Source organism: Heterocephalus glaber, unplaced genomic scaffold, assembly GCF_053883595.1.
Source record: "Heterocephalus glaber isolate CG9 unplaced genomic scaffold, H.glaber_assembly_v1.0 deba00001547, whole genome shotgun sequence".
Lineage (NCBI taxonomy): Eukaryota > Metazoa > Chordata > Mammalia > Rodentia > Bathyergidae > Heterocephalus > Heterocephalus glaber.
Window position 1 is genome coordinate 11,594,030 of NW_028258340.1, and position 144,179 is coordinate 11,738,208.

Genomic DNA, 144,179 nt, shown 5'->3' on the forward strand with positions numbered 1-144,179 from the left:
CTTTTAAAAGAATTTTGGCACCCTAAGGCCAATCTCCAAGTGACCATACCCTAGTCAAAGAAATATCTGGTATCTTATCTTACTCTTTATATGAAATTCTAGGATCTCTGAATACGTTTTGTGTAGTGCCCACCATGTCTAATCATAAACAAATAACTTTGGAAATAAATGAACATGTAGAAACACAATTTATATTTGTTGTAATTATTTTAGCTTTATTCCAATCTTACTAATGCCATATTAATATTGGCCACCCTTCATTACTAATTGAGACATGTTTAGCCACCAAGAAAATGATTCAAATTTAATGAGGTTAGAGCTTAGAGAATGCTCCCATTTGGGTTCTCCAGGATGCAGATACTGAGACAGTGAGGATTAGAAGAGGTTTGAAAGAAAAGTGGAGATGTAATATTTGTGAAAGGTAAATGAGGGAAGAAGAAGCATTGGGCAGAGAAAGCCTTGAGTCTAATATGCTGATCTGACACCTCTGAAAGGAAAGTAGATAGGGAGTAGGGCAGAAAAAAACCCAGACCAGGATGCTGATCTGATAAAATCTCAACCAACCCAAGAGGGAGCTCTGGAGCAAAGATTGCTTGCTGTTAGAGGAGTCCTACCTGGAGCAGAAAGGGCCAGGTGTCATTGCCTCAGGGTGTTCAATTACTTGGTGGGGGTGTATATAGTGTGTATAGCCTTGGCTCTTTCTGACAGTGATACAGCTTCCGGCTGCCAGTTAATTCTATTTCTTGTAGCTGAACAATTCTCTCTTGAAGAAAGCTCCGAGTGGTGCACTTGAATGTATTCTAAAGATAGCTTTTTATAATACACATTCCTTCAATATATTTTATTAGAATAAGGGGTTTTCCTACTTAATTAAGGTTGACAATTAGCTGATATTCTGATAGTAAGATTGTTTTGGATTATCTGATGGGCCAAATATAATCACAAAGGTCCTTAAATGTGGATGAAGTAGGTAAAAGTGTCAGTGTCAGAGTAATATTATGGCTAGTTTTAGAGATGGAAAGGGACCATGTTTCTTGAAGATGAAAGGAATTGTGCAGTCTCTAGATCTGGAAAATGTAAAACCAGAGAGCTTCCTAAAGAGCCCCCAGAAAGAAACTTCTCTCCACTTACACTTCACTTTTGGCCCAGTGTGACTGTTTTTACACTTGTGTTCTCCTAAAACACAACATAATAAATTTGTGTTGTTTTAAGCCACTGAGTTTGTGGTAATTTCTTTTTTGAGACAGAGTCTTGTTATGTAGCCCAGACTATTCTCAAAATTGTAGTCCCCCTGCCTCATCCTCCTGAGTTTTGGGATTACAGGTTGCACCGCCACACCAGGAAGTAGACATATTGTGCACAAGATTCACAAATACTCAAATACAAGGGGGGCACTAGAGAGAGGTCAAAGATAATCTTAAGGTTATATTCCTTAATCAAAGATGTTTCATAGCTAATATTTTGAGGTTTTGTTTGTTTATTTTGGTATATCCAGTTCTTTTCTCTTCATCTAAAAGCTGCATTTCTTCTTGCCCTTTGTTTTCATATAGGATTTTTCTCTTTACTTTTTCTCCAGCATGTTTCTCCAACATCTCCTATTGCAAGTCCTAGCCTTATGTCTTGTCTCACACACATTTTATCTCCAGGAGTGGTAATGGTACTCCGTCCCAACCTGATCAGATTCTATCTGGTATTTTAAAGACTGGAAGTAAAGGAAGAGGGACAACTTTAATCTTGGTAGCAACTAGGTAGGCGTGATGCCACAACTTGTCAGAGGGTATTGTTCTAAGTCTGCAGAATGTGATTTGGGGAGGTTCTGAAAGAATGACCCTATCTGAGAGAGATAGGATATAGCCTGAGTTAGAATTTGAAGCATTTTAGATTTTGGTTCCCTTTGTTTCCAGGGCCAATAATAGATTTACCCTTTCACAACTTGGGTTATACAATAATTTTCTTTTTTTTTGCCTAAGCTACTTCAATTTAGCATTTTTTTTTGTACTAGGGATCGAACTTGGGACCTTGCACTCGCAAGGCAGTCAGCAGAACCACTGAGCTAAATCCCTGGCCCTGGCATTTGTTACTACAACCAAAATAATCTGAAAAATTCAGGCAAACCAGAAGAAAATAAACCCCATAATCAAATTAAAAGTTAAAAAACCCACATATACACATCTATTAAAGGTGCAAAAATGACCTTTACTAAACTACCGAGTTTTTTAAGTATCTTCTGTATGAGGAAATTTTACTAATGAAATGCACATCCTAATTCCAAGTATTTACAGATTTACTCATCATACAAAATCTGTGTTTACATTTGTTCACATACCTTTCTGCAATAAGTCTTCCCTACAATCTCCTTAAGCTTATTTGATAAATGCAAAATAGAAATGCATTTACTAAAGTCTGCTTCATAAAATACACAAATGGAAGAACCGCAAAGGTTAATGAGAAGAAAGTCAGGATATTCAGATCGTCAATGGCATAAAATGTCACAATCAAAATACTTGCCGGGGAAGCCTATTGGTGTAGGCCTCTGGCAATTCTTTTATTAAAGCCAAATATTTTCTTAATTCCATGATATCTAAAGTAAAAATAAGGAGAAATCAGTTTGGAATGAATCACTTCAAGCCCACATCAATTCACTTTGGATGCAGTGAGATGTGTGTTTATTTTAATAGCTGATCTGAAGGCATGTGAGATACCATGCCACAGCTGACCAGAGTGTAAACAGAGAAGTATAGAACTTAAAACTAAACAGGCATGCAGCACGGAATAATGTTAAAATACTAAATGCCAGAAAATCTTCCGCCATTAGGTTAAAGTCTATACATACAGCAATGCCTTATAGTCTGTTTCTAAGAGGCTCTTTTAGAATTTTGAGTCAAAAAACAGTGAAAGATGACATTTGACAACCTGTGTTCTTTTTTTTCAAGGTATTCGAGTAGGTTTCTTCAGCACTTTTTAAGAGATAGCAGCTTCTTGTCCCCCAGAATTATCCACACACAGCGGCAAGAGTCTGTCGTCAGGGAAAGGGCAATTCCCTGAGATGTGAAAGTGGGCAGTGGTTGGCTATTCAGCAGTTATGGTTGGGGCTGGGACACTGACCTGCACCAGTGCTGTGAATGAGAAATTCCCCCCTGCCACTACGCACACACACACACACCACCACACAAGGGATGAGTACTACGCGCGATGAGAAATGACAAAGGAAAAAATAATGTGTGTTGAGACAGGTACAATGTGTGCTGAAAGGGGGAAAGGCTGGTGAGCACTCTGTGGCATGAGGGCGAGGTGTGGTGGCCCAAGGGCTGACTTGACTGCTTAGCCCCTTGCCAAACTAAGTTTGCTCGAGGGTGAGCGCGGGAGTATACCGAGGGGCCTCCTGGACTTTCCTGTCAGTGTTATAAATAGGCATCAAGAGCGGAGAGTTCCAGCCAGGTGCACAGGCACTTGGTGTTCCCTGCAGAGGTAGTGGAGGCGGCGGACTCCACTCTTCCCTTTCCCACCCTGCCTGGCCCCGCCCCTCCTTTCTTACTTCTCCTATCCCTGCCCCTTCTTTCCTAACCCCGCCCCAGCGCAACCTCTGGCTTCCTACTTCCCTTCCTCCCTTCCAGGCGGCTCCAGCCTCCCGGCTCCCGCTAAACTCGGCCGGAGTGGGAACGCGCAGGCGCCGTGTGGAGCTCTCAGAGCGTGGAATAGCGGTAGTGGGACCCGTGGTAAGTGTGGCAGCAACGCGGCGCTGACTGGGGGAACGTGGTCCGGGCTGAGCATCCCCGGAGAATCGGGACGTGTGTGGGTGCCTTCCATCTGGTGAGGAGAAACTGACTAGGCGTGCTGCAGCACTGGTGGGGGACACTGCCTGAGGATGTCCCGCTTGGGCAGCGTGCGGAGAAGAGTGCGTGGTGGCGGGAGTCAGCAAGAGTGTGTATGAGGGAAGGAAGGAAGGAGTTCCGAAGGCTGGAAGTCTGCACCCGGGCTCGGCACGACTGGGAGGCTAGCCAAGGGGTCTGGAAGGTCTCCCAGCCCCAAGTTCAGTCCCCCAGCTTCCTGCCCCTGAGCAATGTCCCGGGCTTGCAGAGTCGCCAGGAACATCACGACGTCGGGAGAGGATTTAGTGGAGATGGGCTGTAGGCCTGGGTTAGTGCCAAGGAGGGCGTGGCGTTTGTGTGACTTTCCTTTACCCGGCCCCCGGGAATGTGTCTCTCTTCTGGTCTATTGTGCTCGTGGACATTTTAACAAAGGCTGTGACTGTTTTGTAGACTGTGGCGGGTGGCAGCGTGTGTGTGTGTGTGTGTGTGTGTGTGTGTGTGTGTGTGTGTGTGGTGGTGTGGTTGTGAAATCCTGATGTGGCCCTGCGGGACTGAGGACCTGGCGCGCGCGGGAGGGGGGAGGTGGTGTGAGGGAGTGAAAGGAAAGGAACAACCTTCCTGCTGCAGCTTTTTCCTTCTTCCTGGTCTGCTGCTTTTCATCAGTGATGGAACAGCCCAGAGAGGGATATTTGTGTGTGTGCTGGGGGGAGGCTCTGGCTGCAGCTATTGGTTTTATGCTTGTACTCATACAGTTCCTACTAGTTCCTTAGAAAAAGCGAAACTAATAGAATTTGAGGAGAAATAATTGAATAAAAGCGTGAAGAGGTGAAATGACACAACTTAGAGCTAAATTATTCCCCTTTGGTAGTCACATAAAGCCAGACTTTGAGGGATGCGAAGGTGAACAGCTCAGGGTAAGTGGAAAGTTGGTTAGAGTACTGTTTATAGCTAAATGGATGCACATTGAGGCCATACTCTTAAGTGAAATAAATAGGACACACATGTGTAAATACCAAACGAATAGTATCTCTAGTGTGAGAAACTGAAAGTGTAAATAAGGATTAAAATTATTAAAACGAATAATTGATAATTTGAAATATTAAAAGGTCCAAAGGCATAGGGGTGGTGGGAGGGGAAGGGGAAAGGAAAGAAGGGAAAGGAAAAGTTATGAGAAAAGAAAAAAAATGGAAACGAAATCTATGTAAATAGGGACGGGAGGAGGGGGTGAAGGGAGGACAGGTAATGGGGAAAAAATAAGAACCAAGATACATCATGTACAGGTACAAGCACCCGATGATAAATGTAAATGTATTATATACCTAAAATGTACCAATAAAAGAATTTTTTAAAAAAGAGTGTCTTACTGGGGGAATGCTGCCATGGTCTTAGGCAAGGTCACTGTAGAAAGTTTGAAAATGACATTAGTGATATAAAACACTAGAGCAAATAATTGTGATATTGAATAAGGATCCATAGGCTTTCATTTTCAATTTAGACTTCTTTCTAAAACGTGATCTATATCTTACTAAGCATAGATGTTGATATTTTTACTCATTTAAGTTAATACAGCGAAACAAACTGAACTTCTTCCTCCACCCCTTTCCCTTGATTGTGAATTCTGCTTTATAAACATTTACTTTCAGATCTGAAGTATAGTTAAACATATGATTGCTCCACTTCAAGTATGAAGTGAATAGAATTTATTCTTGTTTTATTGTTATTTTACTCTTTTTTTATTTGTTTTCTTTGCTGTTATTTTTAAGGCTTATGGTGATAACATTACCAAATGTGGGAAGGGGGTTTTAGGGGTGAATGTCCCTCTTCCACTGCCTGTTGAACTCCTATGCATCCTTCCAGATTCAGCCTAGTTAAAATCTCGGAAAAATTTGACAACTCCAAATTAATCATCCTTTTTTCTATTAAATTAATACCATTGGCTTTGTCTCTTTCTTGCTACTGGAATCTGTCTTTTGTGTTACCCCAGTACCCAAGGCTACCTTGCATGTGATTAGAGTTAGATGTTAAATGCTGTTAGAAAGATAATCATTCATTTTGCATAAAGTTCATGAAATAATAGACGAAATTCAGAATGCTGAAATTGTATTTATTTTTTGAGCTACGTTATTTGGATATGGATAAGGAGTAAGTACAGAACTACATTCCTGTGTATTTGCCATAGTTTATCCTTATAAAAGAGATGCAAAAACTTTGCAGATAAAGGGAAAATTCAACACACAACAGAAAATTAACCATTTGTAAAAAGACAAATAGGATACTGCTTAATTTAGGAGCTACTACAAATAAATCCACTTTGCCAGATGCTATTCTCTGAAGGCTAATATAACTAAAGGGAGATGTAACTTAATTAGTTGTATTCCTTTTAAATCTTAAGGTTGTTTGAGCCTTCAGCTAATGGGTTTCTTAGGGTTGTAGTATTTCCTGATAGGCTTGCTCTGACCATTTCTGCCATTTTGTTGTTTAACTTCACCAGTTTCACTGGTCTTCCACTTACCTCTGGCTTATGAAAGGAATTAACTTCCAACTGTGCCTCACCAGATTCACCCAGTCTCACTACCCCCACCCCCAGTTTTCATCTCCTCAATGGACTTACCATTGGAGAGAATCTCGTGAACAAATGATGACTCACTTTGTAAAAGGAGGGAATTGATTCTTTAGTCTAAAAATGAGTCCGAATTGACTACTATTTATTCCAGGTTTCTGTAACTGCAGTGAGCCTGTCGTGGTTATTAGTAACCTCTATTTTTCTTCCCTCACATAATTTTTCCCTATCCACCTAAATGTCCAGGTAACATTTTTAAACAACATTAACTATCATCCTCCCAAACAGTTCAAGTTAGTACTTGACATTTACAAATAAAATTTTAGACTTATATAGGAAGAAGAGTCCATGAAAATTTTTTTAAAGTACTGCATCTTCTGTGATCTGTAAACCTACTTTTTGAAAAAATATTCCAAATCAATCCATTATAATTATATATTTATTCTTAGAACTTTCCTCACCTAGACTTCCTCCTCAAATTTCTGTTTTTTCCTCTAATTGTGAATTTAAGGGCAGAGTATACTTAAAGCTGGTAGTGTCATATCCTTTAAAGTGTGAGAGAAGACACTTAGATTTGATGACCAGGAGATTTTCTTTTTGTTTTTGATATGTGTCAAGTGCAGAGGGCTGATTTAATTATGTTTCTCATTTGGTAGAGTATTATCATTATGACCAGAAAAAGCTTCAAGTAATTGAAGTAATGGTTCTTAATCTAGTGTTAGACTCTCTTAGGGATCTGGTTAAACCAATATACTTATATTTAGTCCCCCTTCTCCAACAGAAACCCATCAAATCAGAATTTCAGAGTGTGTAATCTGGACATGAAAAAGTTCCAGGAGATTTTTACATGAACACTGATTAAGAAATATTTCTTTGAGCAGTGGTGGTCAGGATATGAAGGTAATTAAAATCAACTACTTTTATTGATAAATTGTTGGTCAAAAGACAAGGGGAAAAAAGGCTGAAGTTTGAAGATTTTAAGAAATCAATACAGTGGGAGTGCCTGAGAGGTGAAAATCCTGGTAGAGAAGGGGAGTGATTGAAGGTATAATTAATGCTGGGAGGGCGTAATCTGTGCAATAGAATACTGGAGAAGAAAAGCAGGGCAGAGTGCAATTAGGGGCCCCAAGAGAAAAGAAAAGAATGTGGGAAAAAAATCTAAAGGTAGAAGTAAGTAAAGTTGAAGGAAATCTCTTCAGGCGAGGTTTGTTTGGACACTACTGTTCTTTGGTGGAATTTAAGTAGTCTCTGAACTTTAATTAGAATGGATTTTTTCAAGTCTAATAATGCTAGTAAAAAATTAGTCATTTCAGCTATTCTACTTACTCCAAATAGTTGCATAACTGAATTTTTCTACATCCTTTTGTATTTACAAGACTTTTTAAAAGTTAAGTGTAGACACGCTGTGTTTTAGTGCTGTTTCCCAGACTTTGATGCCAAACTGCCATATTGTAAGTTTTTAAATGTTTTTATTCAATTAGTTAACTCATATTTGTGTGCCTATCAATTGCCAGGAAATTTTGTAAGCAGTGAGACTCCAACATTGAATAAAGCAGTTGTACTTTTTTGGAAATTTTTGCCATCAACAGCTTACATTTTATTTGAGGAAAGCATAAAATGAACAATTATAAGATACATACATATAATCATTTGTATACAGTCGTGTACCACATAATGATGTTTTGTGCAATGATGGACCAAATACATGACAGTGATTCCATAAGATTTTAATGGAGCTGAAAAGTTCCTGTTACCTAGTGATGTGCTAAGTATGGTAACATAGTGGCACAATGCATTATACAAATGTTTGTGATTATGGTGGTGTAAACAAACCTACTTCACTGCCAGTTGTGTAAAAGGGCAACACATACAGTAATACATATTACCTAGCACTTGATAATAATACACGACAATGTTACAGATTTATTGTATTTACTATGATATAATTTTAATCATTATTTTAGAATATACTACTTTAACTTAGAAAAAAATTTACTGCAAAATAGTATGCTGGGTTACTCTGGCAGCAGCCTCATCCATCTTGTGCTTACTGTATTCTTGAGTGTATCAAGAGGCCCTGTTGAGTTTCTGTAAGTACACTCTATTATGCATACCTAGTGACAAAATTGACTAGAGATGCATTTCTCAAAATGTACCCCCACTGTTAGGTGATGCATGTCTACACACACACACACACACACACACACACATGCACACTCATTCATACATATTGTACAAATATATTAAGTCATATAGTATATCTTTTTGGACAAATACAAAGCAGGGAATATGACTAGGGGAACATGTACAAGTATTCATCTGTGAGTGAGTGGGGCATGTTTGGCAGTGGGGTTCAGAGAAGACTTCACTGTCAACACAGACCTACAGGACATGAGATCATTTATTTACAGGAGGAAGAGTTTCTAGTTATGTAGAAGAGCAAGTGCAAAGGTAGTGAAGTAGGACCTTTTTGAGACTATTTTCTAGGAGTAGCAAAATGATCCTTGTGACTACAGTAACATGGGTGTATAATAAGGCACAGTGTCAGGGGAACAAGGAGTGTGGGAAGGTGGGAAAATCCAGTAGAGCTATTGTACTTACTTTGGGAAGACACTGAGAGGTGAGAAGTATAGCCTTAGCAGCTTTAAAGAGGAGTAGTCCTTCCTGGTTTCCATCTTACACAGATCTATCTGTGTCCGGAGCCATTCTACATAATTTTGTCGAAAAAAATCATTTTACAATTAAATTATGATTAGGGCTGCCTGAGGCCTAATCTTCTTGCCTGTTGGTTGACCATGGCATTCAGAAACATATCTCCTTTTTTGCCTCTGGTCACAGCTGAGGTCTCAATGACACTGGGAGGCTCAAGGGCAAGATTACGTCAGCTGAAGGCATTCTTGTTCTTTGAGAACCTGAGTAGTAATATAAAAAGAGAAAGTTTTCATCTGTGGAGGGACAAATTCCTTATCAACTTAACCCATCCCACCTACTGTTCTAAGAACATTTTGCTCATCTCACCTCCTCTCAACTAATCAACATAATCCTAATCAACATAACCTCCTCATCAACCTAAGATCCTCTTCAGCATAAGAGCCTCATCAACATAGGATTATCACCATGATACTCCCTATGAACCCAATAAATAGCAGCAAGCTCTGAGTGTCTTTGTCTGCTCTGAGGCACTGACCTCCTGGCCCCCCATATACTGTGAAATTACACAAGTCTCTACTGTCTTTCTTTAGCCCTCTCTGTCCCCCTTTCTAGGCAGTTGGAGGATTGATCACCCTCCGATATATGATATATCTGGGTGTTGTGTGGAGAGTGGACTGCAAGTACAGAAGAGAGACCAATTAATTAATTTTTTTATTTTTTGGTATCAGAGATCGAACTCGGGACCTTGCGCTTGCGAGGCAGGCAGCGGAACCACTGAGCTAAACCCCTGGCCCAGAGAGACCAATTAAAAGAGAGGGTATGGAGGCTTGGATTGAGGTAGTATAATGCTGGAGGTAAGGATTAGTGATTAGATTTCCTGGTGATTTAGAAGTGGAATATAACAGAAGATAGTTCAGGATGCTGCCAAGGATTTTCAACTAAGCAACTGAGAGAATGGAGTAGTCATTTAACAAAATCTGGAAGATTGTTAGTGGAGATTTCTGAAATCAAGAATTGAGTATTGGCCATGTTGAGTTTGAGATGATTATTTTATATTCAGATAGCATTCATAGGAAACTCTAGGAATGAATCAAATCTTTGTAAGTGAAGGGAAGAGGTAATTTCTTTTTAAAAACTAATAAAATTTATTCTATGGCAGTTTTAGACTAACAGGAAGATTACACAGAAAGTAGAGTTCTCATACACTCCCCCTTCTCACACACAAATAACTTCTGGCTCCATCAAGATATTTTGTGCCACAGTGGTACATTTGTTATACTTGATACACCTACATTGACACATCATTATCAGTTCATTGTTTACATTGGGGTTTACTCTTGTTGTTGAACACTATGGGTTTGGAAAACTGTATAATGATTTGTATCCACTATTGTAGTACCATACAAAATAGTTTCACTGCCTTAAAAATCCTCTGTTCTCTATCTGTTCATCCCTTCCTCCCTCTACCCTCTGGAAATCACTGATTCTTCCACTGTTTCTGTACTTTTACCTTGTTAAAAATGCCATGTAAGTCTGTATAGTTCTTTTTGTATTTTGGTGGATTCAATTGCTAATATTTTGTTGCAAATTTTTGATTTATGTTCATATTGGTGTATACTTTTCTAGTAATTTCTTTGTCTGGTTTTGGTTTGAGAGTAATGCTTGCTTCATAGATTTTAGTGATTTTGCATGATGAATGGATTTATAGCATTCAAGCTGTAAATTTCCCTTTAAGTACTACTTTTGCTGCATTCCACAAATTTTGATAATTTTTTTTATTTAGGTCAAAATATTTTTAAATTTCTTTTGAGACTTCATCTTTGACCCACGTTAAGTATCTTGTTTTTAATTTCCACATACTTGAAAAATTCTAGCCAACTTTCAATAATTGATTCTAGTTTAAATCCATCATGATCTGGGAGCAGACAATGCCTGACTTCCATTCTTTTAAGTATGTTAAGGTGATGTGTCTTATGTCCCAGAATGTTATCTGTCTTGGTAAATGTTCCTCATGTGCTTCAGAAGAATATATAATCTGCTGTTGCATGAAGTAACTTAACTGTCAATAATATCCAGTTAGTCTTGAAGATGCTTTTGAGCTCAGTTGTGTCTTCACTGATTTGTTTCCTGCTGTGTCTGACCATTTCTTCTAGAGGAATGTTTAAGTTCCAGTTATCATAGTGGATTTGTATCTGCTTTTCCTTGCAGTTCTACCAGTTTTTGCCTCATGTATTTTGACACTGCTATTAGATGCATACACATTAAAGATTATTATGTCCTTTACCATAATGCAGTGTCTTTTTATCTATGGTAATTTTCATTGTTTTGAAGGCTCTAACAGAAATGAATATAACTAATCTTCTTGTTTTTTTAATTAGCATTAGCATGCTTTATCTTTCCCCAAGTCTTTAATTGTAATATTATGTGCCTTTATAGTTAAGGTGGGTTTCTAGACAACATATAATTATGTTTTGTTTTTAAATCGTTTCTGGCAATCTTTTAATTGTTGCATAGATAGTGGACATTTAAAACAATCATTTACTTACTTGGATATGTATTGTACCTGTTATAGTTTTCTGTGTGTTTCCCTTATTCATTGTTCCTGTTTCTGACTTCCACACTTTTTCTGCCTTTTGTGGTTTTACTAGAATATTTTATATGCACTGTGGTTTGAATAAGTGTCCCAAAATGCTCATATGGTAAAGGCTTGGTCCCTACCGTGGTGTCCTGTTGGAAGATGGTGGACCTTTAAGAGATGGGCTTTAGTGGGGGTTATTTAGATCATGAGGAATGTGCCCATGAAGAGGATAATGGGACTCTGTCCCTTTCACTTCCAAGTCATGAGATGGGGCGCTTTGCTCCACTGTGTGCTTCCACCCTGATATACTGCCTTGCCAGAGGCCCAAAAGCAATGGGGCCAGCTGATCATAGACTAAAATCTCCAAAACTGTAAGCCAAAATAAGTGTTTTCTCTCACTATGGTGATTATCTCAGGTATTTGCTATAGTGATGAAAAACTAACATAATATGATTGGATTTTCTCATCATTTTTGGTAAATCAATTGTGTTTTTTTAAAATAAAAATAGCTGACCTGTGGTTTGCAGTGCACATTTATAACAATGTAAAGTTCATTTTCATACAACACCATACTACCTATAGGTTCGCAAGCGCAAGGACCCGAGTTCGATTCCCAGTACCAAAAAAAAAAAAGAATTGCACTACCTATAGGCCACGCAAGTACCTTGTAATAAATTATTCATAATTTCTATCTCTCATTTTATATCATTGTTATGGTTCATACATACAACACACAACACACACACACACACACACACACACATGACTAGACTCTACCGTAATTGGAAGTCCTCTTTGTTTTTTGGGTTTTTTTCAGACTTTCACCACAGTATTATTTCTAAATATTTGTTAATTTTATCTGCTTTCAACTTAGTATAAATGGAAACGTACATACACACATATTCATTTTGCTCAATATTACTTTTATGGATATATCCACTAGTTGGATTGGATGCTTGTCAGACATTGCTGTGCACATGAGTCTCCTTGAGGTCTTGTGAAAATGTAGATTCTGACTCAGGCGGTTTGGGGTGGGTTCTAAGATTCTCCCTTTGTAACAAGTTTCCATGTAATACTAATAATGGTCTTCCACAGACAATGTTTGGAGTAATAATAAGGCCTTAGTTCATTCCACTTTCAAATGCTTAACATGCTGTGAATCTGAGTATAGATTTTTCACGTGGAGAAGAAAAGAAGTGGGAGTCAGTTCTTTAGTTGTTCATCAAGTATTTTGTTTCCAGGATTGGAAGCTAGATGGAAATACATTATTTCATATTAAAATAAATATTGTTATTGTATTAGTAAATTGGATAGTTGAGTAAAAGAGTAGTTCTGGAAATTTTCACACTTTGCATTTTTAATTGTAGATAAGGTTTTGCCAACTTTATTTGGTATGGGTTATTTTAAAGTAAGGGAAGGTGGGCATGGTGGTTCAAGAAGTGAAAACTTGTAATGTCAAAACTCGGGAGGCTGAGACAGGAGGATCTCCATGAGTTCAAGGCCAGCCTGGGCTACATAGCAAGAGCCTGTCTCAAAAAAACAAAACAAAAAACCAAAATAAAACAAAACCAACCAAACCAAAAACAAAATAAAGTAAGGGAAAGCTGAAAAGGAAACATTGGTGCAATTCTGTGCAACTGTGTGGGTGGATGTTCACTTGCAGATGCGTTGTAGTCACAGGCAAGACATAAAGCTTTGTTTTAGGGAGTTTAGGGAAAATATTAGCTCCTAGTCTTGTTTTGATTCTGTTTCCCATTCAGGGTTTTGAAGACAGTCTCATTTTATTGCAACATCTCTCCTACATTCAATAGGAAAATGACTTTGTAGTCCTGAAAACCTGGAAGACATTAGAAATAACACTGGCATTGCAAGTTGACTTGTAGAATCCCCTAAAAAAGTGAATTTATATATGTTAAACTCTATTTCAGCATTTACTGAATACCTTTGGAGTGTAATAAGTGTGTTTGCTAGCTTTATCCTTTGTAATTTAGAAACATAAATGCTTCTTAAGAATATTATTGGGCATAATGAATTGAGAATCAAAGAGCCACAGGCTGGGGTAATCACAGCTCTTAAACATGCTCATAGTTGCTTTGCTTTCTCCATTATTGTGTGGTAATAATTGGTATAGTTATTGTCAAGCTTCTTCAAATACTGGTGATAAATTTTTAATAACATTTATCTTCTTAAAATGCTTGGCGATTAAATGGATCAGAATTGAAATAACAATTTGAACTCAGACACAATTTTCAGTGCCTCAGAATTTAGAACCTAGGATATCGTTAGAGAAATGTGTTATGCTTTAAATCTTTGACTTAGAATAAGTTTCCTGTGTTCTATTTCTCCCTTCAAAACTATGTCTTTGAAGATGTGTGTTAGTTTTTGGAGTCCCAGTTAAATAAACGCCTCCTTTTTCAGTGACAAAGCCTTCTTATGCAAAGTACTCTGTGTTTTGTGAGTCTCCTCCAATTTATCTCTAATGTGTCTGTTCTTTGTGGTTTGGTTTCTAATGTAATGCATTTTGACTTTGTTTAAAAAAAAACTATATGAGTAATTTGCCACAGTAATCCACTCATGTTGCTTTAGGGAGAAAGCACTAAAAGTTAGAAACAAAAGCCCAGTTTTAAAATTTACTGTCGCTGCAAAAAATTAATAGACTGTATTTCAAATTTCTTTTCTGATATTAGTATTGCTTATGGGACCAGAATAATTATTTTGGCAAGGATATATTTACTTTCATATCTAATTTTATCCTGCTTCAGTATTTCACTCATTTTTCTCTTGTTTTATCAAGAAAATCTTGTCATAGAAGTAAAAAAAAAGAGAAATGTCTTTCTTTAGATTCACAAGCAATTTGAAAATACAAATGCTTTTGTTACATTATATATGAACAGTACTATAAATACCTGCTCTTTAAATTTTAAACTTTATTTTAAAATACAAATGATAGTCTTATTTATTAGTAGTATTTTCTTTGTGTTTCATTATATTATTATGAATGTTCACCCAGTTTATAGAATTGACCTTTGCCAAATTTTGAGTACTCCATTCCAATTATTGTTCTAGTTCAGGATTAGTTACTGTTGTTCTAACACTATATCGTCGTATCTTTAACTGGCCTCCCCTAGTCAATTTATTGCCTGTTCTTAATCCAAATCTGTCCAAGCACAGATAGTGAAAACCTCTCACTTGTAGGCAGTACCATTCCCAGTGGTTTTGGAAAGCCCCATACACCCCAAATTGTTCATTCTGCCAAAGGTTGTATGTACCTAAACCTTCTGAACTATATGTGCCTAATATTTCTGATATTGTTTTTCTATTTGTGTTCCTTATTTGTATTTCATTCTTCAACCTTTTCATTTGGAGCTAGTTCTCTGACAAAATCTCAGCTTCATAAACCAGAGGTCTATATTGTCTTGGCCTACTTGATCTCTCCCCAGTGTTATCCTGGTACCAGGAATCAGGATGCTATCCCTGGAATTCTTGCCACTAGAATGGGTGAACCCTACTCCTATTTCCCTTTCCTCCACTTGACCAAAGGAATGTGATATCACAGTCCTTAGTAGACCAGGAAGGGGTCTGGAGGAAATTCTGATTAGAATGGGATGTTCTTTTTTCTTCTGGGATGCAAACTCACTCTTGACAGCTCTGTCCTCTACAGGAGTGCAGTGACAGTTCAATATTGAAAAGAATGCTCAAATGTTTTTTCTCCTTATTTCTTAAGCAACTCCTAGCCATATGGATTCTCTGCCTTGTAATAATAATTACAACAACAAAGGTAAGGACAATAATCCCTATACATTGTCTGAGATATTTTATTTTCATTATTTTTTCTTACCTTGTATATATGCCATTTATACCCACTTTATGGTGAAGACACTCCAGTTCAAAGAGTTAAGTGCCCAAGTTTACTTTACTTGTATATGGTAGAACTGTAATTCCAGTCCGGGTTTCTCTGACACTTAAAAGTTGGAATTTTTCTTGAGAGGCCTCAATGCATGAAGCATGTTTTTGGTCTGTCTCTTTTCATTCTATTTCACAACATGAGCACATAATAAAACTATATGTTTAGGAAAAGAAAATGTACATTGAACACTTGTGCATGCATTTAAAGCATCCAACATTATGGTCTAGTATAGTAGTGCTAACTCTGTCTTAAATGAAGAAATAAGAATATGTCAATTAGTTATAAGGATAATCTCCCTGTGTTTATCACAGTGGCAGATATATGATAGGTGTTCAAAAATATATGCTGGATTGACGAGATTACTTGAATATTATTGAATTAATGATAGTACCCACTGTACCATTGTATTAAAACAGATAGTAATTATTGAATATAAATATTTGAGTCATAGATCTCATCTTCTGGTAAAAAAAAAAGATGTTTTTTATGGATATTTTTCCTTTTGGATCCCTCAGAGTATACTTGATATCATATGATGAACTCTACTTCTAAAAGAAGGCTTTTGTTTACCTGCTTCATCTTAATTGACCTCTCACTTTGTAACCAGAACACCTTTTTTGATTTTTGCTCTTTGTCTGAATAATGCCATTAGTTCATGACTTCACATTCATTGCTCACACAGAAAATTCCATCTCAGGCTAGGGATTTAGCTCAGTGGTTCTGCCACCTGCCTTACAAGCGCAAAGACCCGAGTTCGATCCCCGGTACCAAAACAAACAAACAAACAAACAAACAAAAAACAATCTTGGAGAAAATTCCCACATCTGTGTTCTGTGAGAAATTTTTCTCAAATTATATACAAGACTGCCTACCTTAAATTAAAGCACCTAAAACGGAACTTCTCCTTCTCTTTATGGCTCCATCTATATATCTACTCTCCTTTCCCCACGTTTCCCATATTGCCAAATGGGAAGAAGGCTCTGTAGTCAGACCTCTGGGTAATAAGTAACCTGTGTATAAGTAGGAATCTAGCCACATGGGATTACCTTAGCCAATCCTTTGGAAAAATCACAGTCCTGGTCCTAGAGTTAAGGGGCTAAAGGTAATCTGTATCATCCCCTCCAACAGAGTTTCTGCCTTTCTTTTCTTTCCACTTAACCTCTGCTCTTCCTTGCTGCTCTAAGTAGGAATGGTAAGAGAGGAAGCCCTCTTCCTCATTACTTTCTTTTATCAAGTGTAATAGATGAAAGAATACTCAAATTTTCATTTATACAGATCTCATTCTGAATCTAAATTGCAAGTTTTTGGATTAAAATCATCTTACTTTTCTTCTGTTATTTGACACTTAATTAACTACAATAATCACATGACCTAGTGAATTACTTTGAGATCTTATGCTGCATCTAGGTTTGGCATCTCCCATTGTCCACGTGTGGCTCCTATCTATCTATCAATCATGTATTTATTTATTTTTCAATACTGGGGACTAAACCTGGGGCCCTTGCCCTGAGCTATGTCGCCAAGCTTTTTTTTTTTTCTTTAAGACTGGGTCTTGCTAAATTGCTAGGTTGCCCAGGCTGGGCTTGAACTTGTGATCCTCCTGCCTCAGCCTCTCAAAGTGCAGGTATCTATAGAGCTCTTAATTCAGGAAGTCTGTTATAGTCTTTTCAATTTTTGTGGAGGTTTCACATCCTCAAAACTCTCTCAAGGATTGTGTGTATTTTTTCCCGTTGTCAATTTCTTTCCTAGCTGAATAAGAGGCTACAAGTTGTTTTGCCAATTGTTTTTCCTGTTACTTTCAGTCCTCAACAGAGGGCCTGTCCAGTAACATTGCATAGTTAACTCTTACCTATTTCTCTAGGTCTATTCATAATTTATGTGGCTGTGCAATAGTCATTGGACTTCAACTGATGGTAACGTTACTATATTACTACATTACATTCCTACAATGGTATGTGGTTTTGCTTCTTTTTTCATTTACCACACATTGGGTGGGATCAATTAGTCTAAAACAATATATAAATGGTCTCTAAACAGCCCTCAGTCATGCTGTCTCTGTATAATGTTGGCAAAGAAATCTTAAGCATTCCTTTTTTTACATTTAATCATATTAAACAGAACATTATAATGGATATTTCATTATTCTTATTCAAAATTATGTAACATAGCTCTTCATGTAGTATTGCTGAAAGCCAAAAGTTAATGTGCTCTGGCCTTCTTTTGGGTATAGATGAATCTTAGTTTCCATATGATCATCCATTATTTGCCTCTCTGTACCTGCATTTAAAGAAATGTGATTCAAACTCATTTTGTTGAAGGCACCCCAGCCAGAGAGGCTCAGAGAGCTCTGACTCGGGCTTGTTTTATAGCCCTAGTTTCTAGCAGTGTCTTGAGTATATGTTTCTGATTATCACACACAACTGGTTGCTTTAGAGCCATAACATTTTATTTGACCTCACTCTATTTGACCAGAAACAACAGCATTAATTTCAGGGAGTATTACCAGACCTTAGAGTATCCTACTGTGGGACCAAGAGCAAATGGTCAGGGGAGTCAGGTGGTTGGCACCTGTGGAGCTTCTTCACTGTGCATGGTGCATATTTCCCACAAATGCGTCCCCTGCTTCATGGGTGCCTGCATTTGCAGTGGCCAATTGCATTAGACTTTACAGAGGGTGATAGGATATTCTATTTAAAACTCCACAATACACTTACTCCATTATCACTTTCTTTTAACTAATGCAGGGCCCATCTGAAACACCGTATCTCCTTTTAGTGCTTTACAAAATCTAAAACTGAATATCATTCTACTACTTCCAGTTCACAGAGAAGCAAGTAAATTCAGTACAGTGTAAAACAGTTTCACTAAGTAGCACCTTGACAACCTTACATGGTTTCATACAAGCTACAGGGCAATGCTTGACTCTATTCTGCCCCAAGTCTTAGCAAAATGTCTGATTATTGCTGGAGCAAGGAAAATAAGAAGGTAATGAGGAGCTGCTGTGAAGCAGTGTCTCATCCTTATCAAATGGGGAACTGCCATAAGGCCCTTTTTCACTTGTCACAGTTTCAGTTGAGTGTAGGACTTTCCAATACAGCTACAGGTTTCTGTATAAATCAAGAAAACTTCTTTGGTTTGGTTTATTGATGAGAATTCAATAGGAGTACGACCCATCCATTGGGCCATCTGTCATTTGGCCTCTTCAGTTTGGTGTCATCATGTGGGGACTAGGGACTTGGGAAACTGATGTCATGTTGATTTTGCTTTTGCTGCCTGTGTAAGTAATAAATTGTCTCCTTACCAGCCAAATTAATGGAAGTTTGGCAAGCCAACCTAACAGTTGCTGTTGTAGTATAAGGGCTGATCAAAAAACATGGTCTGTGTTTAAAGAACAAAAAATGATTACAGTAAAAGACACATTGCCATTAGTCTTCCTCAAAATATTCCCCCTTGCTTTGAATACACTTATCCCATTGTTCTTTCTACTTTCTGAAGCAGTTTTGGAAGTCCTTTTCTTGAGTGTCTTTACAAGGTATAATGAAAAACACAGAGAATGCTGGTGCCAGGTTCCATGCAAAGGAAAGGCAGGCCCTTAAACACATGGTGTGTTCTTGTCCATCTTATTCACCAGATTGGGTGCTGTGTGACTTCTGGGTCTTCAAAGTCTAAGTGACTATGAAAGGTAAACTTTTTGAATCAGTTCAGGACATTGAAGCAGCCATGACAGTGCAACTAAGGATACTTATGAAAGAGTTCTTCCATAACTGCTTCAGAAAGTGGCAAGAAGGGTGGGATGAGTGTGTTTGAAGTGAGGGGGGATATTCTGAAGGAGATTTATAGTAATGTATTTTTTACTATAATATATATATATTTTAAAATTTAAACATTAATTGTATTTTTTATCACACTTCATACATGTAGCTCTGTTAGCCATCATGGTGCTGCTTTGTGAGTGTTTTTGTGGCATAGTTGGACTCTCACTGGCCAAAGACACGATTGTAAAGTGTGCTCTGAGATATTCCTTGAACCTTGTACTTGTCTCTGGGCATAAAGAGAACCCCAGTTTGGTAGGTGGACGGAGGTTAGAGCTTTCTATTAGAATTACTCTGGATTGCTTTTCTCACATTGTCAGACCAAGGATATTATCCAGTGCCCCTCATTAGAAAGTATTATTTACACAACTGGAAGGCACATATCAATTCTGAAGCTTCTCCTCCATACATACTCACCTGAGTGTGGTAGAGAAGGAACATAATGATAATATTTGGGCCTACTCAGAATGATGTACTTTAAATATTTGGTTGCCTCCTGCTCATCGATCCTGTGATCTCTTTACTCTATGATGTTTTAGTTTTCACAGAAACCAAATGCTTCACCATATAAGCATCTCTAAAATATTTTGGTCTTGGCATTTTATCTGAAAAAAAAATTGGAGACAACATGAAGGATAATTTCTAAATTATACATTTTTTAAAAAGTTTCTGTAATACTTGTTGGTTTTGCATTGTGTTTTTTCTTTTCTTTTTTTGGTACTGGGGATCGAACTCAGGATCTTGTGCTTACGAGGTAGGCGGCAGCACCACTGAGCTAAATCCCGGTGCTATTATGTTTTTTTTAATGTGGGTATTTAAGGCTTTAAGTTTCTTTCTAAGCACTATATTTAATTGCATTTCATAGATTTTGATGCTGTATTTTCATTACCATTTCCTTCAAATTTTTGTCTAATTTCTCTTGTGACTCTTCATTCCAATTACTCTTAAAATTGTGTTTACTTTCCATTTTTATCTCATGTTATTGATACATGTTTGCAGCACATAATGATTAAATTCCTCATGGAGAGTTAGTACATATACATAACACATCTTAATATGCAGCGTTTTCCTGGTTTTCATATATTTCTGAGTAAAATGTTAAAACAGCATATCTGGTTGCAAAGGAAGAGAAACTTAGAACCATGGTTGATCCTTGGCCAACCTGTAGGAATGTGACCCTCGGGGTGTTTTTATGTTAATGGTTGATTTTTTTGACACCTAGAGTAGTGGATTGTACTCTGTGTACCTGGTTGTCAGAATTGCTTTGTACAAACAACAAAATTGATGACATGTGTCTGGCTTCTGAGCTTTGGTTACTGTGGCTGGTTGCATTGAAGGATATACCTTCTTGAGCAGCCCTCCATAAAAGCCATGTGTGCTGAGATTCAAATGGTCTTCAGCTTTTTCCCACTCTGAGATATTCTGAACACTGTATTTTTATTTCACTACTATAGAGAAAGCTTGTATAAGAAGCCTGTATATGACCTTGCTGGATTGTACCCAGTTGTACTTAATCTGTTTTCTGGTGCTATAGCTGAAGAACACAGACCAGGTAATATGTAAAGGAAAGAAAAGGGTTATTCAGCTTACACTTATGGAGCCTTGGAAGTCCAGGGTCAAGGGGCCAGATCTAGCGAGGGTATTTTTGTTGGTGGAAGCTCTCTACAGAGTCCCAAGGCAATGCACCACACCACTTGGGAGAGAGGCGCAAACAAGAGAAAGAACCAAGTTGCCTTTTATAACACATCTGCTTTTGAAATGAGCTAAACCATTAATCCATTCATAAAGGTAGAGCCCTCATGACCTAATATTCTTAAAGTTCTAATTCTTAATATCTTACAATGGAGATTAAATCTTGGTGAGTTTTCATGGGAACATTTAAACCACAGCACCAATGCATACCCTTTCCCCAACTGTTTGCAATAAAAAGTTTTAGTGTTGAGTATAACCTCTTTTGAGTCATTCTGGTGAATCACAGAACATGTGGTTGTCCTGTGTCTCCTCAAACTGTATTCTAATTAAATTCAACTCTGTTGCTGTCAGAGATCATACTTTGTACAGTTTCAATATTTTGTAAAATTTTAAGACTTGTTTTATGTCTAAGTGAACCATATGCCTTGAAAAGAATCCTTATTCAGCAATTTTTAAGTGTATTGTTCTGTGAGTCAAAGCAGTTGATAGTTCAGATCTTCTATATCTTTGTTGAGCTCTTTTCTAGTTCAGTTAGTTGTTAAAATATGAGTGTTAAAATATCCAGTTATGATTATGAAATTGCCTGTTTCTCCATTCAGGTCTATCAATTCTTGTTCCTGTATTTTAAAACTGTTGTGGGATATATACATATTGGGCACAAATACCTTCCTGTTGAATTGATCCTTTTATAATTATGAAGTGTCATTTTTTATCATATACATTTGATTTTGAAATTTTTCTTCTGATATTAATGCTCAGTTTAGCCTTTTGCTTATGCAAGGTATATTTTTTGTATTAATTTACTTTAAGCATATCTGTGTATTGATATTTAAAATGAGTGTTTTATGAACATCAGATATTTTCTTTGGTTTGCTTTTTACTTTCCTACAATTTCTGCTTTTTAATTGGAATCTTATCCAGTAGTCTTTAATATAGTTATTAATATGATTGGAATGAGACAAGTTAACATTTTATTTTTAAATTTTCTACATATCCTTTATTTTTTCTTCATCTATTCCTCTTTCCCACCTATTTTAGTATTAAGTTTTCTATTTCTATTGTATTAGAATAAGAGTTCTCTTTTATATTTCCTATTGATATTTTAGCTATTCTTTTTTTTAAATACTATTTGTATAGTGGCTGCTCTAGGGATTACAATGTACAGTCATAGCTTTCCATAGTCCACCGAATTACATAATAATGTATTACTTCAAGTAATGTAGGAAAATCTTACAAACTTAGAAGCCTATAACCTGTCCTTTTTGTTATAATTGTTACATGTAAAACACACTCCCCCCATGCCATAATAGTATTTTATTTATTTTTATTTTTATTTTTTGGTACTGAGGATCGAACTCAGGGCCTTGCGCTTGCGATGAAGGCATCTGCACCACTGAGCTAAATCCCTGGCCTCTATTAATCATTTTAATTTTAAACAGTTTTTTGTTTTATAGAGAAATTAAGAAAAAAAGCAGAAAATGATCTTTTATATTTACTCAGACATTTACCACTTTAGCATTTATCACCTGATGCTCTTTGTTCATTTGCCATTTGTCTTTCCTTGCCTGCCTCCCTCATTTCATGTGACACTATGTCCTCCAGGTGCAGCCATATTGTCATAATTGACATGAAATCCTGTCATTTTAAAGGCTGGATCGTGTTCTTTTTTCGTTCATCCATCCCTTGATGGATATTTATGTTGATTCCTATGTCAATTATTATGAATAATGCTGCAATGAACATGAGAATGTAGATATATCTCTGAAATTCAGATTTTTTATGACAGTTATTCTAACAAGTGTGATGGCTAATTGTTTTAATTTGCATTTACTTCATGATTACTGATGCTGAACATTTTTCATATACTTGTTGGCTATTTGTCTTTTTAGATAAATGTCAATTCAGGTCATTTGTTTATTGTTTAATCAGTTTATTTATTTATTTTTGCTATTGAGTTGTTTCAGTTACTTGAAAACTTTGGCTATTGACTCCTTATCAGATGTATAGTTTGCAAGTATTTTTTCACTTTCCATAGGTTGTTTCTTCACTGTTGATGATTTCCATGGCTGTATAGAATGTTTTATAGTTTAAGGCAATCCCATTTGTATACTTTTCCATTGCCAAAGCATTTGGTGTCATTTCCAAAACATCATTGCCCACACCGGTGTCATGGAGCTTTTCCCCTAACATTTATTTTTTTTTCCTAGTAGTTTTACAGTTTCAGGTCCTACATTTAAGTCTTTAATCCATTTTCAGTTGATTTTTATGTGGTATGAAATATAATTCCCATATCATGCTTCTTCATATGAATATCCAGTTTTCATATTCTATTTATTTAATAGACTGTCCTTACCTCATTGTGTTCTTGGCAGCTATGTGGAAAATCATTTAACTGTAAATTGTGAGTTTATGTCTGGGCTGTATTGTTTCATTGGTCCTTGTATCTGTTTATATGCTACTACCATGCTGTTTTTTTGTTTCTTTTGTTTTAGCAGCTAGTTTTCTTGTTTGGGCTTGAAAATCTAACTACTGTTTTGAAGTAGCTCTTATCTTTTTTGGACAGGCCATTAGAAGTGTGGTCTGCATAAACATGGTTCACAATTTACTTAGAAATGTGAAGAGAGGGGCTTAGTTCTACTCTTTATCTCTTTCTCTTCAATGATAAGGGCTTATTGGATTTTTTATGTGGCTTTCCAGGCCTAGAAATGACTGGGTTTTTCATCTGTTCCCATTTCTTCTGTACGTGCATTGACTATGCCTAATCTCAGACTAAAAGGCACATACATCAGCTTCTGTCCTCTGAGTGAATTCCTACACTTTCTTCACTCACCACTGTCTTCAGGGTGGCAGCTCTGTTCCCAGTTCAGAATTGTTCTTTCCTTTGCATCTGTTTCATGCAATCTTGGTTCAGGTTTCAATTAGAGATGTAGATAGACATTTTGGGAATTACTTCTCTGGCTCTATTCCCTAGTATTCCCACACTTTGTTCAGCATTTTCCAACTTGGCTTTTCTGATTCTCTAGGCCAGAAGAAAGAGGATTTTTTTCATGCATTTCCCCCCTCATGCACTAGCTGCTGTTCAAGACAAGCACTGCACTTGGCCAAGGCTAAAAGCTCAGGTGATGAAAACTTAATTTATATAACTTCCTGTCTCCATCCCTCCCAGCAATTGTGGGTTCTTCCTCAGAGCCTGTACACTTCTGCTTATTCTTCAGCACCCTAAATTTATTTCTCTTTCTACTATATCCTGGTTTTGTAATTGTTTTCTGTGGGTATATTTGCAGAGGATGGAGGGGAATCTTATAGTTTCTGAATCCATCATGCTCAGAACTGGAAAGCTTTCAGGAATATTTTCCCGAGGAAAAAACAAATAAATAAAAAAATTTCTGCTTTACTGAGTAATCTCTTAGAAACTACTTTAAGTGACTGTTGGTAAGGTGGCATCTTGTGATGTCCCAGCTTCTTATTTTCCATATAATGGGGAAAGTAGAGGAGGGATAAATTTTTGAGATAAACAGATCCCTTTGGCAGCTATACACAGCCTGTATAATTCCACCACTCTAAACTATGCTGAAATTTAGATAATTTTCACAGAATCTGAAGATTTAAAAAAAATTACTTACAGTTGTTTTGAACCAAATGCTTTTTCTTTTACTCTATTAATACAGTGCATGCCATGAAGTTCATATAATAAATTACTGAGCATTAGTAAATTAACAGTGTTAACATTTTATCTCAGAAGATGATTAAAGAAAATATTTGTATCTTTTATCAAATAATTTTAATTGACAGATTAATCTGTCCTGATATACTTTGCTAAATATTGCTATATAAATGAATTGTTTTAGGAGTGATCCCTGTAATGGTGTTTCCTATTTTTATCTAATTCATTCATTGATGGACTGTATGGAATAGCAAACCAGATAATTAAATCATTTTGCAGTTTCTGCCTCATAAATCAGCCAAAGTAAATGATATTATTAACAAGAACATCTTAAACCTGTATATAGAAATTAGGAAGCTCCTAGAAATTATCATGGAATTAAGAGTATAGAATAACAAAAGTGAAATTTTGAATGAATTGGAATTAAAATGTGAGAGTATAGCTACACACATTAAACTATAAAATTCATTAAAATTCAACTTCCAACACTTTTGGCTTATGGCTCATTATCCTCCTATTACTGCACATGTATGAAATTATGTGGGGTCTTGATATCATTATGGAAAATTATAGGCCTTACTGTAGGTGGAATTCAATATTGAATGGGAATGAGATCAAAAAAGCCCCATTGATCTTTCACTGAAATTAGAGATATGGCATTGTCTTGTCAGTGTGATTATTATAAGAGGTTTTAGTATGGAACTCTTACCTGGGATTTCTCCAAGTGTTCAACATCATAATTCAGAAACTGCCTTCAGTTCTCTGCTGTAGGTTTCTATTTACTCAGTGATATAGGCAGACTGAGGAACTCCATACAAATTTGAGATTTCTGGGTTCACGTTCACTAAGTGGTCATGGTTGGAATCTTGCTGTTGGCTCTAGTGACCTATAACTATGGATCCACCTATACGCAGCCTCTTTCTCCCTCAGGTAGCCAGAGTTGAAATCCAGTGCTCCAAGTGTCTTTGAGGCTTTAATCGCATGACTGAGCACTGAAAATGTGAAAAACAGTTTTAGACCAGAATAACAAGGTAAGTAAGGCTAAAGAATGTTTTTATGGATATTAATGCATGTTGGCAGCAGGATATGTTTTCCAGATGATTCTGAAAGGTTCATTTATAATTTAATGGTTTTTGTTTGGTTCCTTTGAGGACCCAGTTGCATTCCTGTTGATTCTGTGTCAGACTACATTAATTACTACCCTGTATCTTACTGTAATGTCTCTGAGGTAGATGAATACTTCAAGGAAATGGGAGATAAGGAGCTATATTTTCAAGGGACTGCCCTCAAATTTCAATGACTATGTGATATGAACAGGGAGTCAGTCAGTGTTAGAGTTAACAGCGTGAGGTATTAGGTTTCTACACTACTTACCATGGAGTTTTGTGAAATGCTTCACCAGAGACTTTTCTTCTTAGCTTAGTAGCTACATTGGTATGTGGGAGGAGCCTTTCCTACGACTGGCTCTCCTTCTTAGCTAATACTACAACTAGACATTTAAGAGGCAGTTTCCAAGGAGGTGAATAGATGGTGAGGAAATTTTTTTTAAAGCACTTGGATCCTGATTGTCTCCAGAGGCTTTGAAACTGTGAGTTACACAATAAACTGACTTGATCTCCTGGGATCTTTGCCAGCTTTGTAATTATACTGAGATTTTTAATGATCACAAATGACAACATGATTTCCTTCTATTTATTTTCGGAGTGAGGTCATTACTATGTGATAAGGAAAAAGGATAAGTGTTAGTTTGGAAAACTTGGAAGATCAGACTTTAGGCCAGACATAGCAGCATAGGAAATTTAGTTACATAGCCACTAAGTTGTGACTGCTTTGTTTATATAGTCTTGAAGATGACCATTAGACTAGGCAGCACGAGGACAGGTTTCACGTCAGTTTGGTAATTATTGAGTCTTGGCACAATAGTTGGCTGTAGTAAATTCTTACTAATTTTTGTTGGAAGAATGGGAAGTTGTATTATAATGTTTCATGTTTCTGTACTTTATCCCCATGACAATAGAGGTGGTAAGTTTGGACAGAAGGCTGAGTAAGGTATTCTTTAGCTTCTGCTCTTGGAAATCTTAAACTGCTTTGTCTGTGAAGCCTTCATATCTTTTCTGAGTGTACATAATGTAACCATTCTTATTTTATGCTTAATGTTTTTCATAGCCTCTAAGATGTGTTTATTGTATTTTTAATTTGTTTCTCCCTCTTTGTACTAAAGTAGAGAGCTCCATTATTATTCATCTATTTCTGTTATGTTAGTAGAAAGTGTTTAAAAGTAATAGGAAATGTAAGCAATAGAAACTTAGATAAGCATGTAGCAATTTCAAAGGATAAGTTTAGAGACAAACAGTCCAGGGTGAGCATCTTCAAGGATGCTTATCTTTCTGTTTTTCCAATCTACCAAGCTTCACATAATGGTTCTTACCCTCATGATTGTATAATGGCTACACTCCATACCTCACATCTGTATTTCATGCAGGAAGAAAGAGAGCAGATGGCAGAAGGATTTGCCAGAACTATATCTTCTTGAAAAGAATAGTTTAAGAATATTACTTTGGTCAGAACTAGGTCACATGGCTCCCCTTAGTTGCAAGGGAATCTGAAAACTTTTCCAGCCCTTATACTAGAAAAAGGCAGGGGGCAAAGTCCTTGTAGATGGCATTTGTGTAGGTAGTCTACAGTATCAGGTTTATGATTGAGACCTCTGTTAAAAGTGTCCTGGCACATGCCCAGTCAATTATGCTATGCATTTAACATATTTTAGAAGTAGACTCACCATCTTAAATCTCAAGGATAAAACTTGTTTCTTTGCTTTTACTTCAAATTCTTTGTATCTATTTTGAAACTGTGGTCTGGCTCATGGTTTCAAATTAAACATATTTTGGCTATTTCCAAGATGAAGAATATGTAAGAGGTAGAAATAAGTAATAGTACCAAGAGAATATGGTTCCAAGAACTTGTAGTTAGCAGTCTGGAACTCATTTAGTAACAGTGAATTACATAATGGCCTCAGCAGTATGGAAAACATTTAATTCTGTAAATGATAGAATCATTAATATTAAAAGAATCTGTCTGCATCTAGGATTCTGTGATTCTAGATGGCCTTTAGCTTTCAATTCCTACCTTCTGTGAAGTGAATTTAATAGAGGGCTGCAGCATTTTGCGGATATTATTTGTAGTGTAAGTTTATTTAATTTTTATATTAACAAAAAGTCTGGTTATCAATGAGATACCTTCTTTAAAATGGTTGGACTGAGGATGGGAACAGCTGGAAATTCTTACCATCCTCTAATCTTTGATGCTTCCGCCTACTTTTCTTCTCCACTGCATTCTGAGAGTCCTTCCTGTGACTCATGAGTTATGTGTTCTTATTGTGTTCCCTAGACAGTGGTCAAATTTAATGTCTTATTCTTTCTCTGAATACAGAACATTTCTTTGAGGTATAAACTTCCTTGTCCTTAGTACGGTAGAAGAAAAACTCTGCATTGATATCTGTTAGACTAATCCCTGTGGTAAAAGACCAAGATTTCTTCCACAAGCCTTCTATTCAGCTGTTCATGGAAAGAGAAAGGTTTTCTGAAAGTTTCTCTATTTTTGAATTTACTCTAGGAAATTTATGTTCAATTTGGTAATGGAGCATTTTTTCCCCATGAGACCCATATATCTGAGGAGAAAAAGATTGAATAAGGGCACATATGTAAACATTCTACTAAGAGTGGTAGTTATTTTGGGTAAAAGTTTTATTTTTTAAGAAGAAAATGTTCTTGTATGCTTTCAAAATTTAGAACAGAGACTGTGCACATCCATAAAGAACAAAGCACACAATTCTATCAAAGCTATAAAATAAAATATACAGCTATCCCATATATACATTATATATTATATATTTGATCTTACTAGCAATCAAAGAATTGTAAACTAAAGTAATAAGATACCATTTTTAGCATATTAAATTCACAAAGTTAAATCACAAAAGGCTATACTTATTGCTGACAAATGTGCAGAATAGGCAGTATTAAATTTTTTAAATAATAAAATGTTAGTATATCAAAAAGTAGAGAAGCAAGTATAGTGGGAACTTCCATGTCCATTATTTTATTTTAAATCTATTTTTAAAGATCTAATCCTTCCTAAGGATTCCTCCCTTGACTCCCAATCTTCTACTTCCTCACCCCAACTGCCAACCTGAGGCACTCAGTCTGTATAAGCAAGAACTGTTGTATACTGGGTTGAAAATGAAATTGCTGCAATCTTTCTTGGTGGCTAATTAACAATAATTACTCTAGGAATTTAATCTCATAAAATAACAAGAATATATATATACATACATATATATACATATATATACCTACATATATACACATACATATATACACATATATATATACATACATATATACACATATATATATACATACATATATATATATTTTGCAGCATTATTTATAATTAAGAAACCATCCTAAAGGCATACCAATAGAGGAATTGTTCCATAAATGATAAGTATGCACATAAGGGACTATGAAGCAGCAAGTCAAATATGCATTTCCTAACTTGTCTGCCATGTGTGGGTGTCTCATTTGACTTAATACAAAATATTCTCCATATATATCATCCAAGAAAACACATTCAATCCGCTATTGAAGCATATGGTGTGTTTTTTTTTTTCTTTTGGTACCGGGGATCGAACTTGGGACCTTGCACTTGGGAGGCAGGTGGCAGAACCACTGATCTAAATCCCCGGCCCTGAAGCATATGGTTTTATATCATGGGTAGGGAGATTAGAAAAAGAAATGTAAAGAGGAAAATGGGGAATTAAAAGATTGGTTGAGTTTACAATGAAAAAAAGGTAGCCAAAAAGACAAATTTGGTGTCTCAGCCATCAGTTACTGAACATTTTCTTTGTGCCAGTTGGGGACTGGATGCTATTTTCAGTGCAGAGGCCAAACTATGGTCTCTTCCCTCAAACAGCTTGCAATCTGAGTGACATAATATGCATAGTTAGAAAATTAGAGAACAAATAAGAATAAGTATTACAGATTTGAATACTATAGAAATTCAGAGGACAGAGAGATAATATCCTGCTGGGCTGAGGGAAATGTGTTTCCAAAGAGAAGGGAAATTACAGCATTAATAATGATTTTAAGATTCAAATAAGCCAGAAGGGAATGAATGACATATTTAAGTAAAGGGGAATGATGTGAACAAAGGCTTGGAAGTGGGAAAGTATACAGCATTTGTAGTTATCTAGCTTGACTCAATTTGTAGCATTCCTCTTTTTCTTTCCATTCTTCTTCTTCTTTGTTAAATGCAAGTTTTCCTTATGTATTTTCTTATGTAGTTCAAGCTAGCCTTGAACTTCAATCCTCTTGGCTCAACCTATGGAGTGCTGGAATTACAGGGATGTGCCACCATCCCCAGCAATTTGTAGCATTCTTGAAGAGCAAATAAAAGAGAGCAGAACTCTGAGAGCCTTGTCTTAGGATATGTGATTGTTATGGTTTATGTCTAGATGTCCTCCCAAAGCCTCATGAGGTCATAGTGCTTTTTCAGAGGTGGCTGAATCTAGAGTGTGTGATTACTAAATCAGTCCACTGATTGGTTTGGCATCGCTCTAACCTGGTAGTCTGGATAAGATAAAAAGGGCCAGAAAGACACTATTAAGCTTCCCTTGTTGCTTTTGCTGCTGTGTGGGCACCATGAACTATTTCTCCTCTGTGATGCCTCTCTGGCATGTGCCATTCTGCCTTGGGGCCAGCTGATTATAGACTGAAACCTCTACAAACTGTGAGCTAAAGAAACCCTTATGCCTTTAACTTTGGGTGTTGGGTATTTTGTCTTTGCCTGGAAAGAAAAGTAACTAAGGCAATGATTCAGCTTTACATGCCATTGCATTTGTTGCTTTTAATTGTGATTTGCAAAAATGACCATTTTAATATTAGAATCTCCTATAGAACATATATTTTCAGCCAAGAGCTGAAAATTTTCAATTCTTGGCTCAACACTGTAGTGGGGACAGCATTAGAGTAAGAATCAGACCTAGGATGTAGAATAGGTTCTAATCAAATAGTGGCTCTGTACCCCAAACAAGCCTTATTTTTCTCACTGGTAAAACAAATATATTATTTGTCTTTCTGGACTCACAGGGTTAATGTGCAGGTTAATGTGCAGCTTAACTAAATTGGTATAAATATTCTTTCTTCTTAATGCTGAGCTGAGGGAGCAAAAGAAAAAATATATTCTTCAGAAAAAATCCCCTCTGCACTCTGTTTTCTTGCACTAACTCTGATTTTTTTTTAAAGTATGTAAGTATGGGAAAGAAGGGATTTATAGAGATATTTTAACACACATGAAAATGGAAGGCTAAAGTGGAAAAAGGTCCAGAAAAATGTTCCCCTTATTCTGTACCCTTGTACCCCGAACATTTACTATATTGTCTCCAGATCGTTGAGCTCCAAAATATGGTATTAGGGCTACATTTTAGCCATAACTCTATAATAGAAAACATCCTGTTTTGTTTTGACTGATTGATCCCAGGGATATCGAGATTTGGAAAACTGACTTGGAAAGCTTTCCACAGTCTGCTGCTGGGGATAGTAATTCTTAGGGATCTAAGGCTACTTCCAAATGAACCATAATCCTTTGCCCTTTAAAATTTAGAATGAAATGACATTCTGAATTCTCTTACCCCATAATTTTGCTTAGCATTTCCTTCAGGACTGCTGCTCCTTTTGGAGAAGGTCCATTGAAATGAGTCAGATCTTTTAAGATTTTGTTCATAGAATTGCCATCAGACATTGGTCTGGATCAGCCAGGTGAAATGAGTTTCCTTTGGCATGGTATTTCTTTTGGATGTATTGTATGTCTAGGCTGTTTCAAGACATTACTTGAGTCGGCCAATTTCTAAATATATCATACAACTATAGAGTACATTGCTTCTGTGCTATTTAGCAATGGCCTACTTATAAGAGAGAAGGTATAAGAAATTTCATTATCAAATTTGTTACTGTATTTACTATATATATGGACATTGAAGGCATTGTTCACTACATTTCTTCTTTTGAAGATACCGGGAACAGTTTTTCTCTCTAATTTCAAATTGTAAGTAATGAAGCTTCTTGGAAACTGCTTTGTTTTCATCTTAATGATGCCATGGCTCATATAACTAATTGGATTTCTTGGCATTGGCTGCTAGGAGTTTTGTCTCTTTCTTTATCAGAGTTACAGGACTTTTCAGCCATTTTTTATATACAGACCTGAATCCTGTCTTTATGTTTTGTATTCTTGATTTTTTCCCTTTGTCATGTTTTCCTTAAATGTTTTTCATTTATAAACTTTATTTTATCTTATTATATGACTAAATAAATTATCTTTAACTTTTCCCTAAAAATACATATAATATAGGTAAATGACGTGAATTTGATACTAAATTTAATGTGTGAATTAGTGTACATTTTGTCATGATTTGGTGATAATCTGTATGCGAATTAGATAATACATAGAAATATGTTAACAGTTGAACTTTAAATAAGATAGTTTGGAAGTTAAAGCAACAACCTATAATATGTATAAAATAATCCCCATAGCAATGTATACAGAAATTATATCTTGGCCTTTCCTTCCCAAGTTTCCTGGGTCTCCCTACATTTCACCAAGAAGCCTTTTATAAGAGAAGAACCACAGTCTCTCAAATATCTCATAACTGATTAAGGAATAGAGCAGACTGACCTGGTATGTGTTGCCTCGTTGGTATCAATTACTCTACACTCACCCTCTATTATCCAACTCTTTGACTGTCACACTATCTCCACTTCATTGTAGTATAACTTTAATTTATGTAGTCTGTTTCAGATAGATAATAAAGAGCAAGCTCATTAAGTTAATTTTCACATGTATGAAGAGTTGATAAACTTCTCTTTAATTTTCCCACCAAAATATGCTTGCTTACCTCAAAGCATAAGCTGTATTTCAAGACATCCAAATTTAGTTTCTCTCTTTCATCAATTCTAAGGAAACAGTCAGCAATGAGAACAATTTCTATTTTAAAATATATGTGCATTGTTGCTTTATATTAATAGAAAAGTAGATTCATTTCTTAAGGGCTGCAAAAAATTTTAATGTGTAGGTGTAACAGAGTTTATTTCCAAATGGTGAAACATTTGGGACATAGTTAAATTATGGTACACGAATGTAATGCAGCCAGTATCATGTTTTAAAGTGTTTAATAGGAATATTCTTACATACAAAATATGGACACAAAACAAACTATTATATGAGCTAAAAAAGTGGGACACAAAATAGAATATTATGTGCATTAAACTTGTTAAAATATATATTTTTAAATAAAGTTTGTATATCTAGTATGAGTGAGGTGTAGTGATGATTATAAGGATATAGCATCAAATAAGGCACACATGATTCCTGCCAGTATTAAACAAAATAAGACATCATCATGAAATTAAATCTGTCTTTGGGGGCTGGGGATTTTTATTCAAATGTGATTAAGATCCTTTTCTACTTTGTAGGCTCTCCAGGTCCTTCATTTCATTTCTCTTCTGCTTTTTGTCTGAGAATTCATAGCTCTCTAGTTCAATTAGACTGAGCAGAGGAATGTAAAAACAAAAGTGCAGACAATTTAAACCCAGACATCCCCATCATCTTTATTTATTTAATTTTTTCCCTCTGTGGTTAGTATTGTCTAATAACATCAGCTTCTCTTAGGAATTCATCCTTGTGATTTAGTCTGGGCTGTTATTGTAGGAGAAGGTATTAGTTTGCAAAGGAAAAAAGCATTTCTGCAGGGCCTTTTAATTTTGCCCTATAAACAAACCTACATTCATGCTTTTATAGAATATAATTCTATCTATGTAGCATTAATAGGGAAATATGAAATATTTTTTAAAGATATTTATAGGAAATGGACCTTTACTCAGAAATAATCTTTACCGAATAAGCTATGAATTTGTTTATTTAAGAACTTTATCCTGGGGAATATACAGTTTTTGAATTGAGGTTGTTTTAATTGTCTGTGTCAGGCTATTACATTTTGGTTCTCCCAGTAGCTTTAATGTAATATCCTTAAACATATTCATTGCAGTGACATGATTTGTTAGATAGTGATGCAAAACTAATACATGTCACAGAAAGAACGCTTTCTTTCAAAGCCTCAGAAGCATATCAAATTTGTCCCATATGCTATTTGCAGTGATTTCTCAATGTCATTTTTTGTAGCATGCATTCACAGTAGGGTAATGAGAGAGTTTTAAATGTGAGAACCTATTTTTTCCGATTTGATTGTATTGAGCTCTTGAAGTTATTTGGTATATTTGACCTTATTTATTGAAAAAAATGGATTATTTGAACTTCTCGTATGATCATATTTAAAACACCAGTTTTATTACATTTGGGGCTAAAATTCCATGCTGTGATATGCCTAAGATATTTAAAACCAAAGCCACATTGTTTTTTCTTCTACATTTTCACTCACACATGGTATCCATTATGCATTGATCCTGTCCAGCAACATTAACTTTCTTTAACTGATTGTTCTGCTATCTGAAGAGTCTTATTAAAATTTAATCAGTACACTAAAAATAAGCAGCTAATGCCATAGTACATTCTGGTAACTTATAACAGAAAAAAAGAAAGTGAAGCCTGATATAGGCTTGTGAGGTTAAAACAAGGTTAGTATATATTTATTGGCTATTCAAGGGTATATATAAATGACCATTTATTTCACCCTTGAAAAGTGTGATGTAATGGGACCACACTTACAGGTGATATGCTTTTCCATTTGCAGAATATTTACTGTTTGCCTACTAGCGCTGAATTAGATAGCACTATAAAATAGGGCTAGAGCCTACCTGTGCCCATTCTTTTTTTGTTTTTTCCTCCCAGAATAGCCTTTCTGGAAAGTGACTCAGGTTCACATATAATTCTTGAGCTATCTCCTATATGGTTTCCTTCCAATCTACCTAAAGAAGCAAATCCTACCCATATGCATTGTCTTCATTTTAGACTCTTCATTTTTTCTCTTTCTTTTTTTGGTACCTGGGATCGAACTTGGGCCCTTGCACTTGAGAGGCAGGCAGTAGCACCACTGAGCTAAATCCCTGGCCCTGTCTTTCTTACTTTAAGGTTAACTTTTGTTTTACTATTTTCCTTGCTTCTCTTCTTAAAGCATCCTAGATTTAGAAGAAGCACCTAAACATATTCCTATTATTGGTTCTACCTTTCATTTTTGTTTTAATAACTATTCTACTGTTCAAAGGCATTTGTTCTCACAACACCATAGATAAATAATTACTTTAGAAAATAATAGTCTTTCACTGTTCTGAGAAGTAATATATGCTTCAGTGGACAAGACTTGAAAGAGGCACTTTAGAAAAGACATCCAAAAGGCCAAGTACCATGCAAATGGATGCTCAATTTTGTCACTCATTAGGAAACTGCTCAGTGTGATACAACTGCCCCCTACTAGAATACTGTAGTAAAGGTTAAAAAAGGTAATACCAAGAGTCTTCAACAATGTAGAGCAACTAGAATTTCTCTTCACTGCTGCTGGGAGTGTAAACTGGTAAAACCACATTGGAAAACTATTTAACAGAAATGAATATAGGCATACTTATGAGTCAGTAATTCCAGTTCCAAGCATATACTCAAAAACAAGTAGATAGATAAGTTCATCAAAAGACATTTACAAGAATGTATCAGCACTAATGGTAATAAATCTAAATTTGAAACTACTCAGGTCTCCATCAACAGTACAATGAATAGATAAATGGGGAATATACCTAATATGGAATCAGTAATGAGAATGATTGAATTACAATTATAGGCAACAATATAGATGAATCTCAAATATGCAGTGTTAGCAAAGGAAGCTTGATTTAAATAAAGATACACTATGCTTCCATTTATATGAAATTTAAAACCATGGAAAACTAATTCATAGTATAAGAAATAACCATGGTGTCTATGCTTTGGAGAGGTAGTGACTGGATAGTGGGAGGGAGAAGGGCTTCAAGGGTGGTAGCATTGTTCTGTTCAGTGTCTTAATCTGGGTGCTGGTACATGAGTGTTCTCACCTTATGAAAATTCACCTATCTATATCTATTTATGATTTGTACACTTTTCTTTATGTATGCTATACTTTAAATATTACATAAAAGAATGATATGCTGTATATTTTTATCTACTGCTGCATAAGAAATTTCTACACAACTTAGCAGCTTCAAATGACAAATGTGTGCTATCTCACACAGTTTCTGGGAGTCAATAACCCAGGAGCAGCTTTGCAACTTAGGAAGGATTTGGTACAAGGTCTCTCAGCAGATTGCTATCAAGATATTGGCCTGGGCTGCAGGTGTTAGAAGACTTGAATGGGGCTGAAGGATCTGCTTCCCAGATGGCTGATTTATATCTGCTAATGCAGGCCTCAGTGAAAACTGCATTACCAAAAGCTGAACATAAAATAAAGAAACCTAAAAAACCAAACCCTGAGATAACATTTTATATCAGAAGTTCCTTGACTTATGATGGTGTTACATTTCCAATAAACCCATCATAAATTGGAAATATCCAAAGTGGAAAGTACATTTATTACACCCAATCTACTGATTGTCCTAGCTTAGCCACATAGCACGCTGAATGTCAGTTGTTTCCTTTTGTGATGGCTTGGCTTACTGGGAGCTACAGGTCTCAGCCACTGCCCAGCTTTGCCAGAGAAGATTGGACTAACCCCGGAAGATCCAAATGGAAAATTCCACGTGTGGTTTCTACAGAATGCATATTGCTTTCACATCATTGCAAAGTCAAAAAATGGTAAATTGAACCATTGTAAGTCAGAAGCTATGTGTACATAATACATTTTACATAAGTGTTTATATGTATATAAAATGTTATGAATACTGCTTTATAGATCTTTTCTTCACAATATCATCTGGACATCTTTATTTTTATTTTTTGTGATTGGCTCATCTACAGATCTATTTCATCCTTTTTGCATGTAGCTTTATTGAGGTATAGTTGAAGTATAGTTGGCACACATGCACATATTTACATATAAAATTGGACACATTTGTATATACAATGTATATACATCCATGAAACTGTCATCACAATCAAGATAATGAAGCAAGCTATCAATTAAAAAGTTTTCTTTTATTCCTTTGTAAACCCTCTTCTCATCTTTTTTAATGGCTGTAAAGCTTCATTTACATATGTAAAGTATCCTTAAAATTCATACATTTAGGGCCTGGGATTTAGCTCAATGGTTCTGGTGCCTGCCTTGCAAGCGCAAGGTCCTGAGTTCGATCCCCAGGACCCCCCCAAAAAAACCCCAAAATAAAATTCATGCATTTATTTGCTCACAGACAACTCAATCTAATTTTGGATTAAATTGTAGAATCCACACCTCCCCAGTCATGAATATGTTCTTGTGTATCATTGAGCCAAATTTCCTTGATTACAATCTTCACTCTGTCACTTTACTTTATGACCTTGGGCAAATTGTCTAATCAATATGTACTGTAGCAAGTTCCTTATCTGTGCAATAGGGTAATGATAGTACTATATTTAAGTCATATGATTGGAAAGATTAGAAGAATTAGTATGCATAATGATCTGATAATGCATTGTTTTATCTGTTACTAATTCTTATGAATTGTTATGCTAAAAGCCTCTTTTCAGGTTCTGATGATGCTAAAGCTATAAGTTGATAGGGCTTTACATTCAAATAGCCTGCCAGAATTTAACTCTTCATTTTTACTATTACATGTGCATATTACCTGCCTCTGAGCATCTTGCTGAAGATAAGGAAAGGTATGTATTTATTGCTAATCTGTTTTAGTATTGGAGAGCTGGACCTCAGGGATAGTTCATATGCTGCGAGATAACTAAAGTGGGATTTTTTTTTAATCTAGGACTTTATAAACAAAGATGTCAAAATGATAATTGCATATCTACATTAAAAGTATTTAAGGATTCTTTGAGAGTAATGATTTTACATGTACAGTAGGTATCCTTGAGTACACACTCAATGCATATTCAATGAAAGATTCAAAGAATTAAGATATTTTCTTGTTTTCACTTATATATGAAAGCTAAAATGTTGATTTCAAAAAATAGAGAATAGAGTAGTTGTTGCCAGAGCGTGAGAAGGTTGTAAGGGGGAGTTATGGAGAGAAGATGATTCATAGGGACAGGTGTGTAATTGGATAGAAGGAATGACTTCTAAATGCTCTTGATCACAGCAGAATAAGAATTAATTGAATGATTGACAAGAATTAATTGAATATTTCAAACTAGCTAGTCGGATTTGGAATGTTCTCCACATAAATAAATAATATACATCTGATATGATAAATATGCCCATTGCCGTGATATGATCACCACACGTTATTCATATATATTGGATGTCACACTGTACTCCACAAATATATAAAAATTACTATGTGCCAATTAAAAATAATAAAAAAATATATATATATATTTTTGTACTGGGAATCAAACTCAGGACCTTGCACTTGCAAAGCAGGTGGTGGTGGCAACCACTGAGCTAAATCCCCAGCCCAAAAATATATTTTTAAAAAGATACTTCCTGTCCTCAGGGAACATACTGTCAATGAAGAAGTATGACAAGGGTTTGTGATAGTGAGACTGGAAAAACTGTGGTCAGGTATTAGAGCAAAGGAAATAAGTAGTTCTTACTGATGGGTTATATTAGATTCATCCATGGATATTGCCACGGCCTTAAACCTGTATAATGGGTGCTTGTTTTACAAGTTTGCTTAAACTGAAAACAACCTGTCTGAGTCAATTTGGGATGCTATTTATAAGACACTAGGTACTTTATGAACAGTAGAAATTTTATTGCTCACAGTTCTGGAGGCTAGAAAGTCCAAGATCAAGACACCAGCAGACTTGATGTCTGAGAGCGCTCACTCTGTACTTCAAAGATTGTACCTTCTTACTCCTTCCTCACACGGTGGAAGGGCCTGATGAGCTCCCCCAAATCTCTTTTTTAAGGATACTAGCCCCATTTATGAGAGTGGAGTCATCATAATGTATTCACATCCCCAAGGTCCTCCTTCTTAATATTGTCCACACTACATGTTGGGATCCACCATAAGAATTTTATGGAGAACCAACATTCAAACTGTACCACAACCCAAATGCCCATCGGTAGTATATATTTACTCCTTACTTATTCATATATTTATATATAAATAATGTATAATATATTTAAATATAATGTATATTTATGTGTATTATATATATATATATAATATGGAGGCAGTAGTGAGAATTTACCCATTATAACTACATACAACAATATGAATGAATCTGTGTTTAAACAAAAAGTTCAGTGAAAAAAAGCTAGATAGATCCAAAAGAGTATACACTATCATTCCATTTATGTGAAAATCAAAAATGTGTAAAACTCATCTATTGTATAAGGAATCATTCTACTTGTTACTAATAGACTTCCACTCCTTTCAACTCCACTCTTTTCCAAATTCTACTGAGTACAATGCTTGCCCTGACTACTCTAACTACCAATACTGTCACTTCCATGGTGTCCAAGGCTTGTTATTCTTTGAAGCTTATGGTCCAGTGAAGCTGCTAGGAAGGGTTTCTATATGGGAAAAATTGTAAGGGGACTGGGTAAAACTTCAGGCATGGACAGGCATTCTTCTATCAAGGAGGTCATCAGCAAGGGCTTCTGTACAAGAGAGGCCCTCAGCATGCTGTACCAAGAAGGATTCTGTCCATATGCCTGGTCTTAGGTCTGTAGATTCTGAACTCTCTCTCAGGGGCACTTGGACATTAAAGAAATGCCCTTCACTAAGAATGGCCCTTCATTTTGACTCTGTTTGGTACCTTCAGCTCTGGCCCTTCCATCCTAGGCTCCACTGACATTTATCCTCCCTTTTAACCTCTTTCTAGCCTGGAAGAGGTAATGTGGGTGAGTGGATTGGAAGCAGGAACCCCTATTCTCACTATTTTCTTCAACCATTTTGTCTCTGCAAGATGAGATCTCTGATCTCCCCCAAGTAACTTATAAAACAGAAAAACTGTTTTGTTTCTTTTTCCCAACCAAGTTCGACTTTCATTTAAAGCAATGAACATAGAATGGCATAGTTATTTTTTGGGCCAGTAGTAGGTAAGGAGTAAAGAAGAAAAAGTGAACTTTTAGGAAAAACAAAATTAATATCTTAAAATGTCATCAATGTAAAACTTCCATTGAATTAGTGAAGGTATTGTTAATATAACTGTGAAATTTGAGGAGGAGCTAGTGTAGTATATGTGTAGTAGAGAAAATTTTTGATTTTAAATCTGTAGTATTTCTGGTGGTGGCAAGGTACCCAAGTATAGATTTTTCTGATATTTGAAATTGTGAAGTTCAGAGGAAAGGTCAAAGTTAAATATACGCATTTGTGTTATATTGGGATGGAAGTGATAATTGAAACATTACTGTGGTTAAAATAAACTGTTTTTATTAGGAAATACCGTTGACTTCATCAAGTGAATTGTAGGGCACCCAGATAGTTTGAGGTAGATTCTAATGACTTCTTATTCACTGAGGTGCCTCTATAGTTTTAACATGATTTATTTAGATGGCTATACCATTATTTTAATATTGTATCATACACTTGAAATTAAAGATCCACTGCCATATAAAATTAATCCCTCACTGGAAAGATTTTAGAAAATTTTCTGTCATTATCAATAGTGCTGAATCTTTGTGTTTCAATAAAACTTATGCTGAACTTCCTCTTGTTTCTTTGACTTGTTGATTTATGACAATTCATAAGTCATTTTGTTGTGTACCCCATTGATTGACAAATAATGACTTTTTGCCTGTTTTTGAATAGCCATGAACCAAGAATGGTTAAATGGTTAAAAAAATTGAAATAATAATATTTCATGACATACGAAAATATCATAAAATGCAAATTTGTGCCCTTAAGTAAAGTTTTACTAAAACATAACCACACACAAATTTATTTCTGTGACTGCTTTTATGTTGCAATAGCAGAATTAGGTAGCTATGATAGAAAGCTTGAAAGCTTAAAATATTTATTCTGACCTTTTGCCAAAAAAGTCTTGAGACATTTGGTGTATAATAATTACCGTGTCATAAATAAATAAACTAGGAAAAGGTAAGTATTAGAAAAGAAGGGCTTGTCTTGTATAGATTATTATTTAAATAATTCCTGTCCTATTTCCTATCTTGTTATTTTCTCCCTGATATGTACCACTATTTATTCCTATTTAACATATTATGCATTTTGCTTGTTTAAATAAATGAACACATAAATTTTTATATTCTTGCTCTCTATATTGTAGCTTTCATGAGACCATGGATTTTTGTCCATGTATCTACTCACAATGTAAATTTGAGTAGATACACTATGTATCTGTTGAATTGAAAAGATGACTGTGATGATTTTGATATATGTTACTGTATCCAAATCTGAGGATGACTGGAAAACAAAGTCAAATAATGTATCCTTTCTTCATCTGCATAACTGGCTTACTTTTGTGCCACAGATTCTAGGAAATAAGTATCTGGAAATTCAGAAATATCTGTTAGCATTTTGGTGTTGCTGCCTAGTGGGAAGCTGCATGTGTAAATATTTACATATTATATATTGATTAAAATATTTGATAATGTTATCATATTTTAATGTTATAATTAACTTTATAAACTATTATATTAGTATTTAATATTTGTATATTATACATATAGATATGTATGTATGATAATATAGCTGAAGATTTACACTCGCTATTGTGTTTATACATTTGAGATATGGATCTGGTGAAGTGAATGGCACGTAGGAAGTACCTAAAATTTAGAATAATTGAAGAATTAAGCCCTTAAAGTTCTTTTCTGAACACCAGGATATCACTTAATAGTTTTGCACTGCATTTAGAACTGAAGTAGAAATGTTTTCCCAGCCAGTGAAGCCTGGTATGATATGACCATTTATGTCTTGCTTGATCTCTCTTGTTTGCTGTTCTGAAATCATACTGAACTTCTTTAAATTCTTCTTAAGAACTTAAGTTCCTTTATAGTTTAAAAATATGACTCCTCATAAAATGTAATTTCTATTACATTAGGGATCACATGTGTTTTATTTGCCATTAATTAATTCCCCATTGTTTAGCAAAATTAGTGATATATAACAAGCCTTAAGGAAATATTTGGTGAATATTACACGTGTGACTGAAAGAACATCGGATTTAGTGTCAGAAACTCTAGGTTAAGATCCTGGAATGTTTCTAAATCTTGATCTGGATGCCAGTTACACAGGTTTGTTTGTGAAAACCATTGAATTTTAATATTAACACTTTTGATGGAAATAAGTTGAAAAGTTAAACAGTCTTGAGATGCTTCTCTTTACTAGCTGTGTGAATGTGAGGAAGTTGTTTTTTCTAAAATTTGGTTTTATCATTTGTGAATAGTTGTTATTGCATCCACTTCATAGAATTGTGAGTATATATGATGCACATGAAACTGCCATATTATAGTAGATACACAACAAATACCAACTTTTTATTTTACCAAAATTTTCATTTGAAGAATGTGGAACCAGAAAAGGTATAAAGGTGAAGCTCCCAGAGGGCTAGTAGAATTAAGCTCTTACAGAAGAACCGTGAGGCAGCTGAAGACAGCTGTGCCTTTAAGAGATACTATGAGGAGGGAATGTACACCAGTGAATACCTCATCCCTAGAGTATGCTGCAGGGCCCTTAGGCCCTCTTGCCCTTAACAACTAGAAGGACCTTGGGGCTTGGAGAAGAACTAGACACTAGAACTAGCACAGCCTTACATAGGGTGGCCAGAAACTAGTATAATGACCTGAGGACAGTGGGAGACAGTGAAGTGATTGACCTACCTAACCAGCCATGAGAGAGTTATGTGGCTGAAAAGTAAAGCCAACATAGAAGTGCAGCTCTGTAAATTAAAATGTAGCCTGCAGTGTTTTGAAACTAATAAAGAAAGCTAGCTATAATTGAATCTCAGAAACTTGCTGGAAGAATAATAACTACCAGGAATAGGAGTTTCCAGACTCTATCATGGGGATGCTAGGAAAAAGGGGGTGAGAGTATATGAGGGGCATAAAAAAATAGCAAAGGAGGCACTTAAAGAACTGGGTTGGGGGGTGTATAACCCAAAGCTAAATAGTGCTGCTGAAGCAAAAACTTAAAAATTAAATTTCAATTTTCACAATTCAGCTTGTAAAATAATAATAATATCCTCTCTCTTAAGTAGTCAGAGTTACATTTATTGAACCAGATTGACCAAGTAAACAACTAAACCACAAGAACCAAATTGAACCAAAATATTCTAGGGTGGAGAAAAATTGCCAAAATTTGTTATTATTTTCACAGGTCCTACTTACTCATATCAAGAGCAGTTATAGCTGTTCTCATTTAAGCCTCCCTTAAAGCCTGTGCGATTAGAGCCACCATTAATAACCTCATTATAGGTAAAGAAACCAAAACTTAAAGAGAGTAAATAATTTGCCAAGTCAGATAACGAGTAATAAGTGGGCCAAGCCTCAAATTCAGGTATGTTTGGTGGTAAAGCTTATGCTTTGACCTATGGTTAGAGCTCTTCATCGAGATGTATATAACCTGTCATTATTTAAAAGGCCATGCTTGACTGTAGTCATCACTGCACTGTGTTTATGTCTAGCAAGATAAGTATATAAAAATTGTATTGTACACCTTCCATACATACAACTTAAAACACTATAGTAAAAAAATGTAAGTACATGATAAAAATCTTGACACAGTTCTCAAAGATATAACTTCCAAAAATTAGACAAAATATGATATAAGCTCTATTATTATTACTTCAAAGTCAGGAAATTTTAGCACACCAAAGAAGTAGTATATAAATGAACTTCCTAACACCTTGCTTGGTATTTTAATATGTAATAACTTGAATCCATGTTCATATTACTCAGTGTTATAAAATGGTGTTTGCTATTTGATGAACTGAAATAATAGCAGATTGTAGCACATTAATATAAGGTTGGTCCGGCTCTCTATCTAAAACATAATGTCTACTTTGCAGTATTCAACCTGTATTTTGCAGTGTATACTCTTTTAGTGACACTGGGCTCCTAATAGCATGGATGTTACCTTATTTTAGTTAAATATTACAATGAACATTGCATTTTGGCATTGTCAAGTTGTCATTTCTAAATTGTAACAGCCCTAAAAAAATGAATAAAGTGTTAACTCACAATTTTTTAAAAAGGGCATGGTAATGTAAATCTGCTCAGTGCCAGCAAGACTTCCCTAGATAAGACATGCACCCAGAGAAAAAATGCTAAGAACTGTGGACTGATGACTCCTATTTGAATGTACTGACAGTATCATCTCTAGCATTCTGTCACTGCACTATAAGCAGAGAATTTGTCTTCTCATGTTCACCATTGTTTCTCTAAAGCAAAATTGCTCAACCTTGATATTATTGATACTTTGGAATAGATGATTTTTATTATGCACTATAGCATGTTTAGCAGTATCCCTAGCCTCAATCCACTAGATGCTAGCAGCACACTTATCCAGTTGTGACCAACAAAAATATCTCTCATATTGGCAAATGTCCCCTTGTGAAAATTAATCTTATTTGAGAACTACTGCTCTGGAAAATAGAATAGGACCAGGCAAAAACAAAATACACCAAATATTTTTGGATTGATTTAAAACAGGAATGAACAGTGTTCTATAAATTGAACTGCTTATGATATGCTGTGCCTGGAAAAATTCATAGAACATTAACTGCTATGCATCAGAAAAATATAGAACACGTCAAACCCATGATTTCACATACTGCTTTATAAGACAACATTAAACTGAATAACTTAACTGAAAGAACATTAATTGAATTAGTGTTGATAATGCACTTTGCAAAAATCATAAAAGTGATCAAGATGATATGTAAATAACTGAAGTTTGAAGCACTAATCTATATTAAGGGAAACGTAGGCAACATATTTCCTAAACATGTACGGTGTAAGAGTTTCCCATATGTCTGTTTACGTAGGCCACCAGAACCCTTACTGGGAATGATCTAGCACCTTATACAGACTAGATACAGGTGTAGAAGGTAAACCACTCATGCTCCTAGAATTAGACAATCTGCTATATATTCTAAGGTGTGCATATCTGTTTGAGATGGGGCCTAAGCTCCGTATTATATTAGAATTCAAAGGAAAAAGAGATTACTTCCTCCTCAGGTAATGAAGTAAGGCTTCACTACTGATACTGAAGAATTAATGTAATTTTTATAGGAGTCGATAATGCTGAGGAAATGAGTAGATACAGTTGGAAAAATTCAAAGCATATTTAAGGGGTAAACAGAGGCTAGTTTGGCTAGGGTACAGTATGACCATTAAAAAAGGCAGAATCTGGTTGTAGAAGATAGTCAATTCTAGGCTGGGTAAATCCACTAAACAGTGATTTTTTATTGAGTTTATTGGTACATTTTAGGTATACCTTATGATCACATTCATCATTGGGAATTTGTACCGGTACATGCTATATCTTGGTTCTTATTTTTTTCCCATTCCCCTGCCCTCCTTTCAACCCCTCCACTCCTCCCTATATACATATGCTTTGTTTCCATTTTTTCCTTCTTTTCTCATTTTTTTCTTTTCCTTCTTTCATTTCTCCTGCCTCCCCTCCTTAGTTCCCCTTCCCCTTTGAACATTTTCTTCTTATTTCACAATATCTATCATACATCTTGGTCCTCATTAACACTTTCAGTTTCTCACACCAGAGAAACAATTAGGTATTTACACATGTGTGTCCTATTTATTTCACTTAAGAGTATGGCCTCAAGGTGCATCCATTTAGCTATGTCTCTACTCTATCTTTCTTTGTGGCTGAGTAATACTCCATTTTATAAAAAAAACCCCACACCTTCTTTATCCAATCACTAGTTGATGGACAATTAGGCTATTTCCAAGATTTAGCTATTACAAACTGTGCTGCTGTAATCATGAGTGCACATATATTGCTGTGGATTATTTTTACTAAGATACCTTAATGTCTGGCTAAAAGCTATTTTGTTGTTGTTTTAAAGCATGTTGCCATTGCTTTATTTATTTTTTATTACTACATTGCTGCAGTAGATTTGGGGTGATGACTGAAAATAAAGATTGATGAATAGTACTTGGAAAACTATAAAAACTAAAGTATAAAAACTAAACACACACACACACATTTAGCAGCTAAAAGAAGGGAGTAGAGAGACTAACGTAGCAGATCAGAGTGGAAAGAGCAAGCTAAAGCTAAATCCTGGAACAAGAAGCAGCAGGTAACATGGGGTTTGGATTGAAATGAGCAGTAGGCCAGAAGCCCTATTTTCTTGAAAGAAATTGCCTTCTTTAAAACAAGATTCTGATCTTTGGAGGCTTTCTACTCCAAGGCTAGGTGAGGTGGTTGGTAGAATTGACTTTTGCCTCATTGATTTCATCTTTTCCTGAAAGATGGCTACCTCCAGTGATGTCTTTTGTCTCTGCCATGCTGACCTTTAGAGAGGCAATTCCTCTTTGAAAATCTTGGCCTATGACCGGCAGTCCTTTCTTTTGTGGTTTCCACTAGCACAACTGAAATAGGCTTGATTCTTTTCAAAATGACTATTAAATATTAAAGAATAAACAAGAAATAAAATACACGAAGTTCTGACAGATTTATCTAGTATCTCTGATATCACCTTTCCTCTCACTTCTTAAGTCTCCTTTTCCTTCTGTTACTGGAAATATCTTCTTAAAATCCAAATTAAACGACATCGTTCCCCTCTTTATCTCTTTGTGGCTTCTCATTTGTACATGGATTACATTTTAGGATGTCAACTTTCTTATGTTTTTTCACCAGAGAGAAATATCTTATAATTCTTCTTACATAATGGTTTTATTTATCTAATTGGAAAGAGTTTACAGTAAAGTTAAAATTGAAATATTTGGAAAGAGTGTGGGACCTTTCTATAAAAATATAGAAAAGCGCTAACTGTCCTAAAGCCTTCCATAGCTTCAACTCATTCTTATTAATATTGAGTTTTCTGATGACTGTATATTCAGGCTGCCTCAAGGGAAAATCTTAGCAGATCTATCCCAGTTCAACCTGAAGAGTTCTATACTAACCCATTTTACAAGTTGGTGTCCTGCATAAGATATTTTGAGGATTGTTTGCTGCTTTCAAAAGAAGCAGAGTGATAATTTCTAAAGTTCCTATCAGCTCCAGAATTCTCTGGGAGTCTGCCTCATTTTTTCTTGATTAACCTTATGTTAGTTTTCTTTCTTATAATTAATAACTTGTTAGAAAATAATAGTATTGCTGAGCTGCAAAAGACTTTTGCAGTTACCTTGCCCAGTGTCCCAAAATGAGCTCCAAAAAGTAGGGCTCCTGAGAAATGTTAATTGTTTATAAAAAGGACTAAAGTAGCCAAATAGGTTGAAACTGTACTTTTGTCACATTGCTCATTAGCATTTTAGGCTCTGAAAAGTCGTATAATAAGAATACCTATGCGACCTTAAGTCAGCATTTTGTACATTTATCTGATCAAAGTGGCTTGTTTTAAAATAACTCATCTTTTAACATGTAGTATAATTTTGGAAATATGCATATAGTTTAGCACCCTCCTTTTGCAAAGAATTTGAAATAGAAAATGATTTTCCCAGTGTCACAGAACTACTTAACAGGTTTCAATCTGATATTTATTCCTTGATTGTCCCTGGTTAACTTCAAGTAGGTTATACATTTTTAAAAAACTTTTTATTAGTACATGTTTGTAGTTCATAATATTTGCATTTATCATAGGGTCTAGGTACATGTACTTAATGTTTAATTATTTCTAGTCTCTTTTCTCTCTTCTCCCTTGCTTCTCCTTCTATCATGTATAAATATCATATTTTCCTTATCCATTCATCTATAATGGACTTTTAGAGTGTATCTTATAGCTTTACCTCTCAGGTGCTTAGCTTCATATTGGGAACATGACATGTGAATAGTAAATGTATGGCAGTTCTCTGGTTGAAACTTCTAAAAAAAATGAAGCATGATGGTATTAATTTCTGTGTATGTATATATTTTTCATCTTTTATAAAGAGAATTCCTGCTCCCCTATGCACACACTCTTTCTGCAATTGCAATATGTGATTTTTGTTTCTCCAGAGTTTTCTTCTGTCAGTAGTTCTTGGACATAGATTCATTCTGTTTATTGGAAATAACACTGTTGGCTGTTTTGCTTCAGGGATAATTTGATTAGGGTTGCTGCTGTTTGACACTATTCAGGAAAATGTTACGCTATAAAGGGTATTGGATTTGCCACAGAATGATACTGAAGGGGAGCCAGGGGCAGGGAAGCTAACAACATGCTAGCACAGTTATTAACATTGGGTTTTTTTTTTTTTGACATTTTTGTCCACCGTTTTTGGTTGATATCACTGCCTTCATAAGAGGCAACTACATGACCAATGTGATGATTTTATTTGGCAAGGGCAGAAACTAATACGAGATAAAAAAGATCATATTAAGTTGATTTAGAGCCAATGCTTTCCAGAATACCATGTTTCTGTCCTCTGAGATTAAATATCTGTGATAGAGAAAACACTTTTATACAGAAGGAAGCTTGGAATGCACTGAAACAAAATGCTCATGTTGACCACATCAGCTGTAATGGAGCTTATCTGATATAGTGACTCAGCCTACTGAATCTGACTGTGAATCTGACTGTGTGTGTGCTCTCTTTTGTGCAGAGGATCATCCTCTCGGACCTGCCTGAGGCCAGGAGAAAACATGGGGAGGGGTAAGTTTCTCTCTTCCCTTTTAAATAATTTAGACTCTCTGTATTAACCTGCTATAGCCAGGAAATTAAATTTGTAACTCAGATTGTATTTGTGGATACCTAACTTGTATTTCCTGTTAGTGCTAGAAAGTTTTTGTCTGAAATGAGGCTCTATAGTGAAAGACCACTACCTTATGTTGCTTGCTAAGCCTTTTTTTTTTTTCTATTTTTTTGTGGCTATCTCCTAGTACAAGGACAGCTCAAATACTATCCAGAACTGTCCAAATCACAGTTTTTTTAAACAAATCTTAGTAAATTACCCCTATGCTTCAGATAGTTTCCATATTTTGTTAATAGCAATACAAACAAACAAACAAAATGATTCTATGCAACCATGACAATAGTAAAATACTCATCTGTGAGGTTGATTTATAAACAGTTTTGGTTTTTCTTTAAATGTTAAAGCCTAATATTAATACTTATTAGATGAATTCTTTGTGCTTATTTTTGCTTTCTCATTGGGCTATTTATGAGCAGTAAACAACAGGCAAATTTAAGTTAGTTTGTTACTATTATCCAGGTACCATAGTAACTTCATAAAAAATTCCAAAAAATGTACATCAGAGTGCTGTAAGCAGGGCATAGTGGTACATGCATTTAATCCCAGCACTCTGGGAGACTGAGGCAGGAAGATTGTGAGTTCATGCCCAGCCTAGGCATGCCTGTCCCCAAACAAAATACATAAAAAGGGCTGTAGATGTAGCTTGATGCAAACGCCCTGGGTTCAATCCTCAGAAACACAAATAAATACATAAATAAAATTTTAAAAGTAAATAAAAGACTTTAAAAGAAGACCTTTTGTGTGGTGTGGTATACTGAGAAAAGTACTGAACACAGAGTCAGAAGATCTGAATTCTACTTCTACTACCTCCATCAAATCACAGAGCCTCTATATAAGGTGAACTTATTTGTTCATCTCTGAAAGGGTATTCATCCCTTTTTCACTTCTATCCTCAGGAAGTTGTCATTGACATAGTGTAATAAAACATATGAATGTTTTTTGAACTCTAAATTAGAACAGAGCAGTGATGTTGGCTTGTTGTTACTGAGTAAGTATATCTTTACTGGTTCTTTTACTAGTCAAAATAAAGCACTTAATTAGATGCTTCTGTAGGCAGCCAAGCTGGGACTAGGGGTGGGTAAGTAACTGAGAGTTCCTCCTTAGGTTTCACCTTGCTTGCCCCATCTTTGTATGAGTCTTGGTAAGCAGCCTCAAGATTATGGATCAGTCATGGAAAATATCTCCCTGCACCTTGTTGAGTTAGCTTTGGCTCTGTTTTCTCCAAAGTTTCTACTGGAAATTGATTTTCCTTACGAATTCTGGTTCTTTCTAAACCATCATTAAAGATACCAATCTTTTTTTTTAATTTTAAAAATAAATAAAAATGTAAAATAAAAAGTAAGTAAAAATTTAAAACTAGACAAGTTTCTGGGACTAATCTGTGCCATTCCTCCCCCAAAGTTAGCTGTCAGTAGAAGCTTCCAGAGTCTATCATTGTGGCTTGGTTCTCAACAGTCTCAAACACTTCAGGAAGATTTGGAGTATGTTCTAGTTTTTCAGATACTGCCATACCCTTATGGAGAAGAGATCTGCATTGAGACAAGCAACCCATGTTCTTCCCTGTTTCTTTTTTTTTCCCAGACTGATCATTAGTCACTAGCAAAGGGATCATTAGTTGCTTACTTCAAAAGACACATCAGCAGAGTATTTGTTCAAATGGCCAGGCAATTAATAGAGTTCTTGCTAAAGAACAGGACATGATAATGTAGTCTACAGAGATGGGCAGGGCATGTTTCCAACCTGGAAATGAAATAAGGGAAGTGCTTCACATAATGTTGCTTTTACAAACGTGATAGCTGCATTTTAACTGCTCCTGTTGACCATTATAAAGGCATCCTTAATATCCTGAATGTCAAAGGGACTCTTTTGTTCTCCAAGCTTTGCTTTGTTTGCTTGATTTCATTGGTTAATTGCTGACACTGTTAGTGAAAGAAAGAACTGCTACTCTGTGTTCACTTTTTTCTGCTGCTACACAATGAACTTTTTACTGGATTTGGCATACATAGCTCAATGTATCACATAAAGGCACACAAAGGGAAATATTGGAAAAATATCGCACCAGCTTTACATGATTTAAGGATCTATGAAAACAAAGAACACAGAAGTACAATGCTGCAGTTTAGGTGAGAAATTAAAATTGAGGAGAATTATTTTAGTATTTTTTAGCAATGATGAAGAAATCATTTATAAATATGTGTTAGAAGAATTATCATTTTATTTATGTGACATGAAAGGTTATAAACAGAGTCTGTGTTAAAAAGGGCGAGCGATAAGAACAGACTTGTATATTTAATTTCTTTTTAGATCACCACCACTGTCCACTGTGTGTGGCACTGAAATATTATTTACTCTACATGAAGCATTAGCCAGGGCTTGGTATTTAGGTCTGTTAAGAATCTATAACTTTTTTATATTAAACATCTATACAGTACTTAATAATTCACAAATATTTCCTCTACATTATCTTATTTGAGTTGTAAGACAACCCTGTAATATAAAATGAGGATGATAATCTCCATTTACATGTCATAACTCTGAGGCTAGTAAGAGAAAGTCTTCTCTATAGTCTGAAGCCTGTAAATGGAGAACCAAATTGCAAAAGTAGCTCATCTTATGCCATGCTTACTTTTTTTTTCCCCAAAATAAACCATGTTGTGAATATTCTAATTGTTGCTAATGTTTAAAGTTGATTAAAAACTTGCTATTCCTCTGTTTCTGTGAGATGTAGGGAATAACTTATTTTCTAAGATCTGCAATTGTGCATGTACATCGTAGGCTAGACAGGCAAAGGGAAATAGCTTGGTGTATATCAACATTTAAGCTAACAACTAAAACACATGTATATCAGACAGTGGGATGCCTTAAATATAAAAATCATCTAAGCATAAGTGGTCCATGGACTAATTAAAAGGCAGCAGCCCTGATTGGCAATGATCATAGTAGTTGTCAAAACAGTTCAATTCAGCAGTTTTGCTCTATGCACCCCACAGCAGAAGGAGCGTAAAGTAAGGGGCCTGACACTGCTGGCCCATGTGAAAATCACTTTTTTTGACTGATGAGTTTTTGTCTTTGTGTTTTTCCTGACACAAACAGTATATCAGATGTGATGTAAAATGCAATGAATTAAAATATTAAAATATTAAAATATTAAACATTAACATTTTAATATTAAATATTAAAAGCAAATCTATTACAGTAAAAGACACATTGCTATTAATCTACCTCAGAATACCCACCCCATCTTCTCCTTCAAACACATTTTCCCTTCGTTCTTGTCACTTTCTGAAGCAGATCTTGAAGTCCTCTTTCATGTCTTTAGTTGTGATGTTATGGCTGCTTCAATGTCCTGAATAGATTCAAAATGTTTACCTCTCGCAGTCATTGTTACTTTGGGGATGAGCCAAAAGTCACATGGTGCCAGATGTAGTGAATAGGGTGAATGAGGACACACCATAATGTTCTTATGAGCTTACATTTCCATTGGATGCTATTCAACAGCAGTATTCACTGTATTTTTTTATAACCTTATAAAGACACTCACAAAAGAGGACTTTCAGAACTGCTTTAGAAAGTGGCAAGAACAATGGGATAAGTGCCTTTGAAATAAGGGGAAGTATCTTGAGGGGTGTGAAGGGTAATTTGTCTTTTAATATAATTTTTTTATAAAAAAAGTAAACGTTCACCATATATTTCAATCACAACTTGTAATATATTATGGAATGCTAGAATAGTATGAGATGGCAAGGTGGGAGACTGGTTGAAAGAAGAACTGCATGTGTAAATATAATCGTATGTAAATTTCTAGTAGAGAATTATTATGGTTTCTGTCTAGGTGTCCCCCGAGAGCCTTATGTGCTCATAGGTGGGACTTTGGGGAGGTGAATGGAAAATGGAGATGCTATACCTCATAGTGGATTGTTCCTGTTAGCATGTAGGGCCTGATGGAAAGAGGCATGTCAGTGGGGGTAACCTGGAAGGTTATAGCTCCCTTTCTGGCTCCTCCCTTAACTCTCTGCCTCCAGGCTGCTGTGCCCCAGCAGCTTTTTCTCTGGCATGCCACTCTACCCTGCTGCTATGCCTTGGAGTCAGCTGACTATGGACTGAAATCTCTACAAACTGTGAGCCAAAATAAACCTTTGCTTCTTTAAATTGTGGGTATTGTATTCCAGCAATGAGAAAGTGACTAAGATAAGAATTAATATTTTCTCAAAGAGGAGAATATGAGGACTTTACAAAGGTGTTATGTATGCTAACAAGATACTTTGTACGTAATACTATTTGCTTTTAGTCATCTTGAGGTGATTTATTCTAACTTTCCATTCTTCCCCTGAGCAACTGGTCATGGCAAAATGGCAGATGCTCAGTACTCCCAATAAGCATTGTCTTTACCCACTTCTTACTAAAATATTCTGGGATTATTGCTTTTATTACAACATTTAAATAGCATTTGATTTTTAAAAATATATCTGGTCTTCATATTATTTTCTATCTCAGAATACACTGTATCTTCTTTGTGCTACATAGCAGCAAATTGTGATGTCTGTTAGTTATATGGCTAAATTCACTGTTTTCACCTTAAGAACAGAGCTTCTGGGAGAAGTTCACCATGCTGTCTCAATAATAGAAAGCCACAGATGCTCCTTTTCATTCTTTACGAAACAGAAACAATAATCATGAATTTTCAAAAGGATTCATTTTTCTATGTTGTATAGAAAACAATATGTCAGGAATAGCTTAATAATTGCAAGTAGTGTAGTCTTAGGTCTTATTTGTGGAGGATGAGTATAATAAAAATACGAAGGTAATGTGACTTTTTTCTGTTTCTCCTCTTCTAAAATTTAGTCTGGAAATAAATGGTCATCCAACTAATAGATTTCAGTTTAGAAGAAACTCTTAGGTCTATGAAAACTTAGTCTAAATGTCAGTTTCCATCTTCATTTTCTATACTTAATGAAACATGTCCTCAATATTCTGCTATAAATGAATATACAGTTGTGTGATCAACAGTGGCAATTCTGCCAGTTATTGTCTTTTTATCTTCTGAAAACATAGAAGCATAATTCCTTTGAGTCAGTCTGTAGATATGCTCTGTTCTTTTAGCCCAGGGGACTCAACCATATCCCCAACATAGCAAGACTTAGTATAAGGGAAGATGGCTTGTAGCAAACACAGCAAATCTCTCTAAGTTCTTTGATTTACTGCTAAACTATTGCTCATTTGATGCCCATTCTGAAATTTAATTCTGGGTATATAGCTCCATATTTTCAAAGAGAATGAACCTTCAAACTGACAAGGCTTCTAAAGTGACATTCTCATAATATAGTGCCTAATTTTATTTGACATTTCCCTGCCTTATAGTTCGAGTGAAAGGGTACATTTAGAGTCAATTAATTACTTCATTTTCTGACCTATATTAGATTTGAGAATTCCATTATTATGGTGACATATGCCTCTGTAGTTTAGATGATGTCACCTACTTATTGTAAACTCTTATGTTCCAATTTTATAACAATAATATAAATCTGCGTGGAGTGAAACCTGCCATTATTTTTTTTTTTCCTGGAAAGTCTTCTCCTGGAAAGAAATGGGCTATTTAAGGACCAGGCTACTTTTTAAATTCCTTATAATGAGTTGGCTTTGATGCAATCTTCTCCACATTTTACTTATTTAAGGAAAATATAACATTTAGTTCATAAACTTTGATCAGTTTCTCAACTTAGCACTACAGAAATTTTTTTTTGTTGTGGTTTTGGTACCAGGGATCGAACTCAGAACCTTGAGCTTACAAGGCAGGTGCAGTGCCACTGAGCTAAATCCCCGGCCTGACATTTTTTTAAATTGATAAAAATATCCCCATAACATAGGCTTGAGCATTTTAAAGTGTAGGATTCAGTGATATGTAGCAACTTCAGAATGTTATGCAGCCATCTACTAGTTCCAAAACATTTTCATCACTTGCAAAGGAGACGCCATACCCATTAATCAGCTACTTTTGAGTTCTCCGTCCTTCCAGACCCTGGAAACTTTCTAATCTGATTTATGTCTCTATGGATATACTTATTGCGCATATTTCATACACATGGAATAATATAATATAGGACCTGTGGCACATACTTGAGCATAGTCTGGCTTTTTCCACTTAGCATAATATTTTTTAGGTTTATTCTTTAGTATTTGTACCTGATTATTTTTATGACTAAATTATATTTCGTAGGATGATTGTACCACATTTAGCACTGCTCTGAACATTAAGGTAGTTTTTGTTTGAGTATCTCCTTTCAGTTCTTTTGGCTATACACCTATGAGTGACTATTGACATTTTTGGCTAGATAATTCTTTGTTGTGGGGACTGCCCTATTTATTACTGTATATGAAGTTTAACAGCATCTTTGGCCTCTTTTCATTGAGCTCCAGTCGTGCTCCCTTCCCTTTAAATGGTCACAACCAAAAGTGTATCTAGATATTGCCAAATAGCCCCTGTGGAGATAAAGTTACTCAAGTTTGAGAATGACTAATATAAAACAAAGGAAAGAGAATTTTAAGAGATAAACCAAACTTCACATATTATATGTTTAGAAATTATTTATCATTATTTTAAAATAGATTTTTAGGGAAGTTTTAAGTTTGCAGCAAAATTTAACAGCGGGTACAGAATTGTTCCATGCTTTCTCTGCCTCAACACTTGTATAGCCTCCCTCATTAACAACTTCTCCCACCAGAATGGTACATTTCTTATAATCCGTGAACCTACATTAATATATCATTATTACTCAGAGTCCATAGTTTACATTAGGTTCCAGTTTTGGTGTTTTACATTCTATAGGTTTGGGTAAATGTATAATGACATGTATCCATTATTATAGTATCATACAGGTTAGTTTTACTGCCTTAACTACCTTTTGTGTGCTGCCTTTTCATCCCTCCAATCCCCCTAACCCCTGTCAGCTACTGATCATTTTATTTCTCCATAATTTTGTTTTTGCTGAAATCTCATATATTTGAAATCATGCAATATGTAGTTTTTCAGAATGATTCTTTCTCTTCATAGTATTCATTTAAATTTCCTCCATATATTTTTATGGCTTGATAGCTTATGTTTTATCATTGAATAATATCCCATTTTCTGGATGTAGTGACCCCACTCAGAATAACTACCATTTTGTATCTTGTTTGTATTTATTCTTATAGGTTTGCTTTGCTGAGGGTTTCATATCAAATAAACTTTAGAAAACCACCAGATTAGATGAATCTCAAATATACCTTTCAGATCTGAGATCTTGTGATGGATGATCATTAATTAGCATCCACCTGGTAAGGCTGTATTAACATATAAAGGAAAAGAAAAAGGTAGAAGGACTGGCAGAATGCCTAATATCATGTGCCTGTCTGACTCATGACAAATCCATTGTTTCTTCACATTATGTTTGTGAAGTATGTAAGTCTTCTGATTTTCTAGTGTGGTTTTACACACACATTTTATTGTACTACTTGTAAGTTGAGCCATTTGAAATGGCTGAAAGCCATGATTTGGGCCTTCAAAAAGGGTAATTTCATATGCCTCAACCAATATAAATGTAACATGTGTAGGGAACCCTTGACATTAGAGGCTTTTAAAGTGTCCATCTCATGTATATCAGTGAATTCACACAAGTGTCTGGACCTCATGAATATTTAAAGGTCGAGTTTGGAAACAAATGAGACTACAGAACTCTGTGCACCAACCCAACACATCTTTTGGGATTGATGTACATATACAATCCATAGTAAATGTATATTAACAAAATAAAAATCAATTTGGCTTTTATAATTATTTGGTTATTTTAGGGAAATATTGGTAGCCTCCATTTGTTAAAGGCATGTGAGGTCTAGGTCTTCCTGCAGTCTAGTAACCAGGTTATAACCAAGTCTTTAGCCGAATTTTGCCGCACAATAAGAAGGCACAGGTTTGGCATATAACCCATTCTATAAACTATAAAATCCCATTTATTTCCCCATTTGGGTCCTACAATACCTGAGATTAAAAGTTCAGCTGAAGCATTCGTGCCAGCATTCTAGCTGTGGTATTTAGCTAAACCATCTATCTAATTAGAATAAACAAGAATCCTTCAAATCAGCAGCTGACCACATGACCTATTAGGACTCAAGTTGTGGCAACCATTTCTAAGGGAATAAACCACAGAGCTTTAGATTTGCATACTGTATTCAGATAGTACTTTGAATGCTGCTATCATTTCTAGAGCAAATTCACTTATAAATAACATTGATTTCATAAGTGGAAAATTATTTCTGAAATCCATGTGCTAACAAAAGCACTAATTCATTAATAAAACTTTATTTCTTAAATCTATTATTCTATGCTATGCTATGTCTATTATGTTGGAAAGAAATATAGGTTAATATTTTTGTGGTAGGCCCTTTTGGAAGATGAATTTTTGGTTAAATGTAGTGTGTGCCCTATTAGGGACAATTATCCCCTCCTAGAGTCTAGTTTACAGCTGTCACATAAAATGCACATTATACTGTATGTTGATGGGTTAAAAGCAATCATCATAAAATAAAGTTATGTTTTTGAAACTATAGTTCATATTTGATGAATTCTATCTACTTATGTTTTCTCGCATTAAATGGCGATCATGTTCTTCCATACAGGACAGAAGTATAATTAGTATAAATAAGTCTGAAAAACTCAAAAGGAAATTTGATAAACCATAAATTTGACAACCATAAACACTAAAACTATTGACATCTATACTGATATAGTTGAAACTCTAGTAATAGGAGAACTAGCTATCTTTGGAATGCCCTGTTTTGATGATTCCACATGATTATGTATCTAATTAAGCTAAATTAGACCATTTATTGATTTCATCTTTGTTTTATTCCTGTGGGTAGGGCATTGCCCGTCACCAAGTATCGCATATCAGAATATCATACCTTTGAATCACTTGGGGTAATTGCTAGTAATTTTGCATTAGTAATGCTATCATTTGACATTTCATAAAGAATTCTTTTTATAAGGAGTTATAAATTTTAAAACCCCTTCAAAGAAAATTTGGCCTTTTATCTTCCTTTGTGGGAGAATCTAGTAGGCCAATTCTCTATTTCATCTTTCTTTATGAATCAAAAATCATTAGACAAGAGACTTCTGAATATACAATCTAAAATTTGGCTTTTAAGAAAACCATATCGAAGAAGTTAATATCGCTCTAAGGGATCCATGTCTGTTCTGTTTTTAAGGAATATTGACTTTCTAGATATGTGTTAACTCTTTCTTTTTTCTCCTCTCATGTAAAAATCCATTTCTGGCACGTTACTCACACTTATTCCAGGAAACGTGGCTGTTATCATCTGGTATTTTATTGTATGCCTCTGGTAGTACAAATATATTTTTCAAAAAGTCTTAGGTAATGATCATAATTATCAAATTGTCCTTAGGAAGCAGGTTTGGCTTATTAAAGATGTTAATAACAATTGTTTCTTCTGTGAAATCCTTAAGACTTCCCATTCCAATGAGTTTAATCCTGCAACTTGTTTTTAAATACCTGTGTTCTTGAATGGGTTTCAGTTCCCTAATCCCTTGTAAATAAATCCCTTGTAAATCCCTTGTAAATAAGTTTGTGATAACCTGATTGGGCACATGAGTAGCACCATACAATAAATTCTGAATCTAAACATACCAGCCACGAAATAGCTTTTAATTTTCATAAATATGTTAGAGTGGTGAAATAAAATTGGAAAATATTCTATTTTTCAACACCCCAAGCATCTTTTTAGTTTGCAGCATTTTATTTTTTAGTAAGTAAAATGTCACTTCAGAATGTGAGACTCTGTTTTCCTAGGGAAAGTTATTTCCATCAGTCTATGATAAGAAGTACCTATGTAACATCTATTTTAGCAGAAGAAACATAAAAGAATTATATACAAACACAATTGAGTAGTATCAAAATGGCTTATACAGTAGACAAGAAATTAAGATGTGATACTTTATAAGATTTAAAAAAATAAATCTAAGCACAAAATTGGATCAGGGTGGTACTTTATTTTTTTTCTCTTCTGTATATATGTAGGCACATATGTATTTATGTACACTGTTTTGGGAGATAGTTCATGCTTGAGTGAAAAAAATATGTATTTGTTTCCTAAAGAGATTTGTGTATGATACACTACTTGGACTTTCTACAATTCTTTTCACTGATGAGACTCTTTATTATTAAGACTAAAAGTACTTAAGAAATCATGTCTCACACCTTTGCTTCACAAATTGGGAAACAGTCATGGATAAATTAAGCAACAAATGTTAGAATCATGCAGCCTTTTCAATGCCAGAGCTGGAACGAGAATCCACTTATGTGACTGAAAATTCAGAACCACTCTTAACATACCACTCTTTTTCTCTTATCTGTCAGTTTTATTTGCTTCTACACAGAGTTGATGAAAGTAGTAAATGGATATTGGCTCTCTTAGATTTCAACAATATATCATGAACAGCAGCTTTCACATGACAAGCAGAAGGCTTAAATATAGTATTGTGTGAGATATTCACACCTCACAAGATATCATAGATTAATTCAGAAAAGAAGATCAGCTTCCTGGTTAGTTTGTGAACTTATTTTAGATTCAATCTGTGGCACACCAATGTTTACACATTCTGCGGAAATATTTTCCATTTGAATAACTATATTTTGCAGATGGCCAGTTGCTCTCCTTTTTAAATGTGTTAAAATACTTTCTGGAATGAGAGTGTAACTCAGTGGTAGAGTGTATTTCTAACATGCACAGGACTAGGTTCAATCTCCAGCATTGAAAGAGAAAAGAACTTTTTAAAACTAATACCTTTTTTGGAAAGAGTTCTAACTTAGATTATAGAATTTACTGCCTCTGTAAATATTATCTTGACCATCATATGGTCTTTTATTGTTCACTCAGATTAACTATGGTAAATATAATGGGTGTCTACTGCTTTGGGAGCCATTAGTGTGAGGGCAGTCAGAACCTTCTCTAAATAACCCTCAAAGGGCCTTCTGTCTTTATTTTCCCTGTCTTCAGATTAAATGTCACTTCTTGTTGCTGTCATTATGTTGATCTAGTTCAGCCCACCCTTGCCCCTTCTACATTTCAGTTTTAATGTTCAACGACCTTTCAAGTCTCAGCCAAGCTTTTGGACATGAGTAGAATAAACTCATCCTTGATTTGTCTAAGGAGTTGAGCCTCACCAATAAGTAAAGCATTAGCTGTGGTATGTGACCTTGGTCATCTCTTGTTTCCATGTTCATGAGACTGAGTTTGATTGACTTCTGCATAAATGAAGTATTATTATCATAGGTATCCACAGTGATTGTGTAAAGTATTGACTAACCACCTGAACTGTTAACCTAAAACTCTATACAACATAATTTAATTAGTGTAGTCTCTAAATATATGTAGCTGTCTTGTATATAATTTTCCTTTCTTAACCTATCATTCTTAAAATCTTTATAGACTTTAAATTCAAACATAATAGGATATCTATCAACATTCATTTGACAAAAATTGACGTTTGATGCAAGCATACCAATTATAGTAAAGGATATTATTCCTTTTTGAGTTTATTATAAATATCATGCCCTTATATGTGTCAATAAGTACTAGAAAGTCATTAATTTATTTTCAGAAGAATTTCTGAAATTTAAAATATGATATTCCCAAAATATTTATTACTTACCAAATTGCATAGTAGCATGTATACAGCATTGCAAATTTGAAAGGGCTTATAATATTCTAATAGTATATTCACATAAGGCTGGTGTAATTGCTGAATGTATGGTACGGCAAGAGAAAGATGGCTCACGACACTTTTAGTCATTTAGGACATATTTATTCCCCAACTGTGGACCACCAAGATATGTACTATAGAACTTTGACTCTGTACAAGATCTATGTCTGTGTTCAAGGTTTATACAGAAGGGCTGATAAAAAATACATTGTGGGTTTAAATAAAAATATGCATTACATTAAAGAACACATTGCCATAAGTCTCCCTGAAAATGTTCCACTTCACTTCAAACACACTCATCCCATCATTCTTGCCACTTTCTGAATCAGTTCTAGAAGTCCTTTTTTGCGAATATCTTTACAGGGTATGAGCAAAAACAATAGCTGTGAATGCTACTGCTGAGTGCCATCAAATGTAATAATGCATAAAAAAATTACTGTGTGTCCTCATCCACCTTATTCATCAAATCTGGTAACAGTGCAACTTCTGACTCTTCCCCAAAGTCAAAATGACCATAAAATGTAAATGTTTTTAATTGATTCAAGACACTGAGACAGCCACTGCAGCACAACTAAAGATACTCAGTAAACAGAACTTCCAGAATTGCTTCAGGAAGTGACAAGGGTGATAGGATAAATATGTTAAAGCAAATGGAAGTGTTTTGAAGGTGATTAATGGCTATGTGTCTTTTACTGTAATAATTTTTAAAAAATTAAACATTCACCGTATTTGTCAATCATATCATATATAACTTTGGTATACTGAAGATTTTGATATCCCATTGGTCTTGTAGCTGAAACTAGGCTGTGTAAATAATCAGGTACAAATTGTTAACATGCATCTTCAACAAACAGTTTAGGCAAGCTAGTACAGAGTGCCTCTCAGAGAGGCTCAGACTTTAAACAACACTTTTTGAAGCTGGTGTATTTTATCCTAGACTTGACTAAGGGGACCAAATTCCCAGTCCTAGTGTTGAGCAAAGAGACTCACTGCAAAGTAACCTTACCGTGGATCATTTATTCTATATGTCCTAAATGCACTTTTTTTCCGTTAAGTTTATTGGTACATTTTAGGTATAAAATACAGTTACATTCATCATTGGGATCTTGTTCTTTAACCTAAGTATCTTGTTATTGGTTGTTATTTTTTCCCCTTCCCCTGCCCTCCCTTCACCCCTTCCACCCTTCCTTATTTGCAAAGACTTTGTTTCCATTTTTTTCTTTTTTTCATATTTTTTCTTTTCCCTTTTTTCCTCTGCCCTACCCCTCCCACTTCCCCAACTGCTTTAGACCTTTTCTTCCTATTACACAATATCAATTATACATTTTTAAAATTACAATGTCAAAATTTAGAGGACAATACCACAGATTTTACAGAATTTAAAAGGATATAGAAAGCATATTTCAAAAATCCTTTTTGAAATAAATTTGACAACTGCTAAGAAGTACCTTGGAAGACAAATTAATGAAAATAACTCTGGAGGAAATATAAAATTTGAATAGCACCTATTAAAGAAAGTATATTCCTAGCTTGAAAACCTACCTATATGACAACAACAGGCTCATATACATTTTAACTGATAAATTATATCAACCATTTAAAGCAGAAAAAGAAGGAACACTTCTCCCCTCATTTTAGGAAATCAACATTGTGCTAATACTAAAAGTGGATAAAGATAATAGAAGAAAAAATTATGAACATAGATAAAAATTTGTTTAACCAAACAAACTATTAGAAGTCAGATCTGGCAGTGTGTAGAGACAGTGGTTTTATTGTTGGAATGGCAATGTTTGTTCAGCATTAGAAGATCCACCCCCATAAATCATCATTTTTAACAGAGGAAAGGAAAAAGCCATATGATCCTGTCAGTAGTTGCAGAAAAAGTATTGAACTAAATTCTGCAGCTGTTCATGGTAAATGCTATCAGGAGACTAGAAGTAGAACAGAACCTTCTCAACAGATAAGACGTGTACTCCATACTTCCAGCAAAAACGCCTTATATGAATGGAAAAGATACAATGCTTTCTCTTTAAGGTGGGGAACAAGGGCAGATATGCTTACTCTTCATCTGTCCATTAAACTTTGAAACCTAGGCCCAAACTGAAATAGTCTGGCAATAAAATGACACAATTAGCATACTATTGGCAAGGTAGAAGTAAAATCTTTATATGTAGATGAAATGATCATCTACAGAGAAAATATTAAGAAATCTCGAGGAGCCCCTTGAGCTTGTATTTGAATATAGCAAGATTAGAAAACACAAGGTATATATAAAAATTCAGGTCTATGTATACTTGCTATAAATGAAGAATTGGATATTGAAATTTAAAAGTTATGTAGGAGTACAAAGGACCTAGAAAAGTAAAAAAGAAAAAGGAAACAGTGCTGGAAGACATTTATTACCTAATTTTAAGACTCCCTCTAAAGCTACAGTAATCAAAGCAGTGTTGGCTTAATGAAAGACATAGAGATCAATGGAATAAAACAGGATCTAGAACTAGAACCGCACGTATATGGTCCGTTGAGTTTTGAAAGATTATTTACCATTAACATTTTATGGAACATAAAATCAGTTGAAGAGCAGAGGAAAAGATAGTGCTTCCAGCAAATGGCACTAGAACACCTGGTATCCATATATAAAAAGTTAACTTCAGCCTTTTTTTTCCATACATAAAAATAACTTGAAAGGATCTATGAACCTAAATATGAAAGACTAAAACTATAAAACTTTAAGAAGAAATTATAAGGGAAAATGTTCTTGAATTTATTGTAGGCAAGAATTTCCTAGAATACAAAGAACATGATGTATAAAAGAAAAAAATTGATAAATGAGATTCCATCAAAATTTAGAACTTTAAATGACATCATTAAGAAAATGAAAAGTATTTCTTAAATAGACAATATTTATAATTCATATACCCTATGACCAGAATTTATAAAGAACACTTACAGATTATTAATGGACAACCCAACCAAAAGCAGACCCAAGAAGATGACAAATAGCCAGTACAGCACAAGGAAAGGTGTGCGACACTAGAACCAGAAAAACACTAATCAGTACAACAACAAGATAGTGTTATACACTTATTAGGGAGATGGAAGTTAAAAGTTTTGAAAGAACAAATGTCAGCTTAGGTGTGAGCCAGTTAGAACTTTTAATACTACTAATGTGAATGTAAAATGATAAAACCATTTTGGAAAACAATATAGAAATTTCTTGTATTACTGTTAAGAGCTAACAGTTCTGTTCTTAAGTATTTACCTAAGAGGAATGAAAATACATGTTCACAATAGATTTGTACATACAAGTTGACTATCCCTTATCTGAAATTCTTGGGACCAGAAGTGTTTCAGATTTTGGTTTGAAATCCACTAGATCTGCAAAGAGAATAGCTACTCCTCCTTTTGGGGGGTTCCTGTCACATAGAGTATTGTGTTCCACCCCTTAACTTTCAGTCTATGAGTTTCTTTTTGAATTAAGTGTGTTTCTTGTATGCAACATATTGTTGGATCTTGCTTCTTGACCCATTCTGCCAGTCCATTTCCCTTGATTGGTGAATTGAGACCATTAACATTGATGGTTATAAATGATATGTATTGACTTATCATTGTCATGACTTTTTCTTTTTGTTGGGCTCTACCCCTTTGCGTTTAATATCTTGTCACGCCCAATGAATTCATTCTGCTGGGCTTCCTGGGGCCATGATCCTCACTGTCTTTTCCTAGGATATTTTCTAAAATTTCTTGGAGTACTGGTTTGGTATTCACGAAGTTCCTAAGGTGCTCTTTGTCATGAAAGTATCTTATTTCTCAATCAGTTTTGAAAGATAGTTTTGCAGGGTACATCAATCTGGGTTGAAGGCTATTTTCCTTTAGGGCTTGAAATATGTCACTCCAAGCTCTTCTTGCCTTGAGGGTTTGTGTTGAGAAGTCTGCTGTGATTCTGATGGGCTTTCCTTTGTATGTGATTTGTTTCTTTTCTCTAACTGCTTGCAGAATTTTGCTCTTCTGTTGGGTCTCTGGAATCTTAACAATTATATGCCTAGGTGTAGATTTTTTTTGATCAAGGTTATTTGGAGTCCTATATGCCTCACTTATCTGTATGTCAAGTTCTTTTCCCCTGCTTGGGAAGTTTTCTGCCATCACTTCTGTGAACAGTTTTTTTTGTCATCTGCACTCTCTCCTGTTTCCTCACTGACTCTGATCAGTCTTATGTTATTCCTCTTTGCATCGTCTAGCAGCTGCTGGATTGATCTCTCATGATCCCTTATAATTTTGAAGCAATTTTTCTTTTCCTGGTCACTAATTGCAATCTTACCTTCTATATCTGAAATTCTGCCCTCACATTGGCTCATTCTGCTCTGTAAGCTTTCAATGGAGTTTTTAATCTCCTGGAAATCTGTTTGCATCTTTTGTGGATTCCATTTGTCTCCTATGTTGGGATTCCATCATGTTCCTCAGCTCCTCTATTTTTCTGCGTCCCCTCTAGATTTATTAATCATGTCTTGCACTATGGGCACAATCTCTGCTGTTATCTGAGAAATTATTTCTGATTTTATTTATTCCAGATGCTCTTTTGTTGCCAGTTCAGGGAGACCAGGTGATTGAATATCAGAGTTTTCCATCTCATTTCCCTTTGAGGTTGCTTTAGGTGATCTGGAAGCCTGGTTTTAAAACTTGTTTAGGTGTCTTCTCATTTTGATGAGGGGGGGGTTTTCTGCCCCCCATGTGGCTCACCTCCTCTGTGCTGAGGAGGGTGGTACATCGGCCCAGAATCCTCTTCCTGGGCACTGGGAGTGGCTCCCCTCCTCTGTGCTGGGGGAGGGTGTGGTTCAGTGGCCTGGAAGCCTCTTCCTGGGCACTGGGAGTGGCTCCCCTCCTCTGTGCTGGGGGAGGGTGTGGTTCAGTGGCCTGGAAGCCTCTTCCTGGGCACTGGGAGCGGCTCACCTCCTCTGTGCTGAGCAGGGTGGTGTAGCAGCCCAGAAGCCTCCTCCTGGTCCCTGGGAGTGGCTCACCTCCTCTGTGCTTAGTGAGATGGTACAGCAGCCCAGAAGCCTCTCTGTCCTAAATGCATTTTTATTATCAGCTTGGAAAATGTCATTTTTTTTCATAGAATAACTGCCTTAAATTATACTACTATTTACAGAACATCTATTCTTTGCAAAGTCCTTAGAAGACCAATGCGTTATTATTGCCCCATCTGTAACTGAGATTAGTGTTATTATTCCACATTTCCAGATGAAGATGCAATGCTTGATTTTTGCTTTCCTCACATAGCTGTTTACTTTGACAACATTTGTTCTTACTTTTTAACTGATGTGCACCACTTAACGGGTTTGCGATATCAATGAGATCACACTTGTTGCTCAAATTAAATAATAGTAAGTTTCCCCTAATAGTAAGTTTCTGACCAACCTTGTCCCTATAGGAAATCCATGAAATTCAGTGTTGCAAATTAGATTTAGCAACCTTTGACTCTTGGACTGAAGAAAAGACACCAGAATACTAGGCTCATTAGTAGGAAGTTCCTGCTCTCTGTTCTTCTTGATGTTCTTGCTATTATTGCTGGTATATAGTCTTATGAAAAATGGGTCACCCAAGCCAGGCTTTCTGGTACTCAGAATAGCTCCAATGTAACTGAAGGACTTACTACAGTGAATGATACATAGGTTTCTCCAAATGAGCTGGTAGTAATGCTGGGAGGACATCTTTCTATCCAGGATTTCGCTCTCCTATGCTTACTCCATAGTGTGATTGGTTTTGTTTCTCAAAATTTCAGTTATTTAGTTGATGTTTCAGCATTCATATTTCTTAATATATTCATCTGTTTTGTGTTACGACAATGAAATACCTAAATCAGGTTAGCTTTATAAAGAAAAGGCAATTATGTAGCTTGCAGTTTTGGAAGTTGAAAGTCCAAACAACATGGTACAAGTTCTAACAAGAACCTCAGGGCAGATGACAGTAACAGAAGGATGTATAAGAGAAAAATATTACATTGCTAATTGGAAAGTCACGGAGAGACCAGGGTCCCACATTCCCTTCTGATACCATGCCCCTAGTGATGTAAGGACCTCACACTAGGCTCCATCTCTTAAAGGTTCACAGAGGCCAGGGATTTAGCTCAGGGGAGCTGCCACCTGCCTCACAAGCGGGAGATCCCGAGTTTGATCACTGGTACCAACAACAAAAACAAAACAAAACAAACAAAAAAAAAAACAAAAGGTTCACCACCTCCCACCACCATGCTGACGACTAAGCCTCCAACACATGAACCTTTGAGGAGACAAATAGCACCCAAACCATAGCACTTGGCCTCTTTCCCAGGCAAGCTCACAGAACCAAGGTGGCTAATTGAGGAATGCCTAGCTTAAGATAACTGTAAATGGTGATATGATTGGATGTGTAGAGGATTAAAGTACATCCCTTTCCTGGAAGTTATAACTCTTATCAGGACCAAAGTAACTCATCTGACAAGTTTCGGTAACTTTGAACTTCAAAAGAGATCTCAGTCTCCTTCCTCACAGACAGCTCATTCAAGCTCAGTCTGCCAAGTGGATTTGGGAGAGAAGGAGCAAGACTCCATGGATCTCCAGAGCCTCTAGGTCAGAGGTTGTCAAACTTTCTGAGTTTCTAGTCTCTTAGTTGTTACAGTGATGTTTTTATAGTAGCTATAGACCAAAAGAAATGCCTAACACTCCCATTTATTAGTTAAATCCAGACAAGTTAATACATATTTATGTCTTTAACAAGTATTTATGTCATGTCAACATATGTATTATTTGAAGAAGTAAAATACATAAATTGGAAGACAGTGTCTTAGTGACTTTCTCATCATTGAGAAACAGTACCTGACACCCACAATAGTAAGGAGGAAAGGTTTATTTTGGTTCATTTTGTAGAAATTTCAGTCCATAGTTGACAGGCTATAAGCATGGCAGAGGGGAAAGAGCTTATGGCATGGTGGCAGGAAACCTAGAGATCAAGGGAAAAGGAAGGGAGATGTATCCTCCCAGGCCATACTTCCAACAAACCACTGCCTCTTAGGCTTCACTGCCCAATATCACTTTTAGCTATAAACTCATGAATAATCTACTGATGAGTATCACACCCTCATGATCCAGTCACTTCCCCACAGCCCCACCTATGACCACAGGAGGCTTGGGGGAGACATCTGGATATAAAACATAACAGACAACGATATTTTATCTGAAAATTAAATATATGTAGTGTTCTAATAGAAGGTATGTGCCTGTTGGGCCATGTACAACTGAAATCTTAGAATGAAATTGGATATTGCCACTCTCATTTCTTATTCTACATTGTTTTTTTTTTTCTTTTCTTGGGTGCGGGGGATCAAATTCAGGACCTTGTGCTTGCAAGGCAGGCGCGGTGGCACTGAGCTAAATCCCCGGCCCTCTACATTGATTTTTTTACCTGGCACTTTTCAAAAAATACAATCACTGCTGAAAACCCAACTTTGCAAAGAAAGGAATATGGAACTATCTTATGAATAAAACTGTGAAACTTGTGTGCTATCTAACAGATGTCAAATATCACGGCATTCCCTTCAAAAATGTAAAATATCATGCACATCCTCTGCGAGTTTGGTGCAGCACCCCAGGGGTCTTTGATGCACATCTTGTGAGCCAAGGTGCTAGTTCCTTGCCAAAGCAAAAAGCATTTTAGCTATGCCCTTTTCCCAGAACATTTGGTGTCCAGCTACTCTACATTTACATAACTGCTGAAGGAAATCAAATCTATCTTACAGAACAACAGCAACAATAAAGGGTGCTGTAAGGATAGGACAAATAGCAGTATTCTATAAATTTCAAAATGTAGTTTCTTTTGCTAAAAATAATATGCTGTCTCTTAGAAAATTTGTTGCAAATATATTTTATACAATATATAAACACATTTCACAAGCATATATTAAATTTGCAGTAGTAGCTTCATTATGAGAGACATGGTCTGTGGCCTACACAAAACTTCTTTTCATTTGATCTCTTTCTCCTCTTCTGCCTTTTCATTTATTCCACACTTATTGAATCCTGTTATCTAACAAGTTGTTTACTAAGTGTAATGAAAGACAGAGGTTGGAGCAATATATCAATACATGGGCCCTGTCCTCAAGAAGTTTATACCCTAGTGTGGGAACAAATGAGTCACATCAAAGATTGTTATATAATTTTGTTAATTGTTATAATCAAGGTATACATAAATACTTAATCCATAGCCTGTCTGTCTAATGAAGTAGAGAATCAAGTGTGGGGAAATTTTCAGAAGATGTTATATTGGAATAGGAGTTCACTAAGCAAATGAAATATCATATACAAAATTATGGAGGCATAAAAGAGCCAATTTACAAAATGTTGAGATTTAGTTTGATTAAGAAATAATATGCATGATAGGCAAAGAAATCACTCAATATTCATGTATTTCATTGCCTTTCCTTTTCATTCCTATTGCTACCATTCTAATGCATGATCTCATTATTTCTTAACCTGGTATATTTTATGTGCCCTTTTCCTGTTTTTATGTTTTTTTTCCTCTCTAGTTTTCCTTTATCCTATTCCCAAATCTGTTGTGTATATATACACAGTTTTCTTGATTATTTTCCCAAAAGTATTGATCTAAATTCTTGAATGGCAACAGAATAGTTCAAACATTTTAGCGTAAATTAAGTGCTTCTATGACATGGCAATTGGCCTATTTCCAGCTTCATTTCCCTACTATTTTGACTCTTTTATGCTGGCCTTACTGACTAGCTCACTGTGCCTCATTTATGTCCCTTGCCTTGCTCAATTAGAAGCCCTTGCTCTCTGGGTTTTTTTCCTAGGATAACTTTTCTTACCATCTTTGCATGCCCCAATCCTACCACCACTTAAACAGTCAGCTCAAATGTACTTCAGGAGACCTTCTCTACTTCGAGACATGAAACATATTCATTTCATAGAAATAAGTGTGCCTTTTAACCTTGAAGAACATCCATCATATTCAGTTTTACAGCAGCAAAGCTCTTTGTGTTATCTCTTTTATCTTTGTTACCTCATGCACTGAAGAATCTTAAGAGTAGAGGTCATCTGCTACTCATCTTAGTGACTTGTCACATTCTCACTGTACACAGTCTATGTTCAGTAAATATGCCTGAGAAAAAGCATTTATTCATTTAAATAAATATGCAAACAAGAAATTGTAGCTTCTTCAAGGATATCAGATTCAAGATGAGAAAACCAATTAGATTATTGGAGTAGATAGAGTGCTCTCTGTGGCAGTGTATATTCTAAAATTGGATAATTGGAATAAGGATTTTTCCAAGCAGGCTATTAATTTTAAGGCCTTATCTTCTGTTTTCCAGCAAACTTTTAGAGATGGTTACACTTAACTAAAGTTTGTTTGCATTAAAATGTCAGTACTAGTAACCTGCAGCACATCAAATAGAATACATTTATTGCGCAATTAAATATTTTGGATTAAATTAGTAATTTAGAGAATTACTAGAGAGGCCTTATTTCACTTATTTTTAGTTTTTTCTTTTGATAAAAGGCATGCAAATTTATTTGCTTTGAAGTAATGGAAAAGTGGTTACATTTCTTAAATACACATATCTTGAGGATGTATGTGTAGTTTTAGATTTGAAATATTTTCCTTAGTAAGAATAATTTCTAATTGAATATAAAAAATAGGTTTAGTTTTTTCTTCATTTCCTTTTATGGGAAAACTGCATGTCTTAAATAACATCTCAGTGTTTTGTTCTCAAAGCATATTTATATTCTATGCACTTGTCATATCATTTAATCTGTAACTAAGACTTACACATGATTCCTGACAGCTGTGTTAACTCACACAATTTGAGACAAGTGAGCCATAGGGAAGTGATCAGCTTAAGTTTCAAAGATCATTGCTTAAGTTGATTATTTTTAGTTCTGAGGATTGAACCCAAGGCCTCATATATACCAAACACTACCACTGAGGTATAACCAAGACCCTGGTTTAGAACTTTGAAGTCCTAATGTAAGTCCTTGCAGCATAAAACTTGCCCAGTGTTTTGAAAAGAGATAATCTGATCTCATGCTGTAAATCAAAGCTGCCACATTCTCTCTTATTTTGTTTCCACATTGAAAAAATATTTCTTACTCTGGTATCATCATGCAGGGCCCAATAGATTTCCCATTTACTTTGAAAGACACTGGCAAATGTTCTGTCATTATTTCCTGTTCCCTAATGTATGGCATAGATAACTAATCTATAATAACATGTTTCCTATAGGTCAGAATTTTACTCCAAGGAGTATCTTCTAATTGACTAGATTTGGCAAATGAAATAAAATCTACTTGCCAGCTTAGACCATCTAGAGTTCTCAGTATTATATTACCTTTCCTCCTGGTACAAGAAATACATAGATGTTTATGGAATGCTCTTCATAATTTGATTAGGTTGGGATTAGAAGATGTTCCTGCTACATTACCTTCTAGTTGCTTATCCTTACAAATTAGCCTGCTGTCAGGGTTTCTTCCTCTTAAAGTTCAAAATATTATTTGTCATTTGGTTTATCTTCAGGAAAATTTATCTAAATCCAGGGATATTTTAGACTGCATTAACATATGTACTGGGTTTAAAAATAAGCAAGCTGAGAGTTCTGATCAACTTTGCACATCAAACCATCAAAGGTTACAATCAGCATAGGACATTATGTTTTACTTTTACCAGAGAAAGATAGTGTAGAGAATCATATCCACCATGTAGGACAAACAGATGAAGGAACAAGACCTGTTTATCTTGGAACAGAGAAGCCCTAGGCAAAACCAGTCACTGTCTTTATGCATTACTTGGAGGAGAATTGTATGTCATTTTAACAATTATAAATAAGACTGATGGCTAGAAGTGGATTGGGAGTTCTATCCATTTGCTTATGTCTTCTTCAATTTCTTTCTTTGGTGTTCTGTAATTTTCTTTCACCTTTTTGGTTATGTTGATTCTTAGGTTTTTAAATTTTTTGAAGTTTTTTTGAATGGAATTGCTTTCCTGATTTCTTTCTTGGTTGACTCATTATCTGTATGTAGGAATGCTACTGATATTTGTATGTTGGTTTTGTATCCTGCCATTTTCATGAATTTGTTAATCAGATAAACGTTTTCTGGTGGAATTTTTTGGGTCTTCTATGTAAAGAATCATATAATTTGTAAAAGAGATAATTTGTCTTCTTCCTTTCCTATTCATATCCCTTTTAGTTCTTTCTCTTGTGTGATTGCTCTGGCTAAAGTTTCAAGTATTATAATGAATAAGAATCATGAGTTGATACCCTTGTTCCTGATTTTAGAGGAAATGCTTTCAGTTTTTTCCCATTTAATATGATGTTGGCTGTGGGTTGGTGATAAATGGCTTTTATCAGTTTGTGGCAAGATCCTTATATACTTATTTTCATCAGAGTTTTTATCATGAGAGGATGTTGTATTTTGTCGAAGGCTTTTTCTGCATCTTTTGAGATCATGTGATTTTCATTCTTGATTATATTTACATGGTGTATTACATTCATTGATTTATGTATATCAAAGCACCCTTGTATCCACAAGATGAAACCAACTTGATCACTGTGTTGCTGAATTCTATGTTTAAGGATCTTATTAAGGATTTTTAGCATTCTATGTCCATCAAGGATTTTTGTCCCTAGTTTTCTTTTTCGGTTGAGTCCTTACCTGGTTTTGGTATCCAGGTAGTGCTGGCTTCATAGAATGTATTTGGAAGCATTACTTAAGAGACTTTCAATTGAACTTTTTATTTAACTTACTAAAGTTTTCACTTCCAGAATTTCTGCCTGATTCTTTTTTCAGAATCTCTATCTCTTTACTGAAGTAAACTTTCATATTCTGCATTGTATTCCTTAATTCATCCACCTGCTGATTTGTTTCTTCTTTGAGCTCTTTGATCATTTTAGTAATTGATTCATTCATTTGATTGTCTCTTTGATCTCACTGACCATTTTAAACTATCAATTTTTAAAAATTCCTCTCTAGAATGTCTTTCACTTCAGTTTCTGTTGGATCAGCTTTTGGGGAATTATGGATTTTTGGAGGTATCTTCTTGCCTTGTATGTTCATGATTATTGTATTTTTGTGTTGAAGAGCACAATTTGGATGGAAATCTCTGCCACTGTTGTGTGGAGATTTTTTTAGTAAGTGGCTCTCTTCCTGTGATATGCTCTTGGCTCTGGGTATGACTCAGCATAAAAGTACCCTCTCAGCCTATTCAAAGTACTATGTTAACTCCACTGCAAGCAAAAGACTACCAGTGTGTTCTTTGGTGAAAGGACTACCAGTAATATCAAAATCCATAAACCAGTCATATATCAACATGTAATTTAAAACTTGCTTTAAATGTTTTCTATTATTTCATTAGCACTGGAAAATAAAGGAATACGGATAATGTAGGGTAGGCTAGAGAAAAACAGAGGGAAAAAAGTAAATAAAATAGTAAGAAAAAAGACAAATTTTAGTTATAATATTACTGTATGTACAGAGTTCATGGTCTCACAACATTGAAGAATGAAGTCCTGAGCCAAAGGAGGAGGTTAGGAGAGTTTTTAGAAATAAGAATAGCTCCTGCATTTTCAGGAGAGGTTTTGAGTGGGTGAACCACATGGCCCTATATCCTGAGCTACTTATAGATAAGCAGAGCACAAGAATCACCCAATTGTTTAGTGGCCACCTATCTCATATGGCTGTGTGGACTGAGAATGACCAATTGGAACACAAGCTCTTTAACCCAACTTATTAACATATAGGGTTTAAAGGAAACTGGAAATTTAGAGAAAAAAAATTGGTTAATTTGAATTTTAAATTTCTCAAGACTCAGGAGCTTAGTAGGGAGTGGTTGCAACTCCCTTTAGTAGGGAGTAGGCTGCATTTCATGTTGCCTGAGGAAGTATATCCTTGGCCCAAAGTCTTAGTTTTTTAATTCTTATCAAATCACTAGTCACTCCACCTTTATCTCAGGCCCTTCTCCTAGCTACCTGCTTTACTCATAAGCTAACTAAATAAGCTATTCTTTATAATAATATTTATATACCATTAAAGAAGGGGGAGGGAGGAGAGTTTTGAGAGGTAATGTGAAGGGAAGGAAAAAAAGAAGAGTAGGAAGGGAATATAAATTAAAAGTGAGAGGAGATATAGGGAGATTGACTCCAATTAATAAACCAGCAAAAACACAGAAACACCAAGGAAAAAACCCTTGATAGGGAACAACATAAATTATAAAACAAGGTCAGACTCTACAGAATAAAAAGCAATAACTATAACTCATTACGTAGTTACATACACACAAACACTCTTACACACACTGAAAAGAGGAAGAAAGAGAAAAAATAGATTTTAATGATAATATTTAATGCATCCAAAGAAGTTGAGAAAGGGATACCTGAAGGGTTTTGAGAGTTCAAAGAAAGAAGGGATGGGGGGAATATAAATGGGAAGTGAGAGAAGATATATGAAGAATGAATCCAATTAGTGAAACAACACAACTGCAAATTCACCAAACCTTATGAAACAACTCTTAGTGTGGGAGATGGTGATGTAGCATGGTAAGACACTAAGCCACTATAGAAGGACAGGCAGTAACTAGCACTAATAAACACTTGTACATACCCATATGTACCCAGGCACATACAAAATGAAACACCAGAAAAATAAAATAAAAGATCCAAATTCTTGGATTCTGCTTGATAAACCAGAGGTGTGTATGTAAATCACTTTCTTTTTTTATTCCAGAATTCTTTGCCTCTGTCCAAGTAGGAGAGCCTCATTTAGGGAAGGGAGGAAGATGAGCTCTGCCCCTCTGTGGTTGTGGTTGAGTTCTGCGGTAGATTTGCTAGTAGTAGGCCTGGCTCACATCTACTGATTTAATCTCCGCCATACCTGGAAATGAGGCAATCAGAAAATCCAGGCTGTCTACTGAATCTGTCACTTACATAGTCTATGGATAGTTCCAGAGTGTAAGCCAAAGTTTTGTAAATTTCTGTGATCCAAATATGCCTCTGGAGGCCTGACTGTCCAGTGACTGCATGCTTCTGTATGAACCCTGAATGCCTCTGACAAGATGAGAAAGGATGAGTGCATGGGGTCTGTGTTTTTATTTGGGGTGGCAGGTGCTCAGCCTTTTGCTGGTTTCTGCAGAAGGGGTGCCCCCAGACTCAGATCCGCTCCCACTGCAAAATCCTTTGTAGCTGAACTCACTCATTGCCTGCCGCTATATTCAAAACACCACTGTTTTACACTGTCCATTTACCCCCCTTTCATCGCCTCTATTCTCCTTGCTCAGAATTGCATCTCCTGTGAGCCAGGGACTGAGATATTTCTCCTGAGCTTTGTGATTTTAGTTTCACTGTGCCACAGTCACTTTTCTCCTGGGCCCAAACTATTAGGGTGTGTATCTGTTTCCTCCCTATAGCTTGGTCGCAGTTATGTCTTGGGATTATAGAAAATGTGGAGATTTTGTGAGAGTATGCAGAAGAACAGGATGTCTTCCAGGCTCCAAATCCACCCCAGTCCATCTCCTGCTTGCTCTACCAAGACAAAGGATAGAGCAGGTTCCAAACTGGCTCCCCAAGCTGACCCTGTCCAAATCACAAATGTATTCATTTTCTTTACTCTTGGAGACATGTAGAGAATTTTGGAATTATAGATGGAAGAGAAGTTGAGTGGAAAGAGTTATAAGAGAATGAATGTGCCTTGTTCCTAGATTCTACTATGAAAGTATCTTTATGCAATAGCTGGAGAAAATAAAACACAGTATTTGTAGATATGTACTTTTGGAAGTGTTTCTTTTATATGAGCTACGTATTCCTAAGTGCAAATTTTCAGTTACAAGGTCATTTCCTGGCTTCTGGGCTGCCCAGCCTCCTTCCCAGGGATCTCCTAGCCCTTTCTGGTTATAAAGAAAAAGAGGCTATGTTAGAGCCACCAAGCCTCCGAAGCAGAACAGAGGGCACCTGCTTATGCATCCCAAGATTGGCATGGGCTCCAGAGACTTGTCATTCTTATTTTTAAACACTTAATTGTTTTCCATTTACTTCAGAATATTTTTTCAAAAATGAGGCTGTTTATTTTATCACCTTAAAAGTTCTGTATTGTGCCTTCTCCTATGTTACAGATCTGTAACATTAGGAAATATTTTTACATTAGCAGAGATTAAATTCTGGTGGCTTTATATTTATATCTCCAAACAATCAAGACACTGTTAGAAAACCAGAACTGCTGTAGAACTTAAAATGTATTTGTATATAAAAATAAAAAAGAATCCTATATCGCACATATATCTATTTCCCAATTTACTTTGCAGGGTTTCATAAATGCATCTTGAATATTTATATGATATGCCTCTATTAATCGTGTAAAATAATTTTCTTTAAGGGGAAATGAGTTGGGGTATATTAAAGTGTCACTATGCTATATTTAATGTAATTGCATGTAGAACAAAATTGCTATTAGCATTTCATTGGGATGAATTATGATCAAATTTACCTTAACTGCTTAATATTATTTTGTCACTGTTTTTACAAGTTAGAGTTCTCTGGGTTTGTATTATTAATTGGAATTTTGCTTATTTTTAGCTAGAAGGACAAAGATTCATAGTTGAGAGACTGGCTTTTGATTTGGTTGCTGCTGTCCAATGGCAGAATGCCTTGGGATATTCACTTATAGTATTGAATATAAGTAGTGCGAGCATTATTACTATATTTAAACACTCATAGTTGGCAGGAATGTGCTAAAGTCTGAATATAACATGGTAAATTATGTCAGTGTCCTTACCCAGGGCAACTGCAACTGAAAGGACATTTTCATAACATGAGGGAGGAGGCAGATACAATCATTTAATACTAAATGTTAAAGAGGTTTTGGGTATTGTCTATGTTTTCTAAAGAGCATCTGGCAATTTTCATCTGGTATATTAACCTTCCACATGAGTTTTTTATTGCATATGCTTATTATTATATCTCTTTTTAGTTTTCCTCACAGAAGAAAAGGCCAATTCCGTATTAAAACGCTACCGAAGAGCTAATACGCTTTTTGAAGAAATCAGACAGGGCGATATTGAACGTGAGTGCAAAGAAGAAGTCTGCACATTTGAAGAAGCCAGAGAAGCTTTTGAAAATAATGAAAAAACTGTAAGTATATTGGCAATTTAAAAGATTCTCACATATTTGGCTACCTTTTTATTGTATATTTGAAATCTACATTCCCAGAGTGTGTGCATTGCTATCAATTAAAAGTTGCTTTTGTGAAGAATTGTGAAAGTAGCATCTGACTAGTATCTCTGCGTAGGAGAGCCGGTTCACTTCTCTGAGGGCTGATATGTCTTTGAGAGCCCTGTTTCCATAAGATGCTGCTGAGCTAGATTTATCATCTTGGCAAGGGACAAACATTTAGTTCACATGAGGCTGTGATCTGGAAAGTTAATAATGTCATAACTCTACTGTGCCCAATCAGAGGTAAAGAGTGAAAGAAGCTAATGGAAACAGACAGTGTTTTTACATGTTTTATTTCTTATACAAAAGAAAAAAACACATCTGGTCCTCCCTCCCTACTCCATGTAGATATTCATCTTCACCTCTCTTTATTCTAGATTACATGCTGTTTAAGGAGAGCAAGGATGGGAAAACACAAAGCAGGCATTTAAATTCTATAGCTTTGCTCCATACCAGGAAATTACATTACCAGAAGTACCCACTGTATGAAGATCCAGTCCTGTGCACCATGAAATAACACTAGATTCTAAACAAACAATGTCCAATGTATGCCTCAAAATATGCCTCAAGTGCAACAGATGCAGAAGTGTTTTAAAGGAAGGGATTTTGGCCTTTCATTAGGTAGAGAAGAAAGCATGGCTAAGACAATGGGGCTGAAGCAAAGATGCTAAAAGAAATGTGATTGCTAGCTTCCAGCCTGCACAACAAAAGCAAGAACACTTGATAAATTGATATGCTGTGAGCTTCCTCAGTTTTGCAGATTCATGTAGAGTTTATTATTGTGTATATATAAGATACGGATCTCATATTTCCACATGACTATCAGGTATCCAAACATCATTTAATAGAAATCTTCTCTTCTCCCTAGTGATTTTAGTTATCCTCTACCAGGTACCTAAATTCTATATGTGCTTACTCTGTTTCCGGACATTCTAGTTTAATGAACTGGGCCATCTTTCTGCTGAAATGCTAGAAGCACACTCTTTTAATTATAGTGGATATGTAGTATGTTTTAGTGTAAATTAGAACTATTTCTCCCATACATGATCTTACTTCAGTGGTTTGTGAGCTATTCTTGCATGCTTATTTTTACATATAAATTTTTACTATTAACTTAGGTAGTTCCAGAAAAAAATAATTTTTGGTATGTTTATTGAGATTTTTTTAGTTTGCAGCCCTTCCTAAAAAACCTACTCTTCGCAAACAGTCTTTCTGATCTCTGAATGCAATAACTTTGTCTATTCATCTGGTTATTGACCTCCAAACCTCATTACTGTTCATGATTCTTCCCTCTCTTTCATATGCTACATCCTACCTGCAAGTAGTTCGTTCTATGTAGTCTTGTTTCAGCCTTTTTTCTTGTTACTTTACATCTCATTCATCACTATGGTCTCGTCCATATTTCTTGCTTTCTCTTCTCATAATTCATTCTCAGAACAACAGGCTATAATGATACTTTAAAATCTTTTCTCATCCAGGTGTGGTGGCACATACCTGTAATTCCAACACTCTGGGAGGCTGAGGCAAGAGAATCACATGTTTGAACCCAGGCTAGGCAACTTAGTGACTTAGTGAGACACTGACTCAAAAAAAAAAAAAAAAAAAAAAAACCTTAAAAAAATCTGAGAGTGTAGTCCAATATGAAGGCCTGGGTTCAATTCCTAGTACCAGAAAAGAAAAGACAAAACACAGGAAAAAATATCTTCTCCACAATCATTTCTTTCTTTAGCAAAAGCCAAAGTACTCAGAATTACCTACATGATACCACACAATCATCTCCACCCCACATTTCCACTTTTCTACATTTTTTTTCTTTTTTTGTTTTTGTTTTTTTGAGAAGGAGTCTCACTATGCAGTTCAGGGTGGCCTCGAACTCTGTGTGCAGCCCAGGCTAGCCTGCGACTTGTAGCTGTCACCATCTTCCTGCCTTAGCCTCCTGAGAGCTGGGATTACAGGCATGCACCACCATGCCTTGCTGCAGTTATATCTTTACCACATCTCTTATGACACTCAATCCCATATTCACTTTGCTGTAGCTTTCTTGTGTCTCCTCGCACACATACAGGGCACATGCCCTGCCTTTATGGTTTTGGTACTTCCTCTTTCCTCTTCCAGATGAAAATGTCTGAGCTCACTGATTACTCTCAGTTCTTTATTCAAGTTCACTTTCTCAGTGAGGAAGTATCCTATCTGAAATTGCAAACTTGAGTCCCTTCCATGAATTATTTTTCTTCCCAGCACTTATCACCATTTGACGTCTATTTGTTGCATTTGTTAATTGCTGTCTGCCCAGGATTGTTAGCTCTGTTGCAGTAGCATCTTTGTCCGTTTTGTTCATAGCTATGGTCCCTAGAAATGCTGGCACATAATAGGGGCCAAATAAATATTTGATGAAGGAATGAACTAATGGGTTGGCATATTGCTAAATACATTTAATGCATATGAAGAAATGATTTAAAACTTGCTCACAAGTTGGCTAAGAGATGTGTACTTGAAAATGGTTTTGTTATGTCTGTTACTTTCCTTATGGCTTAAAAGTCTATCATCCAACTTTGCTTATGCTATTAAAACCATACCATTTACAATAAGGTGTGCTGGACAACTTTTGATCTAAATGTGATAAAATTGGCACTCTCATCCTTTGCTTTAGAATAACTACTTCAGAGTAATATTTGTTAATGTAAGAAGAATCTAGTATTGACAACATAGTTTCATCTTAATCTTGGCAGTGAGGAAAAGGATTGAGATTTGCTTCTTGGTCTTAGACTTCTTATTTTAATTAACTTTTTGTTTGCCAAGTTTTATCACTCAGAGCAGGTTTACTCACATATTTTCTTCATTGCCAAATGTGAACTATGTAAGTTTAGAAGTCTATTTTCAGTAGAATATTTATTTGTAATACATTATCTAATTTGGAATACAAGCATAATGATACAGTGGGAAAAATGTATTATTGTGTTTAATGTTCCTCATTTTATCCTGGGGCACATTTATTCATAATATGTTATCTGATGAATACCAACTATGTAATAGGCACAGGAGGTACAGCAATACATAAGACACTCCTCCCTTTGTGGCATTTGTGATCTGGTAGACATAGTTGGCATACACATAAAGATCCATATTAACATTTTATACATCTTAAATATAAACACTCTTTATTTGTCATTCACACCTCAGTAAATCTATAGGAGATAAAAGTAGTTCTTGGAATACCATCCCCAAATCCTCTCCTTTCCGAATCAGATTGATCTGGTTTGGTATCTCAGCTCTGCTTCCTGCTGACTGTATTGCTTTGTAATAAACATTTCACCTTCATAGGCCTCAACTTTTGATCTTTTACAATGGAGAAATTATACCCACAGCATTAGTTTTAGGGCAATGCTCTTAACGTAGTGCCTAGCAAAGAGAAAGCCTTCAATAAATATATTTTATTCTAGTTTTTAGGATCTGTATTATAGTCACTGTATTAGGAATTATTATTTAATTGCTCTCCTATTTTTTTCTTCTCTCTATGGGTCCATGAAGGCTCTCTGAATTTTGGAACTTTTAGTACTGAGCTACCATGATGAAAATAGTAGCAGATCTTTAAAACCACTATTTCAGAAACTTCTTCATAAACAATTTTTGGGTAACTTTGCTTGACTCCCACAATTATTATCTTCAAATTTCAGAGTGCATAATAATAGTTAGGGTATTTTTCAAGCCTGAATAGTTCCATCTGGCACCCAGACCTAGCTTTTTCATGCTATTGTAAATAAAAGTAACCAAAACTCTTTGGGGTGATGGTTGATTATAGGGTGGAGGCATACTGTATTACCAGAAAGTAAAGAAGTTATTAAACAACAACAAGGAATATGAGCATGTCAAAGGGACTCAGGCACCAACCCGAAGGAGCCTTTATTGCCCAAAACTGAACAGTTGAATTGACAAAATAAATAATGTAGTATTGGATTATAATCTAAAGCATGAATACACACAAGTGCATAATAATATGAATAAATGAAAAAATAATTGTGAACAGAGACAAATCAATAGTATAGAAGAACTCAAATTATGTATGTAAATACTCTCTCCTCCAGGAAGTAGAGCTTAATCCTCTGCCTCCTTTGAATGCAGCCAGAATTTAAAGGTCTGCTTTCAAAGAACAGAGTATGGAAAGGGAGAAACCTGACAAACTACCTTGACTAGGTGATCAAGTTTAGCATTATAAATGATGACTCATATACACAATATGCTTAGAAGGTGCTTGATTTCTGTGTATTTTCCTCAAAACCCATAGCCCTAGTTCTATTCATGAGAAAGTCACAGAAAAATCAAAATTAAAAGACATTCTACAAAATGTATAATGGTTAAGCAGCTTCCCATTTGTGTGCCAAAATACCTGGGAAAATCAACTTAAAAGGAGAAAAGATTTATTTTGGCAGTTTAGCTGAGATGTTTTAGTCCATGTTCATTTGGTCCTGTCACTTTGGGCTTATGGGAAAGCAGAGCCACATGGCAGGGGACCTGTGGCAGAGAAGGCCTGCTCATTTCATGATGGCCAGAAAGCAAAGAAGACAAGAAAAGGCCAGGCCGGAGTCCCAATATTTCCTTCAAGGACATGCCTTTAATGACCTAACTTCCTCCCACTAGACACTCCCTCTCAATAATGCCATGGGCTGAGGACTAAGCCTTCAACACATGGACCTTTGGATAACATTTAAGATCCAAATCAATCTGGATGTGGTGATACATGCCTGTAATCCCAGCTACCTCAGAGATTGAGGCAAGTTCAAGGTCAGCCTGGGCAAATTATCGAGACAATGTCTCAAAATAAAAATAAAAATAAAAAGGGCTAAGGGTGTAGCTCAGTGGGAGAGCACCAGACTAGCATGTGGGAGGCCCTGGGTTCACTCCCTAGTACTTAAAAACAAAAATAAATTCAAATCATAACAATGCCTACTAAAAACTGTAAAACTGTACTTCCAAGTTTATGAAAAAACAAGACGTAACTGGGAAACTGTTACAGACCAGAGGAGACTAAAGAAACATGATGATTAATTGAAATGTAGATTACATTCTCAAAAAGGATATCAGTGGGAAAACTAGTGAAATCCAACTTTAGAAATGGCTTATTAATTATAACAAATGCCCCATGATAATGTACATGCTAGCACTAGGGTAAGTGATGAGGGGCATAGGAGAAAATTCTGTATTATTTCTTTTCTTTCCTTTTTTTTTTTTTGGTACCGGGGATTGAACTCGGGTCCTTGTGCTTGTGCAGCAGGTGGCAAAACCACTGAGCTAAATCCCCGGCCCTGTATTATTTCTAACTTTTCTGTAAAACTAAAATTATTCCAAAATAAGAAAGCTCATTTTAAAATGTACAGTCCAGGATTCACAGGTCTTCATGGGGCCAGGGAATATGCTTTAATATATCCTAAAGCAAGTTGTTTAGCTAAAATCATGTAGTTACAATACTCAAGGAGCTCCACATGGGTATAAGTTCCAGACTGTCTTGTTTGGATGTGTTATCCTAAGTCTTTATCCCATTCCCTGTACCTTTCATGCTCCAATCTACCTCCAAGTTTTGGCTGTATTTTAGAAACAGAGTTACTAATATTTAAGGACTTGAGATCTAAGTTCAACAATCTCCTTTTAAGATAATACTTTTCATTCCGAAATGTTCCACTTTAGTTTTTTGTAGAAATTATTGAAGGGAAGAGAGATATGCAGTGCTGCTTCAAAATAGGATATGTTACAGAAGCTACAGGGGATATGTCTGAATTAAGTCCATGGCAAGTAGGTACCATGTAGACACTTGTGGGTGGGGATGGTAATTATAAGAAATGTTCATTGTCTGAGGTATTTCAGAATTGGTTGTTAGGTTCCTGGAGATTACTCATTTCATTTGCAGGCAGAAGCTCAAATTCTTTGGCACTGTTAGGGAAACTCCTGTTTCACTTTGCCTCTCAAGATCTGCTGATGGCACTTGAGCTAGATTTAGAACTTTGGCCCCACCCTTGATGACTAAAGGCCAGTGAAGGATGGGGGAATTCAGGAAGGGAAGTGGAAGTCAAATGTGGATACAAACAAATAGGGGGCATACTTGAGGGATCATTGGGGCCCTGTTCCAGCCATACCCTGTGCCTTTCCACATCATCCCTAGACACATTCCAGGCCCTCATGGGTGAGCCAAATGTAGCATTTCCCTTCGGACAGAGGTGGTTTCCTGGAGCTCCCAAAGTCTTCCTCATTACTTCTATTAGGACCTCTTAAAATAAATTAAACAGGGCTGAAATATGTCAGTTGGTATTTTGAGCTATTATAGAGACGAGGAAGATCTGACATCTGCAGGCAGACATCACATTTTCCCTTCTATGATCATTCATAGTTTTACTGATCATGTAGTTGATGTTATTTTTTAATCTATTATTTTTATTAGTATGTTTGTGATACATAATGATCACATTCTTTGTTGGGAGATAGTACATGTACATAGCACATCTCAATTCTTTGTTTAACTGCTTCCCTCCTCTCCTTCTTCCTCCATCTCTGGGTCCCCTTTCCATTTGCAAAAAATCTATCTCCTTATCTACTATTATCTATTTTTATTTTGCTCTTTACTTATATTTTTGGATTTCTCTTGTAAGAGAAACTGTGAGATATTTAAGCTTCTGTGTTTGATTCATTTCACTTAACATTATGATCTCAAGGTGCATCCATTTTCCTACAAATGACGGAAGATTATCCTTAGTGGCAGAGTAGTATTCCATTGTATATAAATACCACATTTTCTTTTTTTCTTTTTTTAATTAATTTTATTGGTACATTTTAGGTATACAGTTCGTTTACATTTATCATTGGGTGCTATAACTGTACATGATATATCTTGGTTTTTATTTTTTCCCCATTACCTGTGCGCCCTTCACCCCCTCCACCCTTCCCTATTTACATAGATTTCATTTCCATTTTTTTTTCTTTTCTCATAGTTTTTCCTTTCCCTCTTTTCCTTTCCCCTTCCCCTCCCTTCACTCCATCTTTGGACCTTTTTTCCTATTTCAAATTATCAAATATTCATTTTAATCATTTTAACTCTTGTTTACACTATCAGTTTCTCACACTAGTGAAACTATTCTGTATTTACACATGTGTGTCCTATTTATTTCAGTTAAGAGTATGGCCTCAATGTGCATCCATTTAGCTATAAATGACTCTTTCACTCTTTATGGCTGAGTAGTACTCCATTTTATAAAAACACCACATTTTCTTTATCTAGTTTCCAGTTGATGGGCATTTGGGCTGCTTCCAAGCTTTAGCTATTGCAAACTGTACCACATTTTCTTTATCCATTCATCTGTTGATAGACATATAGGCCACTTCCAAAATTTAGCTAGTGTGAATTTTCCTACTATAAAAATGGTTATACATGTATCACTATAATAAAATGTATTTAACTCTTTCAGGAAGATACCTAGAAAGTGAATATCTGGGTAAAATGAAATTTCTCGTTTTAGTTTTTTGAGAAATCTCCATATTGATTTCCATAATGGTTGTACTAGTTTACATTCCTACCAACTCTGGAGAAGGGTTTCTTCTCCTCCACAGCCTCACCAGTATATGTGATTATTTGGTTTCTTGATGACAGCCATTCTTTCTGACACCAGATAACTTTTCTCAGACCTGTCCTCAGAGACTGGGTACTGGTGGGATGAGGCAGGTACATTTGTTTTCAGTTGTGGAATTGGCTGCACTATGGATTTAATATAGTACTACATGTTATAAGCAGCAGTGTGTAGTTAATGATGTCCTGATTGACCTCAAATATGCTGTTATTTACCCATGCCTAACTGGAAGGCACTGAGACAATTCCAGACCTCATCAGTGCATCTTGTTAGGATTAATTTGTTAGAAGAACTTCTTCTCATTGATCTGCTGGAAGCCTGAGGGTCCCATGGCAATATTGTCCCTTGCACCATAGTTTAAGGTTAGATCAATAATGAATCAGGTGTCTAAGAAGACCTTGCCTTGTGTAGCTACTTTAGTTAATAGTCTAAAGTCTTTCTGATCAGAAACAAGAAGATGACATACTTTTCTAGGCATTTTCAGGCATAAAGTGCCTATCCACTTCCATTTAATTTTCTGCAAATGATAAGGTATAATATTTTATGGCTGGTAATACTCTATTGTGTATATGTAACTCATTATTCATTCATTCATTCATTCATTAATGGGCATCTAGTTTGAATCCATATCTTTGCTTTTGTTAATAGTGAAGCAATAAACATTGACAGGTAGGTGTCTCTTTGTTGTGTTAATATCACTTCCTTAGAATATATGCCTAGCATTGGGAAAGCTAGAACATTAATTATGTTAAGTGAAATGAATTGTACACAAAAGAACAAATACCACATATTCTCTTTCATATGTGCATGTTTTAAAAAGGTGATCAGAATGTCTAATAGTGATTATTGCAAGCTTGGAAGGGTGAGGTTAGGGAATTAGAGGGAGGTTAGATAATGTGTACCAGAACACACCTCCATAGCAATAATAAGTTCCAATGTTTTACAGAACAATGGAGTGATTACAATTAACAATAGCTTATTATATGTGTATGAACAACTACAAGATAGGAACCCAAGGCTCCAAACAAAGTAATGATAAGGAGATGGAAATGTTAATTACCCTGATTTGATCAGTACATATTGTATATATCCATTGAAATATCACACTGTACCTTATAAATATGTACAATTATTATGTTAATCAAAATGTTTTAAATGTTTATGGGGATCAAAATGCTAACTATCCTGATTTGATTATCATACCCTGATACAAATCTCAAATTACCACACTGAATGCTTTAAATTTTTACAATTAAAATACTAATAAAAATTTTAAAAAACTATTCTCCATTTAAAACTTCAAAGTTCAATGTGCTTTGATTTTACCTCTTCATCCTTCACTCCTTCAGCTGCTACTAGACTTTGACCTTAACATTTGGAGGTAAAGATGGGGGACACTGTCTGTTTTCTAATTCTCTTCTCCCACTTCTCTCTCCTGTAATATTTTGAGGACTGAGAGAGAGTAAGAGAAAGGTGTTAGAGATTTCTTTAACTTAATTGGTATTTCTATAGCCCTTTGTTGACTGTAATTCTTTGGTAGGCCTAGTTGTGAATTGGATAGGAAGTACACAGTGCTCATCAAAGGGGGCCTAGAAGAGGCCTACCCATAACAGTTCCTAGCAAGAGCAGTTATGGCTCCATGTTGGTCTCTTAACTTCCTCAACTGGCTTTTGCCCTGCCATACCTCACTTCCTTGCTATTGTGGTTCTTTGCCTGGCAAGCAGACCTCTGACCAGAGTAACACCAACATGACTGAAGCTTTCCACAATATCCATCTAACTTATAGAAAATCCCTACACATTCTTTTCAATGAAGGTAAAGTTCTGCTCCATTGCTGAACCTATTCTCTACTTTGTTTTATTCCTCAAGTCCACCTCAGCCCTCATATGGGTGTGTACGACAAGAGTGGTGCCACGTCACTGCTTGAGCAGACATCTATGTGGGAAATGAGATGTCAGTGTTCTTTTAAGTAACTACAACTGGCTTGCTTGGCGCTCCCTTTAGTACACAATCTTTATCCAGACAGTATCTCTGAAACTATTAAAGAGTGACAGACCAACCTAGTCTCTATATTAGTGACTGTAGTAGCCCTTTCATCCACTATCCTGCTTCTTTGGGATGATTGACTACTTGATAGATCATATTGTCACAGTTAGGAAATGGCTCATGTATCCAGTAATGAGCTGCAACTAGTCAGTGGAATTGATGAAAATAAAACTCTCATTGGGATATGAGTGGAAGCTTAGGGCAGCATTTTGCTTGGTAAATGTTTAGGGTATCTACTATTCATCTGAAAGATGATATCACATGCCTTTCATAGCATACTGGGACGAGGGTAGCTAGGAATTCCAAGAACATGGGGCTACCTCTTATCTAACAAATAATATTCCAAATACGCTAAACCTGTCCCTCCAACAAAGGAAAAGGAAGAGCAAATAGGCAGAAATGTAAACCTCACTAGGCATAACACTGGTTTTATAAAGGCCCATCAATATGGGTGTATAATACCCACTTTTATTCTTTGGAATATTTCTATTGATGAAATATTAATTTTAATTTTATGAATTTTATTATATTGAACAATGAGTACTTAATTGGAAAAAATACCCAAAAAGTAAAGTATTGAATTTTTAATATTTATTTAGTGTTTAAAAGAGAGCATCAAAATTTTCAATATCATTGTTTTTTGGAGTATAAAATCTAAAAAAAAAGAACAAAGAAATTCCTATATGAACTACAGTGAAAATACCAATAAGACTCTACAAAAAAAATCTTTACTTCAATTATCATACCTAAGTCAGTCTTCAGACATGACAACATTCTGTTCCATACACATGTATTGTTTACACTGATAGCACATGGTGTTTTGCTTTCTTTGCCTTTTTGTACGACATACTTAACATCTCACTGGCCTTGCTGTTTTGTCAGAGGTTCTTATTATAGTATAAAATGTATAGTTAACAGGAACATAAAATATCAATAAAGTATTAAATTCTTAATATGTATTGCACGTTTAGAATAAACATCAACATTTTCACATCAGCTGTGTACGTGCTTACAAAACCAAAAAGATAACCCCAGAAATAAATTCCTATATGAACTACAGTGAAAATACCAATAGCTTCCTACAACAAAAATTGTCACACCCAAGGCAGTCTTCACACATAACAACTTCATATTCCATGTACACATCTCACACTGACAGCACATGTGCTTAGCTTTACTTTCCTATGTAGCAGGTCATTCTTGGCACCTCTCATGTTTTGTCAGGAGCTCCCTCCTATATTCTACAACATGCACTTAGCAGGAAAATAAGATATCAATAAAATAAAATATCAAATATGTAATGAGTACTTAGAATACACATCAACATTTTCATATCAGCTATTTACTTGCTTACAAAACCTAAAAGATAACATCAGAAATAAAAACCTATGTGAACTTCTATGTAAATACAAATGAAAGTTTACCACAGAAATAATCTTTTCTTCAACTGTCACACCCAAGGCAGTCTTCATACACATGTTCTATGCACAAGTATGGCTTAGACTGATAGCACGTATGTTTTGTTTTCCTGTCCTTTCTTGTAGGGCACAGTTGACATCTTTTTGGTTTTCCTGTTGTTGTAATAGGTCTTTGTGATGCTGCGTCTGCCTGTTCACCTGTCAGCTCACCAGTGTACTCCACAATTTTTTGTCTAGTTCACTGGGAAGAAACATTTTATTTTTCCTCTGCTGTAAATGATCTCTTATGAGCTCCAGTTCCAAACCTCTAAGAAAATTTCTCCATAGTATTTTGCACTTGTCATTTTCTCTGTAAAGTTTCAACTATTTATGCCACACATGTTTAGGATTGAGTGAAACACAGCCATTGGCCAACGCTTTGTGTTTTGAGTGACATCATAGTTGCTGCATAACTCATCAACATCTACTCCACCTTTGGTTTTGTTGTAGAAAGTTTGTGTTCACTTCAGCAGCACATATACTAAAAAATTGTTGCAGAAAGTTTCCATTTCATGCTTCCATTTTGTCAGGGTTTCCCTATCAATATTTCCATCATGGTGCAATGTTGACATCAGTAGTACCAGTTTGTTTTTCTTTGCCATATACGAGGCCAATGTAAATCTTTCTGAAATCCATGGACTGTACTATACAATTCTCTGTTTTGAAATTGCAACATTTCATTCGGAATTTCTGCTTTGTTCCTGCATACATTTCCTATGATGGGCAACTTGTGCTCTATTAGCAAATGTAACATGGATTGGAAACTGGTAAACCAATTGTCAAATGTCATGTTTTGATTAGTTTGGGAGATGGGAGTAACAAGTCTGTTCACAACATCATTTGGTTTATTATTATACAAATAAGGACCTGGTAGCTGAGTTACAGGATAAATTTCTAAATTGAAAGCATAATAAGTGTTTGCATCTACAAGGGCATAAATTTTTATGCCGTATTTTTTTTGCCATATTTTGACTCATTGCTTTTCCACAAGTGTTTTACTTTCCTGCAGTTATCATGAGAAATCCTTGCTAAGTACAGCAGACCTGAATACTTTCAGTTCAGCTAGTGAGGTGTCATAATAAATACATTTCAGAATATGGCTAATGGTGTATTTCAGCCTCTGTGTATTTCACAACATCTTGTAGCATTTCGTCCGTTACAATTTTCAACATTGACTGACAGTGCTGGCATTCTGTCCAGTAGTTTTCACCCCTGGCAAGATTTTCCCTGTATTTTTGTACCTAGTTCTAACATTGGAACATTGCATTTGGTTGTGTGACCATCTTGCAACAGTTTGACTAGTCAAATATGTACTCACACTGCTGTTGCCTTCATCATCTGAATCAAGGAGATCTGCATTCCCAGTGTCTGTATCAGTTGATTCTTGCTCCATTTTACTATCACAGGAACTTTGGCTCATATGACTAGTGTCAAAGTCATTATCATCTTCATCATCCATGCATGAGTAATCTGATGATTGACTTTTGACCTCCTCTAAAACTTGCAAGTCTGGTTTTTCATGTACTATTGTATTGAATTGGGATATTTCTACCAGCAAAATCAAAAGAAAACTTTTTAAAAAATAAATTCTGAATGTACAAAAATTTAACAATGAGCATTTCATGGGAATAACTCAACGTTACTGCTTTGGAGCTCCTATACACACCTTGCCATTCATCTGCCAAGTGGGTAAATGCACAGATGGGTTTTTTATTTCCCCAGGTATTGTGAGTCACACCCACATCCCAGTATGGTAAAATACATGTTTTCATGACAGAAGGGAGATATAGGTGTTTTTTACCCACTGTGATGCTCAGGTAAACATATGCAGAACCTGTTAGATGGTGCATTATATGGGTAAAAATCCTTGTCTGACACCTTTGCACATGTGAAAACACCTTGCCATTCATTGTACCAAGTGATGAAACACAGTTTGCTTATTCCCCCAGGTGCAGCTACTGAGATGCACAGCTGGCTACTATTATGCTAAAGTACAAATTTATAGTAGAAAAGAATGGGATGAGTTGTTGTAACCTAATGTTATGTCCCATGGGGTAAAATCACGTGTTAGCAGCCAGAAAGTGCCAATTTTTTTGGACAGCTTCTTTCTTTATAGGTCATAATGTAGACTATCAGCTGGAGCTACAAATACATTCCCCCAAATTATAAACAACTATGAAGAGTGAAAAACACAAAGCAACTTTGATAAATATATTCAAATTAGTGGATGATAAAATCCAATAAATATAATCATATTTCATTGATTTTCCAAACATTTGCTCACATTTTAACTTCTCTGAAATTGATGTGTAGTTTACAAATAATGACGTATCATGAATTAATTGAAAGCAGTTTTTTTTCTTTTTAATACATAAAAGTGGTAAAGTTTTTAATCCATGTTACATTTGATAAAAGTACCACAACCAAATACCACCCTGCATACTCTCCAGAGATTCTCATCTAGGTGAAGTCCACTATTGTAAATTTCTGTTACAATGAGTGGCTGTTGGTTTCTTTAATGCATGGAGTTGTCAGTGATTCTTCTCAGTGTTAGGGCACAGTCCCCCAGGTCAGGACATCTGAACATGGCTCTCATGTTTGGAATGTCAGTAACAGTAGAAATAAGATTTAGTCTAGCCATTACAATAAAATCAATTGCATAGAAATTCGTTAGCTCTCAAGATGAAACAAGGAATCTATCCCCTATTTCAACACATAGAAACCAGTAGGTTTAAAGAGGGCTCTGACTTTCCTTGAATTTTATAATTTAGAAGGTCACACTAATTTATAATGTCATTATTACTTGAATGGTTAAGATAGTATCCAATTGCCAAAGCTAGTATTTGATACCAATTACTGTCATGAACATAGAGAGTCTGCTTTTTCCTTCCATTCCATTACTGAAGAAAGATTCATAGATTAAGTTCCAAACATCTTCTCATAGAGTCCACAACAACCAAGTAGGTCAAGCTCTTCATTTCACAAATGAGGTAATGACATCCGCAGAAAAGTTGTTGATTTGCTCATATTCCCATCACAAGATACTGATGAAGCCTGAAATAGGACCCAGCACCTCTCACTTAATTCTGTATCTTCCTTATTCCTTTGATGCTCCCATCCTCATTGAGCACAATGCCCTCCTAATTTAATTTGTGATAATTATGCCAGGGATTTAACAAAGCAATAATTTACCTTCAGATTTCTTTTCTTTTTCGTTTTTTTTTTTTTTTTTTTTTTGGTCCTGGGGATCGAAGTTGGGAACTTGCGCTTGTGAGGCAGGTGGACATTTCTTTTTTTAATTGTTATTTTTTATTAGCACATGATTGTAGTCCATAATGGTCACATCCTTGTGGGGAATTAGTACATATACATAACGCATCTCAATTCTTTCTTTCATCCCTTTCCCTTTGCTCCCACCTTCCTCTATCTCTTGACCCCTTTCCCTTTTGCAAAAGATCTATCCCCATTTCTTTTTATCTCTCTTTCATTTTGCACTTTACTTATATTTTGGATTTTTCATATAAGAGAAACCATGCAATATTTAAACTTCTGTGTCTGATTCATTTCACTTAACATTGTGGTCTCAGAGTGCATCTATTTTCCTACAAATGACTCAAGAGTATCCTTTGTTATGGCAGAGTAGTACTCCATTGTGTATAAATATCACATTTTGTTTATCCATTCATCTGTTAATGGACATATAGGCCACCTCCAAGATTTAGCTCTTATGAGTTGTGTTGCTATAAATATAGTTATGTATGTGTCACTGTAATATGATATCTTCAACTCTTTTAGGAAGATACCTAGAAGGGGAATAGGTGGGTCGAGTGGAATGATTATCTTTAGTGTTTTGAGGAATCTCCAAACTGATTTCCATAATGGTTGTACTAATTTATATTCCTATGTACAAATGGCCAATAAATGCATCAAAAAATGCCCAACATCTCTGGCCGTTAGAAAAATGTAAATTAAAACAACACTGAGATTCCATCTTACTCCAGAAAGATTGGCTAACAACAAGAAATCAAATAAAAACAAACACCGGTGAGGATTAAGGGGAAAAAAGGTAACTTCAGGTTTCTTATGCCAGTCCTTACTAGACTATTAGTAAAGACATATATTGAACAATACTAATTTAAGCTCAGATATGATATAAAAAGCATTAGCTGATACTTGAGCCTCGCTTTATTTTTATTGCTTTAAAATGTTTTAACACAAAACCCATGGGGATAGACAAAGAAGGTGATACAGAAAGGTGATATTTTTCCATCTGTAGATAACTGTTGTGAGTACCAAAAAACTAGTGAATCTCCTTAGTTCTGACTGGAATTGGTGCTTGTGGAGTTTGATTTCCAATCCAATACTCAGCAGCAGTATACAGTACCTGTAGTGGACACACTTGGAATATAAAATTAAGATATATTTAAGAGGAGGACACCTAATGGAACTTGTATTATAATTGGGACAATTTGAAAGGAATATAGGGGTGAGCTGAGATTTCCTGTTATCTAAGAAATGGCAACCCGAACTCTTAGACATAAATCAAATAATAACAAATGCTGGTGAGGTGGCAGGGGAAAAAAAGCTAACTTCAGGTTGAACTTATAGGTTTGATTGTGAGATCATTTCAAGGGAGTTATCTTAAACCTATGAGGTTTCATTATAACTTTTAACAAATATCTAAAGAAGTAGAGGAAGGATAATGTAGTTTTATCTAAAGTTATTGAACTTTCTCAATTATGCAGATATATTTATTACTCTGAAGGACAAATTATACTAAAGATCCAGGCATGTGCTAATAATTAAAATGTGATAAATAAGAATTTTAATTCTCCATAAACCTATATTTTATATTAGCTTTTCATTAGATCTATTCCACTTGACTTTACTGGTTTCTATTTTAAAGTATATAAACACAGGAAAACCTCTAGACAAAAAAAGATAAATAAGTATCTACTGGAGATTTTAGTATTACTATTAATCATTAAGAGAGATTTTTTCAGTATACATCACTCAGTCTGCCATCTTTTCTCTACCGCCTCTTGTACTACTAACTTTCATTGTCATAGAAATTGTGTCCTCCTCAAAGTTTGAGCATCAGTTGCCTTACCACCATTACCCCATAGGAGAAAACAATTGCCTGAATTAATGTATTTTATGTCACAAATAGAGAGAGCAGAAAATGTTATAAATTTAAAAATGACTTCACCCTTTCTTCCTTGACAAGACCCCCAATTTACAGAAGTAACAATGTATTCAGTTACTAAGGGTTATTCATAATAAGTCTTGGCAATATTATTCATTTTTTTCCTGTAGTGATGTCTTCTTTCTCATTCCTGACATTGGTAATCTGTGTCTTCCCTCTTTTTTCCTAATCAAGGTGTTCAGAGATTTTTTTTTTAATATCAAAAAATCCTGCTTCAGGTTTTCTTTTTCTTTTTTTATTTCACTGAATTACCTTTTACAAAATCATTCCTCCAGTCTCCTTGATTTGGCTGTATTTTGTTCTCTTTTTTTTTTCTAATTCCTTAGAGTAGAAGATTAGACTTCTGATTTGAGAACTTTCTTCCTTTCTAATATTGTATGATATGATTATTTTTGGATTTATTGAGGCTCAGTTATGGGCCATAATATAATCTATTTAGGTAAACACCCATGTGCAGGTGAGGAGAATATGTTTCTAAAGAATGACTTTTAAAGTTTTTCTCTTCTATCACTTGAATACTGTTGCTTTTGATTTTTACTCTTTGTGATAACAAGTAATTACTGGTTGCCTGCAGAGAGGAGGGCTGTGTGACTTTTGAACCATGAACATGTATGACCTATTCAGAAAATTATTTGCATTATTAGAAATTACTATTGTTAGTATTTTGCAGTGGGGATGGAACTCAGGGTCACATGGATGCTAGGCAAGCATTCTACCACTGAGCTACATCCCATCCCTGCATTTTTAGAAATTTTAAAACTACTAATGGAATAATGGGAGTGGATAAAGTCACAAAAAATTTCCATACGTGGGAATACTATTGCAGATGAAAATTTTTGAGGAATTCTTAGAACAGGGGAAGCAGATGCTGTAATGTCGCTTTACTGAAAAAGTTGAAACCCTTCCAACCAGAGAACTGAACAACATTCAGAGAAATTTTAAGAAAGAGTCCATGAAATTGAAGAACTGCAGAAGGGCCTGGGGCAACTATGAGATTAAAAAGTAACTCTGAAAACCATGGTCTGTGTGCCCCAGGACTCCTCTAATCCTCCTCCACCCCTGCTCACAGAGGGCAATAAGCACCAGTGGCATTTTGTTCCCTTTAGTCCCCAGAATCTACACTCCAAAGACTATTAATTTGTTGAAGAAGAGAACAAAACTATAGCAGGACTTGAGACAGCTACAGAACTACACAGAAGGTACACCCAACAAAAACACATACCACTTGGAAGAGAGATCCACCAAGGTCTTCCAATGTTAGAAACACTCAAATTTTGATAAATAGGATGGTTTCCATCTCACCTCCAAGCTCTATGCAATATATCAGCTAAGGAGAAGAGAACCCCTTAACCGACCCACTCTGCCCAACCACTCACAGGAGAAGCCTATTAGTAAAGCAGAGCTCACAAGTGTAGATCAAATCCATGCTAATTTTCTAGGATAAGCCAATGAGTCCTTTATACCCAGTTATGAATGGTCAAAGGTTGGCCAGATATTTGAGGAAAGTGAAGATCCTAATAAAAATATAGAACTAATTCTGAAGGAGGAAAGCTATAATAGAAGAAACAGAAGATAGCTTTAACAAAAAATTAAATTTATATTTCCAGAATTTTAGGGAGGACAGTAAGATTAGAAAATGAAAACAGGCCCTGATAAAAGGGACTACTTACGGGAGGACAAGAGAAAGCCTTTGAACATTAGAACTTTAGCTGCAACATTAAAAAATTAAATAGAAACCAAACAGTGTAAAGTTGCCCCTGTTGTTAATGTAACTCAGCATTACTGTGCCAGGCTCTGATCCCTGGTCCTGGATCCCTGAACCCTGAATTTGATCATAAGTGGAAGGAGAAAAGTGGAAATCGCTGGCGTTCATAAGGTCTAGCAATGAATAAGAATTCATCAGAAGTGCAATTAGTATATAATTTGAAGTTAATGAGGAGAGCTATCATTCACATAAAGCTTTATGATATTAAATATGACCCATGACAGCACAAAACACCTATATTTATCGAAAGAGTCACGTTTGGACAGTATTCAAGTAAGTTGCTTACAGAAAACATCCAGATGAGTAACTCAAAATGGCTTGCACATATATTCATATATAACTTTTCAAAATATTGTACAGGTAAGATGGTCAGTTCAGAGTTGCTTAGGTTCCTCAGGGAACCTAGGACTCCTGACCTTTGCCCTCTGACATTAGCCCCTGGACCTTGACCCTCCTTTAGGAAATGCTCCTAACCTTCCTCATCAACCATTTCAGGCCCCACCTCAGATCCTCCTGACAGCACCCCACCCACATTAGGCCCCGCCCCACTTCAGTCACTACCCATTCCTGGCCCCATTCACTCTCCTCCCTGCCTCATACCTGCTTAGTCCAGGATCCCACCCTGTGCTGCCCTCTCCCCGTCCACCATGGGCACACTCCAAAGACCCACCGTCTCCACAGTTACCACCTTTGTCCATTCTGCTGAGTGAGGGCCTGTGCCACATGCAACACCTGCACCACCTTCATGCTCACTCTGCTCACCATGGTCCCTGCGCCCCCACAGGTCCGACAAAACTAGCACCTCAACTTTGAGGGCACCATCAGCAGCCAGATCTAACTGGAAGCTCTACACCTCTTATACCTACCTGCCCATGGCCACCTACTGCACCCGCTCTGACGAGGCCCTGAAGCACTTCATATGTTTTTTCCTGTGCAGCTCTCATGAGTGGAGAGAGCGCGCTGAGAAGCTCATGTGTAGGCAGAACCAGCACTGCCACCCTGTGCAACAACACAAAGCCTCACAGCAATGAGTGGCACAGAGGCCTCCAGACCATGGAGTTCGCCTTTCCCCTGGAGAAGAGCATCAACCAGGGTCTCCTGGAGCTGCACTAGCTGGTGGCCAACAAGAGTAATCCCCACTTGTGTGACTTCCTGCAATGGCACTACTTGTACTCCCTGTCCAGGTCCTCAAGGAGATAGACGAGGACTTGAACAAACTGTGCAAGATGGGGCACCTGGGGGAGGGCCTGGCGCACTTCCTCTTTTGCAGGCTCAGCCTGGGTGACAAAAACAAGGAGGACTGGGCTTACACTGTCGCCAGGGCCACAGACAGGGTCTTTCCCAGGTCACCGGGCCAGGTATGCACACTCCCTTATCACCAGGTTCACTTCAGTTCTTTGCTCTCTGATGGACGGTTGCTTCCCATAAAGTTTTTGGTTTTTAACACAGAGAAGGTATCCAGTTGATACCCGATTCACCTTTTAAGGATGAGGATAGATCCCTATTGAGGGTTTAAAATGGGCATCCAGTAGTCTCTCCATCCATGCACAGGCAGCTCAGGGTCTCCACAGTAGAGGGGAAAGGTATTCCATTGGCCCCTGGAAAACACAAAATTAGTCTTCCCTCCTAGAGTGTGTAGGTATGGGGGGTGAGATGGGTGGGTGACTGTTTATAATGGGGCCCTGCTGGGGCACTGCTGGGGCCCTGCTGTCTGTTTATAATAAGAGTGCAAAAACATGATGCCTTTGAGGCACAAGTGAAAGAAATAGTATTGTGCAGGGATTACAGTAAAGGGATACTAGGCTGTTGTGTAGCTTATTGACATAGAATGCTTGCCTAGAATCTAAGGCCCTGAGATCAGTTCTTAGCACCTCAGCACTGCAAATAAATAAAGGATTTTCAACTTTACCTAAAAACTTTTAGTTTATTCACATATGTATACATGCAGATGTTAACATCTGTTGATTCTGCATAGCATAAAAAAGCTCTGGAAGAGGACATGACATAGAACCTCCTTTGACCAGGTCACCCTTGGCCACAGTAGTAATGGGATTAAGCCTTAGCCCAGCTTACTGACCACAGCCACAGGTGAGTTACTGGAGTCACCAGCAAAGGGCACACGTATTGCCCTAAAAATACTTCCTTTTCTGTGGTTTTTCTCCCCATATGTGCCATCTCATCCATTAAAGTGACCTGATATTTTGATACCAAAATACATCATTAGAAGGGATGAAAAATATGAGCCTAAGGATAAAGAATATATTTGTGATATTTAACAGAAGAGTAAATTCCCTGGAATGTGAAGCCCATGACTGCAGCTTTCGTGAATAATGTAGATGGACTATAAGAGTTGAAAATGCAAAACCCATTAAAAGACTGTATTAGGGTTCTTCAAAGGAGTAGGACCGACAGAATGTATTTATAATTACATAGGGAATTTATTAGATTTGCTTGCACAGTCAGAGGCTGGATTCCTAGAATGACCTTGTGTAGTCTGCAGAGCTAGATAAACCACTAGGTAATGTGGCAAAGAAGCTGGAAGAGTCAAATCAAGAAGGGCTAACGATAGAACAAATCTCATTTCAAGGCTGAAGGCCCGGAAGCTCCCTGGAGCATTGCTGGTACAAAGACTACACATTCAAAGGTTGAAGGATCTGGACTCTGATGCTCACAGTTAATGACAGCAGCAAAGAATGCACCCACTTAAGAAGAGTTGAGTGTGTACATGCACGAAAGATTCCCCCTTTTGCTTTTTGTTCTATTGGACTATACCAGTCATATTCAGTGCTGATTCCCCACGCAGTTTGCTGAGCCCGATGCCAATCCTCTCTGGAAACATATTCACAAAAACATCCAGCCAGGTGCTTTATCAATTTTCTAGATATTTCTCACTCTAGACAAGTTGAAAAACAAGATTTACTATGACAAAAACATTTCATCTTATCCAAATGTCAGAGTAGTGTTGTTTGAGGAAATAAGGAGAATTACCAATTTCCAGATAGAGTTTGAACAAGTAAACAAGATCTGTTCATGGTTGGGAAGAGAGGAATGGAAGCTGGGGAAAATCATCTAGTTTCTGGGGATTGTCTTGAACAGGCAGATGAAGTGATAACCTTGTTCCCACTTGCATCAGATGTTTGGACCTGAAAAAAATAAGTGTGCATAATCAGGGTGTGGAGAGAGCATGAGTGAAGGGTTCCACATCAGGGCTACTGATAACATAATAATTAAAATCACCACAGAGTTTAGCACAAAGCTTCTCAAGCTTTGCTGCACATTAAAGTTAGCTACAGAGTTTCTGAAAATCTCAGTGCCTGGGCCAATTCTGGACCAAATGCATCAGCCCCTAGGGCAGGACCTATACATCCCAGATTTTGAAAATCAGTGCCAGCATCATGTGGTTCAACTTCACCTGAGAGCTGTTAGAAATGTCAAATCTCAAGCCCCACCCCATACCTCTTGATACAGGCTACATTTTTCACAAACTCCAAATGATGAGTATGTGCACTTAAGTTTGTGAAACTCTTTAGCACCCTGGTTGTCAACCAAGGCTACACCTAGAACAACCTATGATGCTGAACAATAGTACTAGTCCTCGAGCTTAAACAACTTATTCAGTCATTCCTTATGCACATACTAGACCAAACACTAAAAATGAAAATGTGCTGGAACTCCAACAACAATGATTGAATGGACAAATATCCAAATAGACTTGGAAATCTTTTGTTGCTTTTATTTATATTTCATATATATATGCATATGTATATATATACATATATATACATATCACACATACATGAACACACATGTGCACACTTGGAATTATTCTGTTTTATAAATAGCTTGGCAACTGATTTGTTATATAACAAATATGAGTTGGTAAAGTATGGCCTTGCAGCTAAACCCAGCCCATCTGTTCTTGTAAGTTAAGTTTCGTTAGAACAGATGCATAGCCATTTGTTTACATATTGCCTGTTATTGGGTTCATGGAACAAAGGTAGGGTTAGTATGTTATGTCCTGCAAAATCCAAAATATTTTGTCTATTTCTTAAAATGTTTGCCAGCACTGTTTTATAGTAATTTAATGAAGCCCCTACATTTACCTAAAACTGATAAATATTTTCAACTCCTTTTATGCCTCTAGTATGCTCATAACAGTTTTAGCATTGATTCTCCCTATTGCAGATACTCTCTGTCAGAGAGGAAAGCAATGAATGTATTGATTTAATCTAGGGTGCTGTAACTTATTATCACATCTCCAGCTAAAGGAAGTAAGCAGATTTTCTTACTTAAACAAAATCCATTTCACTCTTTCTTCTTAGCTAAGGCAACAGTGATTTTGCGGGGTGGGGGGTGACAGTATGCCCAGTTCTTAGTAATAAGTCACAATTAGTGTACCTCAGTCATGGCAATTTTGTTCCCCTTTCATGATATTTGCTTTATTAATCTCACATGCAGCCAGAGTGGCCATGTGACTGACTTCTGGACTATGGGATATGTGGAAATATCTTGTCTTTGAGAAATTTTATTTCCCTGAAAAAAGACAGAGCTTTGTGAAAAGAAAGCCTTTCATCTTCATGGTAATCATCCTTCTTGGGATGTAGATGTTTTTCATACATTTTCTTTGTTGTTGTTAACAACAATCTTGTGAGCATAGATTGTCCCAATTTTACATATGAGAAAATGGTTTCAAGGTACTGTCATTTTCTAAAACCACACAGAACAAGAATGATCTGGTTTCTGAAGAGACTAATGTAGTCGCATCATTGTCTCAATTCATTGCTCTGTGTAATACACTTAACACAAGTGACTTTATTTTAAGCATCAGGCCAGTGGAATGGTTCTCTGCAACTCTCCTTTATAAATGATTGACAGTTTTGTGGGCAGTGTGTGCACATTCCTGCTAGATATTCAGACTTACAGTCCATGCTCTCCCTTTTGCACCCAGTGTTTAGTGGCCTATTTTACTCTCCATGGTCACTAAACACACAGACAGGTCTCTAAACCTCGTCGGTGTTCAAAACTAGCTGCTGTCTCACCCTGGAATTCATAGCCAGGATTCCAGGAAGGGTTAACTGTACCTGCTGAGTTACTTAAAAGAAGAGATTTCTTTAAACTTTGGAAGAACTAATATATCTGAAAGGTTTATCAATAAAACCTGTATTTAATGATGAAGCCTTCCTCCTGTCCCTGTCCTCGGGGTTTCAAGTGTCCTCTCTGCATAGGAGGTAACCTTCCTTGGGGATTTTCTGTTCGGACTTACATGCATTTGTTTTGTGTAGATATCAGTGTACGTGGATACACACCCTCCCCTCCTTGACAATGTGAAAAAATGGATTTTTAACTGTTGACTTCACATGGTCACTGGTGATATTTTGGGACTTAGGATTCTTTCTTTCGCCTCTGACACCAGGACAGCTACTGTACCAAATTTCCCACCTTGATTGCTTTTAGACAAGTAACTGAATGCAATCCTTACTAGTTTCTCAATAATCACATCTAAATTAAAGACATTTTACTTCATGTAAGGTCCATGACACCTTGCAAAAAAAGAGATCCTCAAATGATTCTAAACAAGGTACAACTGAACTTTGTGCTCTCCATCCCCCAGTTATTTCATCTTCAACTGGTATTTTTAAAATACTGAGCTGACATTCAACATACATAATTGCTTTTAGGCATTTTACTACCTGTCAGGTCACTTTTCAAGATAATGCCTTACTTTTTGTATCAATTTACAAATGTTCCATTGTAGGAGACATCCCTGCCCAGTACTAGCAGGCTATGAGTGGCACATCCTTCTTGCCTTCCCTAATTCAGTTATATTGTTTTATTCAGGAGTCAGACTGAAGCCTTGCATGACTCAAACAGGCATGTCAGCTAGCAGAGTTGGGCTAATATTGCTCCTTTGCTAATGGCTGTCACCGAGGCCCAAGTCATGGTCTGTGAAGTGGCAGGGTCTTGCTGAATTACGTGCAGCTGAGGTCAGCGTGACCCCAATTAAAATCCTTTCCTCTGAATTATTGCTTCTCATTGACCTTGTGGGTTTCTTGTTAATCATGCCTGATCTCAGTACTGTTTTTTTTCTATCCTAGCAAGATAAGCAGTGCCTGCTCCCTAACAGCCCTGCCTTGTGCCATCATGCCAGATGTTCGGCAGTAATTCATGAGATGACTTCAAAGCTCTGTAGCTCCCTATTCCTTCTCACAATTGTACCTTCTCACAATAAATGCTGGATGCACTTGGGGGCTTTTATCTTTGTTGTCTAGAGCAGCACTGACCAGCACCCAAGACTCAGCTTCACTATAAGTCTAATTCTGTCTATTTTTTAACTTTAGCCCATGCTGTCATGGCTCACAGGAGGCTGAGACCTACTGCAGGGGTCTCCCGTGACATCCATTCCCGCTGACCCTTACATTCCATTTTCTCAGACTTAATTATATCTGTCAAGTGACTTCTGTGTAAGTACAGCCATTTTCTCTAGAATATCCCTCTTCATAAAGAATCTTAAGAATTTTGGACTTCTTGCTTAGATTTCCAACTTGGAGGTCTTTTGACCTTGTGCTCCCAACAAAGCAGCTTTCGGGGGTAGAATTGTTTTCTAATCCCTCATCTTCTACAGACTTTCTTCTCTCCTGTCATTCTTGTTCAAGGAAAGGGAACACCACATGAGTGTTGTATGCAAATGATTCTGGGCTCTCTGCAACAGTACAAATGCATTGGGAAATCAGCCACTTTCCAATTTTCCCAGGTCGGTTAGGAGCTGATTAATCAGAAATAAAACATGCTCAACTCTACCCTCTCCAATTATGATTATTGGCTTTCATTCAGGTTTGAGTCACTCAAATTGTATTCACAAATGGCACTGAGAAAATACAAAATAGAAAAGCATGTATTTCATGAAAGAGAAGAAAATATTGTCTGATAGAATCTGTCACTTACTGAACTGCTTTTACAACTTTTACAATGAAACGTCTACCTCTTGGGAGTCCTTCCTCTGAAATGGTTGTCAGACCTCTCTGGCAGCTTCAGATAATGTTCATCACTTGTATAATTTTAGCGTGTTCTAAAACCATGCATTCTTTTTAATAACTTTTCTTCATTAAACAAATCTTTTAAGGTATGCTTCAGATTGCTATAAAATATGATTTAATCATTGTAGAAGTTTTTGATTCAGTATGTCAAAGATTTGCCACTTTAAGCATAATTGTTAACCACTAGTTTTCATTCCCTCTAAAGCACTATTCTAAACGTCTTGAAATTATTTGCTCTTTCTGAATACCTTTTGACTGCTTTCAGTAAGATAAATAGCTTTCAGAGATATAAACTGAGGCTGTCTGGATGACAATTAAAATATCAGTCTTGATTTCAAGAGAATTTTTATCTGATCCTCTTACTGCAAGGTTAAAGTAAGTGTATTTGCAAGAGAAATAAACATGTCAGTACCTTTTTTGCTGAGATCATTGTTATCTTAATTGAAAATGCTTTATCCATAAAATAGGCTTGCATTTGACTACACATTAAACATGGAGGGAATATTGAATTTTATAGAATAATGGCCAAATTGATTTGAAACATCTTATATATCAAGGCAGATTGCTTTTTGGTTTTCATGTGCGTTATTAATGCTTGGTTATTCCATAATAATGTGTATATAGAAGAGCCACTTTTTAATGTGTTTATCTAAGGTTAACGTATATCATTTGGAAATCACATATATTTATTTGCATTCATAGATAAGAAATGGAGGCAAAATGTGATCTGAGAGACTAGCAAGAGAGATGGTAAAAGTTCACCTGCAGATAAAAGAAAATTTATCTCAGATCAGATACTTGATAGGTCTCCAGAAGTAGATGATTAACATTTTTATTCCACTTAGTGCAGATTGATTCCAAATTTATACTGAGTATATATTTGTTTAGCAGTACAACTATTATTAGTAAACATATGGGAGAAAGAGTAGATGGTCTACATTTTTTTTAAATGTAGACCAAAATGTTAACAGCGCTTATGCCTTTGTGATAAAATTGCAAGTAATTTCTTTTATTTTTTAGTTGTTTCCTCATTCGTGAAATGTTATATAATTAAAATTTGCTTTTTACTTTTTAAAAGTTATGTAAAGTTGTCAATTGTAAAAATGACAGTTACACAAAAAGTTAACAGTGCACAATTTGAGAAGCATATTTATTATTTAAGAAAAAACTGGCTGGGAATATAGCTCAATGGTAGAGCACTTGCCCCACTTGCACAAGGCCCCCTGGATTCCATTCCCAGCACCTTAATCAATCAATCATATTTAAAAGGCTTCATACACTTGTGTTTCATTAGTTTTCATCTGTGATTACATTGTTAATACTTGTGAAAAAAATAAATCACTTACATTTTCAGGTTTTTGGTATCGTTCTCGATGCTCTATTATTTATTTATTTATTTATTTAGGTACCAGGGCTCGAACTCCAGTCCTTGCGCTTGCGCAGCAGGCGCCGAAACCACTGAGCTAAATCGCTGGCCCCTTGACGCTCTATTTGGAGTGTACTTTTTCTACTTTTGGCTCATTCTAATTTTGAACCCTGCATATTTTTGCATGATTTTTTAAAAAGTACAATTCATTATGAATATGTATACCACCGCTAGTAAATCACACAATATTTCTCATAACACATCCCAGTTCATCTTAGAATTATAGAAGGTAATAATGCACTGTAGAGAATTCCAGAGTGAAACAGTGATGACTACATCACTGCTGTGCCCACAGAGTAGTTTAAAGAGCCATGTGACTAAGTAGATAAAACTTAGGACTATAAAACATACAGCTTCAGCACTCAGGGTCTTACTTTGTATGAGATTTGATATTTTATGTAAATGAAGTGCCCTTATAGGACATCTCAGTTTGAAATCCCTGATGTAGTCCAGCTCCCTTAGTTTTCCCATTTGGGTAATGATCTACCTCTCTTCCCAACACCTCTTTTTCCACTTAGGATTTTAAGGGTTCATTGATGCCAGAGATTTAAGTAAAATCAATGACCTATAATAGTTACAGGTAAATATGCCTCTAAGAAAAGTATTGACTCAGTTGAAACATATAAAAATGGAGTAAAAAGCTAGGGTTATAGCTCAGTGACAGAGTGCTTGCCTCGCATTTTCAAGGCTCTAGTCCAATCCCAAGGATTGCAAAGATAATTAAAATTAAGTAAGAAAGGAAAAAAATGGAGTCAATATCAATAGCATTGCGATTGATAGTAGTCTTTGTACCAAGATATGGAATAGATTATTCATTTTGCAGCATTGATTGAATATAATATGTAAAAATTAATTATAATCACTACCACTTATTGAGTGTTTGTTTGCCATGAACTTACTTAGGTGCATTATATGTTATTACATTCAATGCTCAGACAGCCTATAAAACAGATTTGTATTATCCCATTTTACAGGTGAGAGAACTAAGGCTTAAAGGAGTAGCTTGCTCAAATCTCATACCTAGTAATTGGGTCAAATTTCTTTTGTATTTTTTCAGTATTTCCCCAACAAATATTAAGACTTGAACCACCAGACCAGTTTTCACTTAGGATTAAAGTTCAGGTTTGGAAGTATCCTATTAACACTCTCTAAACTACCATGAGGTCTCTCCTAGGGATAAGAAGCAATTTTGACCTTCAGCCAACATCAGTGTACTAAACTTTGTGTGTGGAGAGGGAGTTAGGGAAGAATGTTTGGTGAAAGGGGACCTCAGACAGAACCATTGGAAAATAAAGTGTTTATTTGTGGAGTGTGGGTATTAAAAGCTTACAGAACCCTAATTAAGTAAACACTGTTAATTATGATGGAGACTGTGTGATGAGAACCTCAAAGTTTGATATGGAGAGACACTGACCTATATGTTTAAAGGTAAATTATCTGGTATAATCTGATAAAGAGAAAAGCTTCATTCCTTATTTTTTACTGTAAAATGTCAGCTGAAAATGTACATATCTCCAAGTCTTAAAAAAGAGTCTTAGATTCCGACCATTTTAAGGAGGATCCAGAGTAGCACACTGATGTACAGATAATCCCCAACTAATAATGGTGCGACTTACTGAGACTGTCATATGCTGTGCTGCCAATTGTGATGTTCAGTATGTTAGGCTTATTAAATGTATTTTCAATTTATGATAGTTTCACTGGGACATAACACCATCTAAGTTGAAGACCTTCTGTGTTTATAATTCCTTGTCATAGAAAATAGAGACTGTAAGGCATTTGAACCAACAGATCCAATTTTAGTCTTTCGTTCATTATGTTCATTGAATTCAGATAGTTACTCATCTAATGTTTCCCATCGTTTGATCACACTGATTTTTGATGTATTTTGTTTTGTATTTTCAGAAGGAGTTTTGGAACACCTACACAAAAGCACACCAAGGAGAGAGTAACAGAGGAAGTGACTGGTTTCAGTTTTACCTTACCTTTCCATTAATCTTTGGCCTCTTCATTATCCTTCTTGTCATTTTCCTAATCTGGAGATGCTTCCTAAGAAACAAAACTCGAAGACAGACAGTGACTGAAGGCCACATTCCTTTCCCTCAGCACCTTAATATTATCACTCCTCCTCCACCACAAGATGAAGTGTTTGATAGCAGTGGACTATCTCCAGGCTTTCTGGAATATGTAGTTGGGCGCTCAGATTCTGTCTCCACTCGCCTGTCCAACTGTGATCCACCACCAACCTATGAGGAAGCCACTGGTCAGGTGAACCTGTGGAGGAGTGAAACAGAACCTCATTTAGATCCACCCCCGGAATACGAAGACATAGTCAACTCCAGCTCAGCCAGTGCCATTGCTATGGTGCCTGTGGTCACTACCATAAAATGAAGCTACAGACTTTTTAACTCTAATCATTTTTAAAATACTAATGAAAGAACTTTCTAGCACTTTACCACTACATAAATATTCATTGACTTATTTTATTAAATTCTTACAGCATACCACTTTACCCTTATTGGTCTGATTTTCTTTAGTTTTGTTTTCTATTACGAAATCATTATACATGCTTATTTTTGCTAGAGGGAATATCTGAAAAGGGAAAACACACCAGTGGGTGTATTCATGTGATGATATATACATCAAGCTAGTGTATGTGCAACTATCCTAAAAATCTATTAACTTCTATCTAAATCACCTTCAAAGAGAACGTAACCCATAAAAATTGGGAAAAAAGAGGCACTGACAATTTATGTAACAGATAGCAAGCAACATGTTACAGAATTTTGCCAAACGGATGTACCTAGCATGCTTTCTAATTCTTATAGGCTTTTGTTAACCTCTGGTTCTCCATCTACCTTAAAAAGGGAAAAATGTGTGAAGTCACTCTTGATTTTAGGAATATCTCAGAAAGAAAGAACATACACATAGTGAGGAACAACTTGTTAATAGTGTATAGAAAGGAAATCACAGGTCAAGTGTGATCGGTGACTCACTTTATACTAGGACTTTTATTCTGCCTCAAATGAAACACTTTGCTTAGCTTAGCATCTTTGAATGTCTCGTGCTATTTATATTAACATCTCAGTGGGGAAGATTTCTGGCAATAGAATAATTTCTAAGTGGATATATGCATTTAATAACAGGCAGTAGATATGTATTATTTCTTTGCTTCTGGGGAGAGTAATAATTACTTTCTTCTTCCCATTTCATTGCCTTTTAGTCTCCTGTTTACGGTATCTCCTACCACCACAGAATCTTCAGTCACCCCAGATTTTAGTTAAAATAAAACTTTAAGATTGTTTTCTTGAAGGCTTTGCCTGAAGATTATGAGGAGACAATTTTCTATTACATTATGAGCTGTGATTTTTTATTGCTCTTCAGTTGGTGCAAAAATATTGTAAAGAATGTGTTATGGCAGATGGACACTAAACTATAGTCACACATAGATCTCATTATTGTTGCTATTTTATTTTGAATTTTCATCAAACTTCTTAAAACTACAGTATTTTTGCCTTTCCTTTGGAGCAAAGGGACCTGGCCATGAATGAACTGCCAATATAAACTGACTCAGAAAGAAAAAAAGGATCAAATGAGATATTTTGTGTGCAGGTAATTTGTAAAATATTAAGAGCTATTCAAATGTAAGATCCTTGTGTTATTATTGTGCTTCAGGGGGAATTTTCTCCTTGTTTCTCCAAACTTGAGTGGAGCTTTCACATAGTGAAAAATGGAAAAAATTGCTGATCTGTGTGGGTGGACTGTTACTTAATCCCTCCAATTCACTACTGTACACCGAAGCTGTGCCAATTTAAAGATGATTGCCAACCCAGCAAAAACAGAGTGAAGAAGTGTTGCAAAATAAACTAAAGTGTGTGAGTTGAGATAATAGGTGTCACAGCTTTCATAGAATAAAAAATGGTCATATCTTGATAATGATCTCAGAAATGACAATTATTATGAATTATGCCATGCATACATGGTGATCTTCAGTTTCTAATTAAATCTAAAAGAGTGATCCAGCAGTGATTTATCTACATGTGAAATTTTGGGTTGTTTTTAAATGAAAATTAAGGCTCTTTGTGTAGACTTCTGTCGGTAGCAACAGGCTTTACATTCGACCAGCAGTTTTCCAAGTATGACCCATGGACCCCTGGAGTTCTTGAAAACCTTCCAGAGGATCTGTGAGGCCAAAATATTTTCATCATACTACCAGGACATTATTTATCTTTTCACTATAATTCTCTCAACAAAGATTTGAAAATGTAAAACAATGTTGTCTCCCCACACAGTTTTTTCTGTTTTAAAAAATGTAGCTGTTTTTAATAAAAATTTTATTTACGTTGGCACATAATGAACTTTTAAGTGAATTAACACTTAAAATTTTGGTCTATTTTCTAATATGATAAATTTTAATAGATATAACTCTCATAAACAAAAACTCTTGGCATCCAGATCCCCAGTAAATTTTAAAAGTATAAAGGGACATCTGTAGACAAAAAGTTTGAGCAGTGCAGGACTACACAAAGGAACAAGAAATTCTATGACTAGGTATCTATTCTTACAACTTTATTTTACATTTTAAACTCCTAATATTGGATTTAATGCTGCCTCATAAAGATACCTGAATTACAGTATAAGAATGAATGCTGACCTTTGAAACAAAAGCCAAATGTTTAACTGATCAATAGCTACAGATTTTTTAGATTATTGATGAAAGATAACACTACTCCATAGAAATAGTTACATCAGCCACAGATCTCTTGGGAGCTTTGCATGATAATGAGAGAATAAACGAAATACCACTTTCTTCACGAAATATTATCTTAGGTTTGTTTGTTTGGATATGGTTTGGGTTTTATATTTTTAAAATCCCTTTTGCTACCCCGTCTGGTTTTATAAACTGAGTTTCTTAACTTTTATTATAATTACAGGGCTTGTCTGGAAAAAAAAATATATTTTTATGCTTTGCCTTTCTTACCTGATTGATATTGCATTTACCTTTGATCATTTTTAATAAAAGTTTATTTTTGAAGAATATATTTACTACCTTTCTTAAGCAGTAACTTAATTGAATCAACCAGTTTGTATTTAAATAAAAGAATGGGCTCAATGTTTATTCAGTAGAATGATTTACAAACCTCCACATGAAGTTGTTGCCTGGAATCCTAGAACTGGCACTTTTTGCTTCTCTGCTTTAAATGTCACAATAAACTGTATTTGTTTAACGTAAATAAAATGACTTTTTCTTTTCCTATTGACCAATACAAATAGAGATTTTGTGCTTGTTTTATTGCTAATGACTTCTTCAAGATTGATCTGATCCTGGGCCGGGGATTTAGCTCAGTAGTTCTGTCGCTTGCCTTGCAAGCGCAAGGACCCGAGTTTGATCCCTGGTACCAAAAAAACAAAACAAACAAACAAACAAACAACAACAAAAAAATTGATCTGATCCAAAAATTGCTGAAATGGCTTTAACTTGGTTGTGTATAAATAGCACGTGTTTTATTATAATAGTTCACATTTTTAAATGCTTGGTTTATATTAAATTATGTTATTTAACTATTTTTGTTTATACTAGATAGGATTTTTCTTATTTCTGTGTTTTTGTTATGTTAAATAAAGCTGTTTTTAAACCCAAGAGAGTTTTTCTGCCATGTGTCGTATTATGGTTAGGTGATAAACATTGTACACAAGATCTTATTAATTATCTGTTTAACAAGTTAAAGATTATGTTTCCTTTTTTTTCTTATGAACTTAGGGAATATATTTCAGCAGGAAATGGCCCAGCATGGTTGCACATAGTTGTAATTCTAGCACTCTGGAGGCAGAGGCAGGAGGGTCAATGGTTCAAGGCCAACCTGGGAACATAGGAAGACCCCATTTCGAAGATAAAACAATAAAAAGAAAAAAGGACAGTGGATAGAAATAAATCAAAAATCACCTGGTCAAATCCTCAGAATGTTCTTATTATAAAAAATAAAAACGTTCTGTACCACTTTTAAATGACTGGCAAAATAAGAAACATTTGTTCCAAAGAAATAGATTGAGTTCCTTGATGTAGTTGTAGTTTGTGAAGTCCTGGAAATGGTGGTTTTTACAGATATAAAAGAAGTTGGACATTTTTCCTGCTCAGCAGGACAGTTTACCTTGGACATTTGAGAAAAATGAGAAAAGAATGCACACAATAAAAACGCTATGGCTGGAGATTTAGCTCAGTGGTTCCGCCGCCTGCCTTGCAAGCACAAGGTCCTGAGTTTGATCCCTGGTATCAAAAAAACCAAAACAAAAAAACCCACTATGGCCACGGGGCATTTTCCTAAGTGTAGCTATCTTAGAGAATAACAGCTGGTGCTTCATGTCATTAACCAAGCGAATGTAAATGAGTTTATAGCATAAAAATTGAAATTATTTAATCTACTCAAGGAGGGATTTTATATATACATCATAAGTCTAGGTATCCATTTCATAAGCATAAGTCCCCAAAGAGTTGCCCAAAAATGCATTGAAATGCATTTATTTAAAAAATATATGACAATTTCTAAGAATTATGTAACTTTCAACTTAATGGACACAGCCATGCAATTCCACACCTATATTAAGACATTTCAAGCGCCAGGTGATTCCTCATATGCTTTCCTTGAAGATAATCCTATTTTTAAACTGTCATAGGTCACTTTTTAAAAGTTCATACTTGGTTATGGCCATATGGACTTGCTTTTTTCTTTCTATAAGCTCATAAGATATTTCAGAAATGTTCAAGCCTGATGTTTCTGAGCTGTTTTTCCATCTTCTAGCTCATGGAACTTACCTACCTGCTTTCTCTGAGCCTTTCTAAATTCCTGAAGTTCTTCTCAAGTAAGAAATGTGTTTAATCCTTTTAACTCCTTTCCTCATATACATCAAATAACTAAAAGTGATGACTTATTTTTTTCATTAAGTTTATTGGTACGTTTTAAGTATACAATACAGTTGCATTTATCATTGGGAACATGTACCTTTACATGATGTATCTTGGTTCTTATTTTTCCCCATTCCCCTCCCCTCCCTTCAACCCTCCACCCTTCCCTATTTACAAAGACTTTGTTTCCATTTTTGTCCTTTTTCTCATATTTTTTCCTTTCCCTTCTTTCCTTTCCCCTACCCCTGCCACTTTTCCTGCCCCTTTAGACCTTTTCTTCCTATTTCATGTTATCAATTATACATTTTGATCCTTATTTACACTTTTAGTTCCTTACACCAGAGAAACTGTTCAGTATTTACATGTGTCTCCTATTTGTTTCACTTAAGACTATGGCCTCAATGTGCATCCATTTAGCTATAAATGTCTCTAGTTTCTCATTCTTTATGGCTGAGTGGTACTCCATTTTATAAAAAAAACCCAAAAAAAACAAAAAACCACATCTTCTTTATCCATTCTCCAGTTGATGGGCAATTGGGCTGTTTCCAGTGCTTTAGCTATTACAAACTGCCGCTATAAACATGGACGCACTTATATCACTGTGATATGATTCTTTTAATTCTTTTGGGAAGATACCAAGCAGGGGAAGAGCTGGATCAAATGGGACCTCTAGCCCTAGTTCTGTGAGGTATCTCCATACTGATTTCCACAGTGGTTGCACCAGTCTGCACTCCCACCGACAATGGAGAAGGGTTCCTTTCTCCTCACAACCTGGCCAACATTTGTTATTGGATGATTTCTTGATAGCAGCCATTCTTTCTGGAGTGAGGTGGAATCTCAGTGTTGTTTTCATCTGCATCTCTTGAAGGAGCAGTGATGTTGAACATTTGATGACTTATTTTTTTGTAAGACATGAATTGACCAAAGCATGAGTAGCTTTCTGGCTGGTCTCCTTAATGCTTGTCTTTCCAAGGTGATAGTTATTGTTATTGATATTGGTATTATTTGGTATTGGGGATTGAAAACAGGGTGCTCTACCACCTAAGTACATCCCCAGCCCCTACCCCTTTAGTTCTTACCTCCTTCCATTTTCTTAAACTTTGTATCATGATATTTTGTACTCAGTAATTTTATTTACTTAATCTGATTATTTCTTTTTCTGGACCCAGCAGCTTTTCTAACCTATTTTCTTCTGTAGTTCAAATGATAGATATTCGCAAAATTCTTACTTTGTTTGACTTAGTAATGGAATTAGAAAGTAATAGTGTTGATGGCTGTTGTCCTGGGTGTCTTGCAGTTAGACTAAAGCTGAGATAACCTTATCATTGGAAGAAGTTTAGAAGCCTAATTCCACTCTAGCTCACAAAGTTTCTTACCCAAAGTCACATGGTATTTATAAGCAGTTATCTTTATCACAATCCTGTATATTAGTCCATTTTGTGGTTTTTATAACTTTTCAGCAATGGAAACTAAATTTTAAACAATGTTTCACAGAACCTTATTATGAAACAGATGGCACTATTGTGGTTGACTTCAGAAAAGTGAGGGTTAGACCTCATAATCTGTGACCTTCCTTATCAACCCTTATTACTTCAGGTCAGTTCAAGTCACCTCTGAAAGTCTTGGAATTTGACAAATATATGTTAGAAACCACATAATGCAACATCTGTTGATACTCAGTTTTACAGTTCTTCATCTTTCCACCACAAACAAGATTACAGAATCTTTTCCACTTATAGACTGCGGCCCAAAAGTCTATTTTTAGTTTAGTTGTTCCAAACTCACAAGTGTAATTGGGCTTCTGTCAAAGTGGCTGGCTAGAAGTGCCAGACATGCACCCCTTTCATAAAGAAGGACTAAATCAAAGAAGAAATAGTTAATATGTGGCTAGACTATTTGGAGGAGAGTGCTAGAGTACAGTGCCCATGAAAGACAAACATTAGAAAATGGAGACATGGGATGGCCCTGTAAAGAAGGGAACAATGTGCCTTGCATCAATCACCTCTTTGTGCCAGTTGGGATATCTTGAAATTGGGAAAAAAATCTGTAAGGGTAAATGATAAATATGAGTCCACAAGTACCCCCCATTGACTCCATGGACAACTAAAGTTTTTGTTGCTGGGGAACCATACAGCCCTTATAGGCTCCAGTTTAGGTAGCAGTGAGTGGGTATTCAACACTGCCTCCCTCCAGAGAGGTAACCCTGTCTACATCGTACTCTGCTTCAGTCAGGCTGCTGCTGCATTAAGGTCACTTTCAGATGAGACCCACCCAAAGATTCCAGGGGCTGAGTCAAATTATCATTATTTGCAGATGACATGATCCTTTACATAGAAGACGCCACAAAATCTACCAAACGACTCTTATAATTAACTAAATTGAGTAATGTAGCAGGATATAAAACCAACACACAAAAATCAATACCTTTCCTGTATACTTATAATTAAATTAGGAAAGAAATTAAGAAAAAGATACCATTCACAATAGCACCAGGAAAAAAATAAATACTTAGGAATTAACCTAACCAAGAAACTGAAAGACCTCTGCAATGAAAACTACAGCACTCTGCCAAAGGAAATCAAAGAGGACATCAGAAAATGGAAAGATATCCCCTGTTCCAAAATAGAACTAATATAGTCAAAATGGCCATATGTCCAAAATTGATACACATATTTAATACAATCTCAATAAAAATTCCCACAGCATTCTTCACAGAGCTGGAGAAAACAATCCTAAAATTTATATGGAACCAAAGGATATCCAGAATAGCAAAAGCAGTCTTGGATTAAAAGTGCAAAGGGCGAGGCATCACAATCCTGTATCTGAAGTTATATTACAAAGCTACTATGATTTAAATAAAAGAAAAAACACCAACATGATACTGGCGCAAAAACAGTCATGAGGACCAATGGATGCAGAAATAATCACAGACACATTAAATTATTTGAGGTTTGACAAATGGGCAAAAAACATACACTGAGGGAAAGATAGTATTTTTAATAATGGTGTTGGGAAAACTGGCTACCCACATGCAAAAGATGGAATATAGACCCATATTTTTCACCAGGTGCTAAACTAAAATCAAAATGAATCAAAGAACTAAATGGTAAAAACACTTAACCTGCTGGTAGACAAAATACTGTAGGTAAAACTTTGAAGTCATAGGTTTAGGCCAAGACTTTCTAAATAGAATTCCATTGCACAAGAAATAGTACCAAGAATTAAGAAATGAGATCGCATCAAGTTAAAAAGCTTCTGAGCTTCTGTATGGCAAAAGAAAACAATGCTCAGAATGAAAAGATAACTTAAAGGATGGAAAAAATTTTACTAGCCATACTTCAGACAGAAGAATAGTATCTAGACTATATAAGCAACTTTAAAAATTAGACCCCCTAAAATAAAAGATCCAATCAAAAAACAGGCAGCTGAAATAAATAGACATTTTACAGAAGAAGTACAAGTGGCCAATTAATTTGTGAATAAATGCTCAACATCACTGTCCATTAAGAAATGCAAATTAAAACAACACTGAGATTCAGGCTTATCCCAAAAAGGATGGCCATCATCAGCTAGCTATTCCTCTTCTAGGTATCTTCCCAAAAGAGTTTAAAACATTATATTATTGCAATACATGCATGCACATGTTTATAGCAGCACAATTCATAAGAGCTAAATCTTGGAAGCAGCCTGTATGCCCATCAACAGATGAATGGATAAAGAAAATGTGGTATTTATATACAACAGAGAGATACTCTGCCAGGAAGAAAGACAATTTTGAGAAATTTGTAGAAAAATGGATGCACCCAGAGACCTTAATGTTAAGTGGATTGAATCAGATACACAAGCTTAAGGATCACATGGTATCTCATATGAGAAATTCAAAGTATAAATAAAGAGCAAAATATAAAACAGATAATAGGAAGTAGAGAGATAGATCTTTTGCAAAGGGGACAGGGATCAAGAGATGGAGAGAAGTGGAAGGAGGGGCAGGAAAGGAAATGAAAAAAGAAAGTAACATGCATTATGTACATGTACCAATTCCCAAATGAAGAATGTAAACATTATGGTCTACAAATACATACTAATAAACAAAGAAGAAAGGCAATCATCCACCCAAAGAATTATATGCTAGAGCACAGTAAAAATTAACCAACCAAATAAATACATATTTTTTTTAAATTAGAAGGAGTGTAAGAGTCAGATGAGATTTTTTGCAGTACAAAAAGTTACACATTGCTTTTCAAAAGCAAGCTAAGACCAATATGCTATAGGTGTTAGTAGGAATATATAATAAAGCTGTCCCTGATTTATACTAAGCACAAAAAAACTGGTTATTTATTACCTAGAAAGGACAAGTGCTTTAATTTTTATCAGGTGTACTGTTTTAAAAATCCAGGCTTTGAGAATTTTTCCATGATGCCTCAGAAAGGCAGCTGGATTAAACCCCCCAAAACAAAATTATTGTTATTCCATTTAATGCAAGACTAAGATGGAGAGAATCATCTGTATTGACAACTATCTGCAAGGGGCTGATTTTAGTAGCACTTTAAAAATTTATTTGTTAGTGCATATTTGTAATGCATAATGACTATTTTCATTGTGGATATTTGGTACATGCACATGACACATCTTAATTCTTTTTACATCCCTTTCCTACATACATCTCCTGGTCTTTTCCCATTTGCAAAAGATCTATCTCCCTGTTTCCTTTTATCTATCTTTTATTTTGTTCTTTAACTTATTTATACTTTGAGTTTCTCATATAAGAGAAATTATATGGTATTTGAGCTTATGTGTCTAATTTATTTCACTTAACATTATGCTGTCAAGGTGCAACCATTTTCATATATATGACCCAAAATTACTTTTTTATAGCATAGTAGTATTTCATTGGGTGTAAGTGCCACGTTTTTATCCATTTATCTGTTGATGGACATATAGGCTACTTCCAAGATTTAGCTATGGTATTATGAATTGTACTGCTATAAATGTACATGCATGTATTCCTGTAAAATATGATGTTTTTAACTTTTTCAGAAAGACACCTTGAAGGGGAATAGCTGGGTCAAATAGAATTTCTAGTTTCAGATTTTGAGCAGTCTTTGTACTGATTTCTGAAGTGGTTATACTAGTTTATATTCCTACCAACAGTGTAGAAAACTTTATTTTCCCCTGTAGCATTTGTTATTATGTGATTTCCTGACAATGACCATTCTTTTCAGGGTAAAATGGAATCTCAGTGTTGTTTTAATTAGTATTTCTCTAATGACCAGTGATGCTGAACATTTTCTCATGTATTTATGGGCATTTGTACTTCTGAGAATTGTCTATTCATTTGAATTGCCCCTTTTTTGATTGGATCTTTTATTTTTGGAGGTCTAATTTTTTTTACTTCATTACACAGTCTAGATTTTAGTCTTTTATGCAAGGATTAGCTAGCAAAATTCTTTCCCATTCTGTAGGGTTTTTTCTTCACTTTTTTGGGTTGTTTACTTTGCTGTGTAGTAGCTGTATAATTTGCTCTATCCCATCTGTTGATTCTTGATCTTATTTCTTGTGCAATTTGGGTTCTAATCAGAAAGTCCTTGCCTATGCCTATGTCTTCAAGAATTTTACCTATTTTGTCTTCCACCAGGTTAAGTGTTTCTGTTTTAATATATAGATATTTGGTCCATTTTGATATTAGGTTAGTATATGATGAGAAATATAAGTCTAGCTTCAATTTTCTTCATGTGTAGAGGCAATTTTCCCAAGACATTTCTTAAAGAGGCTATCTTTCTTCCAGCACGTGTTTTTGGCCCCTTTGACAAGTATTGCATGGCTAAATGTGTCTTGGATTGTTTTTGCATTCTCTGTTCTGTTCCATTGATCCTATGTCTGTATCTAAGTTTTCCTTTTTGTTGTATATCTGGGCTTTGACTACAATATGTTGTGGGGAGCTTCTTTTTTGTCATGGTTATTTAGCAGTCTGTAAGTCTTGCTTACCTGTATGTAAAAGTTTTTTTTAATCATACTTGGAAAGTTTTCTACTATGATTTCTCTAAACAGATTTATTCCATGTGTGCTGTCTTCTATCTCCAATTAGCCTTAGAGTTATCTAGTAGCTGTTGACAAATTTTTCTTGCTCTCTTATTAATTTTAAGGCTTCTCTGAGTCTATCATCATGTAAAAAGCATTTGTTCCTCGACTTCTGAAACTCTGTCTTCACACTGGCCATTACTGGTGTTTATTCTATAGAATTCTTTATCTCCAGGATTTCTGTTTGGTACCTTTTCATAGAGCCTATATGTTTAGTAAATTTTTCATTCATGTTTTGAACCGTTTTTGTCAGCTCCTCCAATTTTTTATATCTTTCTTCCATAACCACCCCTAGTCATTTTGTATAATAGTATGTCTTCTTTGAATTCACCAAATTCTTTAACTTGCTCTTTAATCATTTAGTACAGCTCGGTTGTCTGATGTTTGCTTTCCTCTCCAGCACTGTGTGCTGGCCCACTTTGGGAAAGTTGGGAGTTGTTTTTTTTTTTTTTTTTTTTTTTTGGAGGAGGATTCTGTTGTCTTGTTTTTTCAGGTTCCTATTTTTTCCTTTTGTGCTGAGGGTTGAAGTCAAAGAGAGTGAAGAGGGTTTGTTGTTGCTATGAACATATCTTTAGTTAGGCTCTGTTTTCCAGTGGTATGTTCTTGGCTTTATTTGTCCAGAGGTATTGTTTACCCCTTCAACCTATTCAATTTAACTGAGTTGAACTCTGTCTGCATTCTAAGGAAAACATTTCTACTGATTGTAACATCAATAGATCTGACCATTCATCAAACATATGTATTAAAATTTGTTTTAACACTTTCACCCTTTGTTTTATTTTGTTTTTTATTGTCTGGTACCAGGGATCGAACTCGGGACCTTGCACTTGTGAGGCAGGCGGCAGAACCACTGAGCTAAATCCCCGGCCCTACTTTCACCCTTTATCAGTACCCCTTACAGTGTACACTATACTGTTATCAGCAGTCGTTGTGTGATGTAGAGGGAGAAGAAATAGGAAGAAGAAGAGGAAGGGGAAAAAGAAGAGGATAACTCAGTAGAAGGAGAGAGAGATAGGAGAAATATATAAGGGTTCAGATAGTAGAAGGCCTTTTATAGTTAGAGTAAAAGTGTTTAGGTGTTTTAAGAGAATATAATGTGGGGGGAGGGGATACATGTAGGAGGAGGGAGGTGTGACTAGGTATTGAGGTAAACAGTGAGATTGTTGGGCAACACTGATGTATTTGTGGTTAATTTTGTTAGAATCCTCTAAGCACAAAGGGTTACCTTGACATGAGCATGAACAATACCATTCAGATTAAAGCACTGGTCTACCCTCATTCTAGGTTTTTACATATACAAGCATTTTTTACATATATATGAAAAGTGGAAAAGAGATTAGGTAAGGCAGTGGGATAGTTAAAATAAGGAAGAGTGAAGAGAATAGTATAAGAAGGAAAGAAGGCTAAAAAGGGAAAAGAAAGGTAAACAGAGAGAAAAATCAAGGAAAATACTTGAAAAAATTTAAAATATAGTTTTGATACAGAAGACTTGAAGAAAACAAATGAGAAAAAATGGAGACAACACAGAATAGGTACATGAGCCAGAAAACACAAACAATCCCCACATGGCTTCTATGCCATGTAGTAAGTGTCCACACAATTTCCCTTCATCTCCTTATAGGCAGCCAAGCCAACCCCCCCAGCACCTGTGCCTGCAGGATGTTTAACTGCCTGCCCAGGAGTAAGGGCTGTCACTTTCATTGGGCCAACCTCCTTGCCACAAGCCATGCTTTGGGGAGGATTAACTGCAATCTTTATCCTCTGTATCAAGATCCAACCTCAATTAATCTGAGAAGAGGATGATGTAAAATGATTTGCTTGACAGGAATGTCCTATCACTTCTGCTTCCCTTAATGTTGGGCAAACCCTGTGTTTATTTCAGTGTTTTCCCTCAAGGGGATTTCTGGCTAGTATATCCTCAGAAGTTTTCTGCCCTGCCAACCCACTTTGTTCCTCGGTGTTCAGGTCCCAAATGGTCCCTGACTCAAGAGCTCCCCTTTCCAGCCCTCAGAACCCATTGTGAACCCTGGGCTTGGCTTAATGTCACTTACCTGTTTGGGATGGTGATATATAATTAGGATTTCCTGCTGACTTAGACCTTTCCAATCTTTGGAGAAAATGCAAACTCTGGACTGAATGTTCAGTCTCTCTTTCCCCTGTGTTTCCAGTGATAAGACATGTGGGTCCTTACAAGTTTAGCCTCTCCCTTGCCAGTGGTGAGCAGTGAGGGTAGGATGCCCCCATGACACAGCCTTCCCCAGTGTTTGGGGGGATGGTGGGGGGAGGACAGCACACTTTCATTTCTTCATTGCTTCTTGTGGCTTCCCTGGGGCCCAACCACTGTTTACTCCTGTGCTGGATTTCCTCTTCTAGATTAATGGGAGAGTATGTAAAGAGCCTATCCCAGAAATCTGGCCTCTACAAAGCTGGCTGGCTCCTTCCCTCAGGCTCTTAGAGTCACTCTCAAAGTGACATGTTCCCCAGTAAAGGATGCAGGGGGAGCTGTGGTCCAGCAGTGGTGCAGGTTCCCCTTAACAAGGACCTACATATAATAAAACCAGGTTTGCAAACATAATTCATCCCAGAAACATGCTTATACTCCAAATCATTTGTATATCAAAGAGAATTTTCCCATATGAAATATCGGAAGCTCAGATTATTTGTTTCAAAATATTTGTATTTTATAAATATTTTTATATATTTTACAAATATTTATATTTATATAAAATATTGCAATACTAAAATATAATACAAAATAGTAATTAAAGTACAAAATATAAAAAAATAAATTAATGTGCACTTACATTTGGAAACCGTGGCTGGTATGAGGGAAACAAGAGAGAGGAGGGTTATTCTATAGGACTGCTTTCACTATCACTTTAACAAAGTTAAAGGCATCACAGTACCTGATTTCAAGACATACTACAAAGCTATTGCAATCAACACAACATGATAGTGGCATGAATACCAATGTATAGACCCATGCAACATGACAGAGAACCCAGAAATAGAACGATGGATCCTCAGGCCACTGATTTTCAATAAAGGTATGAAAAACATGCACTGGAGAAAGGACAGCCTTTGCAATAAATATTGCTAGAAAAACTGGATGTCCATATGAGGAAGAATGAAACTAGACCCCTATATCTCATCATGTAGAAAATCAATTCAAAATTAATTAAAAACCTAACTGTAACACCTGTAACTAAAACTACCATAAGAAAACATAGGACAAACACTTCAAGACATGGCTATAGAAAATGATTTTTAAGTAAGACTCCGAAAGCACAGTCAACAAAAACATAAGTAGACAATTATATCAATTAAGATTCTTCTGTACAGCAAAATAAAAAAACAGACTGAAGACTTGTACAATGGGAGAAAATATTTACAAACTATTCTTCTAACAAAGAATCAATATCCGGAATATATAAGAACAAAAAAACTAAACAAAAAATATCAATAATCTAATTCAAATGAACTAATGATCTGAATAGGTATTTCCAAAAGAAAAATGTACAAATGACCAATAAATATATTTTAAAATGCTCAACATCAATAATAATCTGGAAAATACAAATCCAAACCACAATGAGGTGTTATCACACCACAGTAAGAATGACAAAATGACAAATGCTGATTAGGATGAGAAAGGGGAATGCTTATATCTTTTTGGTAGTAATGTAAATTACTAAAATAAAATTACCATATAATCCACCTACCTCACTACCGGGTATATTCTAAAGGAAATGAATTCAGTGTATCAAATATACTGTAGCACTAGCATCTATGTTGCAGCTCTAGTCACAATAGCCAGGAAATAGAATCAACAGAGATATACATAAACAAATGAATGGATAAAGAAGATATGGCATAAATCCACCATGGAATATTATTCTAACACAAAAACGAATGCCACCATGGCCATTTGTTCATAAGCTCCCTGACTAGTATTCACATAATGGGTCATACTATCCCATTATGACTTTTTCTTTTTAATTAATTTATCTTTTTATTAGTACATTTTTGCAGTATATGTTTATATTCCTTGTAGGGAACTGGTACATGTAAATATTATCTCTTAATTCCATTTGTTCCATCCCCATTGCCTTCCCTCCTTCCCCCTTCCATACATCTCCCAATTCCCTCTTTTTTTTTGGCATGTGTTTGCAATACGTAATGTTTACTTTCCTTGTGTGGAGTTGGTACATGTACATAACACATCGTAATTCCTCTTTTCATCCCCTCTCCCTTCTTTCCCCCCTTTTCCCTCCATCTTTTGGTCCCTTCCCCTTTTAGAATGATCTACCACTCTTTCCTATTACACTATCTATCTTTTATTTTGCTTTTTATTTATACATTGGTTTTGCCTTGTGTGTCTGATTTATTTCCTTAACATTATGTCCTCAAAGTGCATCCATTTTCCTACAAATGACTCTAGTTTATCTTTCTTTATGGCACAGTAGTACTCCATTGTGTTTAAAAATCACAGGGTTTTTTTTATCCGTTAATCCCTTCTCTGTTGAGATAACTCGGTGATCATTTCACTCTGAACACAAATATTTTCATATTTTTTATCCATTGATAGTCTTATCCACATACCTTTTCTGTAAATTTCCAATCACCAATTGGAAATTGGAAACTAAATTTCTCATCACACTCTTTTTGATTCCTGACATGACAACAAAATAACTGACCAGAGGGAATGGACTGCATACATCTGGTTATTTCTCCTTCTAAGAAAAGTGCTGTGATCAAAGTTCTGCCCACTGGGAGGGTTTCCCTTCATCACTGTCATTTAAGGATAAGAAAATTTACAGAAATTTACAGAAAAGACTGAAGTGCTAGACCTCTCCACATTTTGTATTAACTGAATATTGTGCAGAACCATTTATAAATCTTCTCATATCAAGTGATCAATGGGAGCTTCCCACGAGACCACTAGCATAGGCTGTGAGAGAGGAGGCAGTGTTGCAGAAGCAAGGAAATGAGCATTTGGGCCACTTTTTCATCTAACTGCTCAGGCCACCAGTAATATGTGTGTGTGTGTGTGTGTGTGTGTGTATGTCTTCCAATTAATGATGGAGAAATGTTTTGCACACCTAACATTATGGCTTTGTGGCTCAGAAACATCCAGTTCATGATAGGTAGTTCAAGTCATATGGTGATGTGGTGGTCCATGATAAAGCATTCGGTTTCTACTAAAGCCCAGTAGCAAATCACAAACTGTTTCTCAAAAGAAAAAAGAGGTGTCTGCAGAGGATGGCAGAGATTACTCCAAAATCCTAAGGGCATCTGCTGCAATTCACCAATGAGGACCTGAAAGAGAATCTAAAGGGCATCCCTGTCTGCCAAGGACAAAATGCATCAGTGATTCTGCCAGATGATAGGGACCAGGCAGTAAAGCAGCTTGCATAGCTGCTTGGATCTGTTGAGGAGCCTTCTCCACTTCTTGACCCCACTTAAAATTAGCAGCTTTTTGAGCCACTCAGTTAATTGGCTGGAGTACCACACCCAAATATGGAATATAATGTCTCCAAAACTCTAAGAGGTTGACTGGCATTGTGCATCTCTTTCCTTCAAAATAATATACTAGTGGAAGAAGGAAAAGATTTCTGAATGAATAATTATTGAAGCTGAGAGATAAGAACAAGAGAATTTATTATGTATTTGAAATTTTCCATAATTAAGACATAACTGTCCCCAAAATGTAGTTTAGGGATCATTTCATACAAATGCAGTTTTAACATGCACATGTTGCAAAAACCATAGCTTCAGTTGCTTTATTTTTATTGTTAAATTTAACATTTTAAAATTCAATAAGCCCTCTTTGTGCTAATAACAAAGATGAATTGGAAATAAATTCTAGTTAATCCTCCTTCACACTCATAAATTTCTTAAGAAGTGAATAGCTCTTATTTATTCAAGTTTAATTAGAATACAGAAACTTCCTTGGCCACCTTCCAGTATTGTTTTTACACCACTGTTAGACAACTCAACCTTAAGAAAATATTTTCCGCTTGTGATCACACACAAACACAATAATACATATTTTCTTGCATGGAAAATCTGCTACCCTAGAGAATGAAGAAACTAGAATATGTAGCTGTGTTTTATGCATAGGAAATGTGGTTATACTATCTTTAGAGTATTGATTGGCAATATAAAAATAATATAAATTTAACTTCGAAAACTAACTTTATTCATAACATAACCCTTGGCAATTAAGACTCCAAAAGCAAATGAAAGACAATGATTTGATATCACACTTTAAAAAATGTAACTTTACAAACTTTTTCCTAAAACAATTTAACATGTAGTTCATAACCACTTGGTTCATTGCTTTGTTCTACAAAGCAAGTTTACTTAGCATCAATGCCTAAAAGAATTAGTATGAGTGTGAAAATAATGCCACGTAATTTGAAGAGTATTTCCTAACATGGAAGAGTCTACAAAATGTGCTTGTTTCTAAACTTTTAAACTTAGTTAATAGACCATATTGATTAAATGTGGGACTATTTTAAGCAACTTTTCTCACATGGATAGATCTCTACCCAGAGAAAATATCACTCAGCCCCTTAACAGCTATAATCACCACATTCTTCCTTTCTTCCTTTAGATGTGGTTATGTGATATTTTCCTGTGCAGATGCCAGACAAGAATTTTAATTCTATTGAACAGTTTTATGATGATGATTCAAAAGATGAATCATTTGTGGCATGTGGGCTTCCAGACATATGATACACCAATTTTCACATGTGACCTAGATTATCTCATATGTTATCCACTGTTCACAGCCTTTTATCACATCAGCCAAAATGTACAAAACTATAAATGACTTTCATCAGAACACAGCAACAAAAAAATCTAAAATCTCATGCAATATCTAACAGGTGTCCCCTGTGTGCAGGACTCATTAAATCGCCTTTTTTTCTGGTAACAAAGCTGTGACAGCCTCACTTGTCACCTCATTGCTCACTGTAGCCAAGTTCCTGAACCCTGGGCTTCATGGAGAGCACTGACAGGCCACTCTGCCCAATGGGATTTCACATTTTTTTCCATGTCTACTTGATAGTTGAAGCCATTTCCATTCCCCACAGATGTCTTAAACACTTTATTCCTTTGTTTCTCAGCTCACTTCTGCTGATCTTTTCTCTCTATACTCTTCCAAAAATGGGGGATGGTTAAGTGCCTGGTATGATCTGTAGTGCAGGAGACAGAAACAGATGTGAGACTCTAACTCTGCAGACTTCAAAGTTCAACAGGGATAGCACCCTCTGAGGTACCATCTGTTTAGTCCTATCCTTACCATTCTGGAAATGGCATTCCCCTTTCTGAGAAATTGCTCCACACACGGAGACTCCAATTATGTGGCTCCAGGGGATGTCCACATGCCCTTACATGATTCATCTCCCTTTCCACAGCTGACTAGCTCAGGGTTCAGACAGTCATGATCCTTGGCCCTTATATTGTTGGCATAGGCTAACCACCATAAGGACCAACCTCATTATATTCCTGGACACGGGAGGAGAAAAAAATATTTTTCCTGTATTCTCACTTGTCTATGAGGAATTTTGCATTGTAACCTCCAGGAAGACAAAAAAGAGACTTGCGATGATAAATATTATTGGTGAATTTAACAAAAAGAATGGAACATAATGTTTCAGCTTTGTCTAGACTGTTCTTTTGGATATGTTTTTTCTTCATGACCAAATGCTGTGATCCTATAGGAAATTTGTGGACACAGCATGTGATTATCTCGTACTTTCCTTGACTTAGTAATTAGATTAGTTGAGAGAGACTATGTGGATACTAAATACTCCAAATATCTTTGGCTTGTTAAGAAAATATTTATTTTTTATTTTTATTAAGATCCAGTGCAAGTTGCTGGTGATAATAAGGGGGTATTGTTCTCCATATGTCATTCAAAGTTCCAGGCTCCGTCCACACTGTGGATATGTCTTATTTTAAGATCTGCTCCCTTCTGCATTCAGCATATGGATTGCACTGTAATTTCCTATTAACAAGGCCTAATTATAGTGTAAATCATTTCTTCCCATGGTCTATTAGTTAGAACACCCCACAAAATTATAAGTGTGCTGGAAAATTATAGTCAAATTGTGTGATGAAGAGAAAAAGGATCTGAGGTTTCATATCCTTCCTCTGGCACAGTATTTTTTTTCTTCTAAGTTGTGAAATTGAAAAATATTACTAAATGTATTTGGCTACAGACCAAAGCCTGTTCTTCAGTTAGCTGAGTCCTCTGTATATTAATTAGTTTTAAATTGAAGGGGAAGACACGGGTTATTTTTGAAGGATTCTAAAGTACAAATATAGACTATTCAAATTAAAGTTTTGAAACACAGTCTTTACATTGATGTTGAAGTTGTGAATCTCAAAAGATATCAGAAATCATGTTCTCCATGATTGATCCACGAGGGAATCATGTTGAGAAATTAGGAGAGAATAAGTTTCAAGCATGATAGATATTATAGGGTATCAAAATGGAAGCACACTTTTAGCTAGAGATCAACTAAAGTCTTCCAGTGTCAGAGATATACCAAAGTTTTGGCAAATGAGATGGTCCTGTCTCACCTGTGAGTTTCATTGCTTGTATCACCAAAGAATAATGGCACTTGCTAACTGACACACTCTTCCTTCTCACTCAAAGGTGAAGACTATTAGTGAAGCTCACCTCACATCTGTAGATCAGACATGCTAATTACCTTGGCTAATACAATGTGTACTTTATTCACAATTATGAATGGATGGTTAGTCCAGGTGTTTCAGAAAAATAAAGAGGAGTTTATAATGAACAAGTAGAACCAATTCTGGCAAGAAAAAGATGTAATACAAGAAATAGAACAGAATTTTACTAAAAAATCAAAATCATATGCCCAGAATTATAAGGAAGACAAAAGGCTTATAAACAAGAACAGGCTGTTATAGAGGGGGGAAATAGAGAAGAATAAAGAACTTGAATATTAGAGAAATAGTATTGCAAAATTAAATACTTAATAGAAGCCAGATATAAACATTGATTATAAAATAATATAAACTTCCAAAAGATAAAAGACTGAAAAAAGTCGTGAATTGATCAAAGTCATGGGCACAAACCATTAATTGAAAATAGATATTTTATCTATAGCTTTAAAAACATCTTAGAGAATTACAATCTTCTATAATCCTATACTGTACCTTGGCAACAAGAACCATACTTGATTCTTCTAGTATGTATCTCCAGAAGCAAACAGGGTGAATGACACATATTTCAAGTAAATAAATAGTTGTTGAATTATAGTACAAATAAATTATTTAAAATTACAAAGTTGGTTGTTCATATGACTTACATAATAAAATCCTTGAGTTCTACATGTATATTTGTGTTTTAATTTTCATATACATGTGTAATAACTTATTTACTTGAGATGTAAGAGTCAAAATAGCAGTTTTTGTTGTGATCTGCTTGTCCACTAGAATATAAAAATGGAACACAGATTTTGTCCCTCTTTCTTACTAATATATCCCTAAATTGTACATAATTGTTTGAGCCATATTTGATGATCAATAAGTATATATCAAATGAATTAATCAACTAATGCAAGGAGATTTGAGATCAGTGGTTGGAAAATTGAGTGAGTTCCCTATGAAGGTGAAAGAATGACTTGGTGAGATTTGGGAAAGAGAGGAAATTTTGTATAGCTTGTGTGGCTCATGCTATGGAACGTAACTAAAGGATTTTTAAAACATGGATTGCTGGAGTGGCAGTAAAAGTACAAAATGTCTGAATGCATCTAAATGATTAACAGTGCTTTCTCCAAGGATGTACCTTGATTGAAGAATGATATCTAATCTACAATTTGTGTACTACAGCATTCTTAGTGATGACAAAAGCAATGCTAGATCAAAATTATAAAATGTGTAATATATGTTAAGATTTTTGGCGTTTATTTTCTGGATTTTAAAGGGAATATTTATCACAAACATTGGGAGAGAAAGCAATGTTATGGTTTAGTTTTAATATGTCTCCTAAAAGACTTATGTGTTCTGAGGTGGGGCTTTTGGAAGGTGATTAGATTATGGGAACACTATTTTCATCAGTGGATTAATCCATTGTTGAGTTCATAGTTTAATGGGCTGTTAAGAGGTGGGGTATGATTGAAGGAGGTGTGTGTGCAATATTGGAGGTTCTATCTATCTATCTATCTATCTATCATCTATCTCTGACTCTCCTTCCTCTTTCTGCTTCCTAACTGCCATGGGTTAAGCAGCTTTCCTCTGCTAGGTCCTTTCATCATGCCAGTTCTGCCTTAGACCCAGCTGCTCATGTACTGAACTCTTGGAAACTGTGAGGCAAATAAATAGACCTCTCCTCTTTTAATTAGCAAGTGTTAGGGATTTTGATCTAGTGTCAGGAAAACTGACTAATACAAGAAAAATATAATGGTATGGAATCTAAGAAGTTGGTTTCAATGTGGGGAGTATGATCCACATTTTGGAATAATGAGTGCAAATTTTATGAGGTATTTGATAGTAATTATTCTCTAGCGACTTTGGAGGGGGCAGATTCATGTGACTGGTAGTGATAGAGCGATACAAAGTAAATTATATCTCCTTTTCTGGCAAATATAAACTAAAACAGACCAGCTTTATTCCTTGAGACATTTTTAATGGGAGAAATAGATAAGCCAATAATTTGCAAGTCACTAAACATTAGACAGCAGAAACTGATCCCTTAGATATGAGAAATAAATGATGTAAGCCTTGTGGTTTATCCACAGATTGTTTACTAGGTGCCCAGGATACAGTTTAGGGAGGGGGAACATAGGTAGAGATCAGAAATCTCCAAATTTGAGATTAGGTTAAATCAGAAAAATAATCACCTAAGAAAAGTACAGGGAGCAGAGCCTGGCATGCAAACTATGAAATGGTGACTATTCTGACCAGCCAGAGGAAAAAGAAATACATCAGGTACAGAGAAACAAAAGTCAAGGTGGCATCAGATTGCTCATCCGAAACAATGCAAATGAGAAAACAGTGGAGGCACTTACTTAAAGTATTGATAGGAAAAATATATATTAACCTAGAATTGTACACACAGAGAAGACATCTTTCAACAACTAAGATAAAACATAATTTTTTAGATAAGTAAAAGAATAACAAATTCATCACCAGATAGCAAGGTACTGCACAGTATACTTGCCTTCTTCTCTCCCAAAACTCACCCACAATACCTTTCACAATAGTATTAAAAACATGAAATTATTTAGGAAAACTCCAGGGAGAGAGATATGCAACACATCCAAAAGAAACTTCAAAATAATGTTAAGATAAATGCATATATGTTGATCAATATGTATATTTTCATGAGTCACAAAATATGACAACTATTAAAATGATAATTATCCTCAATTAATCTTCAGATTCCATAGAGCTCTAATTAAAATCCCAACATGCTTTTTGGTAGACATTCACTAATTCTAAAATTCCCACAGAAATTTAAGAGACATAGCAGAGCAAAAAAAATAAAACAAATTGTAGAAGAACTGAATTTGATGACTAATACAGATTGACCTCCAAGACTTACAATAAAAGGAAAATAACACAATGCAGAATTGCTGTAAAGAGAAAAATCAACGGATCAGAAAAAAACCCCAAGAAATATAGAGAAGTGATTTTCTTCAGTTACAAGGTTAATTCAGCAGAGAAAAGCTCACCATTTCAAAAAAAGTTCTGGCATTATCATCTACTCATAGGCAAAAAAAAATCATTTTGATGCATATGAAATCATTTGGTATATATATTGCCCGATTTACAGAAGTCAACTTACAATAAGAGAGAGGAGAGCAAGGAGGAAAAACCAAGGAGGGAAGTAAAATGATTAAGATTCAATATGCATATGTACCCATTCCCCAGGATGAATGTAAATATGATGTATCACAAACATTTATTGATTAAAAAAAGAAAGAACAACAACAAAATTTAGAAAGATAATAACAAGGACAAGAAAAACCTCTCTGTAACCTTTGGATAGGCAATGTGTTTTCTTAGATACAATATAAAAAGTACAGTCCATAAAACAAATTGAATGGAACTCCATCAACTTTAAGTCTTCTGTTCTTTGAAATACATTGTTAAGACAAGGGACAATCCAGAGGTGGAAGCCTAAATTTGTGAATTATGTATCTGATGAATGACTTAAGTCTAAAACACAAATTACTCTCAAATTTTAAAATATACAAAACTTTGAATATATACTTCACCACTGGATGGCAAATCAGCATATGAACATATGTTCAACACCAGCAGAAATGCTAGTGAAAACCACAATGAGATATAACATGCCTTTTAGAATAGCCAAAATTCAAAGGACTAAATCATACCAAGTGATGGGAGTATATAGAAAAATTGAAATTCTCCTGCTGGAAGAAATACAAAATAGAATAACTACATGCTGAAAGGATATAAAATTTCAGGTTGATAGGACAAATAAGTTCAGATCTATTGTATACATGGTGACTATGGTAATAGGTTGTATATTTGAAAAATGCTACAAGATTAGATGTTAAGTGTTATCACCACAAAATGATAACTATGTGAGGTAATACATATGTTAATTGGCTATATTTAGTCATTCCACAAGATGTATACTTATCTATATACTCATACACATACATACATACATATATATACATATATATACTTTGCAATATATATACACATATATATTTTGAAGTATATATACTTCAAGTATATACTTCAAAATGTTTTACATAATACACACATTTTATCTGTCAATCTAAAAAACAGTAGAACTATTTGGGAAACGTTTGATAGTTGACATTAGACATACACCTCTCATGATCCTACCAGGGACTTCTAGCTAAAGTTCAGCCAAGGGTAATGAAAATATATGTGCACATAAAGACATGGATTCAATGCTTGTGCGTCCAAAGTGCAGCAGCTAAATCAAGTGTTTTAGGTCCACACAAGGGATGAGAAAGTGGAGCTAGCTGGGGGAGAGGCACTGGCTGGCTGGCTGCCCCTCCCTAAAGAATCCCAGTGCATCACGAGGGCCTAGTCACTTAGCAACATGGCTGGATTCTGGAAACAAACCACTGAAACTCTGGTGGTGGCCACAAAACCAAGGGCACCATGATGGAGCAGAGGTGGCACTTGCGGCCAAGGGTACATGAGCCAGTGGCCAAGTGTTTCGCAAAGCACAAGAGCAAGCTGATTCAGTTCTCCATCTCCCTGGATGGCCGGCGTTGGATATTCGTGAGGGAAGATCTGGACGACTTCAGGAAAGGTTGTCCACATTCTGAGGGTCTGATCATTCGCGGCACCAAGGAGGCCTTTATTCCTATGGTCGCTCACAGAGTCCCCCAGCCTGGCACCAAAAACAGCCAGAGAAAGCCCAAAGATGCAAGCCTGTGCTCCACACTGTCTTCAGCCCAGCTAGCACGTAAGACATTCATGCACGACCTCCAGGCCTGCCTGGCCCAGAAATCTTCAGCTCTCTACTCGACTCTGGAAGAAGACGTCCCTGCAGACCTCTTGCTAACGGTGCTCAAAGTGCTGGACCCGGACCGGAAGCTGGAGGACACATGGAATTATTGCGAGGGCCTCAGGGAAGGAACCAAGAAACCCACCAAGTTTTCCAAACAAGGTAGTCCAAAAGGCTTCCCTATATTTCCCAAGATTTCCAAGCCACGTCGATACAGCTTGCTTCAGGAAGACAAGACAAGCAAACTGTATTTCCATAGCTCTCTTTAGCATAGTTACATGCCATAAGGAATCCATGACTTCTGTAGATGGGTTGCTACTTTGGGAGACTTCAGCATCAGGGAAGATTTCCTGCTGAAACGATTTGATATTGGCTTTGAGTTCAAACCAACATATGATGAGAACCAAATGAAGAAAATAAATCTGCTTCCTCCTGAGCTCAGGTACTGCAAGGGACTAAAGAAATCGAAGGAGATAATATTCTCCATACAGGAACTAGACTTTGACAGGAAACATAAGAAACCAAAGAATCCCTATCAACCAAAGCATGAGAAGATCAGGTATGGAGCATGGTACCTAAAGCCCAAACTATGGAAAAAACTAATAAATGATGAGACTTTGATTGACCCCAAGATCCTAGCTGAAGCTCAACGTGAACCTCCTCCTGACATTATTGAAGATATTTATGGAACAATTGCCTTTAAGGACTTCATTGTAAGCAAGGGCTACAGTATGCGGAGGAATCCTTGAGCAGTTGTTCACTAGGAAGGGATGGCGTTATAACAAGTTTGTGACCCCTATACCAAGAGCAGTGGAGGCCCATGACAGAGCACTGGCTGCTTTTGCAAAAGAAGATGATTAGATGGCTTTTCATTTGCTATGTACTTGACTATATCTTGCTCTCATTTTCAACAATCAGAATATAGGATGAGGATCCCACCTAGGATGTACAATTGGGACAGGTAGCCTGTAATTTCAGCACTTCATGCTCTAAATATTCCTCAATTAACTTCTGCTTTGAATTCATCAATATTTTAGATGTCAACTGAGATCAACATTCATACAACCTCTTCTCACATTTTTGCAGCTTTGAGAATATTATGTCATTATTATCAATTATTTGTAAAACTACATAGAACCCTAAAATGCAGACTTACTCTTAAAAGGGAAATGATCTAATAATCTCATTTATGACACAGGAGAAATCTCAAATACTGAAATTGTGCTGAATAAAAGAAAACTTGTAAAGCTCTACTTGTATTTTTTTTCTTAAATTCTTTTATTGGTACAATTTAGATATACAACACAATTACATTTCTCATTGGGAACTTGTACCTTTACATGATGCATCTCAGTTTTTATTTTTTCCCCATTCCTAGCCCTCCCTTCACCCCCTCCACCCTTCCCTATTTACAAAGACTTTATTTCCATGTTTTCCATTTCTCATCATTTTTCCTTTCCCTTCTTTCCTTTCCCCTGCCCCTCCCACTAACCCTACCCCTTTGGACTTTTTCTTCCTATTTTGCATTATTGATTATTCATTCTAATCATTGGAACATTTTAGGTATACAATATAATGACATTCATCACTGGAAATTTGCAGCTTTACACAGTCTCTCTTGGTTCCTATTTTTCACCCTTGCCCAGCCCTCCCTTCAACCCCTCCATTCCTCCCTATTTACAAAGATTTTGTTCCTATTTTTCCATTTTCTCATATTAATCCCATTCCCTTCTATCCTTTCCCCTAGCTCTCCCACTTCCTTCCTCTTTGCCCCTTTTCTTTCTATTTCACATTACCTATTATACATTTAGTCCTTATTTACACTTTCAGTTTCTCACACCAAAGAAACTATTCAGTATTTGTACATGTGTGTCCTATTTATTTCACTTAAGAGTATCGCCTCAATGTACATCCACTTAGCTATAAATGCCTCTAATTTCTCATTTTTTTATGGCTTAATAGTACTCCATTTTATAAAAAACCACATTTTCTATATCCAGTCTCTAGTTGATGGCCATTTGGGCTGTTTCCAAGTTTTAGCTATCACAAACTGTGCTGCTATTAACATGGGTGCACATATATCACTATGGTATGATTCTTTTAAATCTTTGGGAAAGGTGCCCAGCAGGGGAATACCAGGGTCAAATGGGACTTCCACTGCTAGTTCTTTGAGGTATCTCCATATTGATTTCCACAGTGGTTGCACCAGTCTACACTCCCACCAGCAGTGGAGCAGGGTTCCTCTTTGCTCATAGCTCTGCAAGCATTTATTATTGGTTGATTTCATGATAGCAGCCATTCTTTCTGGATTGAGGTGGAATCTTAAAGTAGTTTTCATTTGTATCTCTCAAATGGCCAGTGATGTTGAACATTTTTTCATGTATTTATTTGCGATTTCTACTTCTTTCTCTGAGAAATGTCTGTTCATTTCAGATGCCCATTTTTGCATTGCGTCTTTAAATTTTTGGAGGTCTGATCTTTTTAAGTTCTTTATAGATTCGAGATAGTAGACCTTTGTCTGAGGAAGAGCAGGTGAAGATTTTTTCCCACATTGTGGGTTGTCTCTTCACACTGCTGGTGGTTTCTCTTGCTGTGCAGAAGCCTTTTAATAAGAAGAGATCCCATTTGTTGATTATTTGTGCTAGTTCATGGGCAACTGAGCTTTTGTTCATAAAATATTTTCCTACACCAAAGTCTTCAAGGGTTCTACCTAACCTCTGTTCCAATTGGTTCAGAGTTTCTTTTTTAATATTTAGATCCTTAATCCATTTTGATTTTAGTTTAGTGCATGGTGAAAGATATAGGTCTAGTTTTAATCTTTGGCAAGTTGAAGCCTAATTTTTCCAGCACCATTTATTAAAGAGGTTATCTTTCTTCAAGTGATGGTCTTTGGCTCCTTTGTCGAAGATGAGGTGGCTTAGTGTGTCTGGTGTTGTTTCTGCATCTTCTAATCTGTTCCACTGGTCCTCAGGCCTGTTTCTTTACCAGTACCATGCTGTTTTTATCACAGTTGCTTTGTAGTACAGTTGCAGGATGGGGATTGTGATACCCCCTGCCATGTCTCTGTTACCTAGAATTGCTTTTGCTATTCTGGGTCTCTTCTTGTACCAAATGAATTTTTGGATTGTTTTTTCAAGGTCCATAAAGTATGCTGCTGGGATCTCAATTGGAATTGCATTAAATCTATATAGCAGTTTTGGAAGTATGGCCATTTTCACTATATTAATCCTTCCTACCCAGGAGCAGGGGATGTCTGTCCATTTTCTGATATCATCTTCAATCTCTCTTTTCAGAGTGCTATAGTTTTCAGAGAAGAGTTCTTTGATTTCTTTCGTTAGATTGATTCCGAGGTATTTCAGTTTTTTGGATGCTATTGTGAAAGGAATTATTTGCCCTATTTCTCTCTCAGTGAGTTTGTCATTTGTGTAGAGGAAAGCTATTGATTTTTGTGTGTTGACCATGTAACCAGCTACTTGACTGAATTTGGTTAAGTCTAGAAGACTTTTGGTGGAGTTCTTGGGGTCTTCTCTATAGAGTATCGCGTCATCTGCAAATAATGACAATTTTACTTCTTCATTACCTATCTTTATTCCTTCTATTTCTTTTCTTGTCTAATTGCCATGGCTAATGTTTCCAGAACAATATTGAACAAGAGTGGTGATAGTGGACATCCTTCTCTTGTTCCTGATTTTAGTGTGAAGGATTTCAGTTTTTGACCATTTAGTATGATATTGGCTGTTGGCTTTTCATAGATGGCATCTATCACTTTGAGGTAGAGACCATCTATTCCAATTTTTTATAGGGTTTATATCATAAAAGCATTTTGGATTTTGTCAAATGCTTTTTCTGCATCTATGGAGATAATCATATGGATAGTGTCCTTGGCTCTATTGATATAGTGCATTACATTGTTTGATTTTCGTATATTGAACCATCCTTGCATCCCTGGGATGAATCCCACTTGATCAGGGTGTATGATCTTCTTGATGATCTTCTGCATTCTGTTTGGCATTATCTTGTTAAGGATTTTTGCATCTATGTTCATTAGTGAGATTGGCCTATATTTCTCTTTTTCAGTTGGGTCTTTCTCTACTTTGGGGATCAAGGTGATGCTTGCTTCCAGGAATGAATTTGGGAGTATTGCTCCCCTTTCAATTTCATTGAAGAGTTTAAACAGTAGTGGCAGCAGTTCCTCTCTAAATGTCTTGTAGAATTCAGCAGTGAAGCCATCAGGGTGGGGGCTTTTCTTAGTTGATAAGTTTTTAATTACATTTTCAATTTCATTGGTTGATATTGGGTTGTTCAGAATTTTTAGGTCTTCTTCATTCAACTTTGATAATTCATATGTATCTAGGAATCTGTCCATTTCTTCTGTGTTGTCCATCTTATTGGCATAGAGGTTCTGGAAGTAGGTATTGATGACCCTCTGGATTTCTGCTGGGTCTGTTTTAATTTCACCCTTTTCATTCCTAATTGCATGGATTTGGGCCTTTTCTTTCCTTTTTCTGATAAGGTTGGCTAAGGGTTTGTCAATTTTGTTGATTCTTTAGAAGAACCAACTCTTGGCTTCATTGATTTTTTTTTGTATTGTTCTCTTAGTCTCCATTGCATTGATTTCTCCTCTGATCTTTATAATTTCCTCCCTTGTATGAGCTTTGGGGTTGTCCTGTTCTTCTTTTTCTAGAAGCATGAGGTTCAGCATCAGGTTGTTTAATTGGGTTCGTTCTGTTTTCCTAGTATGCATATTCACTGCTATGAATTTCCCTCCAAAGACTGCTTTCTTTGTGTTGCATAGATTCCGATATGTTGTATTGTCATTGTCATTTAATTGAAGGAAGTGTCTGATTTCTTCTTTAATTTCCTCTGTGACCCATTGGTTATTCAGAAGTGTGCTGTTCAATTTCCACATGTTTATGAAATTTTTTGAGTTTCTTTTGCTATGGATCTCCAATTTCATCACACTGTGGTCTGATAATATACAGGGGATAACTTCAATTCCTTTGCACTTACTTTAACATGTTGCATGTGTGAGTATGTGGTCTATTTTTGAGAATGACCCATGTGCAGCTGAGAAGAATGTGTATTCTGATTTTGTGGGGTGGAAGACTCTGTAAACATCTTTTAAGTTTATGTGTTCAGGAGTTTGATTGAGTTCTAGTATTTCATTACTTATTTTTAGTCTAGTTGATCTATCTATTTTTGACAGTGGGGTGTTGAGGTTCCCCATTACAATTGTATTAGTGCATATATGACTTTTCATGTCTGTTAGTATTTGTTTTCTATAGTTGGGTGCACCAGTGTTTGGTGCATAGATATTTATGATTGTCATGTCTTCCTCTTGGATTCTTCCTTTTACAAGGATGTAGTGTCTGTCCTTCTTTGTCTCTCTTAGTCAGTGTTGGTTTGAAATCTACTTCATCTGCAAAGAGGATAGCTACTCCTGCTTTTTTTCGGGTTCCTGTCACATGGAGTATTGTTTTCCACCCTTTAACTTTCAGTCTATGAGTTTCCTTTTGAATTAAGTGTGTTTCTTGTATGCAGCATATTGTTGGATTTTGCTTCTTTACCCATTCTGCCAGTCTATTTCTTTTGATTGGTGAATTGAGACCATTAACATTGGTGGTTATAACTGAAATGTATTGACTTCTCATTGCCATGACCTTTTCTTTTTGTTGGGTTCTCCCCCTTTACATTTAATTTCTTGTCATGCCAGATGGGTTCATTCTGCTTTGCTTCCTGGGTTCGTGATCCTCAATGTCTGTTCCTAGGATATTGTGTAAAATTCTTTGGAGTGCTGTTTTGGTATTCACAAAGTTCCTAAGGTGCTCTTTGTCATGAAAGTATCTTATTTCTCCATCCATTTTGAAAGATAGTTTTGCAGGGTACATCAATCTGGGTTGGAGGCTGTTTTCTTTTAGGGCTTGGAATATGTCACTCCAAGCTCTTCTTGCCTTGATGTTTTGTGTTGAGAAGTCTGTTGTGATTCTGATGGGCTTTCCTTTGTATGTGATTTGTTTCTTTTCTCTAACTGCTTGTAGAACTTTGTTCTTCTGTTGTGTTTCTGGAATCTTAACAATTATAAGCCTATGTGTAGGTTTTTTTTGATCAGGGCTATTTGGAGTCACATGTCCCTCACTTATCTGTACGTCAAGCTCTTTTCCCCTGCTTGGGAAGTTTTCTGCCATCATTTCTGTGAAGAGATTTTTTATGTCATCTCCACTCTCTCCTCTTTCTTCATTGACTCTAATCAGTCTTATGTTATTCTTCTTTGTATCATCTAGTAGCTGCTGGATTGATTTCTCATGTTCCCTTATAATTTTGAGCAATTTTTCTTTTCCTGGTCACTAATTGCAATCTTATTTCTATATCTGAAATTCTGTCCTGACATTGGCTCATTCTGCTGTGTAGACTTTCAATGGAGTTTTTCATGTCCTGTAAATCTATTTGCATCTGTTTTATGGATTCCATTTGTTTCCTATGTTGGGATTCCATCATGTTCCTCAGCTCCTCTCTAGATTTATTAATTATGTCTTGCACTAGGAGCACAATTTCTCCTGTTATTTGAGAAATTATTTCTGATTTCATTTTTTCCAGATCCCCTTTTGTTGACAGTTCAGTGGGTCCAGGTTTTTGAGTATTAGAGTGTTCCATCTCATTTCCCTTTGAGGTTGCTGTAGATGATCTAGAAATCTGGTTTTGAGACTTATTTACTTGTTTTCTCATTTCGACTGGGGGGGGGCTGTTAGCACCTGCACAGATTACCTCCTCTGAGCTGGGAGAGGTGGGCCAGGACCCGGGAGCAGCAGTAGGGATGGTGGCTCAAAAGCCCTTTCCTGTGGGGTGGGAGCAGCAGGAGGGATGGTGGCCAGGAAGCCCCTTCCTCTGGACCAGAAGCAGTGGGATGGTGGCTCAGCAGCCCCTTCCTCTGGGCTGGGAGCAGTAGGACGGATGGTGGGCCTCTTCTTCTGGACCAGGAGCAGTGGGAAGGTGGCTCAGAAGCCCCTTCCTCTGGGCCAGGAGCAGCGGGACAGAAGATGGCCCAAAAGCCCTTTCCCCTGGGCTGGGAGCAGCGGGAGGGATGGTGGCTCAAAAGCCCTTTCCTGTGGGGTGGGAGCAGCGGGAGGAATGGTGGCCGGGAAGCCCCTTCCTTTGGACCAGGAGCATTGGGACTGCAGTTCAGAAGCCCCTACCTCTGGGCCTGGAGCAGCGGGACTCAGTACCATGGTCTGGTGGTCTGGTGTCCTCTGCGTCTTTGTAGTGTGGAACCAGGTGGCTGCCTGTCTGCAGCGGGGTGATTCGGTGTCTTCCATGTTCCTCGGGACCTAGGTACGGTGTGCACAGACCTGCCTGTCTGCAGCAGGCTGATTCGGCATGTTTTGCATGACTCTGGACCTCAGTATGGCATGGGCAGACCTGCCTGTCTGCAGCAGGGTGATTCGGTGTCTTCCGCCCAACCTACTGAGAGCTTATTAATGAAATAATAATATTAACCTCTCTTTAGTCTATTGTTATATTAGCTAAAGAATATTCAGTGTTCATAACAAATGCTATGCAGTCAAGAAAGTCTTTACAGTATCATTCATTCAACAAAGATTTGTATCATGAAAAATTTGATAACACATGGAAAAGTTAAAAGATGATGAATTAGCCACTGTTGTAGTTTAATATTAAAATGGAAATAGCTGATTTTCAAAATTATACTTCTGCTGCTTCTTTTCTAATACAAGGACACAACATTTAAATTTTCCAATAACATTGTTACCTGCTAAAGAAGAAAATTATTATATCTCTCTTCATAATTTTGAGGCCAAACTTTGTATTTGCAACAAATCTGACAAAAACAAACATTAATTCTGAAACATGGATAGCCAGGTTAATCATGTTCATATTAAGATTACTTTAAGGAAGAATTTATTTTGGACTGCAAAAATAGATTACAATAAGCTGTAGCAAATTTTCTGTTAAATTTTCATGTGGTGATGTGCATATTCTTCTAAACCTCTAAGCCAGCCACACATGTAAATAAACAATGTAATAATCAATTACAGTGTCGAGAAAGGGTAATAAAATCTTGGGAGAACCTGGTTTTAGGACTGTGCATGATGAAATATTTCCATTATTATACAATGTTTTTTTTAATTTCTGAGAGTCTAAGTGAAAGGATATTAACAGCATGATCTGTGGAATAAGGTAGAAATAAATTAGTGTACCAGTTCTGTCTTGGCTTAAACAAAATGACTTGTAAAGTGTTCCTTGTAGGAACTTGGAATAATACTTATTTCACTAGGACTTTTTAAGGAATATTTGACATGTGGATGTTTGAAATGTTTTGTTCATTCATTTATTTTACCTTTTTTACTCTTTCCCAGTTGAACTACTGAACTGAAGTTGAATGCTTTACCAATAAACATTTTCCTCCTTGATTCAGACATATTTCACACAAAATTAAACCAGTTGGAAAATATTAAGAAAGAAAACAGTTTTCAGGCATCGTGGAAAGACATATTACCTTTATATATAACATAATTTTGGGCTCCATGAGAGGATAAATAATATCAGAAATATGTCCTTTGTTAATATTCATTAAAACATATCGTAGGCCAGTGGTCTTGAGATGAAAAAATTTTATCACAATCTTATGTAATAGTAATTTCAAAGGTAACCACTTTCTTTTCTATTTTCGATTCTCAGTGTGGTAAGGTAGAAAATCAGATCATGTTGTGACTGTCATAAACTACATAATATTTATCAACTAAGTGTCAAAAATACGGGACTTTAAATCACCCATTAGAGACAACTACGATGTAATTTTACACGGAAACACAGATCCATTCTATAGCACAAGAGAGACAAAATGTTGTCTTCCTGCCATCTTAAAATAAATTTTTATCCAGAGAAAATAAAGGGTTACATCATTCCATGTGATGAAAATAGCTGTATTTCCATTACCATAGTGCTCAGGAGTTAGTCTCTATATGTACGTATATGTATATAGAGAAGCTGAAGAGTTCCTCATGAAGATACAATCTCTACATCAAAGGCAGTAGTGAGAGGGGTCATTTCTTAATAACAGAGGGAGAAAGAGAAATAATTCTATTACAATTATTAAGTTAAAAATATGAAGATCAGAGTCAACATTATTGTGGGCCTGGAGCAGGAGAGAGTAAGGATGGGAAGATAGAGTGACTATCTAGACTATCTAAACATAGGAGAAAAAAGGAAATTAATTGCATAGGACCATAATATTGATTATGCCCAAAGCAGGCTGTGAAGAGTTAATCCCACAACTGGCTTGTTTATAGAAGTGTCTGGCTGAAGGCTACTTGGCAATGTCAAACCAACTCACCCAAATTCCATTCCCACAACTGAAACCTTCTGACTAGGAGGACAACATTCTAATTACAACCATATATTTTGTCTATTCTGTTCCTAATTCTAGAATGCTTTGTCTTGTCCTTTATGAGCCTTGTTTACATTAATTTCCATAGAAACCACAAATCGCCTTTACGCCTTGATTGCCAGTAAAAGTCAGTGCCTGGGACTGACCAGGGCCTTTGTTGGTTATACCAGCATTGGTCGTCCTGGCACCCCACTTTCTCTCACTTAGTTCTGTCTTAGTGGATTTTTTTTCCCTCAGGCCTGCATCATATACTGGGCAAGTGGATACTGGAACCTAACTGAAAGAGTCTCTGGCAATTAATAGAATTATTTAACTCCCAAATTTGTAATTTAGATGTGGTTTCTTGGCTCTGGCTGGCAAATAACTTGTGTTTGTTTAAAAGATCCATTCTGTGCCCATAGTCTCTAGTCTTTCATCATGTGAGTTGTAGGCACCTAGTCGTGGTTCTAATTATACTTACAGTATCAACCACACTTTTTCTCTGGTGTCTAGGGGAAGTAACTTTGAAAAACTCACTCAGATATACTATACATAGTATATTGCATTCTTTCCTTTATGTTCTTGAAAAGAAATACATTCAGCTTGTGAACTATCAATTCTTTCAAAAAAAAGTACAGAACAGTAGCAGTATGTAGTGGATATGCATTCAATCAACTAAGACAAAATCTACTCCTTTAAATAATCGCATATACTATGCACTACATTGTTGCTATAATAAAATTATATAAAATAAAATAGCTTAAAACAAGATGCCTTCATGGAATTATTGTTAAGCCCCTAGTAGACAAAGCTGTGCAATAGAAATACATAGACCTATCTAAGAATCCTGACCTTAAGAGTTTTAGAGAGAAAAGGCAGATACATTTGAAATAGCAATTCAGGGCAACATTTAACAAATGTCTGTATACATCTACCTTTTATAAGTTAATGTTTGAACTTTACTGCCTTTCACAGACTTATCCTAAGGATTATTGATTCTGAATGCTATTTATAGTTTGAAACTACATTACCTAAAATTTCTACCAGAAATCTCATAAAAGAGATGTCAGAAAATTTAAAGGAACAGAACAAGAGGAAAGAAAAATTGTATTTTAGTGTCCTTCCAAAATAATAGCATCAACAGTCTAAAGTTAAAAAACTAAACTTTTATATAGTGAGTAGAGAATTTTCTCAAGGACAATCTATTTTTAAAAATAATGTCTATTACATATTGATTACTGTCAATGAGCTAAGTGCAATATTAGAATCATCTTAACCTATCACCTAATTTAATATTTATATATGTTTACTTATAATATGGATCAAGATTTTGCCGCCTGCTGTGCAGGTGCAAGGACCCGAGTTTGATCCCCAGTACCAAAAAAAAAAAAAAAAAACAACATAATATGGATCAAGAATTACCTGGGTTCCTACTGGTGATGAGATTCATTTTACAGAACAAAGTGGAAGGATAATAAACAAAACAAAACAAAATATGTTTGCTAAGTGGCAGTGAAATTACAAAGATGTTGGAAGGAATAAACACATCCATATGGTTAACAATACTTTCCCTAGGAGTATTTTGTGTTCTATCAGAGAGAACAAAATTTGTATTTACACAAAAAGAGTAAATTCACAATGTAAGTGAAGGGATTGAGCAAATCCAGGATGTTACAAAGACATCATTGAAATGTCCATTTTGGAGTCTAGACAGGACAGTACGAAAGTGTTCCCAGGATTGTGCTGAAAAGTTCAGGGGATACAGAAAATGAAAGAAGTGAAGAACAAGTTCAAAAAGAGTGAAAGACAGAAAGGTAGAAATATTCACCAAAATTTATAAGGTGGTGCTTAACTTCAGCACAAGTATAAATTTGATCATGAGTGGGAGGAAAAAAAAGGAGGTCACTGCAATCCAGAAGGTCTAGGAAATGAGTGAAGAGGGTCAGAAGGGTCTTTAATGTAGATCCTTAAACTAATGAGAGGCGCTACCACTCAAATCTTTATGATATTAAATATATCTAAAACAACACAAAAAGCACTACATCTAATCAAATATCACATTCAGGGAATATTCAAATAAGGTGCCTACAAAAACTGGTAAGGTGATTAACTCAAAAAGACTGAATTTATATTTATAAGTAACTTTAAAAAATAGTATGTAGTTCAGACGCTTAGTGCAGTTCACTGGGTTACTCATGGAATTCACTGTTCTCTCCCCCTCCGAACTTCCTAACTTCTCCCTCAAAAGTAGTAGAGTGAGACCAGGTATGGGGGCACACTCCTGTAATCCCAGCACTCGGAGGCTGAGGCAGGAGGATCACCATGAGTTTGAGGCCAGCCTGGGGTACGTAGTGAGTTCAAACCTAGCCTGACCTACACTGGGGGACCCTGTCTCAAAAAACAAACAAGAAAAAACAAAAAGTATTAGTGTAGACATGAAAGTCACTGAGGTGAGTTGCCATTCAAATCAAACTTTATTGTATTAAATATAACTAATGACATCACCAAAAACAGTACTTTAATTCAAGTAACTTGCTTACAGAACCTTCTGATCTTTGACTGCTGAACACTGACCTTCCACCCCCTGACATCTGAAACCCCATCAGCGAATGTCACCAAAGGTCATCACCTCCCACCTCTGCCCCTTACTCCTCATCCCTGCCTCAGACACAGTTGAACAATATTCAAATTAGTTGCTTAAAGAAACCATCCAGGTTATGAAATCAAAAAGATTGTACTTATATTCATAAATAGCTATTTAAAATACTGTGTACGTCAGGTGGTCAGCGCAAACTTGCCTAGATTGCTCAAAAGAACCCAGTGCTCATGCGCCTGACACCTGACCCTCCTTCAAGGGTTGCTTCCCAACAGTCATCCCAGACTACTTCTGGGACCATCCACTCTGGGCCCCCCTCAACCCTGTCAGACACATCTAAGCCCCTCTTCAGCTTTATTTTAGTCTGAGGTGATTGTATCAGTAAGTTCGCACTTATATTCATAAAAAACTTCTCAAAGTGCTATATGGATCAGACACCCTGTGCAGAGTTGCCCAGGTTGATCAGGATCATTCATCATTCACTCCCTTGACTACTGACCAGTGACCACCCTCAACGGATCCCCTCAAGGGACATCACGATGCACTTCCGGCCTGCCCACTTTCAGCCGTTGTTCCTCAAATTTAGCTCAGACTGATTTCACATTCTCATCAGCTCAGCCACAGCCAGGAGCCCGCTCTCCAAGGGCCCCTTCATCCTTCACTCTGTGAGAGCCATGAGGGACCTTCTGCTTTCGAAGCTGCTGCCACTGCCCACTTCACTACCTGTGTGCCAGCACCAGCATCTCGGCCTTTGTTGCTGCCTTCGTCATCTTCATGCTTGCCGCGCCTGCCATGTCTGCCTCACCCTTGCCCCTGATGTTCTTTGAGGACTACCACCACGCCTGCGAAGCTGCAGTCAGTGACCAGAATCAGCTGCTACTCTGCGCCTCCTACATCTATCTGTCTATGGGCGTTTTCTTCAGCCGCTTTGACGTGGCCCTGAAGCACTTCTCACGCTACTTCCTTCGCCGTTCTCACCAGTGGACTGAGCTCATTGAGATGCTCATGTCCATGCAGACCGTGTGAGGTGGGCGCGTCAGCTTTCACAACATCACCAGGCCCGACAGGGATGACTGGCATGGAGGCCTCCGTGCCATAGAGTGCACCTTCCAGCTGGAGAAGAACCTCAACCAGAGCCTCATGGAGCTTCATGACCTGGCGATGAAGAAGAAAGACATCAACCTGTGCGACTTCCTGCAGTGCCACTACCTGTGCCTCCAGGTCCAGGTCCTCAAGAAGATGGGCGACCACTTGACCAACATTCACAAGATGGATACTCTGGGGGAGGATGTGGCAGGCTACATCTTTGACAGGGTTGCCCTGGACGAAGGTGACAAGAACGACTGAGCATGGACTGTTGCCAGGGCCATGGAGTCCTCCCTGGGTCACCAGGCAGGCCATGCACTTTCCCCTATCACCATGTTTATTTCAGCTCTTTCCTTTGGGTTGGATTGTTGTGTCCAATAAAGTTACTTGGTTCTTAATGCAATAAAGGTGTCTGATTGATTCATGTTTCTAGAACCCTTACTTTTCAACGATCAGAGCAGATCCCTATTTTGGATATTAAATGGATATCCAGGAGTTTTCGTGCTCACCAGTGCCCTAGCCATAAGCAGCTCAGGGCCTCTATAATGGAGGGGAAAGGTATTACATGGGCCTCTGGAAAACACAAAATTAGTCTTCCCTCATAAACTGTGGGCATGGGGAGTGGGATGGGGTAGATAGTCTGGGGCCTTGGTATATGTGCACCACAAAAGTGTGAAAACCTGGTGGATTTAGGTTAAAGTAGGAAATGGGGCTGGGTGGGATTAAAGTGAAGGGATCCTAGGCTGTTGTATGGTTTATTGGTACAGAGTGCTTGTCTGACATGTGAGACTCTGGGGTAGATTCTCAGCGTTTCAGTACTGCAATCAATCAGTGGATCTCCAGATATGAAAATGGTAATGTCTGTTGATTGTAGTAACAAGACAAAGGGATTGAAAGAAGGCACAACAGAGAACTTCTTTGACCAAGTTACCCTGGGTGTCAGTGATGGGACTAAGCTTTAGCCAGGCTTACTGGCCATAGCCTCAGTTACAGTGGTCACCAGTGGAGGGGGGCATATATATTGTCGATTAAAGTGACCTGATACCAAAAAGCCCTACAACCCCCCACTAGAAGGGATAAAACAAAATAAGGTCAGGGATGATGAACGTGTTTGTGATAGTCAAAATAACAGTAAACTCCCTAAATGTAAAGCCTGTGACTGCAGCAGCCTTGAAAAATGTAGAAAGGTTGTGAGAGTTGAAGAAGGGAGAACAGCTAGGTCTTAGTTTATGAGTAGCCAGGAGGGAGGGAGGGAGGGAGGGAGGGAGAGAGAGAGAGAGAAAGAGAGGGAGAGAGACGGAGAGATCTTATTCTTATAAGGACAGTAGTCTTATTTATGAACACAACCTTTATGACTACATTTACCTGAAATTACTCCAATTGAAAGGGCATTGTCACATGATGTGGGAAAAGGTAGATACAGTGGTTGGAAGGGAAATTTTACTTTGCTGCTGATTCACGGAAAAAGGTTTCAAATGTTTCCT

General features: G+C 36.2%; 1 protein-coding gene and 1 non-coding gene across 5 annotated transcripts; both read left to right on the top strand.

Moving 5' to 3' along the window:
* Positions 1 to 3,558: 3,558 nt before the first annotated feature.
* On the top strand, positions 3,559 to 105,660 carry Prrg1 (proline rich and Gla domain 1). Of its 4 annotated transcripts, XM_087189870.1 has the most exons (6): positions 3,592 to 3,716; positions 25,605 to 25,705; positions 32,305 to 37,499; positions 48,466 to 48,515; positions 76,366 to 76,526; positions 105,054 to 105,660. In XM_087189870.1, the coding sequence occupies exons 3-6, from the start codon at positions 37,453 to 37,455 to the stop codon at positions 105,537 to 105,539; spliced, it is 744 nt and encodes a 247-aa protein (XP_087045996.1). In that variant the 5' UTR covers positions 3,592 to 3,716; positions 25,605 to 25,705; positions 32,305 to 37,452; the 3' UTR covers positions 105,540 to 105,660. The 4 variants fall into 4 exon arrangements, with proteins under 4 accessions (XP_012929468.1, XP_087045996.1, XP_021118241.1 ...); XM_021262582.2 differs by lacking the exon at positions 32,305 to 37,499; XM_013074014.3 differs by lacking the exons at positions 25,605 to 25,705; positions 32,305 to 37,499 and having other exon boundaries at positions 3,559 to 3,716.
* Positions 105,661 to 129,282: 23,622 nt separating this feature from the next.
* Positions 129,283 to 130,852, top strand: LOC101713469 (protein FAM47E). Its single transcript, XR_015442446.1, has one exon. It is a non-coding gene; the product is annotated as a protein FAM47E (transcript).
* Positions 130,853 to 144,179: the final 13,327 nt, after the last annotated feature.

Bases quoted from the DNA above. Each gene is read 5' to 3' on its own strand.
- Prrg1 (XM_087189870.1), top strand. From the start codon at position 37,453: ATGTGCATATTACCTGCCTCTGAGCATCTTGCTGAAGATAAGGAAAG. The intron at 37,500-48,465 runs GTATGTATTTAT...TCTTTTGTGCAG, and splicing joins CTTGCTGAAGATAAGGAAAG to AGGATCATCCTCTCGGACCT. The intron at 48,516-76,365 runs GTAAGTTTCTCT...ATCTCTTTTTAG, and splicing joins AGGAGAAAACATGGGGAGGG to TTTTCCTCACAGAAGAAAAG.